At 36.1% G+C, this 144,179-nt stretch overlaps 2 protein-coding genes across 2 annotated transcripts; one reads left to right on the top strand and one right to left on the bottom strand.

Annotated features, from left to right (window-relative positions):
- Positions 1 to 36,370: 36,370 nt before the first annotated feature.
- On the bottom strand, positions 36,371 to 123,725 carry LOC149568689 (O-fucosyltransferase family protein). The gene is made up of 10 exons (XM_089821580.1): positions 123,393 to 123,725; positions 111,711 to 111,773; positions 111,538 to 111,619; positions 111,224 to 111,294; positions 110,981 to 111,069; positions 110,635 to 110,838; positions 90,154 to 90,424; positions 76,299 to 76,526; positions 75,989 to 76,186; positions 36,371 to 36,889 (listed from the first exon to the last, which is right to left on the bottom strand). Exons 1-10 carry the CDS (start codon positions 123,525 to 123,527, stop codon positions 36,674 to 36,676), a joined length of 1,557 nt encoding a protein of 518 aa, XP_089677706.1. The 5' UTR covers positions 123,528 to 123,725; the 3' UTR covers positions 36,371 to 36,673.
- LOC149568690 (uncharacterized) lies at positions 96,165 to 99,381 on the top strand. Its single transcript, XM_089821579.1, has 6 exons — positions 96,165 to 96,904; positions 97,050 to 97,348; positions 97,491 to 97,888; positions 97,986 to 98,209; positions 98,320 to 98,507; positions 98,604 to 99,381. Exons 1-6 carry the CDS (start codon positions 96,165 to 96,167, stop codon positions 99,215 to 99,217), a joined length of 2,463 nt encoding a protein of 820 aa, XP_089677705.1. The 3' UTR covers positions 99,218 to 99,381.
- Positions 123,726 to 144,179: the final 20,454 nt, after the last annotated feature.

Raw genomic sequence — 144,179 nt, 5'->3', positions numbered from 1 at the left:
CACCAACAAAAATATTTCTTCCACTCTGAAGCTTTAGGAACCACTTTTTAACCTACAATAAGGCATACTAGCAATGGAAAGCTTGTCTCCCATCCTAGGCCTTTACAAGGCTACCCCAAAGCTAAGAAAACTATATCCCAAATCAGGTTCTCGACAATACCAAAAAATACATTACACAAAACTCTCTTTTCTTAAGATTCACAAAAGACCAACAATGGTCTAAATGTAGGATGAAGGTGGAAAACATATTGAGGAGAATGCCACATTATTATAACAAATATAACATGCCTTCACAAGGAAACAATATATCCATCACTATCATATAGAAATCTCAATCTGTTATGCCCCCCAACAAGGCTTTCTAGCCATAGCTCCCTTATTTGCATAGTGGCACAAGGAACATATAACATCCTTGTTGCATCCCTACTCTCCTTGAGGAGAGACTCTAGACTCTAATTGTGTCCCCATCCCTTCACCCTCAAGATCATTTTAACCTCCCAAGGAAGAGATAGGTCTTGAAACACCTAAAAATAACACAAAACCTTAGGAGGGTGATTGAATATCAAGAAATAACACACAACAACTTCTTACAACACAACAAATTCCTTAAGAAAATAAATCACATACATACATATCTCAACTTATAATTTCTCAACCAAGAACACAAATTATACTCAAGGGTAAATGAAGAACCAACCTTGATCTAGTCTATGACAAGGAAGGTTGAAAAAGAACCTCTTCCTTCCAAATCCTCCAAAAACTCTAACTCCTAGAATGTATCCAAAGTTGGAGAGTAGGTGAAAAAAAATACCAACATTAGGCGAACCCATAAAAATACCATACATGTTAGAGTAATTATTTGTTTACACTTATTAATTAAATCACTTTGATTTAATTAAATAAGTTTCCCTATTACTCTAGTTTTCTTAAGCTATCTCTTAGGTGCATATAATTAATATTTTATATTAATTATAATGTGCAACCTAGCTTTTTTAGGCTTTAGGTTACCCTTTTCGAGTTTTGATCTCCTTTTATAAGGATTGATCTCTTTGTATTTCTTGAATCCGTTGAATAATATTTTTCTTCATTTGAATACAATTTTGCATGTTTTTTAGATCAAACTCTTGCCTCTTCTTATCTTTTTCTTCTCTGTGACAAGTTTTGTACATGTAGGTATTATTGGGCTTCGTGGATTTGATTTGCATATTTTCTCAAATCCTACATGGTATCAGAGCCAGATCTACTGTAGCTTGTTTAGTATTTGGAGAAAAAGGGAGAACAAGGGTTTGGCAGATCATATCTATTGTTTTTCAAGTATTTCCTAAGAAAATAGGGGGGTCACCAATTTTTGGAGCAATTTGAGGCCAAACAAACATACGGATGGATTCAAAAGGCATCAAAACCCCCATTTCCATATAAAGTTTGTCTATTTTGGACAACGTTGATCCGGGAGGCAAAAAAAAATTGCCCAGCAGGGCGTACGGCCTTTGCACGTAGTCCAAGGTGAGGAAAAAATCACAAATTTTTTTTAAATGACTTTTTTTTTCGTAGTGGTTTAAAAAACTACCAGTAGTCACCGATACTGCTAACAGTTGGCGGTAACCGCCTGCAGTAAACTGTTGGTGGTCTCGTTGACCTTAGTGGCTTCAGGTGACCCACTAGTGGCGTCTCCTACCCGCCCTCCACCACAGCTCTACTACTGCGACCGTGCGACCAACTTCCTTTGCCCACCCTCCACCCATCTATCGCTCCACCAACAGTGCGGGGGTGGTGCAACACTTTTTGTTTTTTTAAATTTTTTTACGAAAAAATAATTTTTTTAATGTATTTCCAGAGGCCCTGTCTATTTTTTTGTCATAATTGGAGCATATAGATGTATTTTTTCTATCTGAAAAATGTGTCAAAAAGTTGGTTCTGAGATGGAGACATTGGTGCAAGTTTTTTTGGGTTTTGATGTAGTTTGGTTGCCTATTTTGGTAGTCAAAGTTGGATGTTTTGTTTTGCACTATGGGAGGCATATCTTGAGCATACGATCTCCGATTTGGGACTTTTTATATCATTGAAAAGTTGTTTTTGTGCTCTTTTTAATGATGCTAGTTTTTGTTCTAGATTCTACTCCAGGCACATCCTATTCAATCTTTTGTGTTTTTGCATTCTAGTAGATATCCTAGATGTTTCAGGTCCGAGGATCAATTTTGTTGCTTTAGATGCTTCATTTTGGGTTGTACTATATTTTGTATCATCTTTTTTCCTTTTTTGATCATTTTTTATATCATTTGTAAGCATCTTTATAAAAATGCACTGAGATAAAGTGCCACTCTTGCATTTCGAGTTCATGAATGTTGCTTTGAGACCGTTGTTCTTGCAATATTTTATAAAGTGCCATGGGGGGATAGTTGTTTGCCACTTTTGTGCCCTCTTCCTTTTTGCCCCATGTAGTGTCAGTGACACGTGCCTTTATAGGTGTTTGTACGTCTTACACTCTCTCAATCACATACATGCATATCTCAACTTATAATTTCTCAACCAAGAACATAAATTACACTCAAGGGTAAATGAAGAACCAACCTTGATCTAGTCTATGACAAGGAAGGTTGAAGAAGAACCTCTTCCTTCCAAATCCTCCAAAAACTCTAACTCCTAGAATGTATCCAAAGTTGGAGAGTAGGTGAAAAAAATACCAACATTAGACAAACCCATAAAAATACCATAAATACTTCCCAAAACTCACTTGGGAAGAGGATGAGTTTACATTGGTTGGTCTTTCTAACCCCTTACAAAATATAGAAATTGGAAACTAAAAAGGTGGCTTTGAAAAGGGCAAAAAGGTACCCTATATCAAATTGGAAGGTTGCCTACCCCAGATCATTCTTCCAAAAGTTTATTGTTATTCATCTTGGAAACCTAATTTTTTGAAGGCCTCCCAAGTAAACTGTTTATTTTTCTAGGGTTAAAATGACCCTTACCCATAGGTATACCAAGTGGGATTGCTAAAAGAGACCTATACTCAACCATAGATGCTCATTTGACCCCTCAAAAACCCATTAAAGTATACATATGGGTTCCAAGACATTTTACCCAGCCTAAGGCTCTCTAACCAATTGGGTCTCATAGGGATTCCAAAGTGGTACTATGGTGAGGTCAAGACACACAGACATGCAACATCCCAAGTGGTGAATCCTCCCAATCAAGCTGAGTTAAGATGACCTTAGTGGGGTTAGGAAAGAAAGGTGAAACTTGCATCAGTCCCCTCATGCAAACCAGAAAGTCACAACTAAGTGACTCTAAAAGTAAAAGTTAAGTCATTCCCAAAAGTGGAAGACAACATTGTCTTAAAAATCATACTGTTAGATTAATCATTAGAATGCATTTATTACATAAATCTAGAGGTAGGCAAGAAACAAGGTTATCATTTGGAATGTAATGTCACTTTTCTGACAAATCTATAAATAGATATCTCATCAAACAAAACTTACTTTTAAAAGTATTGATTTCAATAGATCTTTAGCTTGTGAAACCCTAATTATCAAAAGGCTACTTTATTAATCAAGTGTGTACAAAAAGTTAATAGTAACTTTGAAACCCTAGATTTCACTCAGTATAAGAAACCAAGATATAGATCTAACATTGCATAGTCTCAATGACACAATAAAACATTTTTTTTGATATCGAGTTGGTGGATGAACAAGAAGAGGAATCACCTATTTATGAGCAAACATTATTAGATGCCAAAAAAAGAGACATGAACAGAGCCCTATCCTCACTCGAAAGCAACATGCTACTATTGGAAGATGTTGGTGAATATCTAAAGAAAAAGATAGTAGAAATGGGAGACAAAATGATAAAAAATATATATATGGGGAGATCCAAGAAAAAGAAATAGGAGAAAAGGACACAGAAGTGCTAGAAGGAACAACCCTAACTCGTGCCCTAAATATTTCAAATTTCTTCTAAGTAGAATGGGTGATATTTTTGTTTAATTGGGTACACGATGAGTACATGTGCCTAGATAAACTATATAAGATCACAAAAGAAGTGATCTAAAGGGTTATAGGGTTGAACAAAATTGAATAAAAGTTGACCACCAGTGCACATTCTATAACAGAAGTGGTTGAACTAACATGATGTTGTGCAAATGGAAAAATGTGCACCATAAATCACATTCCAAATGAAAGAGTACAATTTTCTACAAGAGTGATAGCACATAAAATCTACCCATGAATTTGTCCTAATAGTGTACTTGAAGGGGCAATATATGGAGCACGTCAGATAATAGAAAAGAATACCAAGTTCGATCTCAATAGATGGCTACACAAGAAAATGTTAGACAATGGCCTCAAGAAGATGAAAACTGATAGTGTTGCCCACTCCTTCAAATTCAAAGCTATATCAGTATGCATATTTTTCTATTTCAAGGGTGAGTACCTTGGATATAAATTGCTCAGGTGGAAGTCAAAGAGCAATATCATAGCATAAATACCTAGTATGCACAACCAGTCAAGAGACAAAGACATAAAGAAACTTGAAATCTACTTCAAGAATTTTTAGGACATGCAGAAAAGAAGAAGAATACCAACAAATTTGATAAATGATTACAAGAGCAGAATTTGTTTCTTGGCTGAGATTGATAGCTTCTTTGTGTAAGCAATTGAACCAAGAACACATTGGTTAATTGAGTTCCCATATGAGATTGAGGGGGAACCCACCAGAAGCCTGATAGTAAAAATTCTAGAGAAGACAATTGACAAGAAGTAACAAATATTTGGCATGATAGAGGAGGTAAAGAAAATCTTTACAAACTAGAAGCAAAAGCTTCAAATAAAGCATAGCCAAATAAGAGGAAATATAAGAAGCAAGTTGATCATGTGCAAACAAAAGAAGAAGCCATATAGCTTGATTCAAAGAGAAGCTACACTCCAAAAACTAAGTTTAAAGAAGAGGAAAAATATAAGCAAAGGAAAGAAGAGGAAGAACCCAAGCAAAGGAGGAGACAAGAAACCTCCAAACCCTCCAAATTGGAGACTTGAAAGAGAAAATGCATGAAATGAAAGAAGAAGCCACCTACTCAATCAGAGGAAGAACAACAACAAGAAGAATCAAACCATGAAAGCTTAAAATCTAAAAAAGGATGTAAGAATCTTTATCTACAAATTTTTTTATAAAATATTGAAAAATAATGGTAACTATAACACCATTAGCGATAGATTTTCCAAATTTAGCAAGGTAAATAGAAGCAAGATAGTACACTATGTATTGCTAAAAGAAGTAGAATCTCAATTTCCTAAAGAGATATCAAAGATAATTGAACAAAAGTGGTCCAAGACAACCATAGAATGGAAAGGAATGTTGGAGGAAGCTCTTATAAACATCATACCTGACATGGATAGGGAAGAGCTCAAAGATCTTGTAAACTCATGCAAAGAAATCTCTAGCCCAACTAAGAATATAGATTTGATCACAACATGACTGAAGACAAATGCATTTGCTAATGCAAATAAATTTTGGTCCCAACTCTATAAGGAAGAGAATAAAACACTTAACAAAAGAGAAAGCCAAGGTCAAAAGGACAAGAAGAGACCTAGAATTATAGGAGCCAGAACCAGAAAAGAAAGCCAACTAAGAATCATGTTGAACAGATTGAACAAAGGACCCAAATAAGTCAGGATCTAAATCTTGAGCCAAATAGTAGTGGAGAAACACAACAAGCCTTCATAGGACCATCTTCTATAGAAGAGAAATAAAGTACACAACCTCCAATCATTGACACAACAATAGGGGAAGCAAGAGAAAGTGTACAAGAGAAAACCGATCAAGATAAGGATACAGGCCAAGAAGAATAGGAAGAAGTCATCAAAGAAAATGAACCAAAGCATGAAATGGAGGACACTCAGTTACCACCAATGGAAGTTGAAACAGAAGTAGTCGAATGACAGACAAAGGACACTATTGTAGAACAAAGGAAGGAAGGTCTATAATCCACTCAATTCCAATAGACACCAAAAATTGAGCCATCTTAAAAACCATTGAAGAGGCAAAAAAAGTGTTAGAAATCTTGAGAAGAGAAAGAAGATACAAAGGAATCAGAAAGCAAAAAGAGAAGCAAAGGGATATAGGAAACCCAAGAACCTGGTGAATCTGAAGTATCTAAAGATGAAGGAGCACTATACTACTTCGATGTAACTCAAGAAACAAAGATGTTAAAACTAGGGGAATGAGTGAATGAGATGGGAAAGAGATCAAGATAAATGATAAAAAAGAAGTTGGTAAAATTCACCAAACTCATTGAAAAATATAAGAAAATGAAGTAGAACAACAAGAGATACGAGTGAGTGGTTATACTAGTTTAAGCTCTAGACATCCTCAAAGGAATCATAGGATAAGAAAACTTCAATGTAGATGATGATTTAATCCCTCAAATTAGAGATATAAAAAGATAACTTTATGAAAAGGTAGTCCACAACTCCCAAGGATACTGGAACATGTCCCAGTAAGAACACTTTAAGTTGAAAAGAAATTGTTTGAAGAAAAGAAGGGGGAACTTATGACACTCAAAGATGAGATTTCAAAAGCTTTAAAAGAGATAACCCCAATAATTCAAAAACAAGTGATTTGGAGCAATCAAAGGAAAAGGCTCAATAAGCACAACACATGCATTTGATCCACTCTCTAGATCACCAGTTGCACACCTAACCAAGATACGAGATACAATGTATCTATTACATCGGCTATGAGTTGAAGAAGAAAAGAGAAGCATCAACCTGATGGAGCTTCAATACCTCTTAAATCTAGCCATTGGGTCCATCAATGTCACACTCAAAGGTGTAGAAGAACTACTTAGCTTGCACCACCTAAAAATGAAGATGGATTCTACTAGTAGTTATCAGAACTACAGAGTGTAGTAATTGTACTCAAATATTTGAAGTATTCATGGGAGATCCTTCTCAACACAACTCGAGACAAGTATAAAGAAATATTTGGAAAGTTGTGATAAGCATGGTCCAACAAGACTTCCATCATAGGGGGAGACATCAACAGAGACCACACTTCTATCCTATCCCTGTATATCCCATTGTTATTAATGAAAAAAGGGGGAGAATAATCTAAAGACGAAAAGGAGGAGAATAATCGTGACAAGAAGAGGAAGTACAAGTATATAAGGATGACACAAGGAGAATCTCACATAGGGGGAGAATCTGATTATATCTACAAATAAGTCTTGTTAACCTACAAAGATTTACTAAAGGTAAAAGGGTTTTCCATCAATGCCCAATGGGGAGATTGTTGCACTAAGCTATATCAACTGGGAAAGTGATGCATAATGAGCTCAATATTAAGTTAGAAGAGTGTGTTATTATTGATTGGAAACCAGTTAACAAGAAGTGGAAAAATGGTTCAAGTGAGACTATCAGTAGACTAGCTTACCAGTCAAAGAAGCTGGATGAAGGAAGTGGATAAAAAAAGGGATGGAAGTTGCACAATCATCATTGATGTGATAATACAAATGAAGGTTTGAACATGACAAGACACTCATCAGAGCTGTATGACGGATTTGACGTATTTATATAGGCATCTATGGACAAGGACTTATGGGTGTTTTGTGATTTTGATCACTGTGGATTTTGAATTTCAAACTGCAATTTGAGTGGGATAATCCTTTAGGGTTTTCATTTGAAATCAGAGATCATAGTATATATGGAAGATTTCAATACAAAAGTAAGTATGTCTAAGTAGAGTGAAACATTTTTTTGAAAAAGAAAATATCTAAGTACACCATTGTTGTAGCAGTTGTGCAAACAAGATAATTCATAATGGAATACATATGTGATCAAGAGAAAACACAAGTGTAGAGAAGCATGAGAGAAGGAGACGCAGAGCACAAGGAAAGCTAAATGCTTGCTAGAACATTAGCAAAATGTCAAAGTATCTTCAAGGAGCCAAAGCAAAGGATCTATCAGGCAAGGTGTGCCAGACATTTAAGTCTTCAAAATCTAATCTCTTTTATATTAATACTATTTTTTAATAAAATATGAAGGATGTCGTAATACATAGAATAATTAATTAATTTTACGTAGTATTAAGGTGTGTAAAAAAAAGTGTTTTTATGTAGAGATTTTGCTTGCCATATTAGTATTGTTAATATTTTGTGCAACACATTCATTTCACACTCATCATTACATGTATTGTTACTATCATTTATTATCTTACACCAATCAGTAGTAAATATCATAATGTGTATTAGTCTAACAAAGTGGAGTTATAAGTTATCATTTAGTGCATTAATGCCAAGGTTACGTCAATGATTATATTTTAATAAATAGAACAAAATTCAAAATTTTAAAAATATGTGGTAGTGTGCCAAATTTTGCATTGAAAATTTGGGCATACAACTATGCAACAAAACTTGAAGAAGGCATAAGAAACACTTGTATTACCAAATACTGCATACATAGAAATTTTGGATGAGATGGCCAAAAAATTGTGTGAGATAAAAGAAGAAGAATTAAATGTGTAAATTACTAATATTAAATAGACATATCAAACAAGGGAGATATAATCTTCTTCATAAATATATTCCTGATGAATTAATATTAGAATAGACATTTACAAGATTATTAATGATTTTTTTTTTGATGAATAGTCCTTTTCAATTAATAAAATTTACTAAGATTACACTTCACAAAAAAGGGTCACGGGATACAGGATTACCCTGCGAATGAGTTCAATCGGCTGAAGCTAGAGCAAATAACATGGAGGCAGCCAGCAACTATAAACTATTCATCAAAAAAAATATTTAGAACAACCTCGTGCTGCCAAGGCAGTACCAGCAGAGGGAGGAGGATCATCTTTATCAAGAAATCCCCACACATTAGTGGGATTGTGAGGTGGACTAGGAACAGTCCAACCATCAGCAACATCCATAGGATCTAGGGTAGTTGTAGTCTCTGCATCCTTCTTGTTTGGCCGCGGAGGAGAAATTGCCAAGGCCAGTCGAGGAAACTTGCCAGAGTGCGCCCGTCTAGGGGGAGGAGCTGAAGACCATCCAGAAGCCCGCCCAGGGGAGGGAGTCGGGGACCAACCAAAACCACCATGTGGTGGGGAAGCATAGTGGCACCTTCAACTGCCATGACCACCGCTGGGAGAGCGATGGCGGGGACCCTGGGAGCGAGGCATGTGTGAATGGCGGCCAGAGGACTGGCGTTTGGAATGGTGACCGTAGGATGAGGAAGCATCAGCTAAGGCATCCGGAGGCACTCTAGAAATGGTACAAGGAGCATTGCCCCAGTGGTTTAAGAATTCTTGTAAGTGGGCAACCTCCAATGAAACTTTATTAGCTTGCACCTATATCTGCATAATGACATTGTTACAAATGCATGACTTAGTATACATTGCAATGTTAACATCCAAAAAACTGTGAGTGAATAAAACTGCATTCCTATCTTTCCATAGAGAAAATAAAATTTCCATCCTGAAGGTATGCCAAATCTGGGAAAACTTTCGAGGAAATCTGGGGGAATCACCCAGAAGGATCATGTGCCATGAAAAAGGTTTGGGCCTGAAAGGCTTGAAAAAATCATGGATCCAGTGCCAATAATTCTGAGAACATTTGCAAAACCAAAAAATATGCAAAAAGGACTTAGGTTGGCCACAGAAGGGGCATCTGGGGTCAAGAACCCCAATGTGCTTGAGCTGAGGCCCCAGGGGAAGACCTTGGAAAGCAAGGCACCAAGCAAAGTGAGCAATCTTAGGTTTTGTAATGGCACTCCAAATGGTGTCGAACCATTTTCTTCATTGAGAAAGCGAAGAATGCAAATGCCACCATTGATTAAGCGTGTCTATCATCGAAAGGTGGGGCGAAAGCCATCTATATCCCATATTGGGCTTATAATTAGTAAATGGAGTGGCAGGAAACCACTTTCAATCATACCACCAAGGTCGAACAGACTGAATCCCCACTTTATGAAGTAAGTGCACAGGGATGGAAGACAACAGAAGCTCATAAGTCTGACAATTGACACGAACAAGGCGGTATTGAACTTGCATATCCTCCCAAGACCTGAAATTCATGGTGACTCTTGGAAAAATATCCTTAGTAGTGCGAATGCCACGTTTATAGAAACGCAGAGCACTAGCACCTTGAGTCTTGGCAAGAGGAATGCCCTGGAAGGCAAACAGGGGAGACCACCAAATGTTTTTCTGATTTAAGGACAGCCCATTGTGAAACTCATAACCAGCCCAATGAAGCCAAGGTTTAACAGCTTCCCAGGCTTTTCGGATGCTCTTTATAATGAAGGAGCCCTGTATGACCACTGGATCTCACATAGTGAGAAGGGTCTGAAAACCAATTCCCTTCCAAGCCGGTCTGTTAGCAGGGAAGCCTGAAGAGATGCAATGTCTGACAAGAATTTTCCATGCTTCATCTCTAGAAATAGCTCTGATAATCCATTTAGCACAGAGGGCAAGGCCCTGCTTCTGAGTGGAAAGTAGGCCGAGACCCCTAGATTTCCTTGGGACACAACAGAAATCCCAAGCAATTCTGTGAAAACCATGATGGTCAGAACCAGAGGCCCAAAGAAAATCTCTAAGAAAACATTCTAATTTGAGGTATGAAGCTTTGGAGGGAGCCCAACAAGAAGAATAGAACACATGGGTGGCAGCCAAAATCTTAGAACAAATATGGAATTTACCAGCAAGAGAAAGTGGCTTAGTGATCCAATAATCAAGCTTTTTGGTAATCTTTGTAAGCACAATATTCCAAAGTTCCACAGGGGAAGCCTAGAAAGCAAAGGGAATGCCAAGAAAGTGAAAAATTTCTCCATGAGTAACCCATTTCCATTGGAATTGGCTGAGCCAAGGTGGAGCTAGCAAAAAAGACTGTCGGTAACAGAGCATTTTATGCCATTGAATGGCAGAGCCAGAGGCTTGACAAAAAGTGTCAAGACAATCTAACGTATTTTTGATGTTTTCTTCATCTTCAAGAAGAGTGAGAAAAGAATCATCAGCAAAATGACCATTGACTAACTCGAAGGAAGAATCAGGCAAGGAAATGCCACAGACCAGCCCATAAGACACAAAGTGAGCAAGTAAATAACCAAAGCCTTCGACAGCAAGGACATAAAGTGCAGGAGCTAATGGACAACCTTGTCTGATGGAACTAAAAAGTCCAAAAGCTTCAGATTGCAAATTATTGATGGTGATGCAAGCATTAGCATCACCAAAGAGCATCTCCACGGACTGAAGGAAATTGGGACCAAAACCTAGAGCCTGAAGCATAGCCAAAATGAAAGGCCATTCACTACGATCATAGGCTTTAGCAAAATCTATCTTTAAAAAGATAGCCTGCTGCTTGGACTTACGGGCCCATTCCATACCTTCCTAGACAGCAATGATGTTGTCAAGAATATACTTGGATTTGATGAAGCCAGTTTGTTCAGGCCGCACAATTAGAGGAAGGATATGGAAAATTTTGAGAGAGAGCACCTTAGCAATGATCTTATAAGACACATTGAGGAGGGTGATGGGCCTCTAGTTGCAAATATCTTTAGGATCACCAGCTTTAGGTATGAATTTAATATTGCCTTTATTTATGATCGCTCCTAAGCTTTTAGAATGGTATACTTCAAGATAGACTTTGTGCAAATCAGGACCAATTTTCTCCCAAAGATGTTTGTAAAATTCATAGGGAAATCCATCACACCCAAGGGATTTGTCATCCGCCATGGAGTAAGCTGCCTCTTTAAGGTCTCGGAGGGAAAGAAGTTGCTCAAAGAAAGCATGTTGCTCAACTGTGAGGCGGTTTGGAGTAACAAAAATACACTTTCTGAGAGCCTCCTAAGCAACCGAATGGCCCTGCGAAGAAAAAATGTTCTCATAGTGAAGAACAAAAGCTTGCAGGATGTCTGGCAGATTGGAAAGAACATCATTTCCCTGTTTTGTCTTTTTAATCCCAATATTGGTATGACGAGCTCGGAGAGCCTGGAAGAACTCCTTCGAGGCTTTGTCGCCAACCTCCAACCAGTGGAGACGGGCTTTGATTTGAGCTCCTCAGGCAGCATAGTTATCAGCAATTTTTTTTTCATGGCGAAGCTTGGCAAGCTGAAGTTGCAGATCCACATCAAAAGGGTTGAAGGTGAGCACTTCAGAGGCTTTTTTGAGGGAAAGGGTGTTGGCTTCATAAGAATGTTTTCTGAAAATTGCCAGCTGACACCCGTAGATGCACAAAAAATGAGTCATTCTGGTAATGGCATCATTCCACCATTGAATCCAACCTCGATGGGAATGTGGACGTGGTTCCAAATTCCAGACACGTTGCATGTGGGAGATAGTGGAGGCATGCAATAGCACAGACGTGTTTAGGAAGAATTGAGACTTAACCACTTTGGGGACATCTGTTTGCCAAGAAATGCCAAAATAAATGGGATAGTGGTCTGACAACGTCACATCTATCAAGGGAATGACAAGTAGATCACGATCTTTAGAAAAATAAAAAAAAGATTGCGCTGAGATCATAGCACGATCAAGACATTTCAATATGCGATCAAGACCGGCTCAAAAATTGGACCAAGTGTGCCAAGCCCCATTATCATGACGGCGGCTAGTATTGGGATCAAAGAGGCCCAATTTATGATGCATGTGAAACTAGGCTTGTCTTTCCCCAGCTGTCCAACGGAAAGGAAGAATGCCATCTTTGTTAGAGGCCACTTCAACCATATTGAAGTCCCCACACAGGACCCAAGTAGCTGGCGGTAGGTTGTCAGCAAGCCAAACCCACATTTGCGCCCTTTCCACAACATCATTAGAGGCATAAACATTAATGACTCCAAAAGAATGATTGTTGATGGAAAGAAAAAGCCAAATAATATAGTGTGTGGGGTCAGAACTGTGTGAAATAATAGCAGAATGAAGGCGAGGTGACAGGAGAGTAACTACACCACCTCGGCCAGCTTCATGCTGAGAAGAAAACATAACGCTATCCTGCCAAATGACACGGCATGCAGCAGAAAGCATGAAACCAGAAATCTTAACTTCTTGCAAGCAAAGAAAATCTAAATTCCCAAGTCTATGACGGGTATCTCGGACATAGAATTTTTTGGGGAGGTCTGTAAGACCTCGAACATTCCAAGAGAGGAAGTTCATGAAAATTCTTCCATATCATCCTCATCCTCGAGAGAGGAGTAACTATTCTACAAAAAGGTAGAAACCGGGTGAAATTCAGACGGAAAATCCTCTGGACTTACAGCCTGTCGTTTGACCCCTGATATCTCTGCACGTCCAGGAGGACTGCGAGTATGCCTTGTGGCTGGTGGTACTATGGAAGAAACTATAAGAGGAGAACGAGCCCCAGCCAAGGACGAGGTCCTAGCGGTTGCCTTAATCCCCTGTGAACCAGCAAGGTTTGAAACCTGCGAAATCAAAACCGGTGCAACAGAAACCGCGGGTCTCCACGCTAGCAGGCGCTGATACTTCGATAGAAGCAGGAGGAATCACGGTTATAGCCGCATAGGATGGCTTGGGGGCCAAAGGATTCAAGGCAGGCTTGCCTTTGCACCCAACAGTAACCCATTCTTCTTTTTTTCCTTTGACCTACTTGACAGGCATCACTTTAGGCTGGGGTTTGATCCTAGGCGTGGCTAAAGGGCAGTCCCTAATCTTGTGTTCCGCAAACTGGCACCTATAACAGGTGTTAGGTAGGTTCAAGTAAAGCACCTTTTGTGCGAAAGTTTGAGTGCCAAACTGGATTTCCACCGAATCCTTGAGATCTTTAGAAACATCAACTTCAATGCAAACACGTCGCTGAGGGCGAGCATTAAAAAAAAAAATTGGCTCCTTGGTAACAACTTTGCCAAGGGCTTGGGCAATAGACTCAATAAAAGGCCAGCAGGACAAGGGTAGACCAGGGAATTCAACCCAAATAGGAACCCTAAGCTTTTTATCGTCCGAGACAAAGAAGTCTCGAGACCATTTCTAAAAAAAAGCAGAGAGGAACGCACAGACCAAGGGCTGTTGGTAAAAACTGCGTCAGCTTGCGACAGGTTAGCGAAGCGAAATTAAAAAAAAACCTTTGGTAAGGTTTTGCACAGCATTAAGGCAGACGCCATGCGGGGTCCAGCTTTTGTTAACCCATTCTCTGAGCATAGCTTCAGGTGGGGTCCTACCAACAAAATACCCTATCAAGGTATGTTGTTCTAACTAGTCACATGCGGCATCAAATTCTTGCAAAGGAAGGACAATATCAGGCTTACCTCGTGGAAAACCTTCGGGACAAACTTGCGTGGGCGTTTGTTCGATGGCGGCGCCATGGTAGTCCGAAGCAGCAGCATGAACACCAGAAATAATTGGTTCACCACTGGCCAGAGCCATTATATCCTAACCTAAAGCTCTCGCAATAAATGCAGTATGACAAGTGCCGACAGAAGGGGAGTGCAAGCGAAAGGCCATACGCAAAAAAAATTGCAAGTTCCATTAATGATATTTTGATCATAAATTATTATTGTAATTAATGACATAAGGATTTGAAAATAGAACATTTATGTTACTATTATGGTTTATTATTTGTTATAAGTGATGAAAATATTGAGAGGATTAGTATTAGTATTACCAATATTCGCATTGACATTAATACTCAATAAATAGTTTTGTCAACATTCAAACTTTAAATATTACAATCATTATCAATTTGAATTTTTTTAATTATGGAAATCATATTAGGAATAGTAATGTGAAGTCTACATACTAAACTCATTAAAAATAAAAGAAGAGTTTGGTTTCAATATTAGCATAATTAACTAAAGTTAATGCATTTAAGGTTGTCATTACTATCCTAAGAGATTATGATAAATTAAAGAAGCATTTACGAATATCAAATCTAATCTCTTTTTATATTAATACTATTTTTTTACAAAGATATGAAGGATGATGTAATGCATAAAATAAATAATGGGTAATAAATTATTGATTTTACCTAGTAACAAGGTGTGTTATAAAAAAAAGATGTGTTGTTATCTAGTGTTTTTGCTTGCCATATTAGTATTGTTAATTATTTTTGTAGCATATTCATTTCACACTCATAATTACATCTATTGTTACTATCATTGATTTATGTTACACTAATCAGTAGTAAATATCAAAATGTAGTATAACAAAGTGGAGTTAAAATTTTATATCATTTATTATGCTAATGCCAAGGTCAAATCAAGGATTATATTTCAATAAATAAATTAAAATTTAAAAAAATTGTGTGATTTTGTGCCAAAATTTGCATTGAAATTTTGGGCATACAGTTATGCAACAAAACTTGAAGAAGACAGAAGAAACATTTGCACTACCAAATATTGCATCCATAGAAATTTTGGATGAGATAGCCACAAAGTCGTGTGAGCAAATTATTACTCTAAGTTACTTGTAGAAGACATGGGGGACATCTATGAAATTAACAAAGGTAAACTATATGGTACTCTTTGACAGGTTGTAAATAAGCCTTACATAGTGTTAAAGCATTACACCTTTGGCATTTCTATCTAAGGGGGAGAATGAGCATAATGAGCTAAGGGGGAGGACATCCGATATAGGGAGAGATAAGAAAGTTATGAGAAGTAGCAAGTCATGATTGGATTAAGAATTTTTTCTATCGATGCCAAAGGGGGAGATTATTAGCATTATGATGATATGGCAATCACATGATCCATATGTTTGGTTATAGTTGTAAATCCCTTAACTGGGTAAGTTCCTAAAAAATATTTGAAATCATCTAGAAAGGTAGATCTTAGAATATTTGTACATACTTATAAAAAGGCATATATAAATCCTATTAGGGTGAACCTTTAGATAAGGGTATTTGTAAGATCCTAATAAGGAAAATCAATTATTGTAGTAATGAGCTTATGAATATCATCCCCAATATGGTTTTCACCCTCTAATGAGGATTTCCATGACATCTAAATTAGTGTGTTATGTGTGATGGTTGTGTGGTTTTCTCAAATGTTTATCTTCTACTTACTTGCATTGGTTACATGCTTTACTATTTCAAAGTTAGTATTTCAGTTTATCATATTAGTGGTTAAATTTTTATGTTACTTGGTTGTAATCAATGAGTCCATATATGAAAGGTAATCAATGAAGAACATAACCATAACTATGCATTCAATCGAAGGTGACTCACAAATACTCTCAAGTTTCATCCAATCCCATCACCAAGATACATCCAATCAGATAATTTATAACAACATGGAACCATTCTTTCACCATACAATAATTGCATGTCTTTGTAAATGACCCAAACAAGCATGCATAATTCTTTCAAGGTTTTCAATTCTTATTCCAAATGCATTTACCAAGACCATAGATCATTCAAAAAATTCTTCATCACATAACCATGAATTTTCTCCCAACACACAACACATTTTTTTGAGTCGCTTCCATATCATCACCATTGAAGTCATACCAAAAATAAGGTGCGTACAAGCTGCCCTAACACATTCCAATTTTACAACCAAATAATCATAGGCTCAAATAAAACCAAAAATTCCAATTTACTAGACAAGACTCCCAAACAACAAACAAATTCACAATTAAATTATAGAATTTCCTAGAATTGATTGTAACAAGCCACATAAACAATATCCACTAAAAGTTTGCCCTTCTGAAGAGTAAATCCCACACATAATCTATTTCAAATTCATCAAAAAATAATAAAAGCACCAATCCACATCTTCCATTCACCAAGATCTTAAATTAAGATAAAATTTACTCAATCTGGGCATATATATTGCTTCCATGGAAAACAATTAAATTTCTCAAGCTCAACGAAAACAAAATATGGTCATACCCTTTAATTATCAATTGATTACAACTTGGAAATGTAATTATTGTATTCATTCATACAAAAAAAAGGTGGTAGAAAATCCTTGTGTTCTCATGAATTTAAATAAAATATAGTCAATCTTCATCAAATTCATTGAAACAAGATTACAATAAGATTAAATACAATAGAAATGCATCTTTTATCACTCCCAAACCAAGATTATGGAATTTAATCAAGATTTGGAAGAGAAAATCAAGAACATACCTTCATTTATAAAAATAAAAAATGATGAGAAATAAAGAAAATCTTTACCAAATGCCTTGAAATTTCAAGGAAAGAATGCAATTAAGGAGAGGAATCTCCAGAAAAAATACCCTAGAAATTCTTTCCCCTCCAAATTTCCTCTACAAGGCAATTTTGAATTCAACAAGAGGATTTTTTCAAAAACTCAAGAAAAATTAGACAATAATAGGCCATTGAGTTAAAAATAAATAAACTTATTTATAAATCAAAATAATATTTTATTAAAAAAACATAAATGAACATTAAGAAAAGTAAATTGACTTTATAAGATAAACCTCCAAAGTTAAAACCAAAATCCACGGTTAGAATCCCAATTAAATAAAATGCCCAAACAACATTAGTTGAAAATCACAATAGTATAAAAATAATATTAACTAGTGGTGCCAAGTGTCTCATGCAAATTTGTAACATGACTTAACCACCTCCTCTAGATTCTACAAGTCTAGTAGTTATATCAAGCATTAATATGTCAATCTTTTGGTGCAATGGAAACTATATTAGTTAACACATCCAACATACAAATGCATAAACAAAATCACATACTGACTAGAGGGCATTACAAACATCACAAATCAAACCACACAAAAAAATCGCATGTCTCAACATACCAAGGAAGATAGTCGGTTGTTACTACCTAGAAACTATCTTGCCAAAGTAAACAAAATGGCTATTGTCACCCAAACCAAGAATGAAAATTGGGGCTAGAGGAATTATTTAGCCATATAACTAACTCCTATTTAAACCACCATCATGGTTAAATTTTAGTTTTAGACATGCTTAGACCTATTAGTTTAGGTGAAGTTGATGTTTGGTATCCATCCATGTTAGTACAATAGTCAAAGCACATATATGTATATAATACAAACACTTGCATGAAATTAAGAGGATTGAAACATCGTGTGGACTACACAAACTAGTAACTATGACTTTGTCCCTCTTTACACAACATGTCAAATGTGATCAACCAAAATTAGTAACATAAGCATGGAAGTAATTGAACATTAGGGATACATGTATTAATATGTTAGTGACTTGTAGACATTCAAATGTTTATCTAAATAATTAATGTACCACATCTCATATGTCCAACACATCATTCTAATCAATCATCTATCACAATTATCAAGTAAACATATTATCCAACAAGTATCATCAACATTACTAGGTACCATTTCAATAACTATCATAAGATTGGTTCTTTGATCATAAAATAGTAACACATCAACAATAGTACATCAGTATACTAGTTATGCCTACCTTGTTGTATCTGAGTTAGAGTCCAAGGCTACATTACCTTCTTATGATGGTACCATAGGAGCGACGCTACATCCTCCTCCCCAAGGCTTGACTTACTCTTGGAAACACTTTACACATTAGTATTATAACATCTTTTAAGCACTATCAATATACATAAGTTCCTTGGAATTCATTTGCCAAAATAGCACAATCCTCATAAATACACTTATGCATTAATATATACATCTATTCATTCCATCTAAAATCCTAGTCATTTGTAACTTTTTCATCTAATCTCGCCAATGAAAATGTATATGCCCATTTTCTTACTAACAACTAAGCAATTCACTAGCAAAAGTAGCTTATAGATCAGTTTCTTGTGAAATAACTAATCATAAACACACTAAATCCTTTCCACACAATTCACCAATAACTCATATCCTCAAATCCAAAATAAAGAAATGAACTACAAATCTCCATTTAGTTTTAGTTAACAATGTAGATGTTGTCAGTGGTAGTAGAACAAAAAAGTATTGATAAGGTTACTAGCTCAGTCCAACATAAAGAAATTGAGGCAACAGTCACAGTGTATGTAGTTGATGTTGGCCCTATTCAAAATGGTCTTTTGGATGGTGGTTCTTGTGTTTTTAATGTCATGGGATCTCAACCTGTGCTGAATCTTCTCGCAATTCTGGTAAAGAGTTACTTTCTTGGCAGAATAAAGAAGTAATGGTTGAGGAGTGTTGGATCCTAGTTATTATATATCACTCCAAGAATTCTCCTCATCACCTTGATATGACCCTTTGTTCTCATAAGAAGGAAGGTAAAAGTCTATTTTTTATTTTGTCCTTATTGGTTGTGGGTTCCTTTTTGCTAAACCCCCTGGGTCAATTTGGTTTAATCGTTATATTTTTTAATTGTCTTTGTATTTTGTGGTCTTGGATAAAGTTATCCTAAGCATTACTTGGTTGATTTATTCTAGGTTTCTAGACATACAATGCTATTATGTGGTAATTTTTGACTTGTTGTGGGTGTCTTCTTCCCCTTCTTGTATTCTAAGTTTCAAGATTCCTCAAAAACCAATTTTTACCTTTAATAAAAAACAATGCACATGTTGTTCCTAATAGGAAACAATTTACATTATTTTTCATTAATTAACATGTAAAAAGTATTCCAATTCATGCAATAACACTCATTTTTTCACTTCTCCAAACAATGCAACAAGTTAAACTACTTAATTTCGTCAGAAACACTATTCCAAATGCTCTTCATTTCCAAGAGACATTTAATGAAAAGTACAATATTAGATTTTCACATTTTTGCAACATAAAATAGCACCAATACTTATAAATCATGATAACATATACACTATCAAAGCATGTAGATCCATTTCTACATCTAGCATGAAATAATAAAAATAGAGAGATGCACACCAAGCTATATCACCGTGATTACATAATGGCATGCTTAGGAGTGGGAATGCACTCAAGTATAAATAATTATCTCAATTGAATCTAAATCCATTTCCTATACCCAATGGTTTACTACATCTTCTTGATTACAATCATCAACTCTACATCATGCACATCATTGGTGAGGAATCACATTGTAATGCAAGATCAACATTTGTAAAACATGAAAAAGGAACTAATTCAACCACCCAAATTAATAAATAAAAGATATCAGCAATCAAGTGCAACAATAAATAAAATATTTCAAGTTGTCACAACAATAAACCATCATAAAATGAGTTTAACAAATTGTGGCTAAACCCTTGTAGGCAAAAAAATACAAGGTTGCTAATCCACACAAAAAATACATGAAGTCATCACGAAGTTGCACTTTACATTACTATGTGATTTGAATCCAATGAGGAATGAGGAAACCATTAATGATGATAGGATAGTCCATAAAATCTCTCATGTCTAGGTACAAACCCATCACTCCCACCAGTTGGAACTCAAGTAACAACCAAGAAAACAGACATATGAGGTAGGGTTCTCCATGCTTCCATTGCATTGCTCTAATATAGGTTTCTCAAATTTGCAAGGGAGACCATTTGCTTATACAAAAAGTTCACTATGAGGATAGTGCATTTATTATTCCATCACCACTACTACCTTCTCTCACTTTCTATTCATCTCATAAAGCCAAATATCAATTCCATACAAATCATTAATTCCATTTTTTTATAAGAAAGTATTGTATCTTACATTATAATCATAATGAATTTTTCCCTACTCAATATATGTCGTATCAATATCAATCATCCAAATGGTCTTAATTTCACTCATAAGAAATTCCTTTAGAAATTACACATATCATGAACTAGTCAAAATCCATTTCTTCCAAATGCAAAAAATATTACAATAAATCAACATGATCATCTCAATGGTTGATATAATCCATCACTCAATAGTTTGTTATACCATTGTTCATTGTTTAAGAATACATGGTTAAAACCTCAATTAAGAATGACATTTTCATTACTTAAATAACATCATCACATCATTCAAATAGCATATTTTATGTTCACTATAGGGAAGTCGAGAAATATCCTTAATTTTAATAAAGCATGATGAAATTAATTTAACTTATGTAATGCTTCTACCTTCCCACACTTTAATGCTTGCATACAACATACATTATGCTTCAATTGATTCTAAAAGTTTTAATTCATCCCAATAGCCTAGCTCACACTCACTTGTATGTAATTCATAATACAATTGATCACACAAATCCTTTACCACATAACTTCTCAAATCAAGCAAAGTAAGAAGGAGAAAGAGATGGTCATACGCTTTTTAAGGAAGCATTATCAAGATCCATTACTTAACATTGCAATCCACACTAAGTTAGTTCAATGCACGCTCTCATTTAAGTAAATACTTCACATGCCAACCAAGAGAGTATGACATTTATCGTTTCACATAATATAGCACAAATGCATGTAGGCTTCACAATGCATCACCAAATTCATCCATACATCATGCAAAGGGATTGCAAGGAATTCCATTATAAGCCCACACTTGATTAACCCAATACCAAGCATTGATTTAACTCCAATCAAGATTCCAAATCACAACTCACAGATACTGAGTAAGTCAATTAAGAAAGTATTTGCACGTAGGAATACTAATCTTTCACAATTCTTATGAGTAGTTATGCAATTTAAATAATCTTAATCAACAAACATAAGCCATCCTATATCTCATGCATTTATTAATTGAGAAATGATACAGATAAAATTTCAAGCCATTCATTAGGAAGTCATCCATCAATAACAATGAGCACGCATAGCACAACCAAGAATGCAGGTAGATTCAAACAAGAACACATTTTACACATAATTGTCTGCTACTCATACATTCATTGAAGGCACTTATACTTGCATACATGAATCCAAACTTCAAAATGAAAGAAGGCAACTAAGAAACATGTGACTACTACTACACAACAACACTATGATCACATATTCATCAAAGCTCTAGTATATGAACATGTTCTGATATATGCATAGGGTCTCAAATCTTGTATCTTTTCACACCATCTACATCTAATGAAGATGCATTGCATAAGCTTATTCTTCAACTTTGTTAACTTCTCCTTTTACTCTATTCATCAATAAATGAAGCATAATGTATGAACTTTTTAATGGCAACCTATGGACTTTTCAATTTTATTTTTTTGGTGGGTTCACAATTGGAATGCCCAATGAAGCTATGACGACTGAAGTCTCTTTTTTGTTGTAAATGTTAGTGTAGTTAACATTTTATAGTACATCTAGGGGATATAATAGTCATTAGCAAAAGGGGCCATAGGTATGCCCAAAATGTTGCTAGATAATTAGTGAAGGCCAAACTTGTTTTGATGCTAAATTGACCTAAATAGATGTAAGTATTAAATAAAAAATTCTATTCAAGAATGCAATATCTAAAATTTGATTGATTAAAAATTTATTTATTATTTATTATTATTCTTATTATTTAATAATTGAATAATGGATTTGAGTTTTCAAATTTGAATAAGATGATTCATGAATAGACATAACCAAGTGCATGCATTACATAAACTTAGGGTTCCATAGTAAATTAATAATTACCTTCATGTGTAATTTAATGAGCTACACAAAGTGTAAATTTTTTCTTTAAAAGCCATAGACATTTTTAATTAGCTCGTATGCTATTAAACTGTAGAATTTGATGGAAAAACAAGATGTCTTACCCAGGAATGTGTGTTAGTGATGAATTTTGTGACAATGGTTAGAGCCTTAGAGGTTTTGCCAGAAAGTTTCGATTTCCAGAACTATCAAAATATTTCACTGCTGACAAATGTGAAAGACTAGAAAATACAAAGGCCAGTAAAAACTATATGTGATCTTGCAACAGTAAATATTATTGCCCACCTTATCCTCTATTAAATTTTTTTAATGAGATCTGCTACTATGAGAATTGACTAATCAATCTAATTCTTGCACCCTTATAGTGGCATAAAATTTATGAGTGGAGCTTAGGAGCACGCGTAACCATTTGTCAAAATAATATTTTACCAAACACTAACATCATCATCACGAAGGATTTGTGACTTCTTTAATTGTATGATGCTCTGTCGTAATGTAGTAGGCCCAAATAGAAAATGAATCACAGCCATGAGATTTGGGTAGTCCTATTTACAATAATTAGTGGGGCAAGATAAGATGAGAGAACACCTTACCCTTGTTAGCATTGGGAATTTTCCAATATTTATCCTATGAATAACATGAAAAAAAGTGTTCCAAATATATGATATCAATTGATGGGATGCCAGCTTTGGAATACTACAATATGAGGAATTCTCAAATTTGCATAATGAATAAGTATAAAAAAGAATGAGGCCACAACTAATTTGATTGAATGGATATTTCTTTTTTTGTTCATCAAAAGTTCAACCTATGACTTGTGTTTTCTTATAACTACACATTAATAAATATTATACAAAACCTTCTATAATGTTTTTTAAAATGGTAAAAGTTCTACCAAAAACTAATCTTATAATCTTTACGTGTTGAATAAGAGTTTTTTTTTTTAAATCAGTAAACGGTCGAAGCCTTTATATTATATTTACATGTTAAAAAGAAAGTTACATTGTTCTGCATTCAAACAGGCACTAGTAGGAAAGAACAAAATAAGAAAACCTCCAGTCTTTCCTGGGATCGAGGTCCTATATTATACAGATTTTAAAAGGGGTAGGCCCCAGTATATTCTCAACTAATGAGATTTTATGATGTCCAATTATTAGATCTAATATTGACAGGAATAAATTTTCTTGCAGTATTCAGCTTATCTTCCAAATTCAGACTTATGATGCTAGTTGAAACTACATATACCTCTTGAGATAGTACTTCTATACTCACCTACATATCAAAGATGACCTTTCTTTCCATAAGGGTTAGTAGTATTAGACCAACAAGAGTGTATGAAGAGATCAAAACAAGATTGGATGAAAGAACCTTTTTCTATAACAAATTTAAAACTTTTCTCCTTAGCTATATGTAGCCTATTATGAGTTGGTAGAACACTAGCCGATTTATCAATTTTTAATATTCGTGTCCTTCTGATGTTTATATGCACTTATAATGTCTAGATTAGTGAATAAACCAATCATACTATATTGTACTATATTGGGAAGGATTAGGAGTGATAAGCAATTTCCATTAAACAATTTCATTGCCTCTTTGTTGGTGCTTACTATAGTTGATTGATTTATTTCCTTATAGGTTTCTTTCACATTTTAAACTTCTTAATTTAAATCTAATTGTTCATGAATGAATTGCAATGTGTGAAATGTAAACTTGTAAATTAATATTACCAATTTATGAAGGAAATACCAAGATTCTGCCATTATTCATACATATATATATATATATATATATATATATATATATATATATATATATATATATATATATATATATATATATATATATATATATATATATATATATATATATATATATATATATATATATATATATATATATATATATATATATATATATGCAGAGCCTACAAGCATCATATAGATGTTGAAAAAACTAAAAAACAAATCCATTGAGAAATATAATTCTATTCCAAAATGAAATGAACAAGGGTTACATTAATACTGAGTGCCCAGGGAAAGCAAATCCTATCAAAAAAAGATAATAGTAGAAGTAAGGAGAAAGGGAGGGCCCAAAATAGAAACCAAGACTCATACAACTAAGAAGCCAGAAACTAAGATACATAATCAGATACCAATCGATATATAGATAGGCCAAAAGGCAATAAAGGAGAAACAAGAAGAAATTTGAAGAGTTGAATAAGTGTTGATAATATGAGTAAAAAATATATTTTTTAATACAATTTTTTGGGAAAAAAATTGAAAATCATAAAAATTCTACCAAAAATTAATTTGACAACCTTTAGGAGTTGAATAAGGGTTGATAATATGAGTTAAAAATATGCTTTTAAAAAATATTATTAAAAAATTGTATGAAAGTGGTTACATGAGTTTAAAAGGTTTTGATTTTTTAGTGACTCAATCACAGTAGTAGAGTTTTATACAAGTATTTAGTTATTACTAAATTTTCTTTAAGTAAAGTGTAAGATGACGGTGACAGAAATTTGAAAAAGACATTTTGTGTTGGATTGACCAAAATATGATCATGTACAAACAAATTGATCCACCTTTATAGAATTGAGCTGCAAAGAGGAAGCTACAATTAATGCATGAATTTATTATGTTGATCTGAGTCAACCCAACCGCTAGACAGTGAATCATTGCAATGTCTCGATAGACATACGCAACACGCCAATGTGAAGGAGAAGAGCCGTACCCGCTAGACAATGAATCATTGTAATGTCTCGTAAGACCTTTCCTCGTATATATTTATATAAATATGAATTCCTTTGTTAGATCCCTTATAGGAGATTTGAATGAATATATGAGCACAACAAGGCAATGGTATGGGGAAATATTGTTGTTCCTTCTAGAAACCATGTAGAGGACATGATGATAATTATGGCTATCTTACATATAATGATTTGATGATTGTTGCAATAATATAACTTAATACTTACCCTCTTATGAATCAGTAGAAATTTGAAGACAAAGTTTATCAACTCACTAGAAGTGCCCTTAAGTAGCTTAATTTTAATATTAAAAGTATATTACAATGTGTTAAGGTTGTAAGGGTATTATGTATAAGAGGATATATTTATGTATGGGATGAGTTATTTGGTTGCTTGAAATTATGATTTAAATTGTAAACATTGCATGTGATCTCTAGGATACATTTGCATAACTAGGTGATAAAAGTTATGGAGTTAGAAGGTTATAATGATGGATATGAATAAAGAATTAATGGTTTAGGTGTTCTAATGAAAATTGATGCCAATTGATACGTTCATGTTTTGATACCCTATGATTCGAGACTTACTACATTGTTTGATTGTTTAAACATTGATTTGTACTAACGATGCAATGTGGTGTTTTACCTTACGATGATGATGTTATTATGGTACCTTGATGATTATGTTATATGCATTCAAATAGTTTAGTATGCTATATTGATGATTTTTATGATGTTTTAGGTATATACATGCATTATGATGTTTATTTCAGTATTTTAATTCGAATTGATGAATATGTTATGGTGTTTCGATCATGCAATCAATTATGTTTTTTCAGGTGCAGAAATCAATTTTTTTATTAAAATAAGAATGTAGACAATTCGGTCAATTGATTATACAATTTGGTTTGTGTGTGTGTGTGTGTGTGTGTGTGTGTGTGTGTGTGTGTGTGTGTGTGTGTGTGTGTGTGTGTGTGTGTGTGTGTGTGTGTGTGTGTGTGTGTGTGTGTGTGAGTGAGTGAGAGAGAGAGAGAGTGATTTTATCGAGCTACTAATATTCAAATTGAGTCTGCAAGAAAGTTACCATAGAAATTATTGGAGAAAAAAAAACCAACCATATGTACAAACTATATAGCCAAGGTTGAATCTAATTAAGAGATTTGAATCTCATTGTTAAGTGATTTAATTCATGATCACAATTTGTATGTATTAGGTGGTTTCACTAAGTAATTACTGACATGTAAATGTTGTGTAATGTGATTTTATAATGTCACTTGACACTTGTCATGTGTATGTATAATGACGTGTCTACTAAAGTTGGCAATGTAACCCTAAACCTAACTAACTTATTAGGAACCTAATTAAACCCCTTTGATTAGAGATACTTATAAAGTCTCACCAATTAGATTATTTGGATTCAATTTTTTCTAGTCACTTCTAGAAGCCAAAAAGTGGTCCTAAGGGCCAATTTTAGTGAAATCTAAGTGTCTAAGTGTTAGGGATACCGATTAGGGACATTTTTGAAACTACTAGAACACTCTAGTGCCTTTGGTGACCATTTAATTATCTCATTTACCATATGTTACGAAAATGGAGTGAACTCCACAACCAAATCTTGTATAAGACTAATTAATGAAGATGGCAACATGATAAGGCCAAGTGGAAGCTAATGAAAACCAAGATCAGAAATGGGGTAGCGCCTACGATAGAGTCGTCATCAAAGAGATGAATAATGTCCTATAGTGTATCAGTCAAATCTGCAAGATGAGATTGCAAAACAAACCTACATTATCTTGACTTTCTCCAAAACCACACTCATTTTCAATCTTGCATTTATGATAGGGGGCATGATGATGGCCAAGGGACTTAGGTTCAATTTTGAATTTATTGCTAGTTGGTGGGAGGATTTCGGAGGCATTTTTAGAGGCCCTTGGAGGAGTTTGTCCCATGTTTCCCTAACTAGAACCGCTAAGATTTCTCTTAGACCATTTATATTTCGTTGTGTGGTTGTTTGTTGGGCGCTACAACATCTCTATTGGGGATTCTCCTGCCTTGCACTACTCTCTACTTTTAGAGACATTAAGGTTTTGGATTTGGAGCAAGCAAAATGGATTGCCACACCAAGCTCTTCTCAAACATCGTTTTACCATAGCACTTGTGAAGGTTGGTCATCTCCATTGCCATGGAAATCTTGTTCCTGTTTTGCAAATAGATTAGTATGTGATTGTATTCTCTTGCATTTATGCATTATGTGTTTTGTGTTATTGTAATGTAAGGGATGGGATTTTGGCTTTGATTTCATTCTTGTTTTGTTTATCTTTTGATTTTGTATAAGAGAATTTGTGAAGGGTCTAATGGCATTACTCACCTTTGAATATGAAAGAAGTGGTCAAGTATGGGGGAAGGGGTTAGTTGGACTCCAAGGAAGTGTAAAGTCTCTTCTCATGGAGAGAAGAGAGAGGAAATGCAAGGTGTATGGGCCCTTGTATGCCAATGTTATTGATCTTGTTTTGGGTGAGATAAGGAGGAGAAAGCATGAAAATTTATATGTGAATTCTAGACTTGGAAAAGGTATGTTCTTGTATGTTTTTACATTTTACATCTCCTACATGGTAGTCCACTTTCACCCCTTTGTCATGGATTCAAGATGAATCTCATTGTGTATACCATGGATGGGTGTTATGGGTGTTATTGTTGTGTTTGTGTTATTGCGGATTAAACCTGATTGTCGTCCAGTTGTCTATGGTTTCTCCAAGCTCGGTGGGTGGTCTCCTTGAGATCTAGGTTGGGAGGTGAGCTCTCCATGGTTTGTTTTATGTGTATTGCAGATTTGGGAATGAAATCGAAACATGGAGCAGCTTTGATTTCTTGATGGCATTCTTGAGTCACCTTGTGTTGGAGGCTTCTCCATTGTTTCATCTTTCTTATTGTATCATTGTATTTATGTGTTGAAGGAAGGAATTTATAACTTCCTTATGACCTATTGAAATGCATTCCATGTTGTAGATTTCATTTTCAATGAGAAGAGAGGAGGTTATTTATGAACAAATCATATAGAATGGTGATAAAATATCAAATTGATTTCACTTCTTTTTACGCTTTTAGAAGCATTGGAATGGCATAGTCTCAAAAACTAGTTTATTTTATAATTCAACCTCCTATAACCTTGGATTAAATCATGAATGTAAATAGATTTGATTATGGTAAAGTCATGGTATTGCATGAAGAAATCAAAGTGAAATGTATATAGACTTCCCTAAGTTTTTGATTAAATTCTATGTTCAAAATTGATATATCTCCTATAGTTTCATCTTAAATTTGTTTAATAGACATAATGGTAAATCAATGGATTGAGAATCCAAGTTAGATCACATGTAATTTACCTTACAATTAACTCTTGAACTTATTGAAAATGCACCTAATATCATTACTAAGTTGAAAATATACCTATATAACCTTTTATCATTTGAGAGTTTCACTAAAATTTCTTTCCAATGAGACCCTATAGGTCTTTGAAAATTGTATGGGAGGAAATTAAATCCCTCCCACACCAATTTCCATTTGCCACTCTCAATGTAATAGTATATAATACCCACTTGCACATACATCTCCTTATATGTTTATATTCAAATAAAGAGCCTTTATGTCAACTTAAACAATCATATAAAAGAAAAAAACTTTAGAGGGGATGAGTGGGCCCCACACCACCCATGCCCTCACCCTCCATGAAATCCACATAGCCCTCTTATTGTTGTTGAAAAAATAAAACATAAAATTCAAAACTATATCCTAAACTACCCATCTCCCTAAAACCCCACCTACCCATCCCACTTGTTTTTCTTCCTGCTAACGCCACCTCCTATCCCATGCATTGGATACCGTATTAAACTTATCCCCTGCCATGCATTCTTGAATGTTGCCCCCCTTAAGCATTGACTTGGGCAAGAGAACGCTGGAGTTCAAAAGCAACTTTATTGTGTTTCACCTTTTCTCCTTACTTCTTCCCCAACCCCCATGCAAATCTCCATCATCACCCTTGCTATGCATGTAGGAGGGCTGACACATCTTGGGTGCACTACTCCAAGCGCCCAAGTGGCTTGCAGCATGGGTAAATGCACCCCCTTGTGATGTCATGCTGAAATGATGGGCCTAGGATGTTAGATTGGTTATAGGATTGGTTAAGTGGAGTTTAGGGGTTCTTAGGATATGGTTTAGGAATGTAATTTGAAGTAGCAGTTAGTAAATAGATTTAGGAATTAGTATAAAGATGTTTATAGATCAGAATAATAAAGTGTAGTTAGTAAGTAGTTTCGGAATGATAAGTTGGAATTATTCAATAATAAATATGGATTAGTGCTTTTATAATAATGATAGATTTTGTTATGAAAAAGGTAGTGTGTAGGAAATTTGATATTGATATATTAGTAGTGATTAGTATTGTTTTATGATTAAATTTTGGTTTAGGATTTAAATAAGAGGGAGTGGTGTCATGTAGGGTATTATGATGTGTAAGTTGGGTTTTCAAATTTATTATGTTAGGATTTATTAGTGTTAATAAAGTGTATATATTTAGTATCTAGTTATGGTTGTTAGTGAAGGATTATGTGTTAGATTTTTATTTTGTGATAGAATATTTGTGAAAATTATATTATCTTATTAAGGAAAGTATTTTAGTTTTCTTTGTCTGTCGATGTCAAAAGCTGCCAAGACATTATTTGCTACAATCTACACATGAAATGGTTTATCTTTCTTAAAACAGGTTTTATGTCTGTTCTTTAGGAACTAAATATGACAAAAATCATTCTGCTAGCGATTCTGTAGTGATCTAGATAGATCTCAAATTGCAAAACCTTCTAAGGAATGACCCCATGTTGTTGTGATCTCAGAGACTAAAGTTTTAGCGGAACAAATTTATCAGAAGCGAAACCAACGACAGGGTTTCTGACGGGAGGAGTTGAGCACTTTTTGCCGAGTATTGTCTTAAGCCGCAATTTCCTTGGCGTGAAGTATAATCTACCCGTCTGAGATGTGCAGTATTATCCCGTGACCCCGTGTAGAGGCAACATCCTGACCCTGTGCAAAGGCGACATCTTGTGCCGTAACCAGACAGGTTCCATCCCGTTTGACTGCTAATGCCCTAATGTTTGAGGCCCTTGACTGTAGATGCCCCACCGTGAAGTTATCGGTGAAGAAATCAACCCCCTGCAGTGAACGTGCAAGTAAAGTATGGAGAAGTCGTAATCAGTCCGTACCTACACCACAAGACAGATTATGACCCACAAGTCAGTTCGTACATGATTTGTTTGACAGAATGTCTGGTACCATTTCTGCTTTGTTTTATTCAAATACGACTTAGTATTGTTTATTCATATATTGTTTAGTATTGTTTTGAGTCATGAACCCCCCACCCAATCCAGCAACATTAGAGCAGATAGTTGACCGCTTGGCATTATTAGAGAAGGATAATGCAGCTCTGGAAGTCACAACTCTTTCTCTCTCAGCAGTTTCCCAAGGTCTCTTAGTGCAGCTCCAGAAGTTCGAATCAGTGAATCAAACTCTCCAGGATACTATTCACTCCCTATCTCAATCATTAATTGACTTGAACCAGTAGGTTGTAGCTAATTCTTCACGCATCCAGGACCTTTCTAAAACTTTTACCACACAAACGGAAGGCATTACAAAAGATATCAGCTCCATTATTGAAGACTTCGGAGACATTGGAAACCTCAAGGATAAGCAGACCGAGCTTGTTAAAAAACAATCATCTCTTTTGATTGAAACAGAGCAGCAAATTGAAACTTGGGCCTCTACTTGCAAAAACTCCAGCACTACGCCTCTGCTAGTGGTTGAAAAAATTGTCCAAGAGAAGTTGGCAGAAGACCGAGTTAGGCACTTCAGGGAACTCAACCTTCGGGTTAGAGGTCTTCCTTCGTCCTCCATTGATCCTCTCCCCACAGGCTACTCATTTCTCAACGAGCAATTGGGTATTTCTAATATTACATTAGACAGAGCATGGTTTGGACACGATGGCACCCTTTTTCATAGGTTTCTCTCACTGGCTGATCGACTACAAGCTCTCAGGGCAAAGAAGAAGCTCTTCCTTCTTCCCACAAAGATATTTCTTGATGAGGACCTCACAAAATCACAGGTAGCTGAACTAAAGCACTCTAGGAGTCTTGTGGTAGAAGCAAGGAGTAACGGGAAATGGGCAGTAATAAGGAATCTAAAGGCAGTTATTCGTGATTCACCTTCCAAGGGTTGGGATGAGAGACATACCCAAGCCAAATGACACTCTGAGCACCAACAGTTTGGCAAGTCTAACCCCTCCATTAGCTCTTTGCTTGTCAACTATTGGAATGGCAATGGTTCCCTGTGGTCTTTGCCAAGCTTACTTCATGATGCAGTTGGGGATGCTGATTTGTTAGTTGTTACCGAGACTCATGAGAGTCCTGCTCAGCCCCTTCCAGGTTACACAGGGTATCAGTGGCTTTCAATTTGCAGAGAGGAGGTCCGAGCTTCGGGTGGTGTGCATGGTTCCGATGGAGTTGCTTGTTTGATTAGAGATGATTTGTTCAGTACTACCACATTGGTTCTTTCTGACACTTATGCCAGATTTATGTGGATCCGAGTTGGAGGTACCAGTCACCGTCAAAAAGATATCTTCATTGCTATTTGTTACTTCCCGCCGACTACCTCACCTTACGCCATTCATAGTGTTGAGGATGGGAACCCTTTTTCAGACCTATTTGAGAGCATCTCCAAGTTTGGGGCTATGGGCGACATCATCATCTTAGGAGATTTTAATGCACAGACTAAAGATCTCCAGACCCCTCAATATGATCGTGGGTTTGATTTGATTTGTACTACTAAGAGTGATCTTACTAGTATGGGGCTTCAGCATTTATCCGAGGATCACAGTGGACCTCTAACTTGTTATGGTCACCACCTTCTCCAGCTCTGTGAGTCCTCCAACTTGGTGATTCTGAATGGCCTCTCTTGTTTCCCAGGTTCTGAGCTTTTTACGTGTTGGCCTCATAGTGGGGGTGCGAGCGTGGTGGATTACATCCTCGTTGCTACTTCCTTCCTCCCCTCCATCAAAAATTTTACTATCTCCCGTCTTCCCTTGGCTAATCATGCCCTTCTTAGCCTTTCGGTCCGTGTTTCTTCCCACCCTTTACCACCCATCTCTACTCACCCTGCCTAGTTCCGCCCCCACACTCGTTTTTGTTTCGAGGATAGTGATCAAGACCTCTTCATTTTCCATTTGAGAAGATTCCTCTACCCAGCTAGCTTCATGGATCATAGTCAGGTGTCCACCATGTTTCACTCACTAGCTACCGCAATTTGGGAGTCGGCTCTCCTCTCTATCCCTCACCGCTCCATTTCCAGCACTCACAGATCGACTCGACAAAATACTTGTCCCATGAATCAATGGTTTGATGATGACTGTAAAACTTTCCACCGCTCCTTGCGCTTGGCTTTTGATACTCATTCCCTCGCTTTCACCAATTTACGGCTCTCTTACAAATGCTTTCTTCACCATAAGAAGCGATTATTTATTGCTTCACAGGGCAGATCCCTCCGAGACACGCTTATTCAGTATCTCGAGTTGTTTTGGCGCATCATGTTCCCTAGGCGTAGCCAACCCCAGTCCACCCCCGACCTTCATCTCCTTGGTTCCCATATCTCCACGTTGTATGACATCCCGGGTCAGCTCACCCCCCTTCCCAGCCCACTCCCCCATTGTCACTTATTCTCCACCTCCAGCATTTACGAGGCCATCAGACTTATGAGATGTAGCAGGGTGGCTGATGAGGAGGGTTTTCAGGTGGAGCTCTTCAAACTCAGTACCACGATCTTGGGCCCTTATCTCTCTACGCTCTTTAATAGAGTGGTTTGTTTTGATTTTCCGGACTCTTGGTCGAGACACATTATTCACCCGATCCATAAGTCTGGGCTAACCTCTGATCTCGGAAACTATAGGACCATCATGATTGGGCATACATTTGCCAAACTTTATGCTACAGCTTTGAATACTATTTTATCCAATGAGCTTGATAGGAGGAATTGCAAGGCTAAGGGTCAAGCAAGATTCAGGACAGACTACCAGACCATAGATCATATCTTTACAGTACAAGCTATTATCGAGGAGGCTTGACATCACTTGACGAAAGTATACTATTGTTTTGTGGATTTTCGTAAGGCTTTTGATTCCATCCCCAGAGCAACCCTTTTTCAGAGACTGAGAGATTATGGTATTTCTGAGATCTTATTGATGGCTATTATGAGGTTATATGAGACGGTGATTGGTAGACTCAGGACCACAGAGGGCCTCTCTGATCCTATCCAGAGCACCATTGGGGTGAAGCAGGGTTGCCCTCTCTCGCCCACCTTGTTCGGGATCTACATTGATGAACTCGAGGCTTTTCTTAGTGACTCCTCGCTTCCAGGTGATGGTTGTCATCTACACCAGGTATTGATATCCATCCTTCTCTTTGTTGATGACGTGGTTCTTCTTGCTTCCTCTCCTGAGGGTCTTCAGAGGCTTTTAGATAGACTTTCATCTTTTTGTGATATGAGATAGTTGGTTGTGAACCTTGAGAAGACTCGGGTTATGCTCTTCAACGGTCTGAAGACTTCACATCTCCATTTTCACTTCCAGGGTCGGGAAGTTGAGATTACATCATCTTACACATACCTTGGGGTTAATTTTTATGGATCTCGTTTCAGCTTGAGATCAGTTATTCAGCCTCGGATCAGTAAAGGGTTGGGTTCCCTTGCCATGCTCGAGAGACAATGCTTCAGACACCACTTTCAGGATACATCGTCCAAGTTATCCCTCCTGGATTCCTTAGTAAGACCCACAGTGCTCTATGGTTCAGTGGTTTGGGGTCCTTCTCTTTTAGACTCGGATTGGGCCAAGATCGAGAGTACCCAGATTATGCTCCTCCGTTGGATTATCAGATGTCACGGTTCTACCCCCCACAGTATTATTTTGGCCGAGTTCAGTGCTCACCCATTCAGACTTGCAGCCATTTTTTACTTGATATGGTTTCTCCACCGTCTTCGTGGCTTTGCTAACTTGGAGGAAGGCCAACACAGATACCCTCATTTAGCCTATTGCTCTTCAGTTGCTATTGCTAACTTCGATCCTACCACTAGAGCCCGCGGTTGGTATGCTCAAGCTACTATCCTACTGAGTTCAGTGGGGATCGACATTGATCATCTTCCTCCCTACCAGTTCTCATTGGATGCCCCTGCTCATCTACTCCCTTCTCGGCAGGAGTTGAACGAGCATGTCAGACTTGACATTTACAGGAAGTATATCACACGGACCTGGGTGGATCCTACAGGGGGACTACGTCTAAGGATGGCTTTCTACGCTGAGCACTTCTTAGTTATCCGAGATGGGATTATTGTACGCCCTAAGTACTTACATAGATACTGGACTCACGCATTGCGTATCTCCCTTGCCTCTTTTAGGGTGGGCTCACACAAACTCCGGATTCAGGTCGATCACCATATTGCTAGAGAGGATCGGGTGTGTACACTTTGTACCTTAGCAAAGGCAAAATCTGAGATTCATTTTCTTTTCAAATGCCCCATATACTACGAGATTAGAGGGAGATTTTACTATCTGTTTAAAGATTGCAGATCCCTCTCGGATTTTTTTAGGTACACTGATCAATGTTGCATTGCACTCTATCTCTGCAAGTCCTTACAACTTCGTGACCATACTTTACAGCTTTCATTTCCCAAGAGTCAGACCCAAGCACAGCTTATTACGACTTTCTTCTCGCCCTTAACTCCAACTCGGGGTGTGAAGCAACCGTACAGTTTCCCTAGCACAGGTTGTTCCAGATCGGTGAGACCCCACAGGGGACCTTTTTGCCAGTGACACTCCTCTCGTAGCACTCAACTTCATCACAGGGCTTCTGGTAGCCGCACAGATCACTCACTGTTGGAATTTTTCCCTATGAAGATGAATACCTAATCTTTTTCGTGATGTTTCCTGCTTTCTTCTTCTTTTGTTGTGCCTGTTCTTTTTTGAACACCGTTTGGTGCTCCGTTTGTCTACTTTTTCCTTGTCGTAAGCTTCCAGTCCTATAGACCCACGTTGTGGTCTTTTGTTGGACATTAATAAATTTATCTTATCTTGTCTTATCATAGCAATAGTATGTATTTAATTATGGGTCTGACCTAGTTCAAGTTAAAGTTTGAAGGTGTTATCAGTTGGACTTGGCTAGACATCTTGATAGTTGTTAAGGATTATGTTAGAAGATAAATTGTATGTCATTAATGGTGAATATTTAATGTTTTATTTAGATGTAATAGGAATCAAGTGTTAAGGTATTGATAGGTTAACCTACATGTGCAAATCAGTACACCTAGGGGATTGAACTAGTATAATGAAACACGTGTAAAGGTGTCAAATCAAACCTACATAACTTATGTTACTGATCAAATATTTCTTGAACACGATGTCGTAACCTTATTAAACATGGAACTTAATCAATCGACTTAATCAACTCGAATTAAGTGTTCCTGTAGCAGTAGAACTTAGGGTTTTAAACCCGTGCAATATGTTTGAATACTGACTTTGCATCCTCTTGTAATGTAATCAAAATTAAATTACTACCTAAACCTTGTGACTCAAAAGCTAACTCTATCATGTTGTCATCCTTCAACAACGTAATTGATGTTAGTATGTATTTAGCACAGTTGTTATTACCTTTAGAAAGAAAAAAAAATTGTTGGTGTGTTTTTGCCCTAGTTTTGACCTAACAACCATTATATCTTAGAAGTAAAGATCTAAAACCAATTGTTGCCGGCATGCAGAATCAATTGAAAACATAAAATTTTATAGATGTCATATATAAATTAACATGTGATATAATCTAAGAATATTGTTCATTTATCCTGCAAAGTGTAATTGCAACAATTTGGGGTTTTTTACACCAGAAGGATATGCAATCACTGTCAACAAATAAATTCATTTTGCATGAACTAAATTTACATTTTTTTGAAGATGTACGGGACATGAAAATTCTAAATATGAGAGTCAAAGGTTAACATTGAACTAGTTGCAATTACTTTCATTCAGTCAAGGCTTTATTTGGATTGCATCCAGGAATATATTACTTTCACTTCCAACACATAAACCATAGTACAAAAAAAAATTTAACATTTCCAATGCAGGGAAGGTACAATAATTGAGGTGTAATAACACAGACTTCACACAAGATGGAATAGATTAAAAAGAATAATAACCTTCTACATGGAAGGTGATGCATGGACCAAATCGTTGTAACAGTTGTCAAAACACAGCATTTACAATCCTATTTTGTACATTGCCTTGAGTAGAAAATTTTGATTCCAATAGGACAAAAATTGATGACCTGCCAGCTGTTCACCTAAGTTGCCAGATCTACGTACTTGTTGGAGAACTTGATCACTTTCTCAAAGCACTAACTCACTTGGCACATGCAATCTGGAGCAGGGTAAGTATATATTGACTGTTTTTCTTTCCGTAGCCTGAGTTGCCCTTGTCTTTGCTTATGGCCCATTCTAATACTTTGTTGAAAGTTTGACCAGTCAATACTCCTATTGAGGAACAACTGACCCAATAAAATCATGTGTGGGCGAATTGTTTTCTTATGATAATCATAGGAGCGATGTGCTGCCTGTCAAGCAAGAATTCAAGAAGTCTGGTAAGAAGAATAAATTGAATAAAATAATATAATAAATAAACACTGTGGGAGAAAGCCAAATAAGTGCAAAATTCCACAATATCAAAAGCCAAACAGCCTTTGAGAAGCATTTTTATACAAATTTAAAAAGCTATCAAAAATATCGTCTTTATCATCTCATCATTTAAGTGCTAACGAAACTTCCTTAATAATTTCAAACTTGCATTAATAGTTTATGTGACATTTAGAGCTCTTTGAGACTTGCAAAGTGATCTTTTGTTAAATCAGATTGGAGTGCCGTATCAGGTACCACCTATTAGGCAAGAATGGAACAGTGGAGTATGAAGAATAAAACAAATCAAACAATTATCACAAATGAAAGTTGTGCAACAGAGAGATGTGCGAACATTAAGATGGAAAATAAAGCATGCATAGAAAAGTATATTTGGACAATGTTCAAAAACTACCATCAAATACCCCTGAGAAATATTATCAACCAAAATAATTTATAAATAAACCTATCAAATACCCCAGCCTGGTCATCTCATTGATCAACAGATGTTTGGTGCATGTGGCTACTGAACCATTTGAAATATCACTCAGACTTAACATTTATAGCTTAACCCCATCCCAATGTAATAAGCGGGTGTTGGAGTTAACTGATACTGCGATTTTGCTTAAGTTACGGTTTACAATTGACTTGAATTTAAATAATGCATTATCATTTGTATTTATGACTAAACAGTTCAAAATGATATGGGTTATAGTTGTTACTAATTACCAATTATTATCAACATTCTTCTCAGTTTCCAAAACAGAAAATGCAGGACATATGGATGAGTTTCCAAGGATGACAAAAATTTCAAACTTTGGTAACAACGGGGGGCAACAGCTATTAAAACAAGAGATGCATTTGTATTGTGTTCCTGCCATAATGCTTTTCTATTGCAGTAGAAACTTTGTAAATTGTAGTAATAATTGACATAATTAAATTATAATAATTTGGAATACAATAATTGTACTAATAATAAAGCGACTAACAAGTAGCACTGAAGAAAGAATAACCTTCAAGCATCTATATTTTAATGTTAACACATAAATTGCTTTTCCTTAGTAAGTAAACAAAAGATGCATTGCATCTAGTTCCTGTCAATCAGTAAAATCTATAGCATATCACTTAGTTGAACAACATTGTAACAATAACGAGTTATGCAATATATAAGGTTTAGCAAAAATAAACTGTATGCAGGATTAGAGTTAAAGCTCCATGTGAAGATTATGAGAGCTTTACGAGATGAGTTTGGATGGAGTCAGACGTGAAGAGGAAAAGGAATATGGAAGCAGACATTATATCTAATGTTGTGATCAGATTGGGAGATATGGGGAAGGAGGAGATTTATGTATGTTTCGGAATCTGGATAGAAAAATTTTGGATTGGGAGAAGGGGGACATTTCTGAATAGAGCCTTTTAGGTGCCCATAGAAGACAAACAATAGGCAAAAGCGGCCAACAGTTTGTGTTTTAAATTTCAAAACTTTAGTATGTTGTAAAATTGGGAAGACATCAGATTTGATGACCAATAAATCACTTGGCTTTTCAAATCCTCTTACCAACATTGATGATGGCTTAAGCAAGTTGACAGAGAAGGGTGAGAGTAATTATCCATCGTGTGAGAGTACCAATGGCACAATTTGAAGGACATGGAGGACAGATGAATCCAAAACTCTCTAGAGAAATGTACAGGCATTTTATTTAGACATTACAGAATCAAAAGATCTCTCTCTTGTGGGTGATTGGAATTAGTTTGAGCTACCATGGAAGCAAAGTTTTCACTGAAAACTTTTCATTTGCCGTGCCCATTCTGCAGTAAAATATCCCATGGTAGACTGAAGGGCATTTTGCATTTCAAGGACACAAGGTTACTGCAGATTTTAGAGAAGCTACTAGGCCAAGAATTTATGGCGAGTGACCACCAATATAGGTTGAATGGAGACATCTCCTCTGCGGTCATGATGTGGGCATTCCAGCTAGGCACCAGGGAGGAGAGGATGTGAATGATGAGGACCATCGTGAAACCAGAGTGGATGGAAGCCATGGTCCAAGTGCTAGCTCAAGCTGAACCAGGTGTGGGATTTATTGTTGAGAAGGAAGGATGGTGCCAAGTTGTTAGACAGGAGAATCATATTAGTCATTTTTGGTCTGGAGTACGGCCACCCGCAATTGAACAGGCCAAGGGAGGATGGATGTCACTGAAGGACGTCGTTGAGAAAGAGGCAGAGGAAGTGGACAAGGCCTGCAAAAGAGCGATGGGGAAGTGCACAACGAAGAAAGTGGTTGGTGCCACTCCTACATCTAGGCAAAAGAGCATGAGGCAGGCCTCAGGGGACATCTTCGTGCCAGCAGGGTCGACTTTGGCTGCAGAAGAAAGGAAGGCAAAGAGGAGACGCAAGTATGGTGAAGGGGAGGCAATGTTTGTTTAGGCCTCTATATGCCTAGTTTGATTTTTGTGACAAATTTAGTATGTTTTAATAGTTTATCAAAATGTGTAAATGATAATCAGACTTGGGAGTAGGAAATGTCCGCCATAGATGGAAAAATCGCCGAATACTCGGCGAGTTTTAATAAATCGCCGATTTTTTCAGCCTGGTGAGTTTTTCACCACTTAACTCGCGGGTCTAAAAACTCGGATGCACCATGTTTAATTGCCAATTATTTCGGCGAGTATTTTTCAAAAACTCATGAATTGCTTGATTTTCAGATTTTTGCTTAATTTTCAGTGGGAAAATGCATTAATCTGTTCCTCAATGCTTCATATATTTCAACGATGTAGAAATGCTCAGCTGGAATGAAAAGGAGCTTATGCAATTTGTCAAATAATTTCATTTGGTCTTTTCAATCATGGAGTGCATACTGACTTTTACACTAAATGCTAACACAAAAGAAAAATATCATAGTGAGGAAGTAGTGGAGCATTACTTTAAGACATGCATATTCTAGCATGTATTTAAAGTATTAATGTATTAACAACTGCTAGAGATTGAATGCATGCCTATTCAACTATCATTGTTTGCAACTTTGCACAATAAACTGCATTTTATTGCAATCTTAATCTTTTTTAGCTTCAGTTAAATAAGCATTTGATGTGTATTGTATACTCCGCAGAGTCCAGTTATGTTTTAACAATTTTAGTTTCCTTGCAGTTTGGTAGCTAGTTTCTTTGTTTGACTTCTCCATGCATTTGAATGCACGACATATCTCCTTATTAGATTCATTAGGTAATAATATCTTCTTCTATTTTAGTTCATCTACAGTCAAGACTTCAACTGCCTCTCTTTATTTATTGAGGCTACTGATACAGCAGTTTGTAAGCAATTCAAATCAGTACAATTTCAATTCTTTTAACTTCGCAATTCAATATCTCTGCTGTATGCACAGTGAGACCAATCTATTGAAGTTTTTTCTCTGTATTCTGAATTGGTTGTGGAATTCTTTTCTGATTTAATCTTCGGCATAGCGTAAGAGCTGTTATGTTTTTCTTTTGTATTCTCTTTAATTAACTTATTAGATGCATCTTCTCATTAAATTTTGCAAAATAAATATATTTTTAATTAAATTTCAGCGGTTTTCTTAGGTTCTCGAGTTTTCCCGAGTTTTTTTTTTAAATCACCGAGTTTTTCCCGATTAAACTTTTGGGGGGCTTGGCGAGTTTTTGCCTTTGGCGAGTTTTCCAACTATGATGTCCACTTTGGCTGCATGAACAAATTTGCAAACCAGAAAATGTTGTTTATAGCATAGGTGGAAGATTCTCCCTCGGCAAAAACTTGCCAAGCCCAAAAAAGACTCAAAAAAAATTGGTCAGTTTATTTTAAATAAAAAAATTAGGGAACCTAAAAAACAACTTAAATTTAAATAAAAATACATTTTTTTTGCAAAATTCAATGAGAAGATGCATCCAATGAGTTAACAAATGAGAACAAATATGAAATAAGTAGAGCTTAGATATATATAAATACAAAGTGGGTACAAAATCACATTCTCATGCGGAATGTTGATGGTGGGAAGCAAAAGTAAATATATTCATCATTACAATTAGTTCCTACAAAACTAGAAGTAAATACATCATAGTAAATAGTTTATAAAACTAGACATAAATCATCATAGCAAAATAGTTTGAGAGTGAGTCTAAGCAATTTTGGCCTGCTAGAAAGTAATGCTTGTCTTGCGTGTGAGCAAGTGGCTGAGCCAAGTCTGCTAAAACTTAGGAATATAGAATTGAAACCATGTGATTTTTTGAGAAAATGAGTTAGAATCGTTAGAAAATCCTTGTTCGAACCTCAAATAGCCAGGACAAGTTTGTGAGATAACACTGTTGAAGGCATGTTGAATCCTGAAATTTAGCTGAGCCTGTAAGTTTTTGAAAACCCCAAAATCTAAATTCTGCATTTTAACTCCTATGAAGTTGAAATCTATCTCAAACATCCTTACTATATTTATACAAATATAACTTAACGTAACTTAAATGTTATATTTGTATAAATCCTCTTGCCACCGAGCTGAAAAAATGACTAAATCCTCCTACAAATAAGAAATAAATTCAAAAATGAGGTTTCTTTGGCTTTTAGATGCTCAAAGAAACGTTGGGGAGAGTTTTTCTCAAAAACTCATGAATTTATAAAAACCCCCCATATTGGCAAGTTTTTAGCAAGTTTTTTCTAAAAACTCAATTGCTTATTTCTACAAATTTTCACCAAGCAAAAAAGCTCAACAATTTTTTAAAAATTGACGATTATTTAACAACTTATCCATATATGTACTACTTTATAGCAAAGGTAGTTGGTAGCTATACATGTGTTACTTGCCAATTGCAAAAGTTGAATATGGATGGATGTAACCATAATTCAAAATCTCATTCTCCACCACTTATCAGTAAGGCGAAAAAGAAAGTTCTCAAAAAATACCGGAGATAAATTGGTAACTTCTCATGAAAATATCAAGAATTTTTAAAATGAAAAATTAATTAGTTTTTTTTTTTTTTTTTTTTGCACAATTCAACAAGGAGATGCATCTAATGAGTCATTCAATGAATAAACAAACCAAACAAGCTAATCTAGATATATATAAATGCAATATGTAACAAAGTCACATCTTCATGTGGAGTTTCAATGGCTGCACGCCATAGTCGAAGATTTTGAACTCGAAGATTTTGAACTCTAAAGCAAACTTAAAATAGCAAATTGTCTTTGTAAAAAGATAAGCAAATACAAATGTAGAGTACAATATGAAACTATTTTACATCTTTCCTCTTCCCCTTCCCCTTCCCCTTCCCCTTCCCAGTAGCTCTAGTAAAAACTAGTTGACTTCAAGTCCACTTGCAATCGATCTACAAGGTTGCCAAAGACTTTCTCTCAATCAAAAACCCTTCTCTCCTCCAAATGCTCAAAATTGCAAAATAAACAATGACTAGGCAAGTCATTGGCAATCAAGTTTTACTGGTGGCACCCCGCAAGTAGTTAAGTTATTGCAATAAGTTCACAATTTATCACAGAGAAGTGACCAACTTCTTGCCAAGAATTTAAGGTCTTCTTGGCATCAATTTTTTGAGAGAAAACCTTAAGTTTTCTTGTTTTGAAAAACTTCTCGCAAGAAGAAGAGATTTTAATCTATGGATGTAACAATATTTTGAATATCAATAACAAAATATATATTACTAATCAAAAAAAAAACTATATAATTATAATAATAGCTATACAAATATTATTGTTAACTAATTAAAAATAATAATAATTACCATAATAGCATCACATATGTTTATGCACATAATAATTAATCTGTATTATAATAATAATTATATCATACATATAATAATATTAGTTATTAATAACATCTTTTATTATTCATAGTATTATCCTATCATTTAGGATTAATGACAATAGAAATCAAGTACTAATTATTAAATTATATTTAATTTATATAATTAATGTATTATAATTATTTCATTAATGTATAAATTATCATTATTTTTTTTATTTTTTTTATAGGTAAATTATAGGTCGAAGCCAAGGTTAATCATATCATTTTTTTTATTACTTATTATTATTTATTAAGACTGAGTAGACTCGAACCCAAGACCTCTCAGATAAGAGGCTCACACTTTTACCATTGTGTTGTACAGGGTCTTGCCTTATTTCAAATTACTTATTATTTATTATATTATTATCTAAAAAAATTATTCATTATATAGAATATTTTTATCTTATCATTATCTAAATGAGTAGATTGAAGTAACATATTTAATCTTTTTATATGTTTGATACTATAATTTTATGTATTGTTTAAATTATTGCAATAAAAAATCAACCTAATGTATTGTGATATTGCAATCAATATTCAATTGTGTAGTTTTTTAAGTCAAACTCATTGACCATTTTTTATTAGTAGTAGTTCACAAGAACCCATCTCTCATGAGAATGAATGAAACACTTAGCACTCATTGCATCTAGGTGATCCTCACAAAGGGGAAACATTGGGACTTCACGAGAGGTCACCCATTCTAGCACTACTCTAGCTCAAGCAAGCTTAACTGCGGAGTTTCCTCCAAAAGTTAAGCCCACCTTGCTTGCAACCATATTTGCAAAACTTGAGTTGAAATCCTTCATTTTATGCACTTTCAAGTTTTCGAATGGTAACTTCCTCATTTGCCCTAATGATTTGCTTCCTCTTTAGGTCTCAATTTGATGCTCCTTGATCTGATCTTTACTTGCATGCAAGTTGAATTTCAAGGGCATGGTCTTGGTTTCAATTTAACTCGAAATCTGATTGTTAATCTCCAAAAACTACACTTCATTTTCCTTCTCACTAACTTGATTTTGATTTATCATCATCTTTGATGTTGAATTTCATCTCTTATGAGAGATCAGATGTATTTGGACAGCCCCTAGACTTGGGCAGAAATCATGCGAGGCTCAGAATTGGGTAGAAGTCTCGAGAAGTTTGGGATATCTTCATGTTTGAGGGCAGAAATGAGGGGAAGGTTGGAATTTGAATTTCAAGGAGTGATCTGAATCCGGCCTACCCTTGGAAATCCAATTCCAAGGATGCCAAAAAGTCTTATGTGTTGGGGCTGCTTCTTTGAGAAACTCATATTCCCCTCCTTTGCTTGTCTAAACATCCCTTTTATCATCTTTTTCCTGCTTTCAGTGATGCTTGTCTCAGATCTGAGTGTTAAATTTGTTACAGTTAAAGCTTCATATGAAATTAATTTATGTATTAAAACACATTATTATGCTCACTGGTTAGCACTCCAGGTCATTGAACTAATTTTTATTACTACATATGTGAATGTGTTGTGCGATTATATTTTTTGCATTACAGGAAGTTCCTATGATTAAGTATCATTCCTTGATGACCCTGTAGTAACCCCTCTTCTACTGTTGCAGTTTTATTGGTTCATAGAAATCAAGGGATGGGGGATATTGACAAGCTCTTGGTCGCTCAGATCATAAATGACAGAAACGACAGAATTCAAGTCTAGCGGTTTTGTTTTCTATGCATCTTCTATCCAGGGTAAAGAAAGACAGACAGACAATCATTTTGCTAAAATGTAAAAAGCTCCTATTGACGAGCATAATACTGCTATGGTATTTATGTAAGTGTGTCTGGTGTAGAGAAGTTTCTGTGGCTTTATATCTCAGATTAGACTAAAAGGTTTTTACTATATCAGCTATCTGTGTTGTGTAGCTGCAGAGACTTTATCTTTGTGTTCAGGTGCTGTTAGTTTTAATGTACTCTGGGATGTTGTAAGCTCATACTGGATATGCTCTGATGAAGTTATCATTAGTCATTCATATATTTACATTTACATCAGATTACATGAATAACTTCAGTATCAGAGGATTGTAAACATTGTGTAACCTGGGTTGTTTCCATCTGTTGAGAGGATTTTTCCCAGGAAAACATTTAGCCTGCTATCTTCTGCGTCAGTTTTAACACAGTATCAGAGCCAGCTTCCTACCATCAAGCTCGAACCGAATATTTACTCTTGTGCATTTGTGCTTCATCTTTATCTTACCCAGGATTTCATTATGGTGTCTGTTCTTAAGGTTGAAGATAGATTGATACTCTAACTTCACTTTGTGGAAGTGTAGAATTATGATGGTTTTCGAAGAGAATGATATTCTCAAATATGTGGAGACTAATGTTGGCATGCCAACTGATGATGCAGAGAAAGCAACTTGGGAGAAGAATAACATCATTACAAAGAAAACCCTTATTGATTAGGTAAAAGATAATCCAGTTCCAGTTATTTCCAAGATGAATTCTACAAAGGAAATAAATGACTGCCTTCTGAATATGTAAGAATTCAAGAACACTAGAAGGGTCTTGGGACTAAGAAGGTAACTTCTTCACATTAAGATGACTAGAGGAGATTCCATTGTTTCTTTCTTCTTGAAGATTACTGAGTTAAAAGATCAACCGAGTGACATTGGAGGTTCTATTAATGATAAAGAACTTGTTATGCTTGCCATTAATGGTCTTCGACATTCATGGGAATCTTTCATTCAAGGCATCAGTGGTAGAGATGAATTGTCAAATTTTGATAGGCTAAGGTTTGATTGCATTCAAGAGGAATGTAAGCTAGAGGCTAGAGGGAACACTCGTAAATCTCACAATAAGAAGGACCAAGTTCTTGAGGCCCATACCTCTAACAAAAGAGGAAGAAAACAGAATTTCAAGAAGTTCAATGACAAGAACTCATCTTCTTCAGATTTTAAAAGGAAAAGGAATATATCCAAAGTGAAATGCTTTAGGTTTGAGAAGTATGGCCACTTTGCTAGAAACTGCACAGTGAAACTAAAGCATCAAGCAATTGTCTCTAATGTCAGAAATTCATCTCCATCTAAAGATTCTAGTTATAATTTAGAAGGATTCTTATTCCTTTCAGCATTGTCCAGTAATATACCACCTAATTGCAATACATGGCTCATTGATAGTGGGACCTCTCGGCAAATTTCAGGATACAAGCAATATCTTTCAAATCTGCTTGAAAAAGACTCATTTACAAGTCATCATTGGTGATGATGCTTCTTACTCTGTAAAATGGACTGGTAACAGTTCCTTCAAACTATTCCGGTATTCCCTTACATCTGTGCAATGTTTTGTTTGTTCTACGCATCAAAAGGATTTTAATTACTATTTCGGTCTTATTCCTTTCAGCATTTTCCAGTAATATACCACCTAATTGCAATACATGGCTCATTGATAGTGGGACCTCTCGGCAAATTTCAGGATACAAGCAATATCTTTCAAATCTGCTTGAAAAAGACTCATTTACAAGTCATCATTGGCGATGATGCTTCTTACTCTGTAAAATGGACTGGTAACAGTTCCTTCAAACTATTCCGGTATTCCCTTACATCTGTGCAATGTTTTGTTTGTTCTACGCATCAAAAGGATTTTAATTACTATTTCGGCCTTAGAGGGCAAAGGTTATAATATTTCTTTTGTTAATGGAAAGTTTTTGCTTGGAAGAAAATGTCTGATTTTAGTTCAGCTCAAGTTATTGGAGAGCGTCATGGAAGCCTATATAGACATTCAGCAAATCATGTCCAAGTTTTAAGCTATGATACCTCTAACATTAATTTGTTGTGGCATAACAGATTTGGTCACCTTAATTTTAGATCTCTATCTTCTATGTACAAACTTGTTATAGGACTTCCTAAACATAGTACAGCTCACAAGGTATTTACAAGGGTTGTACTTTGGGCAAAAATATTAAAGGTCCCTTCCATTCTAGTGAAAGTAGGGCCAAGCAAATCTTATAGTTATTCATTCTGACTTATGTGGGCCTGTGTTGTCTGCTTCCTTAAGTGATTTTTGCGACTGCATAACCATTATTGATGATTTCTCCTGCAAAAACTTGGATCTACTTTCTTATATCCAAAGAATCAAATGAGGTTTTATCTAAGTTTAAGGAATTTAAAGCTCTTGTTGAAAATCTTTTAGATAAAAAATCAAGATTCATAGATCTGATAATAGCGGTGAATACACCTCAAGTGTTTTTCAATCTTTTTGTGTTAAACCAGGGATTAAGAGGGAGTTTTGAGTTCCCTAAAACTCACAACAAAATGGTATTGCTGAAAGAAAAAGAAGTGTTATAGTTGAGGCAGAAAAGGCTATGATTCATGATCAACGGTTGCAGATTTTTTTTTGGGTTGAGGCTTGCAGAATAGCTGTGTATGGTTAGAATAGGTGCCCTCATAAGATTCTAAATGACATGACTCTTGAAGAAGCCTTCTTTGGTACTAAACCGAATATAATCTATGTTACCCCAAGTTTCTTGGACAGGGACGACAGGGGATGGCAGGGATGGGTTTTCGGAATGGCAAGTTTTTTTGCCAATTTTGGAGATGGGGTGGGAGGAGGTGGGGGTGGAGGTGGGGGAGGCGACGGCAAACAAGGACCAACTATATAAATATACAGAAAATTGCATACATACATTACATTCATATGAAAACATGGATAAACCATGTCACTTAAACATCATAGAACCTTAACATACAACATTTCAATAATCAAACTCATTGCTCAATATGCTATAATGCATTCATAACTTGAAATTATTGTCAGTGTGCATGTTATATTAAAATAATAACATAAAAATCTGAAATATCCAAGAACATAATTTTGAATTTAATAGCAACAAGAACATCAACCCACCTTCCAAATTGAAACACGCTACTATCATTTAATTCAAAAACTACACTTCCAATTCACTGTAAGTGGACTGATATTAATACAAAAAGGTCCTCTATACAGTTCTAATCATTATATGAGTTTGTTATAGTAAGACGGTATCTTGATACAATTTCCAATATTCACCATATCTTCCACAAAGGACTTAGATGAAACCAAGACCAACCAAGCAATCATGTATTGCCAGAAAATGTCATAAGAATACATGTTCTAGGTCTATAATGCACTTTTTAGACTTTCCCAGCACCTTACAAACAATATGATATGTAATTCTAAGCGTGTAACGTAACTGTAACAGCAATATTAATTCCATGATTCTTAATGTGATGTTGTCAAATACTAACCAGAGGACCCCAAATAGCAGGAATTAATTACCAAACAGAATAAGCATGTTAGGGTGAATTTTGAAGGAGGGGCCACTTTAAAATTAAAAAAAAGAAAAATGTTTTGCAAGTGCTGATGTTGTCTATAAAATCGGGGATGCCCATCCGTTCCAGGAACTTCCAAGGTGTCCCCAACCATCTCTGGGATGTACGGACGTCCCCAAAAAAAATTCCTGAAGTCCCCAAGTTTCTAGGACGTTTCCAAGGAATTTTCGAGAAAAAGGGGATGGGGTGGGGACATCCCCTAACCATCCCCAGGTCGTCGAAATGTTTCCAAAATGGGGATGGGGTTTTAGGTCAGGGATGCGTCCTTGGGTAACACATAATGTAAGTCTTTTAAAAGTTTTTGTTTGTTTAGTTTACATTCATGTTCCTAAAGACAAATATCTAATTTAGAACCCTTGGGAAAGAAAGGGAGTTATGTTGGTTATAGTGAATCTTCCAAAGCTTACAAAATCTATGTTGCGGGTCAAAAGTTGATTAAGCAAAGATGTGTCTTGAAAGAGAATGTTGATTGTGATAAATCTAATGAACATTTTTTAGAATTTGAAATAGAAGATTTTGACAATCCTCAAGATTTGTCTCTTGCTGCTCCATCCTCTCCTTGTAACTCTTAGAGGGAGGATCCTATTTCAGATTGTCCTCATTCTCCTAAAAATCAGATTGATTCAGGTCCTAGTGACACTTTGAACTCAAAAAAGAGGCCCTTGTGGGCAAGGCACACTATGCAAGAGGCTTAAAAAAATTCAGCTCCTTGTGGAACTTCTCAGGAAAGTAAAAGGCCTTAGAAATTTTCTTGTAATGTTGCATTAATCTGTGATATTATTGATTTTGAACCTACTTGTTTTGATGCAGCTATAGAACAGCAAGTATGGAGATATGCTATGTTGGATGAATATGAATCCACCGTGAAAAATGATATTTGGGAAATTGTTCCTCGTCCTAAAAACAAATTGGCTATTTCTTCTAAATGGTTGTATAAAACAAAACATGTTGATGGTAGTGTTCAAAATTTTAACGTATGATTCGTTGCTAGAGGTTTCTCTGAAAAGGAAGGGATAGATAACGAGGAGATTTTTGCTCCTATAACCAAATACACTTAAATCAAAATAATCATTGCAATTGCAGAAACTAAAAGAAGGAAGCTACATCAAATGGATGTCAAGACTGCCTTTCTAAATGGAGTCATTGAAAAGTAAATCTAAATCGAGCACCCTAAAGGGTTCGTGATTCATGACAAAGAGTCACATGTGTGCAAGGAAAAAGGCATATATGGTCTTACACAAGCTCCTCGAGCATGGTATGAACACATTGATGTTTATCTTTTAAGTTTGAATTTTATAAAAAATGAGGCTGATCCAAATCTTTATTTCAAAAGACATAATGATCTTATGCTGATCTTAGTACTTTATGTTGATGATCTCTTTATAACTGGTGAAGATGAGTTTAGTGCTAAATGCAAGAAAGAGCTAACTTTAGAATTTGAAATGAAGCATCTTAGTTTAATGCAATATTTTCTTGCTTAAAATTTGGGGAAAGGCCTAATGAGATTCTTCTTAGTCAAGGGAGTATGCAGTAGACATTCTTAAGAAATTTGGTATGCTTGACTGTAAACCCAATGAGACTCCTATGGAAGAAGATTTGAAGAAACTTCAATCAAGAGGTTGTTGCTGCCTCAGATTTAATTGATTAAACATTATATAGACAGCTAATTGGTTATCTTATGTATCTAGTTAACACCAGACCTGACATTTGTTATGCAGTCAACATCTTATGTCAGTTTATGTGTGAGCCTAGAAGATTCTATTGTAATGCCCCCTCTAGAGATTACTTAAATTTTGAACCAATTTCTTAGCTCCATATCTAAAATTGAAAACTGCTCTCGATAGAAAGCTTACACATAAATCTCTAATAGATTATAAATGTTTGTATGGTAAATATCCATCTTGTTACTATCCTTTTAATGAAGTATATCCTGGAAGAATTGATTGATGCATATGTCTGATATTTCTGAAGAATGGTTGTGTATCCCGCAGAATAATTATAGATATGTTTGGGATCAATTTGTAAACTCAGATGGACTTTACATGTTATGCAGACTTGAATATGGTGTTTTGTTTTATGCTGATATGTCCGAGTATCTATTACTTATTTTCTTGATAGTCAAAGAGTCATAGTAGGTGCCCCCCGACCATGAGTGTAGGATCTTTTATATGTCTGCGATTCAATTTCTTTCTTATTTCAAACAACTCTAGTATATAGATGTAATTGTTCCCTCAGACTAATCTCTATATCTTATATATTTATTGCTGAGCTGAGATTAAAATTAATTACTCCCGTTCTTATCTGTAATGGTGATGCGCAAGAAGCATGATGCTTGTGCCGAGCTGCTGATTGGATACTTCCCTCAAGCATGAATGATTTATCTATATTGCCAACTTCTTAATTGCTCCCAAATTCTTATGCCTGTCCAGTCAACGAAGATAATTATTGATGAAGATTCTATTCAAATAATCGAACTTAAATTACTGTATGACCTTGGATGTCAATTGGGATTTGAAAAGAGATATTTCTATTTATCCACATAGGATAAATAGTGATATTTGTTTGTGTTGTAACTCACTTTTCCCCTATTGTCTATTTTGTCCTCCCTGATACCTGTGTACTGTACATTCTGCACTAGTTGACTCGGAAATAGAGCTAACTGCAAAGGCCAATGGGATCAACACCAACAACAATAGTATGGGCGTCAAAATCTTTAAAGTCTTCAATTGTAAGCTGAGAAACAGAAATATCCAAGTCTGCCAACTCTGCATCTACATCCCAACTCTTTGTCTCCCCTTTTTTGTATTCTTTAGTCTTGTGCGAGAGGAGACACAAGTTGTAATGCACATACACCAAGTTTTTCACTCTTTTTGATTGCAACCTATTGCGCTTCACTGAATGGATGAAAGAATATGTGCTCCAATTTCTCTCTAAAGCGGATGAACTAGCACTCTATGAAGACATGACATCTAAACAATTAAAATAAAATTTAAATTATGTAACTTGAATCTTAGAATCTCTAACAATTTTTAAGGCAAAGGAAACTAATAACAATTTTTTTTAAATTAAACTTACTTGCGATATCACTTTGATAGCAAGGGGCTGCAACCTTTGAAATCTTTCGCCATGGTGGTACCACCAGCTATGAGCATCCTTCCTAAACCAATGATGAAGAGCATCATTACTTAAATTTTTTGCTTCCAAAAACTATATGAACTCATCTATAATCAAATCTCGCACTTCCATCATCAGGAAAGATTCTTTCAAATGCTGCCTTCTATCCATTAGACTCTTCTATGTCTCTATAGGGTGGTAGCCTTCTCGGTAGATCAGTATATTGGGTGCTATAGTATTTGGGCGTCAATGCATAGGCAAGCAAATGTAGAGGAGTGGTCATTTTGTTCCATATTTCTATAACAATTGCTCGCAATTGTTTAAAGAAGGTCCCTTGAGGATCTTGTTCCTTTTCATTTACAATTTGCTTGATCTTCTCAAGCATTGATTCTATGCCATCATAGATCTCTCCAAGGCAAGGCTTATCCATGTTTGCGTACCTAAGCATGATCATAAGGGGTGTGGTGAGATTAATGAGATATTCTGCACATTCCCACCAATTTTCATCCAATATCCTCTTCCTTATTGTGGTTGCCCTCTCAGTATTGCTTTGTTGCCATATAGCCCAATTGTTGTTGGTTACCATATTGGTTAGTACCCCTTTCACTTGCATAAGTTGTCTCAAGACGATTACATTTGATGCAAAACATGTCTCAGCAACCTTTAACATAAAATAGAGCAAAAACAATACAAATTGTTAGACACATACTTGATAAAAGAATATACATCATTATATAATCAAAAAATCAGAAATTGCAAGATACTATTTTTTTTTAAATTAACTAACTTGAGTTCAAGTTTACTTACCTTCAACAACTCCAAACGTGAGAACATTCTGAATATCCCTTGAGTAATGTGGTGGTTTGTGATGAACATCTGGCTGTCCCCAGCTTCTGCATACATCTCCTTGATCCACTGGATATTCTTCCCAATCTTTTGTGGCATAAGATTGAATGAATGAACTACACAAGGTGTCCAAAAAATATGGCGGTCTCTCTCTTCAACCAACAAACCAGCAGCTCTACAATTCCTTGCGTTGTCTGTTATGACTTGGACAACATTTCTTGCACCCACTTGTTCAATGGCCTCAATTAGGATATTAGCAATGAATGGCCCATCTTTTACATGCCCCTCACAATCCACTGCTTTCAAAAGCATTGCCCCTTTAGGGGACACACCCAAAACATTGATTAATGGACGATTTCTAGCATCTTTCCACCCGTCTGAAACAATTGTTACCCCTGTCTCAATCCACGAATCCTTGATGGGCTTCAATTGCTCATCAATCTACTTGACCTCGTCATCCAACAAGGTGGTTCATACTCTCTCAAAACTAGGACCTAAATACCATGCAAGTGCTTTATTAGTAATTCTCAACATCTGCTTGAAATATGGAGAGCGAACAAAATTAAAAGACAGCCCATTTGCATACAAGCATCTTACCGTGTCAATGTTGGCAATTTCCCTTCTCTGATTTTGAAATGCAGTTTTAAGTGGTCCCTTTCTTTTGTGTCGAGTGGATGCTTCATTTTGAGAATCAGAGGTAGCTAAGGTAGTATAGAAGGGGTGATTTTCTATCACAACGTCTGGGGTAGATTTCATTCCTTTTGTTCTTTTCTGTCTAAGTTCCTCTCTCTCTTCAGCTCGCTCATGCTCTTCAATATATTTTAATACTACTAAGTTTGGCACGTGCATTTTTTTTCCTGGACACTTCTTCACGCCTCTACTAGGGTATCCACACAAATGACCCACCACACAATAATATGAACTATTTCTTTCTACATCACAACCCCGACATTTCCAACGGAAGCCACCACCTTATGGAAGAGGTTCTAGAATATCCACATACTTCCACAAAGGAGACTTAGATGGAGGTTCTTTTCTTTGTGGGATATTGGCATTGCCTACTGAGGAAGATGTAGATCCCTTTGAAGCTCCTTTTCCTATGATAAGAAATTGTGTCCATATTGACATATTGACTCACAAATGATCCACCACACAATAATATGAACTATTTCTTTCTACATCACAACCCTGACATTTCCAACGGAAGCCACCACCTCCTAGAAGAGGTTCTAGAATATCCACATACTTCCACAAAGGAGACTTAGATGAGGGTTCTTTTCTTTGTAGGATATTGGCATTGCCTACTGAGGAAGATGTAGATCCCTTTGAAGCTCCTTTTCCTATGATAAGAAATTGTGTCCATATTGACATATTGATATTATTATTGAGAATAAATTTTAAAACTCTAGCCTTGAATATTTATGAAACATTCAAACAAAAGCAAAATAGAACAAGAACTTACCTCTTCCTGACATTGTAAGCTTCCAAAGATGTAGCAATGAGACACAAACACTTCAATATAGCTAACAATCTAGTCTTCCAACTCCACCTTGCACAAACTTCTTTTGCTCAATCACCTATTTGCATACCACAAAAGATGTTAGAAGCCAAAACAACCTACTTAAATTCACTTTTTAGGGCAACCGGACCTCAAAACATATTAAATTTGTTATAAAAAGTGACTTGAAAGTCACCCAACAACGGAAATTCATCCCAAATTCGCGATGGGTTCGATTTGGGCAGTCCAAAATCGCCTAGGTTTGAATTTTGGGCTGCGGGTTCGAACCAGCCTGGGGAAATTCGAACCCTGGTCGAATCGGACCCAAATTTTGGTTGGGTTTTTGGGCCAATATGGCAAACCCGAGTAACTAAGAATTTTAACAAGAGATTCATATTTTCATGTTTCATGCTCAATTTTGTCCATTTTGTCATCATGATTCTCATTTATATGAATAACTTCAGTATCAAAGGATTGCGAATATTTCTTTCATATAAATAAAGTGTTCATTTGTGTGGGCCAGGTTTTTTCCCTCTGTTGAGAGGGTCTTTCCCAAGATAAAATTTGTTCTGCTTATCTTCTTGTTCAATTTTAACAAAAGTTTCATATTTTCATGTTTCATGCTCAATTTTGTCCATTTTGTCATCATGATTCTCATTTTAATCATATTTTGAATCCTTGACTTCAAGCTCTCTCATTCTTCAACAGATCTAGAACTTTAACTGCAAATCAAATTTATTCTTTCTTAAAGATCGGAACTTGTACTTCAAATCAATCTTTCAAATCCTTTCATATTAAACCTGTTGCTTTTATAGCAGAAATAGCACCATAATACAAAGAATAGATAACACAAGCCATAGTAATTACCATGGAAAAACCCTCCAACTTGAGGTGAAGAAAAACCCAGCCAGACCAAAAACTATTACTTTATTGAATAATAATAGGAGTGGTTTTACATCGCCCAAACTGAAACAATAATAGATTCTCTTGAGTTTGCAGGAACTTAACAATCAATACAAGGCATTCTCTAAACAATAATAGAGAAAATAATAGAGAACCTTTGATATATAAGACTTGGCCAATAATACTGGAACTATTGTAGTTCATCCTCACAAGGAACATACTAAAGAGAAAATAACTTCAGAGAAGACACATGCCACAATCTTCAAATATTATACAAGATTAAACCCATCCACTATACAAAAGACAGACACTTCATGTAAAGACTGTCGTGTCAAATGAAATTGCTACCCTTTACACAAGGAGGGACTCTTCAATATCTTAAACCGACCTGTCCATTCGATGCCTCCAGCATATAGGTATGTCAATATGAAATGATCGCTGAATCAATTTCTTGAACTGACAGAGCATATGACTTATACAGATGTCACCAGCTATTATTGACAGCAGCAGAGAACAAATTAGAAACACATCACATGGACGCAGAACCAAAAACCTCAGAATGAATAACTATCTCAGACATTGGTGGCTATCACAAAAATTGGGAGAAAGATACCTCCTGAAGCTATATCTCAACCACTCCCTCTTAGCTAGGGAGGTAGCTTTCCATAAATCCAGAGGAACAAGTGTAAACAGTACACAACTGATCAAAAATGAGCAGAGGGGATTCTATCTGAAATCCAAAATTGTGTCAAAGCGGATACAAGTCGGGGACATGAATCTCAGAGACAGACATAAGCTAGTTCAATAGAAGAATGTTTAGATGCAAAGATCACGAACCAATGCACTTGGCTACTCAGATTGTAAAAAGTGGAATTGTAGCTGCAGCAAGTTTTCTTCTAGCTTTTCAACATATAGAATTAATAGTGGACAGCTTGAGACACTACAATCCAAATGATAGAATAGCCAGAGATTTGGATGAATAATTCATAGCAGAGTCTTCTCCACTGGCCATTTCACAAGCATTCAAAATCCCTACATTCCGGAAGGCAGTACTAAAGTCAAAATAAGTAGGCACTCAGTCTTCACCCCAAGGATTCAACATTGTTAAGGTGTCATAAACAGTAAAGGGCTGCAGAAGAATAGAGGCCAACATTCCAAGTTATCCAAGGAGCTAGCATGGCTTGATCTCCCGCAAGAATATAGTAATTTGATCATGATGCTCAGTAAAATATTTGGGATTCCACAATCCCATGAATTCGAGAAATGAATGTGGTACTTTATTGAACAGGTGTTTGAAGGATTCAATCACAAAGACTGGGTCACGATGATAAACGAAAACCTGAGTGAACAACTGGTGAATCTGGAGCAGTCAAGAAAATTTTATATGAGTTCCAATTTGTCATCTACATGCTGGCTTGAAATATAAAGTATGATGGATTGAGGTACAAAGGAACAATTGGAAGTAGTGCTCACTGCTTGAAGGTGCATGAAAGTTATCCTCAATTGCTTTTGTATGGCAAAGATGATTATGTCAGAGTCAACAATGCCTTTGGAATGTGCATTGTTAGGATTCTACATAAGAGATTGCACGTGAGACTATTAGTTGGGGCAACTAAATTGTTGGAGTACGGAGCTTGGTTGATCCAGTTCCCTATCTTCTCTAACATCAAAGTACAATGATTTTTTGCGCCCATATAAGCTCTCAAAATATCCCACTGATAAAATGTTCCTGTTAGAGATCACTTGGGAACTGATAATTTCTGATATAATTCAAAAGGGAAAGAGGAAGTTAGGGCTAGAATTCCCAATTTTTTATTGTAGAAGATACAGTTGAAATGTGCCCATGTTTGAAGGAATCCAAGAGATCATCAAACAAGTTGCATTTCTTCCATCTTCTACCTTTTCCAAGAAAGCCAAACTATGATCCTTACAACAAAATTAGAGTGGTGGCAGGTACCAAGTATCAACACAAGATGCACCTTGAGATTTTTTGAGCCAATGTCGCAAATGAAAATGAGACCAGAAAGAGGATGTGTTCCAACTTCCAGGTTGCCGCTCAACATGATCTAAGCATGCAAGATCTTTTGAATACCCGATCAGATAGAAGATAAGAACATGATCGAAAAGGGATATGACCCAAAACGGAAAAGAGCATTCATCCATACGATTGGTCAAAGAAAGAGATATCAAGCATTGATACATTGCACCAGTTTTGGATTTCACAAAATGGTAGGTTGAGCAATAATTTGACAAGCTGAACGTGTCAAAAGAAAGTTTAATATACAAATAGATAGGTCATCAGCCATTGAGAGAAGAGCGACCAACGCGGCCTTTTGGAGGAAGAATGGAAGGAGAAATCCCATCAAGAAGTTTTGATCAAAGAAAAGAAAAGAGTGTTTCTCAGGGAGTGCATCCGAAGGGCAGGCCTGACATTCATATTAAAGAACCAAAACAAAAGAGGCAGAGATCAGGGAATGCTCCATCATTAGCTCACCAAACTCTAGGTATGCAGGAGATAGGTTATTTCACCAAGGGAGAAGTAGGAGACACACAAAAGAAGAAAAGAGCAAGAGCATTACATGGCCAGACCGGTGCAAGATAGGGAAAGTATCAATGCCTATCAGTAGTTTTCCCAAGAGTGAAGCAAAGAGAAAGATGCGGCCACTAGGTAAAGTCTCGCTACTATCCTAGAGCGAGAAAAGATGAAAACACAAGTTCCTATGGCAGAAGCAGAAATTCCTACAATGGAGGCAAAAGTTCCTATTGCAGAGGTAGCAGTTCTTGAGATGAAGACAAAAAGTTATATAGTCAAGGAATAAATTGATATCAAGGCAGTACAAGAGCAAGGGCAGTTGATAGTTTTGAATGTCAAAGTGTTGTTTCAAAATGGTTATGGCAAAGGCCACAGAGAAGTCAGAAGGAGTTTGACCTGATATTCAAGTTACTCAACCTCCCATAAGAAATGAGAAAGGCCAAGAAGTTTGCAAAATTTATCAGAATAGAATCCGGATCTAGGACTACAATTTGCAACACGTGGTCAATAAGACAAATGATCAGATCACTTCAAATAAGTACCATGTAACAGAAATTGATCTAGGCCATGCCTCTAAGAGAAAGTCATCAAAGATTTTGACAACTCTGCATAGGCAATGAAAGATGAGGAAACTAGAAGGCAAATATCAAAAACACAAAGATGAGATCAAGGCCTTGTGCCAATACATAAATAACCTACCTCATCATCCAGCGATAGAAGATGGCCCATCTTTTGTTCCTCTCTGATTTATTTCGATGGAATCAATAGAGGGTATATACAAAATCAGATGGATTGATCAGAGTGCAGAAGTTTGGATAGAATTCATTTAGAATAAGGTGTGCAGGCATGTTGAGGACTTGGTGATAATTCATGACAAAGCAGCGGTTGTCCTTTCTGGGATACATTGCATGGATGAGTCATGGGAAGATGAATGCATTTACCGAAATGTGGTGATTGTAGACTTGCAAGATTTGATGTAGAGCCCCAAGCAGATATTGATTGATGGTGGAGTTGTTGAGGAAGGAGATGTATATGATTTTAAATGATGGTATAGTGGAGTGATCATTTTGAAGATTTGAGAAGGGAACCCACTCAATTGAATAGGGTAGTCAAGCATATTCAAGAAGGGATTTAAACGATTGTATCACTATATTCTCAGAGATTGGCCGAAAACGAAATAATGGTGAACAATCTGAGAGGTAAACTAGGAGTTCTTTAAGCTGAATTCCTTTGTGAGGGATGACTTTGAAAATTTATCCATTTTCTCAAATGTCATGCACAAAACCCAAGACTTGTTGGATTGCAAGAATACCTTGAGCAAAATCTGAACGAGTGATAGTTGTCTTGGAATTCAAACAAGAATCGGCACCAACTGTTAGAGTAGACAAATTAGAGATTGTATTGAGTAGATTCCAGGCACTCAAACAGCAAGGTCAAACCTAGGCTATTATGGGCAAGGGTGCATTAAATGCATGAGAGAAAACATAGTGGGCATTCATTTCCCTCCAGATAGAAAGGCATGTGTAGTGAGCATTCATTACCCATTAAGATAGTAGTCTTCTCTTCATTGGTCCATGTGATTCCCTTCATTAATATAGATTCCTTTTTCCTTACCCTAACCCTAACTAGGGCTAATTTGGCAAAATCTAGGCCATTGATTATTGTTTTGATTTGGACCACCCATTGTAACTGAGGACTTATATAAAGGCCTAACTTCTCAATTTGTAAGAAAGCGAATTTTGAGATTGTTGGTAAGAGCTACCAAGATAATAAAGTGTTCATTGTTGGTTTCATGGTGATTACTTGATATATTTTTTTGCTTGCGTTGTTTCATTGTTCCCTCATTTAGATTAAATTTGTTAGATAAAATGTTTTGATTACAATGGAGAGTGTGATGAAATCTGCAGTTCATACTTTTGATGATTTACTGATTGTAAGTTGTTCTGCAAAGTTAGCTTGAACCCCACTTTTATAAATGCTTGACTTCTACCATTCAACTTACATTGCTCGCTCTCATGGTGATGGTTGTGGTATGAAAATTATTTGCATAACCCTCTAAAGATTGCACCAGTTCTTGTGTAGTTGCAGTATATCTTGGCGAAGTAAGACCTTGGCTATTCTGGAATTTCTCCATCAAAGGGCTATCTATTGTTGTCATTTACCTTAGAAGTAGATTGGAATTTCTAAACCCTTCTCCTTCACTTTTCGCACGTTTTGTGAGAATGCATAAAAAGTACCCTATATCTTTCAATAACTCCCATCTAGTATGATTTGAAATCAATCTAAGCAATGCAAATGTAAGGCCCCTCATGATAAAACAACATATCACATTTACCATTAAGCTTATCCACAATCAAGACCTAACACAAAGGTACTCTTGGAGTAATGTGTATGATATTTTTGCAATCTTAGCATACACAAGATTCTGATCAAGAGAGGGTAAGATATCTCAATACTTTGTTCTACTATTTGGTGAGTCATAAAACACACGACTGTTCATCATCACGAGGAACATACAAAAGAAAAAATAACTTTAGAGCCAAAACATGCCACAATCTTCGAATATTGTACAAGATTAAACCCAGCCACCATACAAAAGACAAACACTTTGTTGAAATACTGCCATGTCAAATGAAATTGCTACCGTTGCACAAGAAAGGACTATTCAATGTCATGAACCGACTATCCATTCAATGCCTCCAACATATAGGTATATGAAATGATGACTGAATCAATTTCTTGAACCGACAAAGCATATGACTAGATCAGACATCATCAACTAATATTGACAGCAGCAAAGAATGCATAAGAAAAACATCATGTGGAAACAGAACCAGCAACCTAAAAATGGACAACTATCTCATTCATAGACAGCTATCACAGAAAATGGGAGAAAGATATCTCCAACATAACCATCAACTAAGACTTACTTCCATCCTTGAGATTCCAAGTATTGGATGTCTCGCTAGCAACTCTACTCCTATGTTTCAACTTTCCCTTGGACATTTCCTGCACCTAGAGCTACTAGAATCTAGCCTATTGGCTTGAGAACTCCAAAATTGCCACCAAACTAAGGCCAACTACAACATCAACTCTATTGTCAAGCAAATATAGGGGCTCCTCATTTGCGATGGGGTGATGTTGTGTAAAGATCACAACAAATGGATGCTACAAAAAGGATCCATCATGCCCATCCTTGGCATTAAAGTCCATGTGCTAAGTTTAAACTTTAGATAGTAAGAATCAGAAAATTGAAGGATCCTGAACACAAGCTTAGTAAATAATCATCCTACAGTCCTGCATCCACTACAATCAACATGGTAAGTTCTACCCTATTATGAGTTTCATGCTTTATATTAATTACTTAATCTATCATCATCATGTGTAACAATCAATCACACTTTTCGATCCAACAAGACATATTCTAGCATCACCTCAATTCTTACACGTGAATTGGTTTAACACCTATGTTACATGGACTCTGAAAACCCCCATCCCTTTACCATAGCAGTATCTAGGACATCGGTATGGCAGCAAACATCCAGTTAGATAAAAATTTTGGTAACTATTATCACAAAAGCTTGCACCCTTGCCTAAAGTTTTTACCTAAAGGCAACCTTGTGAAACATGGAAACAATATAGAGCCCATATAGAGCTTTCTTGAGCCTGCAAACAAAAACATTAGGATCATGAGTTTCAAATCCTTCGGGTTGCTCCAGATATACTTCTTCTATAATCTTTCCATTTAGGAATGTTGTTTTTACATCCATCTGATGTACTTTCCATCCCTTTGATGCTGCAATTGTAAGACTGCTCTTACAGATGTATATCTGGCAACAGGAGCAAAGGTTTCTTCATAATCAATCCCTTCCTTCTAAGAAAATCTTCTGGCTACAAATCTAGCTTTATACTTTTCAATGCTACTGTCAGCAGCATGCTTTATTTTAAATATCCACTTGGAAGACCCAATAGATTTTCCCTCTTGGAACAATTTCCCAAACATCATTTTTCATAATAGATTGGTATTCTTCTGTCATAGCTTCTTTCCAAGCTGTATGTTTAATATCATCTGAAGGATTGGTTGGTTCTGTTTTGGATAAATTACTCGTGTTTGTTGTATAACTAGAGAACCTTTTAGGTCTTTTGCTTTCTTTGCCTGTTCCGAAAAATGCAGCAAAGTCTTGAGCTGCCTCAATTGTTTTAATGGCCCAAAGCTGTCTTTTCTTTGAATTTTGATTTCCAACAAGATTCATATTTCGAATTTCATCTTCAATTTCTTCTAAGTTCTCCTTCTGGGACCCAGATTCACTATTTCTTTCAGAACTAGATAAAGGAGAAAGTTCTTCAGAACTCAGAGCTCTTTTGAATGCAAGATCTTCTTCAAATATCACATCACTACTAAGTTCAATACTTTTCTATCTAGGTATGAAAATCCTATATGCCTTAGATGTTTCACTATACCCTACAAAAATATCTTTCCTTCCCGAGGGTTCTAACTTGGTTCTCTTTTCTTTTGAAACATGGATATATACAGGGCACCCAAAAATCCTAAGATGACTTATATTGGGTTTGACCTTGGTAAATATTTCTTCAAGAGTTTTATCTCTAAGGTAGGAGTGAGGGCTTCTATTTTGAATATTTATAGCAGTATAAGAGGCTTCTGCCCAAAGATAATATTCTAGATTTTGATAAAAAATCATAGCTCTAGCAACTTCTATAATTGTCCTATTCTTTCTTTCTGCTACCCCGTTTTGTTCTAGATTATAAGGAACAGTGTACTCCCTCTTAATCCCTAATAAGAAATCTGAGGTATATTCCCCTCCATTATCAGTTCTAAGGGTTTTAATTTTATGCCTTGAAAGATTTTCAGTTAATGTTTTGAATTCTTTAAAAATCTTTAAGATTTCTTCTAATTCTTTGCATTTTAAGAAGTAAATCCATGTTTCCCTAGAGAAGTCATCTATGAACAAGATATACTACCAGAATCCTCCAAGAGAAGGAATAGACATACGTCCACATAAATTTGAATGAATTAATTCCAAAACATTTTTTGTTTTCCTAGTACTATCATGAAATGGACTTCTGGTGTTCTTACCCAGAGTGCACCCTTTGCATATGCTTGAGTGGTCTTTATTTAGTTTATGTATTCCAGTAACCATCTTCTCCATAGTTGATAAGGTTTTGAAATTTAGATGCCCTAATCTTCTGTGCCATATTTCATTTATGTCTGCAGCTTCATGAACTAAGGCTTGGCTAGGTCGACTAGATTCTATATTTAATTCATACATGTATCATTTTCTTTGACCAATCAACTTTGCTTTCTTAATTGAGGAGTTCTTTGCCCAAGTTAATACTTTGCCATCCACAAATGCAAAATTATGCCCATCATCTTCAAGTGTTGTAATTGAGATTAGATTTCTTTTAATTCCTAGTACATAGAGTACACCTTTGAGAAGAAGAGTATTTCTTGATTTTAATTTCAAGGTGCAATTTCCAATTCCTTCAACGGAGTGTGTTGAATTATCACCAATGGTAACTTCACCATTAACCTTCTCTAATTGAGAGTTTAGTGTTTCTTTGCATCCCATTATATGCCTAAAAGATCCACTATCAATTACTCATGCTTTATTTGAAATTTCATTTGATAGTGAGGAGTACAATACACGATTCTCAGGATCATACGTATCTTATTCCCTAATAACATTTGTACAGTTAACTTGTTGTTTAGAATTCTCAGGACAATTTGATTTGTAGTGTCCAAATTTTTCACATTTGAAACACTTTATTTTTTGATAAATCTTTCTTGGCTTTTCCATTCTTTTGATTTCCCTTTTTCTTCTTGAAATGCATCTTCTTGCCCTTATAGGAGTTAGTACTAAGAACATGAAGTTCTTCATCTTCTATTTTCAATTTCCCTCCTTTCTTTAATTTTCTGGATTCTTCTTGAGGACAATCATTCTTAAGTCTGTTGAAGTCAAGAAGATTATCTCCAGCACTTATTCCTTGTGCAAAAGTCTCCCATGAATCTAGTAATTCATCTATAGCCATTAGGTGTTAATTCAACATCACTAATAATGGTTCCTATACTTGATAGTTCATCTCTAATGCCAGCAACCCTTAGGAAGTAAGAATTTATTAATTCTCCTTTCTTTATCTGAATGTGATTTAGTTGCCTTTTCAATGCTAGAACCCTATTTGCATTGTTGACCTCATATGCATTTCGTAATGCATTCATCATATCAAATGCAGTTTGATGTTAAGCATGGGTACGATATCATTTTTTACTCCATCTAATATGATTTGAATTGCTTTCCTATTTACTTTGCTCCAGATGGATTTATGAGGTTCAACTGGCGGTTGTTTGGATGCTTTATCAATGAATTGTCTTACATTGTTCTCTTCAAGAATCATCATGATTCTGAATTTCCAGGCCTCAAAGTGTTCTTTCCCATCAAACCTGTCCTCGAGTCCAATTGTGTATGCCATTGAAGATAGGAGATAGTTGCTAGATATTTATGAAGTCTAATAACTGAATTTTGCAGAGCCTAGGTTCGATTACCAGAACTCTGATACCATGTAAAGTTTCTGCAAATTCTGATGGAAATATTCAATAAAATCTGCAACAATCTCTGATCTAATATATTTCCCTTAATGAAGATTGCCTTGTTCAATTTCTGACTGTATATGAGATCTTCTTTTGCTAATAACAGTTCTGAAAATAATATTTTATATTCTTCAATAAATCGTTGAGGAACGACTGCTAAAGAGGCAGACTTGAATATGATTTGTGTGCTCTTTATCCACAAACATTCCTCTATAAATATGGTGACTAAGGAACATGACCCTAGAAGGGCCATGTCCTTTCCTAGGTCGGCCAGGACTGTCTCTTATAAATCGGTGCCTATTTAGGATTTAGACAAGGTAACACTTAACTAATCTTGTTTAGTGTTTAGACAAACAAGAATTAACCTAAGATAGATGTCGGTTACCTAGAAGACAATATATCATATTTATAGGCCTTTTCAAAGGCATTATATCATATCTATAATCAGACCCGTACGATCTGTCTTATCAGAACAGTAAGATTATGAAGTTATAAAATTTAACAACTACTACTATAGAATCAGAGAAAAAATGACCGACCCTAAGAAGGGTTACAAAATCTGCTTTTATAGTTCAAGCATAACTCAAATAGCTTCTACCCTAAAGCAAAGCACAACAACTACATTTAAGGTTGTAGAGAACAATCACTGCAAATCTAGGAAAGATATAAGCACGAGACACATCTAGATGCAGGAAATCATATATTTCATGCCAATAGAGCCTTGAGAAGACAGAAACGGCGGCCATTATCATTTTGACTGGGTAGATGGATAACCAAGCAGTGAGGGGAGTGTCCTTTACATTTACTATGCATGGGGAATGTCAAAGAGTGGTTGTAGGTGATCAAAAGATCGATCCGTCATTAAAAGAGTTGCTTACTCCATGTTATCGACGTGCCAAATCAGAACAAACAGCAAGTCAATTGGACTTGACCGCCCAATCCTTCCATGTGGCCCAATGCCATTTGAATATTTTGCCACCTTGTCTGGCTTTCTAATTTTATGTTGACTTATTAACATTACCCTAGTCGCAACTTCACCACCTTTTATCTTAACTAATCGTCTTGCCTTGCGAAATCAAAAATTCAAACTAGTTGTTATCGCTGCTTCGCAGCTTGAAATCGATGTAACATAAAATGCCCACAACCTTGCAAAAATGAACTTAACCGCCATTATTTACTCGCCACCCAGGCCCCCTAAGACACATGTTGCATCATCACTATCTCACTATATATTTTCATTGTAAATTTTCCCATAGTGACATAGCGACATGCATTGATCTTGGAAGATTGAACATCTAAGGGAGAACCATAGTCTACCATCTCATCAGTACTTCTGACCAATCAAGTATTGCCACATCATCAAATTTATTTTGACCCCTTTCTTACTACATGGCTTAAGCTTCAATCTGGCCCCACTTGTCCATGTGTTAGTCTGTCGCCAGCTTGCAACCTGGAATTGGGGTTTGGCGTTTAACCTTGGACAATGCGAACAAAGGGTTTTCGCAATTTCATTGCATTAACCATGATTTTCCCTTAACCCTCTACAACCAAGCGAATGAAGGGTAGTCGCATGATCACAACTTGAAACTAGAGTTCATCCATTAACTACGCAACTACACGAACAATGAGATTCGCAACTTTGCCCATCTAACCATGGTTGACTTTCTTAACCTTGCGAACGTGTGGAGCAAAGGAAAACGCAACGTCACTACCCTTATCTTGAGTTAAGCTTAACTGTGGGCAACCATGCGATCCACATGAAATCTGTCTGCTGGAGTTAACTTTGCACCATCGCAACCAGGAACCGCATGCAAAGATGAAATGCTCCAAAGATGCGCTGATTGAAGATTTAACCGTTTCGTGCCTGCGCAACTTACCTAAGTGTTAAGTGTTATGCGACTGGGCAATGAAAGAGCAAATGCACAGTCGCAACTTAAATAGTTCATAAGATATAACATGAAAATCATGAAAGGCTAAGATTAGACCGAGGAAAATAAGGGTTAAAGCACAATGCATTAAGACCTATGTGGCAATCTCAAATTTGGAATAATCAATTGACCGTTAGACATGCTTTCAGATTGGGGGGGTGGGGGGGCAAAAATGGCTAACAATTCTGGTGACTCAGAGGGAATACTCGCCTGCTAAGTATATGACCAGTGACCTTAACCATCCATTGGGCTATGGAGTCGTAAAAAACTGAGATCTGTTCTGCAAAACCAGAAACACTAAAGAACTGCAATCTTTGCAACCACAAAAAACTCTGAAACTTTGCCTCCTCTGCAACCACAAAAAACTCTGAAACTTTGCCTCCTCTGCAACCTCAAAAACCTTCAAAAACTAGCTATCTCACAGAGAGATCACCTGTGCCTAGCACTTCTTCGAAAACTAGAACTAATCTAATATAAACGGAAAACCCTAACCCTCACTAGAAATAGGGTTTGAGGTAAATACCATTCACTGGAATGGGCAGAACATCACCATTGGGGCTAGATAGCTGGAAAGCATTGGCCTGCTTGTAACTAGTGATACATAAGGTCCACTCCAGATAGCATCAAATTTTTTTTGCCTGTTTGGTTTGGCTCTATCTGCATCCCACTTAAGAACAAGATCTCCCTCTCTGGAAACCCTAGCTTTAGTCTTCTTGTTAAAGCTCTTTTTGACCTGTTGCTGATGATTTCAAGTGTCTGCATAGCCTGTTGCCTCTTTTCTTCTAACTCCATTAACTCTGCCATCCAGATTGTCATGACATCATCTTCCATTAGCTTCAATTGATGAGCTAATTCAAGAGAGGGGAACTCAAGGGAAATAGGAAGTCTGGCCTCCCTTCCATATACCAACATGAAGCTGAATTTCCTAATGCTCTCTTAGGTGTAATTCTGTCAGCCCAAAGGGCTATCTTTAACTTTGAATGCCAACACCTCTAATTGTCCTCAATAGTCCTCCTCATGATTCTAATCAGGTTCTTATTAGAGGATTCAGCTAAGCCATTGCCTTGGGGGTAGTAATTTGAGGAGGTGCTCAAATAGATACCATGGTCAATTGCCCAAGAACAAATGTGAGCCCCAACAAAGGACTTAGCATTATCTGATATTATGGTTAGAGTACCAAACCTAGTAACAATTCCATCAAGGAATTCTACCACTGATGTCTTTGTGGCATCCTTCAAGGCTATTGCCTCTGTCCACCTTGTAAAGTAATCTGTAGCAGATACGATCCACTTGTGACCAAAGCTAGAAGGTGGATTGATTGGACCAACAAAATCTAGCCCCTATTGGGCAAATGGTAGATCAACTTGAATAGGATGCAAGGGAAGAGCTATTAACCTTTGTTTGCCTAAGAAGAAGGCACACTTCTCACATTTCCTTATATATTTATAACAATCATGAAACAAAGTTGGCCAATAATAACCAGCTCTCATGATCTTCATAATTGTTGTTCTAGCTGAGAAATGGCCACCATCAGGACCATCATGAAACTCTTTAATCATCCTATATGTCTGATCCGGGTTGATACATCTTAATAAGGCTAAATTGAGATCCTTCCTGAAAAGAATCGCATCCACTAGGACAAAAGAGATAGACTGCAATCTGTATTGTCTTCCTTTGGCCCTACTTAACCCTTGTGGATATCCTTCTCCCAACAAGAAGGTTGTCATGTCTTGCATCCAATCATTCAAATTTCCATCCCCGGCTGATTTTGTATTTCCTATAACTAGAGCAACCTCCTTAGTTGGCTCCTGGGATGAGATCATCTGTTCACATAGTCCTTTACCTCTTCCAAGTCCGGTGATCTTGATATCTATGTCATACTCCATGACCTTAGTGATCCATCCAACCCTCCTCATTGACATCCTTATTTAAAATAAAGTCCTTCACACTTGCATGAGGGACTAAGAGTTGGATCCTATTATGTGACAAAAGATGTCTAAGATTCTTTAAGGCCCTTATGACAGAAAGGACATGTTTTTCTACATAATTGTAATTATCTGCATAGTTCTTTAGCCCTTAACTAAAAAAGGTTGTAGTTTGTTCTTCATTTGTATCATTTAATTGTGTTAAGACACCTGAGATGCTTGACTCACCCCCTAGGGTATAGAGAATGAAATCTTTATCAAAAATGGGATTGATAAGGGTAGGAACTGATGCTATTGTTGCCTTAATCTCTTCAAAACTAGCTCTCCCTTCCTTTGTCCAGGTGAAGACCATATTCTTTTTGAGCATAGTTGTAAGAGGATGAACCGTGGTAGCAAGATTAGGGATAAACCTCCATACAAAGTTGATTCTACCAGGAAGCTTTGCAGCCCCTTCTTATGAGTAGGAAGTGGGAGAGCAAGAATTGCCTTTGTTCTCTCGGGATCAATAGTCAAACCCTCCTTAGACACAATATGTCCAAGCAATTTCCCTTGACTAGTGGCAAACATACACTTGCTTTGATTTAGGGATACATTGTATTCTCTGCATTTGATAAATACTTGCCTCAGATGACCAAAGTGATCTGCCACATCCTTGGAGTAGACTATTATGTCATCAAGGTAAACCAAAACAAATTTTTCAATCATTCTCTTGAAAGCCATCTCCTTTGCTTTTTGAGAGGTAGCATCTGCATTAGTTAGTCCAAAAGGCATCTTGCTATAGGCATAAGTGCCCCACTTAGTAATGAAAGCAGTCTTGTATCTATCAGACTCTTTCTTGAACTAATACTTGATTATAACAAAAAAATCCATCTAGTAAGGAAAATCTCTCTGAACCACTAACTTTGGACAAGATTTGTTCCATAGAAGGGAGAGGATGGTGATCTTTAAGAGAGGCCCTATTAAAGTCCATGCAAATACATCATTGAATTCTTGACATAAATGAACAAAATTTTCTTGTTCAACCTCAACACATACGTTTCCCAAGCTGAGAGTATTTCCATCAGCAATTACAACTGCTATGGGATCATCTTTGTTGGCAGCTAGATTCATACTTCTGCTCCTTGCTTGATCATCATGGTTAAAGATACTCTACAAAGTGATTAGGCCTTTGGGTAACTTGTTTGAACTGAGGTTCATGATTTGATCACCATACTGGCCTTGTAGCCTAGATTGATTCCTCTCTGAGAATTCTGATTCTGCTTCACTTTGCAGGAAGTTGACAATTTGTACATCAAAATCAAACACCTGCCAATTGGTACTGTTGTCTATGATTGCAAGCCTTACCACCACTCTGATGTGTCACTCCTTGTTATCCTTAACATGTTTTGGTACATCATAAGAAGCACCAATTGCTGCAAGCCAATCAACATGTTTGTTTTCTCCCCTAGGAACACTCTGAATGTTGAATGCTTGAAAACCTTCAAGCAGATCCCAAACTCTATGTTTGTATGATTTGAGCAGATTATTCTTAGTGACATTTTGGCTCCTTGATGAACAACTAGTTCACTATCTCCAAAGACCCTTAGAGCCTTGATTCCTTTCTTTTGTGCAAGTTGGAGACCTTGGATCAAAGCTTCATACTCTAGTACATTATTGGTGCAGCTGAATTGGAGCCTATAAGAGAAATAGTACTTCTCCAATCCAAGGGAAATGAGCATGGCACCGGCCCCTGAGCCATTCTTATTCCTTGAACCATCAAAGAACATGCTCCATAGTCCATCAATATCTTCTTTCCTCTTTATGAGATTAGGAATAGGAACATCCTTTTCTGATATGCAATATGTGCCAAGGCCTGTCTCTAGGGCTTCTTGTACTAGACCAAATTGGTAAGCAATGGCCTACTCATCCAAAAGATAATCAGGCACTTCTGCTAAGGCAGTAGCAGGCTCATGCGTTATGTCTCCATCCTCCTCTTCAAAAATAGTGCAATTCATGCTTATGGGACTTGGAGTATAGGTTGCAATATAACTGAGGGCTAGAGGCTCTGTTCTTATGGAAGCTTTTGTTCCATACCTTGTTCTAAAAAACTTGAAAGACCAATCAGATGAAATATAGCCACCTATGTGTGCAGTAAAGTCTCTGGAAGGACAGATGGCAAAATGGGGTTTGACCTCAGCTATTGATATATTTTGTGTTACAGTACAAACAAGGCAAGCATGCAATGCCATCTCCACATTTTGTAAGATCCCTACAGTCTTGACGGAGCTACCATCTAATTGGAGCACATCCCTATTTATGGGCTCATATTTGATGCCAAGGAGATCAACTACACTTCTAGGCATTACAGAACTACTATCCCCTGAATCAATCGTGCAATTATGGACTAGTTTATCTCCTATGATCAAGGAAACATAAAAAGGAAGAGGCCTGATTTTTTTACTTGTTTCTCCTCCTTTTATTGGTTGCATCAAGCTTGTTGCATCATTTCTCTAGGTGGTTGATCCTTTACCTCTATACTCTCTAACTCTTGCTGCAGTAACTTCTTTTGTGATGGAATAGCAGCAACAGCATCCCATATGGAGATATTGACATTAGTCTTTTTCATTTGATCTACCACATTGAAAGGAGTATTAGTTGCTTTGACTGAAGCCTTGGGAGCTGCATGGATAAGTGGCTGAATTTGAGAAGTCTGAGGTTCAGTAGACTTCTTGGTGCTCATGTCTTGTTTCTGTTGAGGAGCAATATTGGATTGTGTATTCATTACTGGCACATGAGGAGCAGCATCTAAAGTTGAAGCTTGATTAGACGAGGAGGATGCAGCATCCTCAACAACTCTCCTTTTACTTCTGGTGTTATGGGCTATAGCATCATGACTGGCATGACAATGCTCCTCTGATTGATGGTTCATGAAAGAACAATCACCCTGTTGTTGTAGATGAGAAGCATCAATAGGTTGGCTAACATTATATTGGTGTTCTGTTGCTTGCTCTTGTGTAGTTAATGCTAAGTAAGACTCTGCCTTCTGGCACATACAATATCCATAGGAATAGTTACAAGACGGGCAGAAATCTTGATCTTGAGCAAGATTATTTTGAGGGACTAAAGCCTTATTTAGGTTTATATTTGTAGCACGGCTATTGCCGATAGGTCTATTCTGATTATATGGAACATGACTCTGATTTTGATTTGGAAGCCTATTATGTATGGGACCTTGATACTGGAGTAGGGGAGATTTATTATTTTGAGCTTGTTGCCTTTCTAGGGTCACCACCTTGTTACTCATCTTTTGCATTACAGAGAAACTATCCTCTAGTTTCATCCCTTGACCCTACAACTTCTTGTCTATATTTTGCATCATGGACTGCATCATATCTTTAATTTCATCTATTCAATTTCAAGTGTGGAAGCTGAAGGGACAATAGCAAGGAGCTAACTTGTAGATGTGGAAGGGATAGGAGGTACAATAGGCTGATGATTACACATATCAGGGAAGAAAGGCATTGGAGGCCTTGAAGCTAACTTCCCTCCGTGTATCAATATATTTTCTGCCCTTACAGCAATTTCATAAGCATCTAGTAAAGTGTCTCCTCCCATGGTTTGCATTGTGGTAGCAATATCACTATTTACGGCTCTAAGGTAATGCAAGAAAGCATTACCAGGGGAAGGCTTTACTGCAGTAGGTATTCTATCCCATGTCTTCTAAAATCTGTAATTAAAATCAGTCATGCATTCATGGGGTGCTCTCTTGATAGTTGTTAGCTGCTCCAAAAATGATAAATGATCACTTTTATCTTCAAAGTGTTTGCAAAGCCCTGCTTCTAACCCGTCCCAATCAATAATAGAGTTTTGAGGCAAACCTCTATACCATTGTAATGCTTTTACCTTTAAGGATGAAGCTAGAAGCCTAACAGCAAAATCATCCTCTGTAATACCATGTATATTACCAACATTTCAAATCTATTGAATATGTTCTACAGGGGAGATGGAAGTTTCACCAGTGAAATCGGGTATACTTTTGAGAGCTGACACTGGGATATCATGTCTTTGAGACAATAGGAGAGGACTCCCACCAAGAGAATAGACTGTTCATTGTTGGTTTCATGGTGATTACATGATATAATTTTTGCTTGTGTGGTTTCATTGTTCCCTCATTTAGATTAAATTTGTTAGATAAAATGTTTTGATTACAATGGAGAGTGTGATGAAATCTGCGATTCATACTTTTAATGATTTACTAATTGTAAGTTGTTGTGCAAAGTTAGCTTGAACCCCACTTTTATAAATGCTTAACTTCTACTATTCAACTTACATTGCTCGCTCTCATGGTGATCGTTGTTGTATGAAAATCATTGGCATAACCCTCCAAAGATTGCACCAGTTCTTGTGTAGTTGTAGTATATCTTGGCGAAACAGAGCTTGGCTATTCTAGAATTTCTCCATCAAAGGGCTATCTATTGTTGTCATTACCCTTAGAAGTAGATTGGAATTTCTAAACCCTTCTCCTTCGCTTTCCGCACGTTTTGTGAGAATGCATAAAAAGTACCCTATATATTTCAATAACTCCCATCTAGTATGATTTGAATTCAATCTAAGCAATGCAAATGTAAGGCCCCTCATGATAAAACAACATATCACATTTACCATTAAGCTTATCCACAATCAAGACCTAACAGGAAAGGACTCTCGGAGCAATGTGTATGATATTTTCGCAATCTTACAATACACAAGATTATGATCAAGAGAGGGTAAGATATCTCAATATTTTGTTCTACTATCTGATGAGTCATAAAACACACAACACGATTGTTCATCATCATGAGGAACATACAAAAGAAAAAATAACTTTAGAGCCAAAACATGCCACAATCTTCGAATTTTGTACGAGATTAAACCCAACCACCGTACAAAAGACAAACACTTTGTTGAAATATTGTCGTGTCAAATGAAATTGCTACCATTGCGCAAGAAAGGACTATTCAATGTCATGAACCGACAATCCATTCAATGCCTCCAATGTATAGGTATATGAAGTGATAACTGAATCAATTTCTTGAACCGACAGAGCATATGACTAGTTCAAACATCATCAACTAATATTGACAGCAGCAAAGAATGCATAAGAAACACATCACGTGGATGCGGAACTAGCAACCTCAAAATTAATAACTATCTCAATCATAGACGGCTATCACAGAAAATGGGAGAAAGATATCTCCAACAAAACCATCAACTAAGACTTACTTCCGTCCTTGAAATTCCAAGTATTGAATGCCTCACTAGCAACTCTAATCCTCCTATGTTTCAACTTTCCCTTGAACATTTCCTGCACCTAGAGCTACTAGAATCTAGCCTATTGGCTTGAGAACTCCAAAATTGCCACTAAACTAAGGCCAACTATGGCATCAACTCTATTGTCAAGCAAATAGAGGGGGTCCTCATTTGCGATTGGGTGATGTTGTGAAAAGATCACAACAAATGGATGCTACAAAAAGGATCCATCATGCCCATCATTGGCATTAAAGCCCCTATGCTAAGTTTAAACTTTAGTTAGTAAGAATCAGAAAATTAAAGGATCCTGAACACAAGCTTAGTAAATAATCATCCTACGAGCTTGCATCCACTACAGTCAACATGGCAAGTTCTACCCTACTATGAGTTTCATGCTTCATATTAATTACTTAATCTATCATCATCATGTGTAGCAGTCAATCACACTTTTCCATCCAACAAGACATGTATTCTAGCATCACCTCAATTCTTACACATTGAATTGGTTTAACCCCTATGTTACATGGACTCTGAAACCCCCATCCCTTTCCCATAGCAGTATCCAAGACATCGATATGGCAGAAAACATCTAGTTAGATAGAATTTTTGGTAATTGTTGTCACAAAAGCTTGCACCCTTGCCTAAATTTTTTACCTAAAGGCAACCTTATGAAACATGGAAACAATCTCCAAGCTGTGGGACTTGAACTATGAGATTGAGTCTCCGGAGAAGGTCGGCTTCTTTACTATCAAGGTGCATCTAACTACTCTTTGAGAGGAAAAGGGCGAAAGAATGCATGAAAGCAAACTACCTAACTTAATCTAAAGGGGGTGATACACCAAAATGGTTTGTTCAGTCATATCTCTACCTAACAATGCACTATTCATCAATATAACCTCAAAACACACTAATTCAAACTCTGTCTTAATCCAACAGTTACATACAGATCAGAAACCAAATGAAATGGCACAAGGAAGGAACTCCACTCTATAACATTCAAAGGCAAGAGTAGATAATGTTATGCAGATTGAAGAATGAAAACAGAACACCAACAGAGGCAAGCAGATTTGCACTAATATTGATGAGAATAAGGTAAAGCAAAGGGTTACATTCACTTATAGACAAAAGGAAATTACAGTAACAGAGTAGAATACTGCTGCTATAGAATCAAAGAGAAAATGACCGACCCTAAGAAGGGTTACAAAATCTGCTTTTATAGTTCAAGCATAACTTGGATAGCTTCTACCCTAATGCAAAGCACAACAACTGCATTTAAGGTTGCAGAGAACAATCACTACAAATCTGGGAAAGATATGATCACGAGACACATCCAGATGTAGGGAAATCATATATTTCATGCCAATAGAGCCTTGAGAAGACAGAAATGGTAGCCATTATCGTTCTGACTAGGTAGATGGATAACCAAGTGGTGAGGGAAGTGTCCTTTACATTTACTATGCATGGGGAACGTCAAAGAGTGGTTGCAAGTGATCAAAAGATCGATCCATCATTAAAAGAGTTGCTTACTCCATGTTATCGATGTTCCAAATTAGATAAAACAGCAAGTCAACTAGATTTGACCACCCAATCCTACCATGTGGCCCAATGCTATTTGGATATTCCACCACCCTATCTAGCTTTCTAACTTTATGTTGACCTGTTGACCTTACCCTAGTCGCAGCTTCGCCACCGTTTATCTTAACTAACCATCTTGCTTTGTGAAACCGTGAACTCAAACTAGCTGTTATCGCTACTTCACAGCTTGAAATCAATGTAACATAAAATGCCCATGACCTTGCGAAAATGAACTTAACTGCCACTGCTTACTCACCACCCAGGCCCGCTGAGACACGTGTTGCATCGTCACTATCTCGCTATATATTTTCATCGTACATTTTCTCATAGCAACATTCATTGATCTTGGAAAATCGGATGGCTAAGGGAGAACCATAGTCTACCATCTTGTCAGTACTTTTGACCAATCAAGTACTATCACATCATCAGATTTATTTTGACCCCTTTCTTACTATGCAGCTTAAGCTTCAATCTGGCCCCATTTGTCCATGTGTCAATATGTTGCCAGCTCGCAACCTGGAATTGGGGTTTGGCGTCTAACCCCGCGACAATGTAAACAAAGAGTTTTCATAGTTTCGTGGCATTAACCATGATTTGCCCTTAACCCTCTTAGACCAAGCGAATGAAGGGTAGTCACATGATCGCGACTTGAAACCAAAGTCCATCCTTTAACTCCGCGACTAAGTGAACAATGATACGCAACTTTGCCCATCTAACCATGGTTGATTGTTTTAACCTTGCTAACATGCGGAGCAAAGGAAAACACATCATCGCTGCCCTGAACTTGAGTTAAGCTTAATTGTGAGCAACCTTGCGATCCACATGAAATCTATCCATTGGAGTTAACTTCACACCATCGCAACCAGGAACTGCATGCAAGCATGAATTGCTTCGAAGGTGCGCTGACTGAAGATTTAACCGTTTCGCGCCTTCATGGCTTACCTGGGTTTTAATAGCTAATAGCTTGCGGCTTGGCGATGAAAGAGCAATCGGACGATCACAACTTAAATAGTTCATAAGATATAGCATGAAAATCATGAAAGGCTAAGACTAGACCTAGGAAAATAAGGGTTAAGCATGATGTGTTCGGACCTAAGTGGCAATTTCAAATTTGAAATAATCAATTGACCGTTAGACATGTTTGCCATTTAAAATTCAGATTTGGCGGGGGGACAAAAATGGCTAACGATAACATCCCCATGGCACCATTCAAAAACTCTGAATGTGACTATGACATTTGGCCATCCCCAGAGAAGCCATGAACATCAAAGATGTCCCTTTACCATCTTGAGGGCATCCAAGCACCCCAATGATCTTTAGTTTAAAAATACTTAAGGGTGTGGGAATCTGGTTTTAGCTTCCATAACTACAGGCTTCTCTAAGAAACCATATACCATTTTTTTCATATAATATGACAGTTGACTCATTTGTGTAGATCTGGTCTTAACATTTAGAAATTTATTCCTTGGCGAAAGATCTCGTTTAGCATCACTGAACTCTGGATATGCCAGTTTTCAGTTTTTTTTTGGCACTCCACTTGCAAATTACTGAAATCATCTAAATATTTAATTATGATATGATGGTGTAAAAATATCTGTCAAATTCCTTTACTGGCTCAAAGCATTTGAACCTTGAAATGAGTCATGCAGAGTATCTAATGTCCTTTCTACAATGCAAACGACAAGTACACGTGATACAAAATGTGGGGTATGTGGTTACCAAAGCATTGTGCATATTGCCAGGCGATGCTGAAATAAAGATATCACTCTGCATACTAACATAATAATCCACAGCAGCTGAAACAGAAGCTTTGCCTTCAAGCTGTGCAAGTTCCTCCTCTTTTGCAAGACTTCTTTTATCTTCCATCAAAGGAAACAATTGTCGCAGTATTGAAATTCTTGCTTCCCCTCCATAGACCTATTCCAAGATTCAAATTAAAAAATACAAAAAGATATAAAAATAATGCATAAGTATTTAAATCCCATTAAGTTACATAAAAACTTACTTGAAGGAAACAAAGACGACTTACCTTATGAGAAGCAAGATAAAGTCTGGTTTTATTGTTAAATCCTAAAGCTGCTAATAATAATCCAATTTCTTCTGGGGTCAAGGGGCACTTTCCCTGACTTCGAAGCTCCTCATCAGAAAATTGTGAATTCAGCACTCGTCCTTGCCAAAGTACTTGCCTATACTTTGCAAGGGCCAATTGCTCTGCTCTACCACCTCCAAAATTGCAAGCAGAATGAGCAGCCATATCCTGCAAATGACAGTAAATTTATATCAATCACCCTCTTGAAACAAATATAAGTCAGTAAATTTATATCAATCACCCTATTGAAACAAATATATGTCAATTAGCTCTAAATATAAGTTCTCTGCAATCCAAATAAAAACCAGTATACAATGAAATAAATTCTTATGTCCCCATTTCATATAGGATTTTAAGAATAATTAAATAATAAAATCTTATTAAATAAAGACTGATAATAAGATTAAAGATTGAAATAAATAATAATATTAATAAACATATAAATCATAATAAAATATAATTATAATTACAAATAAATAGTAATTAAATTAAATATTAAATGCAAGGTTGCACAGGGTACTTAGGGTAAGGGTACGGGTACTGGTACATCTATTTTTCATAATAGGGGATGGGGGCACTTGGGCATGTCGAACTTTTTTTATATTATACTTTTTATATTTATAGAAAATCTGAAATTATGGGTCATGACAATGGTTTTTCATAACAAGAACAGTGATTAAGTTTGCAAATGTAATGTATTGTTTTCAGTTTCAGATTTGATATATGTTTGTAATAATAATATATGATAAATGTTTAGATGCATAGCAGAGAAGGCAGACTTTAAACATGAACAAGAAGATCATAAATCATATGACAATGACATACTACAAATCATAAACTTCTCACTTGAACAGTGATAAAGTGTATTGTTAATCAACATTGTATCAAAGTTTCAAACTGATTAGGTATTGAATTAAGCTTGATAAACAACAAGCTGATATGCAAACAAAAAACCGAAAACAAAATCAGAAATCTTAATCAAGGTTGTTAGAACCTTTGCTATTATGCTCTCCACCAACTACCCGGTACTTGGGATACGAGTACCCGGTACTTGCGTACATGGGTACGAGTACCAGGGGTGTGGGTACGAGTACCCATGCAGCATTGATAAAATGATAATAAATAAACAAATAACATTAATATGATAATATAATCTATTGTGACTCAGGAAAGAATTTTGTAGAGTGATGAGAAGTGCTAGCTGCTGGCTGGGCTAGGGATAGATTGTTGTTTGGTCTTTACTGATATTCCTCCCTGTTCTGTTTGGATTGCCGGCTGCTGGACAAAGTTTGCGTGGGTTCTGGTTTTGGGAAATCTTCTGTAGTCTATTTTGGAATTGGGGTTTTTATTGTTTGCATGGCAGGGCTTGGGATTTCTTCTGCGTTGGTGAGAACAGATGGTTCTTCTCCAACTGTGCATGCAATGAGATCTGAATCATTTTATTCAGGGGAGAGCTCCAAGTTGAAAAAAGTTAATGGTTGTTTTCTGCGTAGCCATGATCGCCCTATTCTGGTTATTCTTCCAGCGGCTGTAATGGAAGACATTGAATATTGGACCAAGCATGCTTTGATATGCAAATTTCTTGGCATCCGGATTTCCCTATCCGCTCTTGAGGCATGGATCCGCTACTCATGGCAGGTGGAAGGCAATATGGAGATTATGTTGGCAGGGAATAGTTTTTTTTTGTTGTATTCTCTTGCGTGTCTGATCGTGATCGTGTTTTTGGAGGCCCTTATTTCTACAACCATGTGGGCTTATTTGTCAAACCCTGGCATTCAGGATTTAATTCTGCTGAGGATCTCCCTTCAACAGTGCCAATTTGGGTTCACTTGCCTTGCCTTCCCCTAGAATTTTGGCGTGAAGACATCCTCTGGCAAATCGCTGCTTTGTTGGGAAAGCAGACTACGATCGCACATCAATCCCTCAACAAAAAGGTTATTTCTTATGCTAGAATTTGTGTTGAAATTAATTTGAATAACCCATTACTAGATTCTTTGAAAATTTGTCTTGGGGCTTCTTCCTGGGTGCAGTAGTTAGATTATAAATCCCTCCCTTTCCGTTGTTGGGTTTGTCATAAGTATGGTCATTTACAACATCAGTGCCCTCGTAACTTGACTTCCAATGAAGTGGATGGTTCTACGGCCGGCAATGCTGGTGGTTTGGCAGATACTATAGGGAAAGGACAATCTCAAATGGATAATACTACCAAGGGGAAGAACCAGCAAGATGCTACAGGAAAGGGTAAGGCTCAAATGCAGGATAAGGATGGATTTACCCCTGCTCGCCCATGAGCTAAGGGGCGTGGTCAGAAGAGGCCTTTGAAAGAAAGAATATCTGATTCGGGTTTTAATCGCTTTGAGGTGATGGATAGTATGGTTCTAGAGGAGGGTATTCCTCCTCCTATCTCTTCTGACCCAATTTGCTCGGATGAGGGATTTGTACCTAATGACGCTTGTGGGGCATCCCAAGTTGTGGTATATCAGAACTGTGAGGTCCATGTAGCTCTTGTATTAGAGGCTCTGATGACACCTGCGGTGTCGGAGGATAATGATGTTGTTCTGGCCGACTTGGTTAAGGATGTGCTACCATCAGGTAAGGTTAAGGGATCTCCTCTCCCCTTGGGGTTGATGCATAGACCCTTTAAGCGGGTTTCTTTTACTCCCCCTCTAAGGAGTGGGCGCAAAACAGACCAAGAGAAGATTAAACTCACAAGAGATATATTGATAGAGTCTAAGTCAATGAAACCTTTGGATGCTCATTTTCCCCATTCTACTCGATGATTATTCTCTCATGGAATGTTAGGGGGTTGAATAGCATCCCTAGACAAAAGGCTATTCAAAATTTGGTGGTTGATCATTGTCCTAATGTTTTTTGTATCCAAGAGACTAAGCTCTCTGTGGAGTCTATGGTTCAACATGCCTCTAGTATTTGGTCTCGTGGCCAATGCCAGTGTGTTGGGGCTATGGGCAGTGCTGGTGGTTTAGCTATCTTTTGGGATCTGCAGAAAATTTCTCCCCTTGGCTAGGTGTCTTCTCGCTCAACTCTCTCTATGGTGGCTTCTGCTTTAGACTCAGGAGAGGTAATCATGGTTACTAATGTATATGCACCTGTTGATCTTGTGGGAAAGGAGGAACTTTGGAGGCATATTCAATATGTTAGAAATTTTCACCCTTATCATCCTTCTTCTGCTCTAGAGGAGAAGCAAGGTGGTTTCGCTAGATTGGGGCCTTCTTCTGCTCTTCTTCAACAACACATATCTCTTTTGCATCTCTCTGATGTTAAGCCTTCTAATGGTCTCTATACTTGGAATAATCGAAGGACTAGGGTTGATGCTATCTCAGAACATTTGGACAAATTTCTTGTTTCTTGCTTCTGGGTTAGTGGCACCCTTCCTCTCTCTTCAGAAATCCTCGATTGGAGGGGTTATGATCATTGGCCAATCAAATTTTCTACTATTGGGGCTTGTATTGCAAAGCGTCCTCCTTTTAAGTTCCAATTGATGTGGCTTCGTGACTCCTCTCTTCGTGATTATGTTTTATGTTGGTGGAAAGATGGCGCTCCTGCATATGGTACTGCTATGTTCTCATTTTCTAAAAGGCTTCAATATGTTAAAAGGCAGCTCAAGATATGGAATAGACAATGTTTTGGGAACCTTCACTCTATGAAGAGGCTTGCTCAAGAAGATCTTGGCATCATCACAAGGGAGATTAGAGATCGAGGTTTCTCGGAGGATCTTGCATTCAGAGCTCTTGAAGAATGGGAACTTCAAGAGGAAATTTTTTGGAAGCAAAAGGCTAGAGTTGATTGGCTCCAGGAAGGTGATCAAAACACTGCCTTTTTCCATAAAACAGTGCAATCTCGCCAGAATCAGAGCAATATCCCTAATTTGGTTAATTCTCAAGGTATCCAACTGACTTCCTTGCCAGCTTTGTTCTAGGAGGCTACTTGGTACTTTTCTACCCTCTTCTCTAAGGACTCTCTTCCTGCTGATAATGAAGAAAATATTATTTTGTCTTGTATTCCTTCCCTTATCACTCTGGAAATGAATGATTATCTCATACGTCCAATATCTTTGGAAGAGTTGGAGGAGATGGTCTTTGACATGCCTAAGGGGAAGGCTCCTAGTCCTGATGGCATTCCAGTTGAGTTCTTTCAAGAATTTTGGGACATCATTAGTCATGATTTGTTGGAGGTGGTTAAGGAATCCTATTCTAGCAAGCAGATGCTTCGGGCTTTGAATTTTACTTTCTTGACTCTTATTCCTAAGAGAGAGGGTGCTAATCAATTGGAGTTTTTTAGACAAATTGCCTTATGTAATGTGGTTTACAAAGTTATTACTAAGTTGATTGTTGAGAGAATTCAAAAGTGGCTTCCCCTTATTATCTCAGAAGAACAAGGTGGTTTTGTTGCTGGAAGACAAATTTTGGATGGGGTGATTATTGCTACTGACGCTATTCACTCTATGGCTACTTCAAGGGAGAGAGCAATGTTTGTTAAGCTGGATATGGCTAAAGCCTACAATAGAGTTATATGGAGTTTCCTAAGGAGTATTCTTCTTTCTTTTGGATTTAGCTCTAACTGGGTGAGTTGGACGATGAGTTGTGTTACGTCTGCCTCTTTTTCTGTTCTTCTTAACAGTCAACCTTCTCAGCTATTTGGTGCCTCTAGAGGCTTCCGCCAGGGTGACCCTCTCTCCCCATATCTATTCATCATCATGGCTAAGGGTTTGGGCAGATTCATTAAGTATCACGTGTCCCAAAATTCTATTCAGGGGTGGTGGTGGGGTAATGGTTTACCTTCTCTTTCCCATCTTCAATTTATTGATGATTCTGCTCTTGCGGGTCTTGCTAGGATCAAGGAAGCTGAAGCCTTTCAACATACTTTGGACATTTATTTGGCAGCTTCAGGCCAGAAAGTTAATGAGTACAAATCTTCCATTTACTTTTTTAACACTCCTGATTCTATTCAGCACAAGATTGTTGGTATCCTACGGTTTCAGATTGGTGTGAGGCCTCGCCCTGCCCCATCGTAGCATAGTGATACATTACCCTTATTTTGTTATTCACAACTCGAGATGTCGAGACATTATCTGATGCTTAGAACATATTTTATTATTTCATGTTGTGTGATGTTATTTTCAGATATATTTGATGATTGTCATATAATGTTTCATGTATATGTATGTTGATGAAATCAGTAAAGGTAGGATCGAGGCTTTGATTTAAGATATTTTAAATGGTTAAGAATTAAGTAGGATAAAGAAACCCTTATTGATGTATGTTTTAATTTATGTGAATTTTTGAATACGTATACATTTATGTACATATGATTTTACGGAACTACTGATGTGTGCAATGAGTGTGCAGATATTTAGCCAAGAAACCCTACAGAGGAACAGAACTGATCTCCATGTGCTAAATTTGAAAACCTTGTTGTTCGTAATTCACGTATTTTTATTGTGAGATGTATGTGTGCATCTTCCTTGCTCGGTGAATGTTAAATGTTCGTAATTATGTTCTTTCAGTGTCGCTTGACACTCGTAAGATGGTTATGTGCTTCAGTGGCTGTTTAGGGTTAATTGTTTAACCTTTGGACCAAGTTGGTTTAAGTTAGAATAGTAAGTTGGACCTATTTTATTCCTAGATTTTATTTGACTCTAAACCTCTTCTTAAGGCTTTAAAACTTGTTTTTTTCTAACCATAGGGTATGGGTATGGGTTAGGGGTCTTTTCCAACCCCTAAGCCCCTTGCTTTGACTTTTGAGGTCACTCAAAAAGTCCCTTTTTGCCTCTGTGCGAAAATTGATCATGGGTATCTTGAGTTACCTCACCTCATCTCCACTTGGGGTTTAACCATAGTGTAGGTTGAGTTAGGAGTTTCTAGGGTGGCTAGTGGGTGAAAATAGTTATTGCTCCTTTTGGGTGGTTGAGTTGGAGGCTTATTTGGAGGCCTTCCTTGGACTAGAGGGTTGTTACCCAATCTCTACTTTTAGAGAAGATTTTCTTGAAGCTTGAAGAAGGAAAGGGATACTCTACTCAAACTGGTTCATTGCCATTACCTCTTTGTGAAGGTAGGAAATTCTCATCTCCCTTATTCAGATTTTATGTTTGGTTTCATGTTCATGTTATCTTCTTGTTGTTTCACTGTGTATGGTTGTGGGTATGTGGGAAGATTTGAAAACCATGTCTTTTTGGTTGTTTTCCTTCCTTGTTTATGTTTGCATTTTTTTTGAGTTTTCCTTACATGGGTGTTTTGGTATTACTCACCCTTGGAGAGGGCAGAAGTGACCAATTTTGGGAAAGGTTTGTTTAGTTGGACTACAACCTGTGTAGAGTCTCTTCTCAGGATGAAAAGAGGGATAAAGGGTAGGGTGTTATGGGCCCTTACCCATCAGCACAAACCTGGTATGAGTATGGCAAGTTTAAATGGAAGAACAGAAGTTCTTGGTTATTAGCCCCGATTGGGCATCTGAATGGGTGTTGTGCTTGACTTCTCCTGTTGGAAGAATCCACCTTTCCCTAGTCTTGATTCATTGTGAATCGTATTGTGTAAACCATGTATGATTATGCATGCTTGATGTTCTTTTGGTTCTGCTTGGTTGTCACCCGATCAGATATTGGTTTCCTCCATGGTTCTTGAAATGAGATTCAGAAAACATTACAAACTCCTTGATTATGATCATGAAGAAAATCTGATAAAATTATTGAAATTTGGGATTGAGATCCTATTGTAAATTGTATTTTTAAACCTTATTGTATATGGCAACGAAACTGGGTTTTCTTCCTGATTCTTTCCCGGCTGAGCCTTTGAATCAGGTTAGCCAATAAAATAATGGTTGAGTGTATTTGGTTCTCATAATATTTGATCATAATGTTTAGTTGTATGAGTACTCATCAAAATAGAATAAATAAATTTGCATATATATAGATGGGAGAATAGAATCATAGATAATGTCTTGATTTATGAATGTTCAAGTTTTAATTACGATAATGAAGAGTTGAATTGATATAGTGAGTTTCAATTATGATGTATAAGTATTATGATGAGATCAATCAAGAGCAAACCCTATATTACGAAATCAAAGATATTTCATTTCTTGATAAATTTCATGGTGGTTATAATCAAATTTGAATGAGAATAATCCACCACCTTTTTTTTAATTATGGGTATAATATCATTCACCTCCTAAGTTCTTCAAATATGATCAATTGGACTGAGAGGTTGCATTCTTGAAACCAATAAGAATAACAATCAGAATTTAGAACTCATACCATGTCCTTGAAGAATCAATATAAAACATACTTGTTTAAATAAGAGATTGAGAGACTATACCTAATGTACTCCTTTGCATTGGAATACTTGTATTAAGGAAGAATGTTAATAATAGATTTATTCTAATCCTTAGTAACATTAATGAAATGCATAAAATGTCATGACCATGCCTTGTTAAAATTTTGTTTCAAAAAAAAATATGCACTCCCAGGAGTAAAAAGCTCTCTGGAAAATACATGAGGAGAAATTTCTTTCCTTCCAAGACCACAGAGCATATTCTTGCTCAGATTCTTTTCTAAATGAAATAAGAAACAAATAAATATTATGTTAATCTCATGGGTGCATAATTTCGAGTATATAAATATGTATTTTTTTTTAAAAAAAGCTAACATCATAATATCTTTTCTTTCACCTATAAAACTTTATGCAATAACTACTATTGTTTAAACATCCCATCTTAGCTTTCCTTCTCCTTTTTCTTCATGCACGTCAACTTGAAAGCTTCTCTTGCATGTCAGTAGGATGACGTCACCCTATCACATCTCCAAATTCGCAGGCCTTGGTAAAATTTAAGGAAAATTGTGTTAAAAGTTTTTACTCTTCCCACCAACCGGTTTGGGCGCCACCTTTTTGTGTGGGCCTGCGCTTGTGTTAAGGCCCTAGGCCTGCGCTTGCCCCCATCCTTGGGCAGAGCGCTGTACATATGCAACGCTTGTTTTGCGCAGGAGATTGGGGAAAGGGGAGGCCGATGTGACCTATGGGAGTTGGGAATAGAGTAGGGTTTAGGTGTTGGTTAGGGTATTAAGTTTTGTTCTTTTTAAAATTTAAGTTTGGTTAGTAATTTTAGTTTTAGTGAGTTTTTTTTTTATTAATATTAAATTTAGATTTGAATTAGATATTTTGTTTGTTTATTATGAGCAGTGTTAAGTTGATTAGTAAGTTAAATGTAACCTAATTTAATTTAGTATATTAGTTATAGTAATTTTATTACATTTATTTTTTTGTATTAAGCTTTGATAGTAGTTTTGTTGTTAAGGGTTAGTTGGTCATGAATTTAATTGAATTTCGATTTAGATAGTATAGTTTTAATTAATTTAGTTGTTTATACTAATTTAGTTAGTTTTAATTTAAATATAATCTAATTGTTTTATTTTTACCATTAAGTAAATTAAATTTATCAATTAACTAGCTATTTAAATAAGTTTTAATGTAGGTTTGATTCATTTGATATTGCAAGTAATTTGAGATCTGAATTCATGCACATTGTTATCTATGTAAGTCTTATTGCATATCATTATAAGTTAATATAATATCATAATTTTATCGAGATTAATCTAATAACGAAAGTTTTAAAATTTTAATGATGTTATCATCCTCATGTTTAAAACCTTAGGATTGTAATGTAAAGAACCTGTGCTAAAGCTTCTATCTCAATCATATCAAACTTAGAGCATGTTGAATTTTAAATCGAAAAAAAAATTTGTTGTGTTCTGCCCTCATAGTTTGGGCATGACAATTGGGTCACTTCCTTTGACTTATCTTGGCATTCCTATTGTTGTTTCTAGGCAGCCACGTCTCTTCTAGCAAAATTTGATTACCAAGCTTCAGGATAAGGTAAATCATTGGACTCATAGATGGCTTTCTACTGCTGCTCCGGTTACTCTTCTTCAATCTGTTATCGAAGCTCTTTCTACTTATAGAAGCATGGTTCAGGCTGCTCCTGTTTACTTTCTCAAGGAGTTTGATGCTCTTTCTCAGCAATTCCTTTGGAGTGGTAATTTGTGTAGTACTAAATGGAGCTTGATTAGTTGGGAGACTGTTTGTAGGCCTAAAAAGGAGGGTGGTCTTGGTCTTCGATCAGCTCTCTTGAGTAGTCAAGCATTGGCTGCTAAACTTTATTGGCAATGGTGCTCTGGACAACATCAACTTTGGGCTCGTATTATCGCTCATAAATATTTTCATGGTGCTGATCCTTGCTCTGTTTTTGCACTTCCTCTTGAAGGTCATGGCTCAATGGTCTGGCATACTCTGAAGACAGGTGTGGTGTTAGTCAAGAGGGGTTTGTTCTGGATATGTAAGGGAGATTCTGAGGCTTTGTTTTGGTCTGATGCTGGGGATGGATTCCCATCCATATTATCCATGTACCCTCATCTTCAGACTCTTTGTGACTCTTTTCATGCCGATGGATGGGACACAGTGGCTCATTACAAGACTCTTTATCAATTGGGACCTGTTGTCGGTTACAGATGGAAGCATTCTTTTGATTGGCCTCCTAGAGGCATAGATGTGTATCGTCAAGAGCTTTCTCAGATTTTGGCCTCTAGAGAATGTTCCTCTTTGCTAGGTCCAGATGTTTTGGCTTGGGGAGGTACCTTGTCTAGCAAATATCATGTCTCTGCCAGGTATCAGGAGATAACTAGACAATTATTTGGGGATGTTGAGGTCCCTTGGTGGAAGCAAGTTTGGAATAAAGTTTCTTGGTCCAAGTGCAATTTTTTCATGTGGCTAGTGGCTCACAACCGTTGTCTTATGTGGGATAATCTTTGTAAACGTGGATTTTAGGGCCCCTCTTATTGTGTTTTGTGTGGTAATGGGGAGGAGTATGTCTCCCATTTGTTCTTTCGTTGCTCCTATTCTATTTAGCTATGGCACCTTTGGTGGAGTGCTTGGGGTTGCTCTTGTAGGCATGCTTCCTCTTTGCCTGAGTTCTAGACCCGCTTGGGCAATGCTCCATCCAAGTCTTCTCCTCTCCATGCTGCTTGGATTGCTGGTCCATCGTTCATGCTTTCGCATATCTGGCTGGAGAGGAATCGTCGAATCTTCCAAGATGTTCGGCTTGGTGTTTTGCATCTTTGGTGGAAGATCTCACATTCTCTTCAGGAAACTATTCAAGTGAAGTGTGAGCTAGATGGGGGTATAGATCCGGTTGATCTTGCTATATGCAATCGCCTCAATTTTCATCTTCAAGATGGGGCTGCAGCTCAAAAGTTTCCTTCTATGTCCAGGCAGCCTCAACATCAAAGGAAAGGTCGAGTGAATCGGGATGGGCATTGGACTCCTCCTCCCTATGGAGTTCTAAAAATTAACACTGATGGTTCTTCCCGAGGGAATCTAGGCCCTGCTGGTATTGGGGGAGTGGCTCATTGCAGTTCTGGTGATGTTAAAAAAAATTTCTCAGTTCATAAGGGTGATTACACTAACAATCTCATGGAACCTCAGGCTATTTTACATGTTGTGTAACAATGTTGCTTCCAGGGATGGAGTAAGATTATCTGAGTCTGATTCCCAAGTGGTCGTGAACTTGCTTTCCTCGCAGGAACTTGAGGATGTTAGTTGGCAGCTGGCCACTATTGTTAATCAAATTATTCTCTTTTCTACCTCTTTGCAGTTCATTAGGTTCACTTATATTCCTCATGAATGGAACAGAGCTGCTGATTGTTTAGCCAAATAGGCTTCTAGTCATGCTCCGGGTTGGAATATTACGGATGGGGGCAACTTTCCTTTGAGATGGTGCAAGAATTTGATGAACTTGTTGCTCAGGATTGAGCTCCTTGTTGAGCTCTCCTTGTTGTATTTCTTTCTATCTTAATAAATTTTTACCCCTCTTTTTTGAAAAAATAATATAATCTACTGTTAAAAATAATAATATTAATATAGTATTGTATTATATAATTTATAATTTAATTTAATTTAATAATACAATACATAATAATGTTATTATAATAATTGATAATAATGGAAGTAATATAACATCATTACAAATTAATAATTTAAAGATTACGAATGAGAAACACATTATAAGAATTAATGTAAAGATTAATAATTACTAATCATACGGAAAGTGACAGGAGACACGTCTCACAAACAAAACTCTTCACCCTTGTTGGGTATAACAGACTAAACCAGCAATGAAGGGAAGGGGGGAGAAAGTGAGATTAAGAAAAATATTAGCATCCAGAAATTACAGATGATCGGTCCAACAACATACTAACTGCCACTGAATCATATATTACAGTGTATAAAACATTTGCAGACATCCTTAACAGGAGCTTTAGTAGGTTCAAACAATGGACTCAACGTAGGACCATCCAAGTGACAGGAAAGATGGAATTCCATACTTTGATTAGATGCACCAAAACAGACAATGGTGACCAGGAAAAAGAACATCAAACCCAGGGAAAGAAAATGCATGAAAGAAATTAATACAGTCAATCATCCACCAAACACAAGTGACATGTGAGGATTAAAGAAGAAGAATACTGAAGCAGTGATTCAAAAATTCATCCAGCAATAGTCAACTTTAGTAATGACAGTCACATCATTCAATCTATACAAATTCCATTCCATTAGGTAAAAAAGCAATATCATTGGCAAAGTAAATGTAAGTAAGGTAAGCTCGATATCTGAGCTAACTAGAGACACCAGCAGGTTCTTTACTATCACCCCCCCATCCTCATGTCAAGAAGCGATTAAGAAAATCTGCACCAGTTGAAGGATTATAAAATTTACTTGCTATTCATTGAACACGTGTCTTGAGGATACAGCAAATAGAAGTGATATGAGGAAAAGGAAGAATTGGGTTCAAAGAGGCATTACATAATCAAAGTCAATAATATATCACTGATTAATATTGAATTAAATATCTGGAGGCTGCTCTTATTCTCATTGCAATCCACATATTGGTGATAAAAAACATTGGAGATTCATAAATACTATGCTTGGGATTGTGAATTGTGACTTATGACTTAGCTCTACAGTCGGTTACAAATATTGAATATGGTGCAAAAATATTATCTAGGGCTTGGGATTGTGAATTGTGACTTATGACTTAGCTCTACAGTCGGTTACAAATATTGAATATGGTGCAAAAATATTATCTAGGGCCTGGGCAAAAGATTGGTGTTGGAGCTTTTCAAGGGTTGTGGAACCATTCTTCTTTTGACGTCTTATATCAAAATAAGGAAAACATTAATATTGGAACAAACATATCTGACAAAGGAGAATATATAATAATAATAATCAAGGATATTAATCCATCAGTTGTGGTAAGAGGAGAGGCACACCATTGGCATGAGGAGGTTAGATTCATTCTTTGTAGTCTGCCCCAAACTGGGAGTAAAATTAAGTTGTTACTGCCATATCAGAACCTAAGGCAAGTTTGTCACAGCAAATCCAGATCTGGATACAATCTTTTCGAAAGATAGTATTATTTGTTCCTAGTATTATTTGTTCCCTTTATCATTACATAAATGCACAAAAAGAAACACAAGAAGAGAGCTGACAGGTGTAGAAACATGTTATCATCACTACATTTTCATAGGAAAAAACAGGCATGAATAAAGGGAAAATCAATCTTTTTGGGCTCCTAGGTACACTTTAATCATGGAAGTCTCAGCATATATTATATATAATACATTAGAATATCAAAAATATAATCCTACTATAAATGCTAGGTACACAAGCAACATTGAAATAGCAAAAAATAATGATTCACTTGTAGACAGTAAAATATCTTTTCTGAACATCAACTATTAAGTCATTAACTAAGATACCAGCTCGGGTGCCGGTAGAGAACATGTAAGTGGAATGCATGGGAAAATATTTTTGGAAAGTTTGGATGTGTTTGGCTACGTGTGTGTGTATGTTTTAACTATCAGTGTATGATGCAACTTCAATAATAATCCCTGTATGCTACACTTCCATGTACGAAAGAGGCAGCTTCTAACATTCATTTAGTCAATCTAGCGAATTTCATTTACAAAAACAATTGATTGGTTTTATCAAGTTATTCATTCACCTACCATATATAACAAGGATTGTATCTTCTAGAAACCTACTCATTATTATTTTCAAACAAAACATGTAGACATTGAGAATGGTGCTGACACGAGAAAATTTTGAAGCACAGGAAACTGGTTGGTCCAGCTTAACATGTGGAAACAGCACTCACAAATCACTACCTTGGGAAAATAGTTTTCTGACCTAACAAGACGAGCAATGATTTATCCCACTTCTTACATTATTGTTAGAAACCAAGAAATCTCATCTTACAAGTATGATATGCCTTACGAGTTGTATCATCCATAGAAGATTGCAAACTCAAGTATGGCACTGAGCCTAATGCACAACAACATACAGCATTATCAGGCTTATAATTTCTGTGACAAAGCGTATGGGCCTTGTATAATGGAGGGTCTCCACCATTACCCCCTTATGGTGAACTCCATAAACTTAGAAATTTAACAATGAACTTTCATTAGTCCTAATGCTGAAGAATGATTACTAAAATGAGGAACAATTCATCCATATCATAATTCATGTCCTAAGTCTCAAGGTAGAAGTAAGCAGGCAATTTCAAACATTCCTGGTATGTATTATTTAAAGGGAAGCCAGCATTCTGTCATTGACTATCTACCTAGCATTGACAACTCATGAAAATATAAAAACAAAGGAGATAACTGTAAGAAAAATGTGCACACACATGAAGCAGTTTACTAAAAAGCATGTTTTAACAGTAAATATACCTTGTCAAACCGAAGATGAAGGACCACAAATTTTCCAGAACCTGCATTAGCATCTCCATTTGATTCTGTTTGGAAGCTTCTTTGACCTGCTCCTTGGATGCTATGATAATGTGATCTCAGGCGACTTACAAGCACATCTCCAAGAGAACGAATGTAAGGAACAAAAGTTAGTGCCTGGAAATTAACTTTGCAACGTAACCATTGGATTTCTCTAGGCATGTTATCAAATGCCAGTCTATGTGAGAAGGGCGCAATTGCAACAATTCCATAACTGTACAAAACACAATCAAATCAGCAGAGATGGTAAGCTTAAAAGTTAAAATGTCTTCACTAAGATACATGGACAGGCATAAATCAAATCAAATAATTCATGTACTAACCCAAATAGCAATATTTCAAATTTATTCAAGCAAAATATTTCATTAGAACGCTTCTTGAAGAAAGTAATTCTTCATGACATTTGCCATTGGATGATTTGCAATTTTACTGTATCTTATTTGAACCTCCAAAGACAATTTTAATCAAACAAAATTCCCACATCAGCATATCTCTACAATTATTACTAAAATATGTAAAGTACCATTTCATCATAATCTATCAACTAATTAACTCCCTAATATGAAAAAAATCATCTGACCTCCCAACACAAAAATTTGCAAAACTTGTATGAACCTCCAAAGAAGTGTTAATCAAAAGAATAGCTACAAAAGCAAAGACATATCTACAACAATCATTAAGAAAATATGTAAAGCCCCATTTCATCATATTCTATCAATAAATTTCCTCCTTATGGAAAAACTCTCAATAAAAATAAAAACAATGGGAGAAACTCCATAAATTTATCACTACAGAGAATGAAGAAAGAAAAACATTTTGCAATTAGCACTAACAAAGAGGATGGATGATTGATCAATTGCAAAAGCCAAATTATTTAGTTACCAAATAAAATCATGGGAGGATTTTTAGATGAAATGCTAGGATACCATAACTGCTAAAAGGTCATCGCTTATTAAACAGAGACAATCTTCAAAGAAAAAAGAACTTATATCATAAACTCCAAAACAATTCTGATGAAAGACCTTGCAGTCAGTGAAACGAAATGATCAGCAGGGGAGACAACAGTAGAGCTAGCCTGATACACACGTCACCCTTTGTTTGAGAAGCATCTGCCTTCATGAATCAAACTGAAATGGCCCCTCATTTAATGATACAGTATCAAGCAATAGTTTTTTTTCAATCTAAAAAATTATATCTTACTAGATGATTGGAGGTTGGTGAAATAGTTAATCCACTGGCAGCTATGCCTTAACCTTTTGAATAGACCGGCAATCACATCCATCATCTTACTAGCATAAAGCTACACTAACATTTCAAAGAATCTATTTTCAAGAAACAAAATTATCTGTGAAAGATGCTTTGCCTTTCATGAGCTCCAAACCCTTCTGTTTATAAGATGAATAGAATCATCTACCAAAGTCCGTCTCATACTTCTTCCAAGGAACATCAATTGCAATGATGCATATAAAAGTAGAGCTTGCCTTCTCCTGCAGAGGCTTTTATGAGCACAAAGAAACCATAAGAGTCCTTCCAATAAGATGAAATACATTTGATTGGTCTTTTTGATGCAAGAATGTTTGGATTCACGGTAATCTTGCATCACCCAAAAAAAACATTTCCTTTTCAATAGTAGTTCATGTTTAGACAGTTTAAGTGTTTTTTGTGGTGTTCCTTCGCGTTGACTTGTTTGTTGTTGTAGACCTCACAATATGTTCTGGACATCATGTTTTACCTGTGTCTAGGTTCACACCTCAATCTACTCTTTGCAATGGGGTTATCTTGGTTTCTTGCTTGGACCTATGTGTTCTTCATGTTTAACAGCTAAGTTGGAATTTCCTGATCATGATATACAATTCCATGATTGGCAAAGCTTTGTGACGCATCGTTCGGTGTTCCTTTGCTCATGGCCAACCTACCTATGTGTTCACGCTCCATTTGGAAGAGACAACATATTTATTCCTAGATATAGGGACTATGTCCCACACAGAATTCTTGAGTATGGACTGGTATTCCTCCATTATAGCATCTTTCCAAACCTGTTGTCTTGGTTTCTTGCTTGGACCTGTGTGTTCTTCATGTTTAATGGCTAAGTTGGAATTTTCTGATCATGCGATGCAATTCCATGATTGGGAAAGCTTTGGGACACATTGTTCGGTGTTCCTTTGCTCATGGCCAACCTACCTATATGTTCACGCTCCATTTGGAACAGACAATAGATTTATTCCTAGATATAGGGACTATGTCCCACACAGCATTCTTGAGTATGGACTGATATTCCTCCATCATACGTCTCTCCAAACCTGTTGTCTTGAAGCTTCTTCAATATTGGAAGGTTCAAAAGAAATTATATGGCTCATCAAAGCAACATAACCAAAATACTTGTGAGGTCTTTTGCTTCCTCTAAAAGTACAAGAAGCTGAATAGCTTTCAACTTCTTCCATGATGTTCCTAACAGATAGAGGTATTTTCTTATTATGAGAATTAGTGTTTGGACCTGTTGGAATGTCTATAGAGTCCATAGGTTCGGAAGGGTCAGAAGAATTAGTAGGTTCTGGATTCTCCCTTTAAATCTTTGAAGGTGGATTTGGATCAGCCACTCCTATATCTCTAGGAGACTCAAAATCAAATGAATCTGAATCCTCAAAAGAACAACTGGATCTTTTGCAAGCTACATCTTCATTAAAAGTAACACATCTGCTGATTTCAATCTGTTTTTGTCTTGGAATGTAGACGTGATTAGCTTTAGAAGAATCAATGCAGCCAAAAAAAATACCTTTACTTCTAGAAGGCTCTAGTCTAGTCCTTTTCTCTTTTGGAATGTGAGAATATGCATGGAATCCAAAGATCCTGAAATAGCTGATGTCAGGTTTAGTTCTTCTGGAGTTCTCTTATCTAGGATGTAATGAGGACTCCTATTTTGAATATGGACAATTGTCCTACATGCTTCTGCCGAAAGGAATAATTTAAGACCTGATACATGGCCCTGATAGCCTCAACTATAGTCTTGTTCTTTCTTTCTGCGACACCATTTTGTTGGGGATTGTAAGGGACTCAAAACTCCCTCTTAATCCCAGCTTCAAAACAAAAGGTATAAAAGATGTCAGAAACATACTTCCCTCCATTATCAAATCTGAAGACTTTAATCTTCTTATTATAAAGATTTTCAACCAAGGATTTAAACTCCTTAAAGTGGGACAGTACTTCTTCAGACTCTTTTGACTTGAGAAAATAGATACAACACTTATGAGAGAAAACATCGATGAAGTGACCTAGTACAAATAACCACTAATAAAAGCCACAACATAGGTCCACATAAATATGAATGAACTAATTTTAAAACACTTTTAGATCTATTTTCACTGGAATGAAAGGTGCTTTTGATACTCTTAACTGAAGTGCAACCCTTGCAAATTCCTTCATGCTTAGAATCCAGCTTTGGCAGACCAATCACAGCCTTGCTCATGGAGGACAAAGTTCTCAAATTCAATGGCCAAATCTGCAATGTTCAATGTTATTTGAGTCTGAAGAAACATGAGAGAATGCTGAAATGGAATTGGCTGAAAGTTTGTAAAGGCTGCCATAATGAACTCCAATTTCTTGAACTGAAGTCAGGTTAGAATTCTTTCTCCGTGCTAATACTTTCCAATCAATAAAGGAAACATGAAATCCTTTACCTTCTAAGGCTGATATAGAAATCAGATTTCTCTTTATGCTGGCACAAATAATACATCACTCAAATGCAAAGAAACCCCTGAATCAAGCTTAAGAGAAGTGGAGCCAGCTCCCTTAACTGAGTGGCTAACATCATCTTCAGACTTTCAATGATAACTTGAAGAAGAGAGTCTTTCTCCTTCAGATTCACTAGATGATCACAATAACCAGTAATATGCCTAGAAGCTCCACTATCAATTAACCATGCATCACAATTTGTAGGAATGCAGCCGGAAAGAGCAGAGATAAAACAACATCCCTCAGATGTATCACTAGGCTCCTTCTTAGGCTAAATATTTCCAACTACTGCAGCAGCTACTTGAGGTTTGGGCTTAACCATACAATCCCTGTCATAGTGACCAAATTTGTCACACCTGAAGCACTGAACTATGGACATGTCCCTTTTCTTTTTGTTGAAGTCGGGAGCTGAATCTTAGCCTCTTTCTTTGAGTCTTTTGTAGCTTCCTTTCTTACCTTTTTCCCTTGCACTTGGGCGACAAGAACATGATCATCATCATGGTTTTTTTTGCGAGAATTTCCTCTAGCCTCAAGTTTGCATTTTCTTGAATGCAATCAACTCTCAGCCTGTAAATTTGGGAGGGTCATCCCTTACACTTATGCCTTGAATAAAGGATTCCCAGGAGCTTGGAAGGTTGATCATAGAAAGCATAACTAAGTCTTTTATCAGGAGCAGAGTCTCCAATAGCTCCTAGCTGATCTTTGAGTTCAACAATCTTCATGAAATAAGACACCACAGATTCTCCTCTTCCCATCTTGATATGAAGTAGATGTCTTCTCAAAGCTAAAGCCCTGCTAGTATTATTGGACTCGTACAGGTCCTTTAAAGTCTAAAACATTTCTTTGGTAGAATCTAGCTTAGAGATGACAGGAACCAAGTGATCATTTATAGAGTGTATTAGGACTTTCTTAGCCATTATTTTTCTCTTCTTCCATTTTGTTTTCTCATCATTATCAGCAAGCTCCACTTGATCAGAAGTCAACAAATCAAGAAGATCATTTTCCTCAAAAGCGATTAAAATCCTGAATTTCCAAGATAAGAAATTTGCAGACCCTTCTAGTTTGTCTTTTACCTTTAATCTGTTCACCATTATAGCTCACAGTGAATAGATCCTTGTTGCTATAATTTTGATTCCGGATCATAAGTTCTCACACCCGCTCTGATACCGTGTTAAATTTGAACTAGAATATAGCAGAAAATAACAATAAATAAATGAACACAGAATACACAGTAGGAGCACAATAAAATATCCTGGGCAAACCCTCCTCCTAGACTGAAAAACCCAACCCACTGAGATATTGATCTTTATTTCTCTTTCAAGTTTATTACAGAAATTCACACTCAATCTCTCACAGATTAAGCTAAGTTGCCAGCTCGGGTCAGGTTCCAAGTTCAAAGTTTGAGAACTGGTTCGCAAGTTCGTCAAAATTTTGGAAAGGGGTCTAGGTTCGTTAGTACAAATACATGTAAATATATATATACACATTTTTATGAAGCATGAATTAAAATTAGAATGTAGCATAAATGCATTTGAACAACAAAAACTTTAAAACACCATAAACAGTTAAACTTGTAATCATAGTGATCATACCATCATATAGTAACATAGTTCAATCAACTTCAACATCAAAAATTCAAAACATTTAAAATATCAAGTTCAAATATCATTGTTTAGATCATAGATGGTAATCAGCGAGTACTCGGCAAAAACTCGGCGAGTTTTTAGGAAAAACTCGCGATTTACTGGTGAACGCGGCCTGTGACGGATTTAAGCGGCAGTGAGTGTGTTTTTTCTCATTCTTTCTTGTATTTGCATTGTTTAGAACCTTGAGGAGTGAAGAGAAGAAGGTTTGGAGGCATTCTTGGCTGATTGCAAGTGATTCAAGGCGGATTTGAGTGGATTGTAGAGGATTCTAACCGATTTTAGAAGACAAATTTCTTTTCAGGTATGTTCATCTTATCATAGTTTGAAAACTTTTTATAGTTTTATAACAAATGTTCTTTTGTTTTTGTTGTTTTTTGTAAATGTTTTCAAATCATTTAAAATCATTTTGGATCATTTGAAACCCTAGCTTCTAAGGATATGGTTGAAGTTTGTTGTTTGCTAAGGATATGGTTCAAGTTTGAAGTTTGAATCATTTGAAACCCTAGCTTCTAAGTTCTAACTTTGTTTATTCATTTCTCTATATATTTATGTGTAGGGCAGCGGTCGACCATTAAAAAAATGACAAACCCACAAGAAGAGTGGCCACAAACACCATGCCCATCTGGATATATAGGCACTCGGCCTAAAAATGCAAGAGATAAGGCATGGCGGTATGCCTATGAAGCTCCAAATCCAAATGATATTGGGAAGGTGATATGCATTCCCTGTGAGAGAATTATTTCTGGAGGCATAAACCGCCTCAAATACCACCTTGCAGGCATAAAGAAACATGACTCAAATCCTTGTCTCAAGGTAACTGATGAAGAAAAAAGATTCATCCATGCCCTACTTGCAGCTGCTGAAGAGAAAAAATTGAATAGGGAGAGGGCAAAAATAGCTATGAGGGCAGCCATAGCTGAATCTGAAGGAGCTCCTTTTGATATGCAAGAGGAAGAAGAAGCACTTGAGAACATACCAGGATCTCTTCATGGCCCACGGATCCGCAAACAAAATTTCTCTTTTACCGGTTCCACTTCTTCTACATCTCCTACTTCTTCATCATCACCATCCAGATCCCCATCAGGGATAGGTGGTTATTTTGTGCCCAGAAACACACCTGGAGCACAGCCATCATTAGAGGGCACTGCATGGTTTAAGGAGGTGCATGAGCAAACTGATATTGCAGCAGCTGATTTTTGGTTTTTCAACAATATCTCAATGAATGCCGCTGATAGTCCCTATTGGGTCAATATGGTGAATGCAATGACAATATCAGGCAAAGGGTACAAGCCGCCTAATCGCAAGGATATGAGTGGAAGGTTAGTATTTTACTATTTAGTAATTGTAAATAATTGAGATTCACTCTAGTTCATTGTTATATTTTAAATCTTAATTGTTATAACTTATTTCCTAATTTTTCACTAACACTTACACTTTATTTAATATTACACTTAAATTTTGTAGGTTGCTTGACAAAGCGGTTGGTAGGGCAAGATTGTTGATAGAAGACCAAAAGAAAGAGTGGAAGAAGTATGGCTGCACCATTTTATCTGATGGGTGGACAGATGGAAGAAGTAGAACCATTATTAACTTCTTGATTGCTTGCAAAGATGATGTGGTGTTTTGGAAATCTGTCGATGCCTCCAACAAAGTGAAAAATGCAGCCACATTGGCTTTAATGTTGGAGAATGTTGTCATGGAGGTGGGAATAGAGAATGTGGTGCAAATAATCACAGATAATGCAGCAGCATATGTGGCAGCAGGTAGATTTAATTTTTTATATTTGAATCAATATGAATCATGAATGTAATGCTATGGTATTATTCAATTTAGATTTGATGTAATTTGTAAATACTAAATATGGAAAGTTTGTTACTGATTATTGATTTTTTGCTAATATTTTAGGTAGAATCCTCCAAGAGAGGCATCCCACACTTTTTTGGTCACCTTGTGCAGCACATGTCCTTGACCTTCTTTTGGAGGGCATAGGAAAACTTGATTGGGTGAGTCCAGTTGTGGAAGATGCTAGGCGAGTCACGAAATATATCTATAATCACCCATGGGTTCTCAATTTGATGAGAAAAGCCACTAAAGGCAAAGATTTGATGAGACCTGCTATGACAAGGTTTGCAACGGTCTTCTTGACGTTGCAAAGTATTCTTGACCACATATTGGCTTTGAAGCAAATGTTTGTGTGTGCAGATTGGGTTGCTTCACCTTACTCAAAGAAGCCCGAAGGAGAAGCTGTGGCACGAATAGTCTTTGATGATAGCTTTTTTGCAAAGGCTAAGGAGATTGTGGAGGTAACTTCATTATATTTTTAGTGTATTCAAGTTTCATTTTCAATTCATAACTTACTATGTTATTAACTAATTTGTATTTTTCAAATTTCAAATGTAGATGTCTCTGCCCCTGGTTCTAGTCTTGCGCACATGTGATGGGCAGCAATCCCCAATGGGAGGTCTTTATGAGGCCATGGATAGGGCGAAAGAGGCTATTAGAAGTTACTATCACGGGGACAGTCTCAGATTTGACCCCATTTGGGAAATAATTCATAGGAGGTGGAACAATATGCTCCACCAACCTATTCATGCAGCAGGCTACTTCCTCAATCCCAAATTCAGGTACTATGATAATTGATTGTCCTTGAAGTTGGGATTTTAATAAGTCTTTATTTTACTTTACTTTTTAAGGTTGTGTAGTAAGACTTGATATCATTTTCTATTTGTTTTAGGGCTGATGATTCCTACTCAGATCCTAATGGAGAGGTCATGGAAGGTCTCTCTAAATGCATTGAGAGAATGATATCAAGTGAAGAGGAGAGAGACCTTATTGTGACCGAACAACAAATCTATGTGGAATCAAGGGGTCCTTTGTTCTCTTCTATGCTAGCAAAGAGAGCAAGATCTACTCAAGCACCAGGTAAAGCGTCAAACTTTAAAACTTTTGCTAATTGATAAGTTGTGCTTCTGATTTTGTTTTTTATTGCTTTATAACTTTTTAAATTTTGTTTTGCAGATGCTTGGTGGGCAAGTTGGGGTGGCAATACCCCCAATTTAAGGAAATTTGCTCTCAGAGTCCTATCCCAACCTTGTAGCTCATCCCATTGTGAGCGCAATTGGAGCTTATTTGAGTCCATCCATACAAAGAAAAGAAACAGAATGACTCAAAAACGGCTTAATGACCTTGTTTATGTGCACTATAATCTTAAGTTGCGCATAAAAAAGTCACAACTCTTAGAACTACCTAGTTCGCTTGATCTAGATGAGATAGATCCTTATTCTGATTGGACAGCACAGGAGCCAAGTCCATTGTTTACACCAGATGAGATCGCTGATTTGGAGAGGCAGGCCATGGAGGGGGAGGCTGACACTGATTTTCAGTTCACTATGGATGACATTGAGGATGAGGACGAGGATGATGATGATTCAGGCGAGGATCAGGCATTACCATTAGGAGGAGATGCATCCTCTTCTAGGACGTCGAGCCAGTCAGTAGGGACGTCGAGCGAGGGGGCACAGCCACAGAGTTCACAGTCACGCAGCTCACACCCTATCCCAGTGCGGGGCACTTCTTCTAGGACTAGACCCCCTCGCTTTCCTGCTAGTGCAAGTGGAAAGAGGAAGATGTGATTGACATTGTATTGATGTATTTAGACTTTTAGTATTTACTTTTAGTTTGACAGATTGAAACTATTTAGTAATTTACTATTTTGCTTCCTACCATGAGCATTCTGCATGAGAATGCAATTTTGTACGCATTATGCATTTATATATATCTAAACTTTGTTTCTTTCTTTTGTATTGTCTTTAATTAACTTATTAGATGCATCTTCTCATTAAATTTTGCAAAATAAATGTATTTTTAATTAAATTTCAGCGGTTTTTTAGGTTCCCGAGTTTTTTTTTTAAATCGCCGAGTTTTTCCCGATTAAACTTTTGGGGGGCTTGGCGAGTTTTTGCATTTGGCGAGTTTTCCAACTATGGTTTAGATAATGGAATGAAAAACTATTAATATTCTAAGTTCTTCAATCTTCATCTTCTTCTTCTTCTTCATCTTTTCTTCTCCAGTATTACTTTTAGGGTTGTGGACGCCAAAAACATTTAATTTTTTCCTAAACAAACACTTTCCAGCCATCCACAGGGCCCAATTCGCTGCGGGTTCAAACTTTTGGGTGTTGGTTCACCCGAGTTTAATCCTAGTTCAAACCTGCAGGGAAAAAACAGTACCCTGGTCCCAAGTCCAAACCGGACCAGAACTCCAAACCGGTTCGAAATTTTCCTAGTGAGAGAGGGGGGGTGGGGGTGTACCTATGCAACTTAGAGATTAAGTAGTTGAATATTTAGAATCAATACATATAACAGAAATGTTATGCTCAATAAAAAATAAATTGGTCTCAAATCATATAGAGTACCTGCAATGATAATCCATTGTGATATGTAAACAATCACTTTGATATGCACGGCTTCAAAAAATCGAGCTTTAATGCTCACGCCTTGCAAAATACATATATACTAAAATATCTAGCATGAGATGCATATGCGTTCAGATTAAGGACAATAAAAATGGAAATACTTCTTCAATCATGATGCTAAAGGCATCATACAATATATTTTGTTGTGTATCAATATGCTTGAGCACAGAAGTGCAAAATGATAATAATGTTCAACGATTGAGAGAGGCAAAAATAAAGTTTGTAATTGCAGTAATGTGAAGCGTCGTCATGTAACGCTTCACGTTACTTGGCATCACCAACAAGTACTATGAAGTGCCACCCAGTTTTAGTAATTCTTGATCACCTACTCAGGATGCCGCTCAGAACAAAAACAGTTGTTCACAATAAATTCATGCTCAGTAATATGCTAGCCAAGGAGAGTTGAGGTGTCATCAATGGCTAGGCAACTGCTTAGTCATTGATGATGACTCACTTTATCCTTAAATACAAAATAATTTCGATTACTTATTACAAAATAGTTTTATTTACAAGCCAAAATTGATAGTGTCAATTATGGAGCACTAACCACACCAAAAAAAGTATACTAAGATCTTTATTGCAGTTGCAACTTTTAACACTTTTGAGGGCTTCTATCACTCAAACCATAGTTGGAAAACTTGGAATTAGCAAAAACTCACGAAGGCCCAAAAAAATTGGGAAAAACTTGGCCAATTTTCGGAAAAAAAACTAGGCGAAAAACTTGGGAACTTAAAAAACAGCTTAAATTTAATTAGAAATGCTTGTAGAGTGAGGTGTCATTGATGGCTAAGAAATTGCTTAGTCATCAATGATGACTCACTTTATCCTAAAATACAAAATAGTTCCGGTTACTTATTCTTATTACAAAATAGTTTCATTTACAAGCCAAAATTGATAGTGTCAATTACAAAGCACTAACCACACGAAAAATAATATACTGAGATCTTTATTGCAGTTGTAACTCTTAACACTTTTGAGGGCTTTCTATCACTCAAACCATAGTTGGACAACTTGAAATTAGCAAAAACTCATGAAGGCTGGAAAAAAAATGGGAAAATCTTGGCCAATTTTCGAAAAACTAGGCAAAAAATTTGGGAACTTAAAAAACAGCTTAAATGTAGTTAGAAATGCTTGCTGTTTGCAAAATTCAATGAGAAATGTGTCCAATGAGCTAATTAATGAGAACACAAAAGGAAGGAGCTGACTATAGATATATTTAAAGTTTTAAACACAAAGTGGGTACAAAATCACATTCTCATGAAAAATGTTGATCTAGGATATAGAGTCTGCCCCTAAGGGTCCCCTAACCAACCACAAGAACGATCTAGTTCGCAGTTCTAGTTTGGTCTGCCTATGGGTGGGTCCAGAGCCACAAAGGGGTGGTTCGAACCAACTACACCTACTTCGGACCCAAACTAACCAAGGTGGAAAGCATGGAACCAAAAAAACAGCTTAAATGTAGCTATAAATGCTTGTTGTTTGCAAAATTCAATGAGAAGTGTGTCCAATGAGTTAATTAATGAGAACACAAAAGGAAGGAGTTGAGTATAAATATATTTAAAGTTTTAAATGCAAAGTGGGTACAAAATCACATTCTCGTGAAAAATGTTGATCTAGGATATAGAGTTGCCCCTAAGTGGGGACACGAGAACACTCTGGTTTGCGGTTCTAGTCTGGTCCACCAATGGGTGGGTCCAAATCCATAAGAGGGTGGTTCGAACAAAACTACACCAAATTTGGACCCAAACTAACCAAGGTGGAAAACATGGAACAAACAATGAATTTGGTCCCGCAAATAGTGAAAGTTAGTGGCTAAGTTGTTTTTTTTCTTTTTTTTTTGCAAATTTAATTATTTTTTAGCATCCATTCTCATGGTAAGAATATGTCAGCAAATAGAAAAGTAACTCCCCATGTTCCCCCTTGACCCCATTTTGGGGACCCTGCCCTTAAATCCTTGGGAAAATGAACCTCCAAATTTTATTAGGCTCCATATAATAACATCCTGAACCCTAAAAGGTGGATTTTAATGTTTTATGTTGGCTTCTACTTCTCAGCTTGCACTTGATAAATTTGAAAATTTTGACAGCTGATCCCATTGGCCTTAGCTTTGTTTATGGGTCAATTAATGCCAATGTAGAAAAAGATGATGAAGAACATTAAGAAATTTTTAATCTGTTAGTTGATCTTGAAACAATGATACTTGAACTTGATGTTATGATTAATTACTTGACATTGATGTTGAACTTGAGTATATGGCGATATGATGCTATACTGGTATGATCATCATTCATGATGCTATGATTACAAGTTTATGTTGTTTAAATATTTTTTTCATACTATGTGACATTCATATATAGATATTAGATATGTAGATATAATTTACATGTTTTTGTAAAAACGAACTCAAACCCCCTTTCCAAAATTTTGTCGTACTAGTGAAACAATCATTTGTACCTGAACTTGGAACCGAGCCTAAATCACCGTCCTAGATAATGATGGTTGGAAGCAAAATACTAAATAGTTTTTGTCAAACTAAAAGTAAATACATCATTACAATTACATCTTCCTCTTCCTAGCTCTACTAGAAAATAAGGGAGGGGTATCCCTCGGGGGTCCATCCCTACTACCCTGAATTGGGTGTGATTGTCCTCCTTGCTCAGTATCTCTAATGATGTGCGTGGCTCATCCTCCATCCTAGATGTAGCTCCTCTTGGCACAGGCAATGACTCCTCATCTCACTCATCCTCCTTGTCCTCCTCAATGTCATCTACTGTGAATTCCAATCTACGACCGTCCTCCATATCCTCCCTCTCCAAAATTGTGGCGTCCTCTATAAACAATGGAGGTTGCACCTGTGTTGTCCAATCACTATAAGGATCTATATCAATTAAATCAAGTGGACCAGCTACTACTTCATGTGCCTTCCTTATGCGCAACTGAAGATTATATTGCACATAGACAAGGTCATTAAAGCGTTTCTGAGCTAACTTGTTCCTCATTATCATGTGGGTGGCCTTAAACAAGCTCCAATTGTGCTAACAATTGGATGAACTACAAAGTGAGCATAAGATTTCTTAGGGCAATGTTTTTTAGATTTGTCACCCCAACTTTGCCACCAAACATCTACAAAATAAAATTTAGAAAAGTTCGAAGACAAACAGAAAAGAAAAAATATAATTTATCAATTACTTTAGACCTTAAAATCCAAATGGAAAATGTTTTACCTAGGTTTGAGTGCCTCTTCCCCTTTCCTTGCCATCTCTAAAGAGAATAAATTACCCTTTTCTTCCACATAGCTTTCGAGTTTTGCCACAACAAGGTCTCTCCTCAACCTTATCTATCATCCTCTGAGTGCATGTAGTGTGGCCCTCCATGACCTCTCTACTAAGATCTGAATAAGAATCATCGAACCTAAACCTGGGGTTGAGGAAGTACCTTGTTGCATGAATGGGTTGGTGGAGCTGATTGTTCCACCTGTCAATAATTTCTCAAGTGGACTCGTATATAAGTCTATCCCCCCCTGTAGTAATTTTTACAAACTCCCTGGCCCTATCAATGGCCTCATAAATATACTCCATTGGGGTTTCGTCCCCATTTACTATGCACAAAACTCGAACCAAAGGCTCAGACACATACAACTAAAAAACACAAATTAGTAAATTACAAAAAGATTAATTGACATTTGAATCAAGAATAGTTAAAAATTCAAGAACTGAAGTTGCCTTCACAATCTTTGTAGCCCTCTGCACAAAACAGGTGTCAAAGACTATGCTCATGACATCCTCTCCTCTAGGCTTCTTGGACTAAGGTGAGTCTAGCCATGCTTGACTCACAAACATTTGCTTCAAAGAAGCTAATGCGCCAATAATCTAAGTTGCCGATTCGGGTTCGAGGACAAGTTCGGGTTCGGGGTTCGGTTTGTGGATTCGGGCAATTTTTTATTTCCCCATTTGGGTTCGTGGCTGGGTTTGTGAGTATATATATATAAAAACACACACACACAAGAGAAACATGCATAGTTGCAAAACAAAGTCATTTCACAATATGAACAATTGTTGCTTGATCATTGATCAATGCCAAATGCCAAAGGGTTATGGGTCCCTTCAAAACCTATTTTTACCTGAATCTAAAAGCATTAAATACTCGCTCATTAATCTATCTTCATGATTGTAAAGAAAATTATACATTGAATTACTAAATTGCAAAACATAGACTAGTTCATCAAATAATACATTGAATTACTAAATTGCAAAAGAAAGACTAGTTCATCAAGTAATAAAGATTGAAACATGATGATAGATGACAAGTTTTTAGTAGTTTATCAATAATCATAGTATCAAATGCCCTTCAAGGGTCAAATGGATCATCACAAAATGAGGGATCAATGGCTTCATCCCCAACTGCAACTATATCTAGATCTTCATCATTGGAACCCAAACTGGTTCCACTACTCCCATATGCTGCTATATCATCGTCCTCCTCCTTGACATAAGGGATTAGATGAGTGAAATGTTTTTTATTAAGTTCCTTTGAGAGTTGCATAAGAAAACAATTAAAAAAACACTCTTTAATGTTGTTTTAGCCTTGGGTTCGGTGTGGGTTCATCTGGGTTCGCTTCAACAAGGACTCGGACGAATCCATAGTCAAAACTAAGGACCTTGCCCAGACCCAAACCGAACCCAGGGACAAATTCGGACCTCTACGGACCCGAACCCGAATCCGGGCAGCAGGGGACGAATTCGATAACTTAGCCAATAATGCTTTCCAACATCAAGAAGATCGTTGCAAACCTTGCAACAACAGATCTCACCAAATCTCTCCCATGAGTGTGCTCTCTCATCACAAACATTTGCTTCAAAGAAGCTAATGCGCCAATAATGCTTTCCAACATCAAGAAGATCGTTGCAAACCTTGCAACACCAGATCTCACCAAATCTCTCCCATGAGTGTGTTCTCTCATCGCATATAGAACCCAAGAGTGAGTCTAGATATATTCCATGATCCTTTTTTCCATCTTATCAAGTCTTCCTATGTCCTCCAAAAGAAGTTAAGAACATGTGTTGCACAAGGTGTCCAAAAGGAGTAGGGTGTGTATCTTGGAGAATTTTACCTGTTGTTGCATTATTTGTGACGATTTGCCCACTTTTGCACTCCCACCGTCAATGTTCTCCAACATTAATGTCAAAGTTGATGCACTTTTTACCCTCTCAAGGGCACCAACCAATTTCAAGAACACCACATTGTCCTTGCAAGCAAATAGAAAATTGATAATGTGCATCTTTTTTCATTTGCCCTCTCATAAGAAAAAATGGTACAGCCATACTTTGTCCATTCTTTTTTTTTTGCTCCTCCACCATTGTGCTTCCCCTATCAATTGCATTTATGAGCAACCTACAAAACCAAAGTGAAATTCAAAACAAGAAAAAGTTTAAAACAATTAAAATTTAAAAATCAATTCAAGTGGACTATTTAGTAATTTACTAACCTCCCACCCAAATCCTTGTGAAAGGGGCCTTGTACACTTTCTTTGAAACTGTCATTGAACTCACCAAATTTAGCCAATAAGGACTCTCACCCACATGCAATGGGATGTTGACGAGTTACCAAAAATTGGCAAATACAATGTTTGCTTTCTCATGTGCCTCCTTGTTTCATCCGGTGGCCTCTAATTATGATTGTGCTCCAGGTGTGTTCCTGGACACAAAATAGTTTCCTATAGGTTGCATCACTAAGTGTTATGAAACAACATGCACTCTACTAAAGGAAGCAGAAGCACTAAAAGCAGAGGTTCCCAGTTTGCAAATAAGAGGGCCACAACGAGATCCCACTATGCTCTCAAGTGCTTCTTCATTAATACATACTGGAGCTCCTTGAGATTCAGCTATGGCTTCCCTCATAGTTAATCTTGTCCTCTCCCTTTGCAATTTTTTCCTTCACTAACAGCAAGTAGGGTTAACAAATATTTTTATCTCTTATGCGACTTTCACACATTTCCTTGTATCATGCTTGTAAATGCCTGCAAAGTGGTATTTTAAGGTAATTTATGCATCTAGAAATTACTCTCACAATTTATGCAAATCACGTTCCCAGGCTTCGCTCCTTCATAGGCATACCTTAACTCTAGCATTTTTAGGACAGGTGCCTATATATCCAAAAGGGCATGGCTCTAGTGGCCAATCATTCTCTAAATTTGCCTTGTTGAATTAATGGTTAACTGTTGACCTACACAAAGAAATTGAAAAGACAAAATAAATATTTTCGTAAAATAATTAAACAAACGATCTAAATCAGTTCCACTGTTTTAGACATCATTCAATTAGGGTTTAAATTGCTTTAAACTAGATATTCTTCAAAAAAAATAGTGAAAGATTCAGCAAAATTTGTCACAAATAGTGTTGAATTTTGTTTTAAAGATTCAAAATGATTTCTAACTACTAAGGAATGATTTTGTATTCACTTAAATGCAATAAAAAATGAATAGAATGTCTTTAAAAAAAAACTCAAAAAACCTACCTGGGAGTGATTTATTCTTGAAAACATCAGTTTAAATCTATGTTACCCGGGGATGCGTTTTCACCCCTAAACCTGAAGTTTCAGAAACAAGGACGGTTTTGGGGACGGGGGGATGGCAGGGGACATTTCCCAGACGTCCCCACCTAGAGAAGAAAATAGGAAACGCATCCCCGAAACTTCGAAAACAGTCAACGAGTTTCCAAACCACATTGACCGTTTTGAGGACTGTTTCTCCATTTCCTAACATCCCGAGGACTGCAATAAAAGTTTCCTATTAAAAATTTATTAAACTCAACAAAACCATTAAAAAAAGACTGTCCAGTCATCTGCGGGCCCGGACTTGTGGAAGTCAATTTTTTATAAAATATATTATAAAATGAATGATTAGGGGCAGCTGTCATAGTATATGTGTTTTCATTTTGAGGCTCAAGATGATATTGATAGTGACTTTGATATGGATGATTAGGGGCAGCTGCCATAGTATCTTTGTTTTGATATTGATTTTGAGGTTTTAGACTTTGGAGTGTTTTGTCTTGACATTATATGATCATTGATAGTTGATACATTGATGGAATGATTATATATCAATATGATCATAGTTGATACTTTAAAAGTTCAAAACTTTAAAGTTTGAGTCTTTATCTTTTCAATGTTTCCATTTTATTGAGAGTTGATGTTTTTCATCCTCTTATTTGATTCATTTCATTATGTGCTAATGTTTTAAGTACTTAGATGATGATTGAAAATGATGCTATTTAGAATTTTCTATGATGATTTGATTAATATGTTGTTGCGATGAATGTAAAATTGATGAACATATTTGAAAATTCAGATATATATATATATATAGCCGTCTGGGACCTGTTCCGACAAAAGAAAATCGTCCCAGAAACCCATTTCCCTGTCCCCCTGTCCCCTCTTCCCGGAAACTTGGGGTAACATAGGTTAAAATCGACTCAAATCCGCTTCTAATTGATTGCAATCAGCTACCAAGGGCTCTTTTCTTCCCTCGTCGTCAAACAGAAATGCTCAAAACAAAACAAAAAGAATAAAACTATGATGTTTTTTGCTTCAACGCTGGACTGTCAAAATGTAGGCTAGTTTTTAGCTTGAACTCACTGAATTGTTGTGAAAAACATGCCAAGTTACTAAGACGATTTTTTGCTTTAATGCTGGACTGTGAATACATGGGCGAGTTTTTAGCTTGGACTCACTAAATTTTTGTGAGAAATTTGCTGAGTTTTCATTGAGCTTTTCATTAAAGCTCAGTTAAACAGTTAAAAACTCATGAGGCTCAAAAGCTCAGCAATTAATCGGTGAGTATGCCAGCTATTCTCCAACTAAACTCTATTTAAATAGTCAATGAGGAATATTATCATCAATGCCAATTAATGAGTCGGACTTCCAAATATTATTCAGACTAATCATCAGTCAAAAGGTTTGATATAAAATAATTCAGGAAAATGTATCCTCTCATGGCAAGCAAGGAAGTCTATCTTAGCAAAGCATCAATAAATAAACAATTCAAAGAAATATATAACTGCTCCAAGCTTATTGATTCCTTCGAACTTTAGGAAACATTATTTTTAATCTATCATGCTAAAAACAAAATGAGAATGTGTAGCGCGCTTCATGCACTCGACGGCTTATTCAAATTTTCAAGTATCTGAATCTCCAATCCCAATAAGCTCCCTTCATATGTTATCTATCTCTCAAAAAGATATGCCAACAAATACGCCTTCTCCCATTTCATTTTTTTAAATCTCTATTCCCGTAAACAAGCAGACAAACAGACAGGCAGTTCAAATCCAATATTCTGTAATTTACTTCAAAAAGAGACTTTTCAGATTTGAAATAATTATCTGTTTAGACTCTCCAGACAACCAAGCTGCACTTTTCAGCTACTGATAAGCCCTCAAAGGCTAAGAGGATACACAACTTTGATATGACTAAATTATCCCCCCTATGGACATTTGCTTCAGGTTTTCCAAATTTGCCACAGGAATTTAAACAACAATTTGCATGCGACTAAATTCTATTCATCCAACTGATTACTATGGTTTTTCATCCAACTGATCATTTTGAAAACCATATCATTTCAAACTGAAATGGAGTTATGAATACTTCCATATATGCACACACGAACATCTGCATATATATCATAGTTACACCACTCTAGGGGACGGAGAGACGGCAGAACGGGGGGACAAGTTTTTGGGATGGGGGAGAGGGTGGCAGGAGGGGTTGTATATACTATACATATGGTACTTAAAATACTAGTTATGAAAAGATGTATTGTAAAATAAGATATATAGATGTAAAAGAGTAAATACTTGAACATTGCAATGAATTGGAACATTCAACATTCAACATAAATAATCGAATCACCAAATAGTCAACACCGGGATGTCCCCCCATCCTCGATGGACGTGGCGAAATCTGGTGGTGTCGTTGGAGACAGGGGAATGGAGTCCCCAAATCCCCAATGCGTCCTTGTCTCCAAGACATGGGGCAAAACTGCAGGGGGGACACGTCCCCGTGTTACTATGATACATATACATATACATATACATATATAAATATATGTATATGTATATGTATATGAAATACCTCTATTTCCAAACAGATACATATACATATATTTTATATATGTATATGTTTATGAAATAAATTACAACCTTATTTCCAAACAGATAGGAAATACCTCTATTGCACAAGAATTGTCATCAGATGAAAATTTCACAAATTTGCCCAGCTGCGAACTCCATCGCAAATTCACCTCCAAAGATGTTTCCCTCCAATTTACCCAGAAATCCTAAAGGTTTCCGTCCTCAAGAATTCAAAATTGAAACTCATAGCTTCCCAAAATACTCCAAGAGAAGACAATAACCAAGCATTCTGTGAATGAGCCTCTCAATATTCTTTTATCCAACATCTCTCTGACTCTTTGTTTTCCTTTTGCCTATCTCTTGGTATTCTCTTTATTAACCCCCTTTTAATTAAAATGACTTTGTCAATTATTCATTAAGCTCCATTAAAGTGATTTTAATGCTTTATTAAATAATTAAATCAAGTCATCATGAAATTTTGATATAATTTGACAACTTAAAATTTAATTATTCAATTGACTTGTAATTGACAATGATTAATGCAATTATTTTATTTTTTGTCTTTCCATGCTGTTGGTTTCACCGCCGATGACAACTGCTCTGTATTTGAGTGCAGACTTAAATGCAATTCCTTTATTTTCTTCCGTGGTGATCATCTTTCCGAAGTTCATTATTATTTTACATCCCTGTGATCGAAAGGTGGGACTTCCTATTGTCGCATCTTCTATGAAAAGTCATGCGGCATTGGTTAATGACATTAGTTGGCATGCTTAGTTGGCCTTAATCCTACCACGACACTTGTCTTGCTCAACATTCATTATTGGTGGTGTTTACTATTTATTGGGCTATAATGAATAGTCTCAACAGACTGTCGGCGTCTTGGTCTACATGGACTATGTGGTCTGAGAAATATGTGGACTATGTGCTCTGTCAAATAGACCACCAGTATTCTGTGTTTGAATGAGTCTGGTTAAATCATCAGCAATAAATAATTATTATACATAGTGAAATATGAAAATACTAGATTTACAGATTGTTTATTTGTTTAGTCCAGCATACATATAATTAATTCATTGTATAATTCAGGAACGACTGATATAATTATTTATTGTTATTCCGGTAGTCATTGATATATTCATAATCCATTCATGTATTTATTTATTTATTTATTTATCTGTCATGATGATCAATTTAAATAGTATTGATGATTAAATTAAATAAAATAAAAATCTTGTTACAAGTAGGGTGGTATCATATAAACTAAAACTCTGTAAAATTGAGCCCCTGTTATTGAGAAGATCGCCAATGATGTGCAGCTAAGGTTGTCTATTGCTAGATGCAGACAATGCATTGATCTGCAATCATTGACATTGTTACAATCATAAAACAAATACTCTTACTGGAACGAACAGAAGATTAGTACACATTAAGACATCCCATAAATCCTTGTTACCTCTTCAATACGGGAAGCACATTCTCTAGAAACCAGTAGCCTGGAGCATGGACAGGTGCTGTCTTTACTCTTGTATCTCGAATTCCTGTTGCATAATATTCTCGAGTGCTCCAGCGAAATTCTCTTGGTAAGTCTTTCACTATAGTCACATCATCCTTTAGAGTTTGTATAAAGTGATCCACATCAAAAATATCTGCAAATGAGCTGCAAAAACATCATGGACTTCATCTTGACCATTTCCCCTCATTAACTATAATAAATTTTTATACACCCCCACATAAATGTCTAAAATTTGTGTGCACCATAATTGTGAAAGGAAAAAAAATAACAAACAGTGACAAAATACCTTGAATCTCGCCAAACAGGATTCATATCAAAATGAGGAACAACCAATGTCGCATTCAAGATTTTGGCAACAGCAACTGCATCGCATATCTTCATAACAAACAAGAAACAAATGACAATATTTTTTTGTACACTCTTTGTAACATAATTATGCCAGCTTATGACAAAAAATAGTTTTCAGAGATGAAGCATTGAAATTAATGCTACACAATAAACAAATTTATTGCAAGCATAGCACACTGACCCCCATTCGTTGTTGATTGAGACCCCCTTCCAGGAAAACTTGGACATATCCTTGAGTCTTTACAGGAGGTTCTATTTACAGTTATGCAGCAATATGCACTATCATTAGTCTTTCACATCACTGTCCTTATAATGGAATAAGTGTAACTAGAAACATTACTAGAACCTCTAAAAGATTGTCAACTGCAAGTCTGTAATCAGCAGTTGTAAATTCTCAAATATCAATATGTTAATTGATGTAGATCAACTGTTTTTACAAATCATGCATTCCAGATTTTTCCACAAAGCACTACTACTTTACCCTATAATACTTACCGGATGGGATCAATCTCTCAGTACAAGGTCGCCAGCCTTGGTTTGGCAATGGGTCCCAAAGATCAGAAGGCTCCCCCTCCAACTTAAAAGTGAAAAAAAAAAAACACTTTCACAAAACATCTTCAATAAGTTTAATTACGAAGAAATTAAAGTTCAACAAATTGCAGGCTTACAAGTCGAGACTTTGAAACAGCTTCCAGTAAAGCAGGATATCTAGCTTTAGGCGCTTTCCATTCCTGCAAAATCATAGTAAATGGTGCTCAAAAGATAAATTAGGATACAAACACCTTTGCAAATGCCCAGTTCTCTTTCTAGCAAGCCCCATCTGGATGTATAACCAGATGAACAAGTAGCCCAATTGTGCGCAGAGCTGCTTTTTTTATATCCAAAATATTTTTCCTCTAACAAAGTTGCAAATATTGAGAAGCCGAAGGTATGAAGATAATAAAGACAGAAATAATATCAAGAGAGGTTTTTCAGAAAGCAATTAAACATTCATGAACCAAAAAAGGCAAGATAAGAACACACAGCCACCAGCTGCAAGTTTACATGCGCATACAGTAAAGTAGAATAAGTTTGGAAACTTAAAAATGCTTACCAAGATTCAAATCACAAAAAGCACTCATTACATGCTAAAATAATATCTTGATGGACCTTGCTAGATGAAAAGGAAGAGCTAGCTTTCAATGAGTCCTAGATCCAATCTGTGATGATGATGTGTGTTGTTTGTGTTCTTAGCAGAGGGGCAGTTTTCAACAAATCCTAAATCAGATCAGCAGTGATGTATGGTAAGTCAGTTGTCTTAATGCCAGAAGAATTAGTTTTCAATGAACCCTAGATCCCATGAGTTATGACAGTGTAATGAAAAGATTTTTCTGTTGAATTGCATATCTATTGCAAATAACTTGGTCATTTGAGCATCAACGTGAGATCATTGCAAGCCCCTTAAGAGTAAGCTTACTAGAAATCACTTGCAGAAGACCAAGAGTGGTGCACTACCTAGGATTCCACTTTTATTTAGAAACCAGCTCCATGTTAGAACCCAGTTATGGAAAAACAAGAGTCAAAACTTCAAATTATACTTTAGATGTCCTATGGAAAATTGAACTTGGGTCTCAACAATGAAAATCCAATATTCTAACCAATAATTCTCAACCCCTTGAACATGATGAGTTAGCTTCCTTCTTGTCTAAAGTGAAATACTGTGGGAAAACTGTAAATTGTACGGGGGAAGGGAAGCTCTTCGACAACTAATTGGATTTTATATCTCATAGAAGAAGAAAAACGAAATGCTATAATAATCATCTCCAATTTGAGAAATGAAACTAGTCCAATTTTGAGTCTTTCCCATGCTCACCTAAGCAAATTATCCACTATTGCTTTCAATTACAAATTTCTGGCTAAACACTTACCACCTCATGTCTACACCATTACACAATTTGCTTGATTGCATATAGCTTACCACTTATTTTAAGTAATAAAAATAAGTGTGCCAATAATTAATATGTTAATGTCCATAGAGAGATTTGTGTTGTCAATAAAATCAGAAAATCATCACGTATGAAATAGAAAAATTCAAGCACACAATGGGCTCTTGATCTGCTGGTAAAGTTGAATGCTTCTAAGTAAGCCCACCTGGGCTCAAGTCTTAGTGAATGCAAGGCCTTGATACCAGAAGGGATGAGGCCAGGACTGTACCTTGGGCAGGCAGAATGGATATCCCTCAGCCCTTTGCCTGTGATGCTCCCAATCAGACCAGCTAAGTCAGCCTTTTGATTTAAAGTATTTATTTATCAAATTAATAAATGTAATTATTATATTTTTTTTCTTGCCTCTCTTCCATAGTAAAATTAAATGTTTTGTTTGTAATGGCCCTTTTGGCAGACCACCCTTGAGGCAGTTAATCTCTTAGGTTGTTATTGGAAGTAAGCCATATTTATAAGGGGTAGATTAGCAATGGGGATGAAAAGTTATTAACTATCTTGGCATAAAACACATCCTGTCTCCTATCCAGATGCAATCGTGGAAGGAGATTCTTGCAGGACCAAATCCCTGATATCCCTTTTGTTCAAGCTTGGGCATCAACCTAAGCCAACCAGGGCAGCTGATTGGAGCCAACTTGTCAGTATCCTGAATCGATCCTGAGGCGAATAAAGAGGAAGACAGTGCCACTTCAAGGCACTCAATTGCTACTGTCCCACCATCCACATAACCTTCATTATGGTAGCTCCTGGGTCTTGCCGTATGCACTTTTTGTGTCATCATAGGAGGTCCCAGGCTGCTGGGTGAACACACATACGGGATTTGATACTGTGTGCTCTAAAAACTGGTTATACTAATCTTTATCTGTACTGAACATTTGATTTGTAAGTTTCCGAAAGTGCTATCACTGGGTTGCTGGTGTGTATGCCATTCCCCATCTGAGACTCTGGCAAATCCATATCAATTGCAGCCTTCACAAAATTATATCCCAAACCTGGGTGGTAGCAAATAGGTGGATGAGGCCAACTGAGCAAGAAAGAAAGAAAGACAGCAATTCATCCTTAAGGGCTAACCACTAGCTTATATATATTTTATATATATAAAATAAGCCGAGAGATATCTTTCTTGAGCCGCCTATTTTCATCATCGCATTTTTATGTGAGTCTAAGAGGCGTGAGGAAATGATTCGAGACTCTTGATCTGCCTCATTTCCTCTCTATAATTTTCACAATTTTAATTATAATTGTATTTAATCTATTTCTATTTTGTTTTTCTGACATGTAAATGAACGTCAAATTTTTTTGAAAATAGAAAATGTTTACATTGAAGATTGCTGCGACTGTAGAAAGCCTCTCGGCTTAATTGAATAGATATAATTTAAGACCAACAGAATAGTTATTTACCAGCAATAACAAATAGCATTGAATGAAGAGTCAAGCCCCTTGATATTTGATTAGTTGCAACTCCAAACCATTAAAAGGCATAAAGGGAAGGCATTTCATTTGAGAGGGGGGGGTTGGGGGGGAAGGGGTTGATAACTTAATACAACAGACATAAACATATCAATGGATATAAATATAGCATCACACAAGACATGGCATATTATTACCACAGACATGACTGCATACACACACACACACACACATATATATAGAGAGAGAGAGAGTTTTGGGCAGATTTGAAAGGGAGAATCTACAGATTGAAGGGAGTAAGAATTAACAGGAGCAGAAGACAATACATGTCCAGCTAGAAGGATTGATCCTCCAGCAGAAATAATCAATCATCAACAGCAGAACAGATCATAAGAAAGAGTGGTTGTATTATTCAGTGAACAAGGCAGGAGAAAGGGGTTGATAACTTAATACAACAGACATAAACATATCAACGGATATAAATATAGCATCACACAAGACATGGCATATTATTACCACAGACATGACTGCATACATACATACATACATACATACATACATACATACATATATATATATATATATATATATATATATATATAGAGAGAGAGAGAGAGAGAGAGAGTGTCGAGCAGATTTGAAAGGGAGAATCTACAGATTGAAGAGAGTAAGAACTAACAGGAGCAGAAGACAATACATGTCCAGCTAGAAGGATTGATCCTCCAGCAGAAATAATCAATCATCAACAGCAGAACAGATCATAAGAAAGAGTGGTTGTATTATTCAGTGAACAAGGCAGGAGAAATATATAAAACAAACGACACAGATAATCATTGAAGGTAAAGCAGTAGTCATACATACAGCAGAGCAATATATATTTATAATCTCTGAGATAATTATGGTATGATATAATAGTTTTGTGTGTGTGTGTGTATATATATATTTTAATGTATATGTTTCCCGATCATATGCAGACAGTAGATGATTATACATTTTTCAATCTAAATTCCTGCAATAATCAACCATATTTGGGAAGGAAACGAAGTGCAAGGAGGGGGAATGGTGAGGACTCTGAAGGTACATAACTTCATGAGATGGGTTGAGGACTTCCTGAGGCCAGGAAAGACACATTACCACTCTTGGGCCTAGGGTTGAGTTAAGGGCACCCCATAGAAGCAGAGATCTGCAAAATCCCTGATTATACCCGATTAGTCCTGAATCCTAGAGCCAGCCAATTTATTCCCTAAAAAAATCCTGATTCGTGAAAAAATCATTGACCAAATTTTCAGTGACCTTTTTGCATTTAAAGCACAATAAAATCTGAAAATGATTTTAAAATCCCTACAAAATATGGCAGAACCCTACCAAAAACTCACGAAATTGACAAATCACTTAGAAATAGGGTTGTTGATTCCAGGACAGAAGCAAAGTCAATCTGGAGTTGGCGTGGAAACAATTGGTTATTTTGCCCCTTTGTTTTTTTTCCAAACTTTAGAAAACCCTAAATAGAGGAGTGGGAGCAGCAATGGCAATTATCAATCAAATTTGAAAGGGCCTCAATCATCCTAAATTGTGGAGAGGCATGTTAGATAGTGTCAAGGTAGCCAAGCAATTTGCTCTAAATCACAGTTCCAATAAGACCCATGGATTATGATATGATCAGATATATAATTAATATTATACACTAATTTTAAAATTATAGCTATTATGCACCATTATAGATGGCCCTTTAACGAGGAAGCAGGACACCAGTAGTTCATAAATAATATTAAAAACTAGTTTCAAAATTTAAATTATTATGGACTATTATATTAATAGTTATATAATAAATTATAATTATAAATTATAAACAATATATAATTTATAATGTATATATTTATTTTTAATATATATCATTTTTTCATCATTAACATTGGTCTCTACCTAAAATAATAGTTGCCAAAACCAATGACTTGTTAATCTTTTACTTCAACTAAACAAATATCTTTTGTTGAATTATGGACCATATAAAGGACTTATCAATTGCCCGTATGGAATATAAAGCATTGCGATTGTAAAATATGATTTTATAAGCTTTCTCAAATACTGAACCACCCCTAAAAAACTCCTTGCCTCAATAATAATGGAAGTCTTGGAGCACTTGAAACTGATTTGTACTTTTTAAAAAAAAAATCCACTATTGATAAATTTCTAATAGTTGCTAGATCATTGTCTTGGATCTCATATTAGTGTAGTAGTTAGGGCAGGTACTTTTCATGGAGAAGCATTATTAGGGCATCATGCCCCCCCGCATGTCATTGGCTACATTTGATTTCTTAAAACTTTGTACTTAGTTTATAGTTTGATTGTATACAAAGTTACAAACCATATTGTTATTGACATTTTGACATTTGTCTCCAAATATGATATTGTGGTATGCTTTGTGCAATGTAATCAGCGATATGAATATAAGCAATGAAAATCTATTTTATACAAAAAATGGGTTGAACTCTATATTTTATTTGTTCTCAATATATCTATGATGTGGAAATGTCCTTTAACATATTAAAAATTAGGTTTTGACTTTTGCCTTCAATAAATCCAAATTTTCCTGACTTTTAAAAATACTGCTCCTTCGGTTTGTTGATTTATTTCCCAAATGATGAACCCTACTGCAAACTTTTCTCTAAGTCTATATGGGTTAGTTGTTAAGGATACTAAGGGAGGAATCCTCAATCATAAGAGGAGAGAAGGATAGCGCAATGAAGGGTAACGATATCAAGCCCTACCAAGTACATCACCTCATATGTATGGTTACGACCACACAAGGCGAATAGGGGTAAAGATTGCATTCAAGGACCTAATGTCAAGGGCACCTTATTGCAAACTTCCCTTCAAGCTTATCTAGGTTGGTTGTTTTTTGTAACTAAAGAAGGGATCCTCGGTTATAAGAGAGAAGGATAGCATAATGGAGAGGAACAATATACAAGCTCTACTAGGTATGCCATCTTACAACCACATGAGGCCAAGGGGGACAGAGTTTCCGCTCTTGGGCCTAGGGCCAAAGATAATTAGGGCACCTCATCATGTTCATCCTATCTCAACAAGATCCCCAATCATTAGAGGAGAGAAGGATATCATGATATAGTGTCTACTAGGTACACCACCTCATGGGCATGGTTACGGCCACATGAGGCCGAGGACAAAGTTTCCACTCTTGGGCCTAGGTCTGGATATAATTAGGGCACCTCATCATGTCTTTCATGTCTCAATCCTTGTTATAGGTGAGCCCATGAGAATTGTATGGTATTTCTTCTTAACCCTAAAATGGATGTATTAGGTGTATTATGATTATATTAGTATTATCTAATTCAATTGAGGGTTCCAACTAACTTATTTCATCTTAAACCTAGGTTAGGGTTATATCTCTACCTATATTGTATTCCTTGTTTTATTTTGATTTGTGAAATTAGGGCAAAGCATAAGGTGATCATAAAAGCAAACATTACGAGTGGTATCAAAGCATTGATCCTATCAGCCTAAAATGTAAAGATAAATCAATGATCTAGCAATATGTGTGTTGTGTGTATACTTCATTTATGGTTTGCGTCTTCATAGTTCATACATTCATGTGTATAGTTTGTGTTTCTATTGTGAGTACTTTGTATTTGATTTTATTTTTTGTTAATCTAGAATTGAGAATAACTACGGCAAACCAAAACAATATAAATTTATTAAATTGGAGATAATAAATGCGGGTTATTGTTCTCGTGTGCAAAAAGCACACCCTTGCTACGATTCAAGGAGGTATCCATGATGGTATGCTAGAGAGAGAAAACTTGTCTTAATATTACAAACCTAGCAAATTTACAATAACTTTGTTAAGCTATTCCAATTAACAAATTGATATGACATCAAAGTTGCATAGCAAAAGGTGAATTACAAATTAGACTCCGTGATCATTCAACCATTGCTCGAGGACAAGCAATTTTGGGGAAGGGCGGACTATCATGCCCAATTGAGACTAGGGAAAATCCATGTCAATCACAGCCTTACACAATGACAAAAAAACCTGGGTGGTGGCAAAGAAATGAAGGCTGACTAGGCCAAGGAATACAACAATTTATCCTAAGAGTCTGCCAGGATTGGATAGATTATTTTCTAAGGCTAGCCCAATCATTAGTTACCAGTAATAACAAATAACATCGTATGAAGAGTCATGTCCCTTGCTAGCTGGAGAGTTGTGACTCCTTCCACCAAAAGAGATGAAGGGAAGGCATTTCATTTGAGATGGGAGCCATAGGAAGAGAAATTGTTACAGCAGACCAAAAAACATTATTACAGAAGACTAGAATATATTAAGAGTAGACAAAAACATATCAGCAGATAGAGATATAGCACAACAGAAGAGGTAAGCACATTATTACCACAGACATGATTATATGTTGTTGAGCAGATTTGAAAGGGAGAATCTGCAGATCAAAGGAAATAAGAGCCATCGGCGGCAGAAGACAATATATGTCTAGATAGACGGGTTGATCCTCCAGCAGAAATAATTGATCATTAGCAGCAGAACAGAACACAAAAAACAGTGTTAGTAAAAAAGGCGGGAGAAATATACAAAACAAGCCTCAGAGACAGAAAGTCATGCATACAGCAGGAGTCATGCATATATCAGAAGCAGACATACAAAGAGAAGAGCAATCTATTTATAATCTCAGAGATTATTGTGGTATGAAATGATAGTTATGTATGTACATATAGAATTGAATGTATATGTTTATACCAATCATATACAAACAATAAGTGACTATGCATTTATCAATAAGAATTCCTGCAATAATCAACCATATTAGGGAAGGAAAGGAAGTGCGAGGAAGGGGAATGGTGAAGTCTCAATAGGTATTCCACCTCATGAGATTGGTTAAGTGCATGAGGCCAAGGGTGACAGGAATTCCACTCTTGGGCCTAGGTCAAGGGCACCCTGCTGCAAAGTTCCCTCTAAGCCTATAGGGGTTTTTTGTTGAGGTAAATAAGGAAGGGATCCTCAATCATAAGAGAGGAGAAGGATAGCGTGATGAAGGGGACGGTCTACAGGCTCTGCTAGATATGCCACCCCATAAGTATGGTTACGACCAAATGAGGCCAAGAGGGTCACAGATTGCACTCTTAGGCCTAGGTTCAAGTTAAGGCACCCTATTGCAAACTTCCCTCCAACTCTACATAGGTTGGTTGTTGAAGTTACTAAGGAAGGAAACCTCAATTATAAGAGGAGAGAAGGATAGCATGTAAAGGGAACAGTCTGCAGACTTTGTTAAGTACGCCACCTCATGAGTATGGTTACAACTTATGACCACGTGAGGCCAAAGGGGCAGAGTTTCCGCTCTTGGGCCTAGGCCAGAGATAATTTGGGTGCCTCATCATATCCTTCCTATCTTAACGGGGTCCCTAATCATAAGAAGAGAGAAAGATAGTGTGATAGAGGGGAACGGTGAATAGGCTCCATTGGTACCCTACCCAACTCATGAGCATAGTTACAAACACGAGGACAAGGTAGACAGAATTTCTGCACTTAGGCCTAGGGCTGGAGATAATTAGGGCACCTCATCATGTCTTTCCTATCACAAGCCTCATTATGGTTGAGCCCATGACAATTATGAGCTATTTCTCTCTTAACCCTAAAAAATGGATGTATTATATGTATTATCCTATTATTATTATCTAATTTAGTTGAAGGTTCTAAGTAAAGTTTATTTCATCTTACTCCTAGTTTAGAGCTATATCTCAAACTATACAGTGCTCCTTGCTTCATTTCAATTTGTAAATTTAAAGTAAAGTATAAAGTGATCCCAAAAGGGAACATTACAGTTTAGCTATTTGAATTACATTTTGAGTTGCATTTACAGTGGATTCCTGCATTTATTCGATGGCATAATCATTAATCTGATTTACAATCTATAATTTCTTATTCTGATAGTTCTGAACATAACTTTGCAATTAATCATTCTGAATCCATTTGAAAAGCAGAGTTAATTAGTCATCAGAATATTACATTGCCTCTAACATGAAGAGGTTCCACCATAAGGCTTGTGGGGTAGCTAAAATGATTCTATGCATTTAATACAGAACCCTCCAACACAAGAATAAATCAGGCTAACCATATGGACAAAAAAACTTGGAAGGAAATAAAAGTACTAAGCACCATCATAAAGTAAAAGCTTCTATAAGGGTGGAAATCCAATGGTAGATGATGATGTTTGAGGGCATGAATAGAAAACCATGCGAGAACATGCCAAGTTGCTGAGTACTCGCATATTTTTCAGCTGGACAAGTAAACACAAGATCAACTCATGAATATCTGCTGACGAGTTGCAGAGGATAGATCATCAAATTTAGAATGAAAACTTGTTGGGTTTCAAGCGATTCCAATGTGGAGAATCACAGCAGGGGATCAAAATGTGCCAACATAGATTGGAATGGGTTGGGGAAGGTCATAATGTGAGTTAAAATTAGGGCAAGTTAAAATATGTATTTTACAAAGACTCTTTCTCCTGAAATTTAAAAAGTTGAATTTGCCTCTCCAACAAACCTTGGTTTTTGAAGAGTTATTGCCAAGATTCTGGAGAGATGAGAATTTTGGGTTTGCCAAGTACTCTGAGTTCAAGTCAGTGAACTATGGTTGAGAGCATGACTGAACTATCTCAGACCAACTCAAATGTCAAACCAATAGATACACAATACCTAAGGATGAAGAGGAGAGCAGATTTTTTCAAACCTTTGGTGGAGCTAGAATGGCATAACATGATAGAGCACTCGGTCTATAGTGATATTCAAGCCAGGGACATCATGCAGCGTAATTTTAATAACAATTGCTTCTCACGAAAAGCTGAGAATATAACAGACCACTCAACAATTTTTTCAGATAGTGTTGGCTAACTTTCCATAAACAAAGTACATCCTGCTATTCGTTTTGCCAAATTGGACGTCCTCAGAATTAGCCTAAATACATATGTTACCTTAAGTTTTTGTATTTATCGAGCCCGATAATTTCGCCTACTACTCCTCACTTCCAAAGAAAAATTTGATTACTTAATTTTCTGTATTACTGAGAACCTGCTGTTAAACATTTGCCTTCCCTCTTTGAAGAAGAGAAAATGGCAAAGGCAAAAGAACGTTGAAGATCCAACCTCCCAAAACAGAAAGATCTCAAACTTATCTGTGTACAATCTCACTCTTGTAAATTTACATCAGAATGATGTGCTTCTGTTTTAATACTCATTACTGATGTGTCCTGTCATTTTGTCACTGGAAACTACATTAGCAATAAGGATAGTCATTATGTTACAACATACTACAAGTTTAGGATTCTAGTCGTTTTCATGCTTCAGTTAACTGAAATAGTAAGGAGAAGAGAAAGTATATAGCAAGAGACTAAGAGGAATAGTTGTGAAAGATGCAAACTAGGGCCAAAAGATGTAATAAAAAAAAGAGAACAAATCTGAAAAAATTGGTGGCAGCAGATAGAAGAAAGAAACAGCTATTTCATTGATCTGCGTGCACCCCAAAAGATAAGTTACATGGCCTCTAAAAATAGAGGACTTTCAACTAAGGAAGAAGATCTAGAGCCTATATGTGGATAGAGAATGATGGTATAATGGACAGAATTCAAGCTGAGCTTAACAACTTTTATTTATGTGTGTATCTCTGTGCCGTAGGTTTGGAGAAATGCTCTCTGCTATGTGCACGTGGATAGGAGATGTGGAATTAGCTTTAGTCTGGGTGTAACAAACTGCAGACGTGGAAAGAGGTTTTCCAACAAGATGCAGTTAAAGGACGCAAAGCAGAGAGGGCCACTGTCAAGGATGAATGCAGGAGAAAGCGCCTCTCTCTTGTCATATACTAGTTAACCCAATGTTGTACTGAACTTTGTTTCAAAGTACGAGGAATACAGTGTGCAATCATATGTCTGTATTCGATCCTATCATACTGTCCAACCATACCTTTTTTGGGATATTTAAGTGCTTTTTCTTCTGACCGGGAAAAACTTTAATAAATTTGAGATATCTGAGAACGAATCTTATTTCTATTTATCAAAGACAACATTGCCCTCTTTCCTCGACATGGAAAAGCTAGCATCCTTGGTTTGCAAAGCTCGTCTGTGTAACCTGTATAGTTCCACGTCATCTAGAAGAGCTTTCGCTAGTGTCTTTTGGCAGAAAACTTAGTTCCACAATATCCATGCTAATTGGAACTTGTGTTCCTAGTCTACTGTGCAAAGAGGAACGGAATCAATAACGTAATTTGCGATAAAGAATTACGTGACTGTTTTTGACAATGCAATCAACACTCCAGAGTGCAGAGGAGCCAGTAGTTCCGTGTCATTGAGTGCCCCAGCATGCCAATAGGAGGTTGATAATTCGTATTTAATAACAATTAAAGAAGCTTGAATTTTAAGTACAGAATATTCGGTAGCAAATGCTATGATTGTTATTGAAAGAACAATTCACGCTCCAAACAGTTCACTGCTGGAGAACCTAGGCACAATAATGGGAAGTCCTCAGGTTCTAGTTTTACACAGTCAATGTAAGATAACAATACCAGGAATTATTTACTAACATAGCTTACAACAACAGAAAGTTGCATTCCGGCGAAGAATCCTACATACTTTGACGTGTTGAAACGGATTCGAACCACGACCTAACCCACTGCAACATCAACTCTTAGCGACATAGCTAAGTATCCATTACCCAAAAGGAAAAGAAAAGATTGGATTAAAAGCACAAACATGCTTCGTCAACCCTTGCCTTGCGATTATTCTAGCTCCTTGAAGGCAAAGACATATATCCTCCCAGTTTGACGATTTCAACGGCTACAGTAACTATCTAATTCGTGGATCAGAGGATATGCAAAGGTCGGAAATTCAAATCTAGCTCAGACTGAAATAGCTTTGAAAGAAAAACGAAAAATGAAGCAGAACCGTACCGAGAAAAGTGAAGGCATTGCGTTTCCAAGCGGCCTGAAAAGATGTGGACACAACAGAGGCAAAAGAAGCACGACCACTCCTACGAATACGCTCTGAACGATTTGCTTCTGCATTTTCAGTTTGTTAGATTTCATGTTCGAATCCCACAATCACTCCACCTGAATAAGAGTCCTAACTTATGAAGGATTTGAGCTTAAAGTGTATTTTGATATGCCGGAAGCGCTTTCATCGAAACGGCTTTTGCATTTGTGCCGTTTCTCAGCACCCGCTAGGTTCAGCGGGTGAAAAGTAGCCGCTTGGTCATGTGGGCGGAAAGAGAGCCTTCCTTTGGAGTGGCACGTGAAAGAAAATTAATTTAATAGCAAAGAATCCGGAGACTAGGAGAAGTACAAAGTTATTATTATAACGTCGGTAACGGTCAAGTCGCGCTATATGAGAGCAGGTTGTTTGGCCACCAAATCTTTGACCAATAATTATTCAGTATTAATCAAAAATTAAGAAATTATGGGGAATAGTAAGTCCAAAGGAAAAACATCTATAGATGAAAAAAAAAATTGGTATTATTAGTATAATAGTAGTGTGAAGGGTCATTGATATTTTGCTTACATTAAAGTCTTGAGTGTACTATGGTTACTATTTAATTAGTTTCTTTTCAAAATTGTATATAAAAATGCATTCTTGGTTTTTTTAATCAAAATTATGAATAATTAAATTGGTATTATTAGTATAATAGTAGTGTTAAGGGTCATTAATATTTTGCTTACATAGTGTGAAGGGTCATTAATATTTTGCTTATATTAAAGTCTTGAGTGTACTATAGTTTGTTTTCAAAGTTGTATATAAAAATGCATTCGTGATTTGTTTTTTTAATTAAAATTATGAATAATTTTTTTTTGGGAGGAAATTAGTGTAGAAAAATACATTTGACAAGATTCTATTAAAGATATATAATATTAAGGAGAAGGTTAAGAAAAACCAATATAAACTTTTAAATATCATTTATAATTTATAATTACAAGTTGCATGAATTGTAGTTGTAAGTTTCATAATATATCAATATCAATAAGATTTCAAGTTTGATATTTGACAAAATTATTTTACTTTAATAAGTTCAAATTTAGCATTAGAATCCACATTTTGCATATATGTCTATCAAGGTAGTTGCAAAGCAATGTCCCACCTCAAAATAATTATGCAAATATGGCTTTACTTGATTTTAGACCCATTTCAAATGTTAAGTGTGTAGGACAAACAATATTGAGTTTTAGAAATTAACTTAGATTTAATAGTTGTTTATATCACATTATTGTCATTACATTTTAAAAATACCCAACAAATAAGATGTGTAAATCCTTATCTTTTCCTTGTTGTAGTAATGGTTGCATTTCATTCAAATAGTTTTATAACGTGATTGACTACAACAAAAATTCATATATATAATGATAGTAATGGAGATTGATAAATATGGATAGATTTTGTATCAAATGTGCCTACAAATTCAATTTTGAAGAATGGTCATGAGTGGGAAAGATTGCACTTTGAAAATAATGACACCAAAAATAGACTACTAGGAATAAGAATTGTGTTTGAAAGTTAAGAAGGGAGTAAATATACAAGAATAATTATCAAGGAGTAGGGTTTGACAATGTCACAAAACGTAGCTATAGGAACAAGAATCGAAGATCGACAAAGGGGCATGACATGTTGGAGAAGTGTGAAGTTTTGGTAAGAATAGAAATTAGGTGGATGATAAACACTTGAGAGATAAAATAGATTTAAGAGTGCTTTCATTAATTGGGCTTCACAAAATGGATGAGAAGTTGGAGGATAATTGCTTGATAGAAAAATAGATCAAATATTTTCTAAATCAAAAGATGAAATTATTTCTAATGGATTGAGTGATTTCAAAAAGGTTTTGACATGCAAACTAAAGGAAAAGAAGCTCTCATTTATTCATCCATAATTCTAAGAATTCTATTAGCAATTAGAATTTTTAGGTTTGGAACAATGGCAAATCTCTAAACATTTGTAGTATAGAGGCCTCAAATCATAAAGCACTTTGAGTTTGTGAAAGACGTCATTCTAGGTTGGTTATAGTTTATCAATATAACACTTATCCAAATTTGCAGGAAATGGGAGGAAGTCATCCTCTAAGAAGAAAATTAAGAAAATCCCAAAACCTCTTGGTCTAACATGTTTCTCAATAACTCACAGGCGCAATGTGATTTTGGATAATGATCATATTTGAAAGTAAGGGAAGGATACTATGACTTATAAAGCTTAGAGATGAGAGAATCTTCAAGACGCCATTATTCTAGCAAAGGAAAACAGGGGAAGAAACTAGGAGGATCAATGTGCATGTGAGGGAGAAAGAGGGTGTGGGTAAAGAGGTTAAGCCTAAGACAGGTGATGAGAATCTTGGGGGAGTTCAATAGGGTTCCATTAGAAATGTGAATCTTTGGAGTGTACATGAGGGTATCCATATTAATAGCCACGTGGATCACTTTACAGATGCATCAATGTTAGTTAAGGAGACTAAGAAAGGGTAGGTCATTATATCCAATTGGTTCATCCCTAAATCAAATTATCAAAGAGAGTATGACTTCTCTATCTTTTATGGTGGATAACTTGTAGAGTGTTGGTGATGGGGGTTTGGATAAGGATGGCATAAAAAAGATGTTAGTTGTGATTTAGATGGTGGTTAGGGATGTGAATCATATGAAATGGACCAAAATGAGATAATTAGAATGCTAAAAAATACTATTGTAAAGTTCTATGATAAACTCAATATGAAAATTAGTGTTAGAAAGACCGTGATCTGGAAGAGTTATTGGTCTTTACATGTTGAAGGTGACTGGGAAATAGAAAAAAAAAGGTCAAACCTTTGGGGAGTGTGGTGATACTTTTTTGGAGGATGCAAGGGTGTTGGCCATGCTTTTTTTTCTATATAAAAAAGTGTCTCTTAAGGTGTAAGGACCTTCAATTGGGACTAGGAGCCAAATAGAATTTGTGGACAATCACTCTAGAGTCATTAAAGATTTTATGTCTCTAAATGACTATATAACTAAAAAGGATTTTGAAGTTGTTGAAATTCTTGAGGAATTGCATTAGACAAGTTTAGGACCTTGTCTCTATCTTGTGTGTTGTTGTTCTCCAATTTTGCAGTTTATGATGGTTGATTGTTGATTCTATCATGTTTCCTTTCTTTTGGTAGCATTTTGATGTAAAGAGTTTAATGGTCCTTTTAAGACCCATTTTACCTAAATAAAAAATTATTATGTAGAATTTTTATTATTATTATTATCTAATTTTTTAACTAATGTATCATTTGCATTATTCAATAAGTAGTGAAAATGACGAATATTGCAAACAAATCAGAATGAACGTATCTCATCATCTACCCTAACCCCAAAACTCTGCTAAAAAATAACAAAAAACAAGTCCTTCATGCCCCATTTGGTTGTAGGAAGATGAGGGTAGAAATTGGGTTATGAGGGCAAAAATCAAGTTTTGGAGCTTTTCACGGGCATTTGGTTCATCAAATTCAGAACCCGATTTCAAATTTTGTCTTCCATTTTTGGACGAATTTTAGAAGATGCATCTTCCAAGAAATAGGTGGAATTCGAAATGAGAACCTGGGTATTGCAAATTATGAAGTCATTTTAACAAAACTATCCGGTCCACAAAAATCATGGTTAGCTTTTTGGAAGATGAAAGGGGCATTTTGGAAGACGAAGTAACATTGTTCTTCAATGAGTTTTTGGGGTTTCTGGCACCATTGTTTTTTGGGCAAGTTTGGGGTTTCTCTAGCTATTTATCTGGCTTCTTCTTGGGCGACGATTGTGGTTGTGGGGTTTGTTTAGCTTTGGATGATGACGACAGCTTTGTCTGGTTCTCTTCTCCCACCCAAATTTATAGGTTTTGATTTTTTGTTCAAAAATGAGTTCTAGTATGTGCTCATGTCATTACTTCTGATTACTGTATATATCATAGTTAAAGCTTTAATTATATGTACCAATAGCAATGAAATGTACAACTATAACAATAGTTTCTAAGGTCATAAATTATGTATAGATCAAGTATGTATAGATCCATGCAATACCATTAAACAGAGGCAACTCATAAACTAGAATTACTTCAAATGTCAATAATGCCAATGCCAATGAAATGAACAACTAAACTATGTAATAGTTTGTTGTTGTAATGAGTTCCAATTTAGTGTTGTGAGAGATCAATGCAATACCACTAAACAAAGCCAAGTCATTAACTATGCATGGATCAACTATCTATACATAGTTTGTGTACACATAGTTTATGAAGTCATAAACTATGTATAGATCAATGCAATTCCATTAAACACAACCAACTCATAAACTATGTATGGATCAACTCAATGGTTATGTTTCTATCTTCTTAGCAAAACAGTTAATATATGGTGTTAACAGTTTGTTTCAAATTTGCTTAGCAAAACAGTCAACATGTGCTTAGTAATGAGATCAATGCAAATCATGTCAATGAAATGAGCAACTAAGTTATGTATAGATCTATGTAGAGATAAACCCTATTCCCACATGCCAACATTGCTTCTTTTCATCTTCTAAAAGATGAACCTCAATTTTCACAAACCCAACGATTTATTAAAATTCATTCATAAAAACCCAAATTTAGGTTATAATTTGTACTTGTGTGTGTGTATACATATATGTGTGTGTAGATTTATGTGTACATATATACATGTGTCTCTATATGTGTATACATGTGTTTGTGTTCATATGTACATGATTGTGTGTACATATAAACAAATGGAATCAATAGTATACATTCATTGCTACAGCAGTACAAACATATTACATGAGTAGAATGACACGTTATTGTTGCATTATTCATTATGGGCTTATGATCCTCACCAATTGTTACTCCTTGTTGTATTTGAATAAATAATTGACTTCTTAATGCAATGAGGCTAGCAAATAATCATGTTGTATCTCAATAGGAGATAGTTGATATCTTATAACTGATACTGTATGATTTGTCCACATTTCAGGCCACTGATGGATCCTATGGACAACATAGGGGTTCAAGGGCGCATAGTTAGGAAGCTCACATACACCCGTATTTTCACAGTTCTTTTTTTTTTGTTGCTATATCCAAAGTACTGGTAGCCCGAGAAAAATGGGTAAACAAATAAGAAAAGAAAATTCCTTTTATAGAGACATTATTCATTCCAATGAGGTGGATTGTCATGACCAGATTCAGATGAGTAGGGAAGCCTTCTTTTCTCTAGCTCATATTCTTAGGCTGAAAGGAAGCTTGAGAGATACGATTCACTTGAAGTTAGAGGAACAACTAGTGATGTTCCTCCACACCCTTGGGCACAATTTGAGGAACTGCAAGATTGCCCATAACTTTGGGCACTCAGGAGAGACAGTAAGTCCGTACTTCCACAAGGTGTTGATGGTTGTCTTAGCCGTTCACAAGGATTACTTCATACCACCTAGTCTAGGCACTTCTCCCAAAATTAGTGGGAAGGACCATTTTGAACTGTTCTTCAAGGTAAATTGTGCATTGTCTGGATTGTTATCCTTACCTTATTATTGCTTGAACATACATTTGATCAGTGTATCATATCCCATAGGATTGTGTTTGAGTTATTGATGGAACCCATATTCCAGCACAAGTCAATGTTGACATAAGGGTAAATATCATGATAGAAAAAGGAACATGTCGCAAAATGTTATGGGTGTCTTCTCCTTTGATTGTAAGTTTTAGTAATGCCTTGTTGGTTGGGAAGGCTCTGTTGCAGATAGTCATGTTCTAGCCTTAGCTCTTTCCAGAGCAGATCCACTTGTAGTTCCCCCTAGTAAGCCAAATCACATTTTAATATACTCAAGGATAGCTAAAAGTTTCAAGTATTAACAATATACATCTTTTATGTAGGAAAATATTTTCTAGTGGATGTTGGATATCCAAATGCACCTAGATTTCTCACTCCTTATCGATGTACACACTACCACTTGAAAGAGTGGTCAAGAGAAAACCCAAATAACTCTGCACATGAGTTGTTCAACCATCAACACTCCTCACTTAGAAATGTAGTATAACGTATGTTTAGTATTTTGAAGCAAAGTTTTCCAATCTTGAGACATGCAACATCTTATGGCATCATGACACAATCCTATATTGGTTTGGCATGTTGCATACTTCACAATTTCATTATGATAGAGGATGGCCTTCCATTGGAAGTATCTATTGAAGAGGAAGGTGATCGTGATGGGATAGAGGTACCAGTGCTTAAGACATATGGGTGGTCTTCGTAGGATAGAAATGAGCGGGCATAATTTTGAGAACATGTAGCAAGTAGGATGTGGGAAGATTATAGATCTTGAGAATAATTGAACTTTTATGGGATGATGTGTTTTATTTGATTAAAATGATGTATGCATATAAAATGATGGATGATTTCCTTTTCTGATGTTTATACCTATTGGATATGTTAGCCTCATTGCATTAGGATGTATTACAAATGATAGCCCTCTTAGCCTTGTTGCATTAGGATGTTTAAATGAAATACATCAAAGAGAACCAAATGATGAAGATTATAAGCCCACTAATAACAAGAGAACAATGAATTCGCTAAAAAACCTATTTTTCTGATGTTAGTCCTTGTTGCATTCCATTTAAATTTAAACAACATTAACTTTCAATTTCAATCATATGATTAATTTAAATTGTGATACATTTGTACCTATTGAATATGTTAGCAAGTAGGATGTGGTAAGCTTACGAATCCTAAGAATATTTGAACTTTTATGGGACAATGTGTTTTATTTGATTAAAGTGATGTATGGATATACAATGATGGATAATTTCCTTTTTTTGATGTTTATACCTATTGAATATGTTAGCCTCGTTGCATTAGTATGTATTACAAATGATAGCCCTCTTAGCCTCGTTGTATTAGGATGTTTAAATGAAATACAACAAGGAATACCAATGATAAAGATTATAAGCCCACTAATAACAAGAGAACAACATATTTGCTGAAAATCTTATTTTCTGATGTTAGTACTTGTTGGATTCCATTTAAATTTACACAACATTAACTTTTAATTTCAATCATATGATTAGTTTAAATTGTAATATGTTTATACCTATTAAATATGTTAGCAAGTAGGATGTGGGAAGCTTATAGATCTCGAGAATAATTAAACTTTTATGGGACAATGTGTTTTATTTGATTAAAGTGATGTATGCATAGACAATGATGGATGTTTTTTATACCTATTGAATACGTTAGCCTCGTTGCATTGGGATGTTTAAATGAAATACAACAAGGAGTACCAAATGATGAAGATTATAAGCCCACCAACAACAAGAGAACAATGAATTCCTTGAAAATCATTTTTTTTGATGTTAGTCCTTGCTGCATTCCATTTAAATTTAAACAACATTAAGTTTCAATTTCAATAATATGATTAGTTTAAATTGTAATACATTTGAAGCAATGACAACAATATATACTTTGTGAACAGAAATTGTAAAATATGGCATATACTGAGCTCATGAAGAGCATGAACGCACCTGTTAGTATGAGTGAGATGTATTCTCCCATTAGTTTCAGCAATATGGATGGATCCGTTAGTGCAAGCAACAAATCCTCTTCTTCTTCAAAGAAGATAACATGGACAAAATAGATGGAACACAAGTTTATATACTTGCTCCTTGAACAAGTTCATCTCGAATGAAAAGGTGAAGGTGGTTTTAAAAAAGAAGTGCGGACCACCATAGAGAGGACATTCAATGTTGAGATGAACTTGAATCTATCACAAGATCATTTAAGAATAAGTTGAAATCATGGAAAGTAGGATATAAAGTAATGAAGGACTTGAAAAATACAAGTGGGTTTGCTTGGAATGAAGCAACTCAAACTATAGATGTTGAGGATTCTGTGTGGGATGACCTTTTGAAGGTAGGATGCTCTTTGTACTCTTTTGATTGAAAAAATATTGCATTCTTATTTTAACAATGAAAGACTAACAACCTAATCCATTTATTTATGCTACTTACATGTAAAGGAGAGAATTCAAAAATGCAAAAATGTATGCAAAAATGTATAAGAGGTCACCCTTCCAATATTTCAATGAGTTTGGCTATAATTTTCAGTAATGACATTGCTGAAGGGTACGCAACTACAATGCCTCTTGATGCTAAAGAAGGGCACCCTATGAATGATGTATTCCACCTGCTTGATGAAGATGATACTGGTTGCAATACACCTCTTCACAGCCAACCAGATTTGGATGAAGAGTTTTATCATTCCAATCAATCGAGTCCAAGTGTAGAGGTACTCCTCCACCACCATCATCAAGGAGGGGAAAGAGGATGAAGACAACTTTGGCTGCATCATTGGATGTGATATGCGAAACTATGAAGGAACTCAAAGATGGCCTTGGTAAGCCTCAAATTATAAAAATGGATAAATTTGAAGAGGATAATATTTTGATTGTTGCATATACTGCTCTCAAAGTCATCCCTAAACTAAGTTGAGGTGTTTTCCTTAAAGCACACAACACCTTTGTGCTTCAACATGAAAGAGCCAAAGGGTTCTTGATGATGGATGAGGCAGAGAGAGTGGACTAGATTGCAATTATGTTTGGTTCAATTTAGCTATTTCAGCTACTAACTGCTACTTTCAACAATTTTGCTAAGTAGACAACAAACTGTTACATAGTTTAGTTTATTTCATTAGCATTGGCATGATTGGTATTTGAACAAATTCTTGTTTATGAGTTGCCTCTACTTAATGTTTTTGCATTGATCTCTGATAACACTAAACTTGAACTCATTAATGAGCAAATATTAACTATTTTGTTAAGCAGACTGGCAACAAACTGTTACATAGTTTAGTCATTCATTTTATTAGCATTGGCATGATTGGCATCTTAAGTAATTCCAGTTTATGAGTTCTCTCTATTTAATGGTATTGCATGGATCTATACTTACTTGATCTATCAATATTTTAGTAGTTCATTTCATTGGCATTGATCAATACATAGGTCAGTTGCTCATTTCATAGACATTGGCATGGTTGGCATCTAAAGAAATTGCATTTTATGAGTTGGCTCTATTTATGACCTCATAAAGTATTGCTATAGTTGTACATTTCATTGATATTGCTAATTAGAGCTTTAACTATGATATATACATACTTGATCTATGCATGATTGGCATTTGCAGTAATTCTAGTTTATGAGTTGTCTCAGTTTAATGGTACTGCATGGATCTATACTTACTTGATCTATCCATAGTTTAGTTGTTCATTTCATAGACATTGGCATGATTTGCATCTAAAGGAATTATAGTTTATGAGTTGGTTCTATTTATGACCTCATAAAGTATTGCTATAGTTGTACATTTCATTGATATTGCTACAGATAATCAAAGCTTTAACTATGATACATGCATACTTGATCTATGCATGATTGGTATTGATCAATACATAGTCTAGTTGTTCATTTCATTAACATTGACATCTAAAGAAATTCAAGTTTATGAGTTGTCTTTGTTTAATGGTATTTCATTCATCTCTCACATCACTAAAGTTTAACCCATTATTGAGCACATATTGACTATTTTGCTAAGTAGACTGGCAACAAACTGTTACATAGTTTAGTTGTTAATTTCATTGGCATTGGCATGATTGGCATTTGAAGTAATTCATGTTTGATGGTATTGCATGGATCTATACATACTTGATCTATCCATACATGATCTATATTGCCTATGTTTAATGGTATTGCATGGATCTATACATACTTGATCTATCCATACATGATCTATATTGCCTATGTTTAATGGTATTGCATGGATCTATACATACTTGATCTATCCATAGTTTATGAACTTGTAAACTATTGATATAGTTGTACATTTCTTTGCTATTGGTACAGATGATGAACTATTATAGTATAGTATTATGTGTAGATGAACTATGTATATATAAAAGCCAAGATTGGCATGGATCTATTCATACTTGATCTATCCATAGTTTACTTGTTCATTTTATTGGCACAATTGACATTGTTCAATACATAGTTTAGTTGTTCATTTCATTGGCATTTTAACAATGTGTTTTCACGGTGCATTTTTATATTTTATGGTGTGTTTTCACACCACCATTCAAATCACAACACTAAACTAGAACTCATTGTTGGAAATGAGAATGGAGTAACTGAGAGGGGGAGGGGGTGAATCAGTTACCACAAAAATATTTCACAGTCCCTTAGATGTCTAAAATCTTGATCTTAGTTATAGATTACTGAAACTTGATAATGCAGCAAATACTAATAATTATTAAGAACTGATAACCAAAACAATTTAGCAATCATGAACACTAGAGACACCAGATTTAATGTGGAAACCTAATATGGGAAAAACCACCAATGTAACTAGTTATTGTTTTTCACTCTTCTGAAGTGAGCCCTGTTAGGAGCCAACCCTATTAAAGGTTACAAAACACACTGTTAGGTGTGACCCTGTTAGAGGATTTAATCACCCTGTTAGGAGTGGCCTTGCTAGAGGTCTTTAGAACAATTCAACTGAACTATCACCTTGTTAGAGGATTTACAATAAGGCTGTTAAACCCACTCTGTTAAGAGATTTGAAATCACGGCTACAATTGTTAGAAAGTAACAATGAATTATCTGAATATAATGCAACTTATCTTTGCTGATACAGATCTTTGTTCTGCTTCACTAGATCCTCTCTGATCACATAAAAGCTTTGTAGCTCCACAAGGATATCTGATCCTTCAAAAATTTGCTTGCACCTTCACAATTCACACATACATCTTATCCACACATGCACACTTGAATTTGCAACTTGATCCTTCATATATACCTTTCTGATTATCAAGTCGACCTTAAATACAAGTTAAAATTATTATTAATTATACCGTGAGTCAGCTACATTCATCACATAAATCAATTTTAGCCTTAATTCCACACTTTTCAAAAATCCTTCGCTAACCAACCCAACTCGGTAAACACTGTACCATAATGATCTTAAGTGTTAACCAAGTGAGGCTTGGCAAGGACTGCGAATTGTGCAAAAATCCTTTGGACACCGAGTGAACTCGGTAAACACTAACTTTCCTTCGCTTACCTTCCCAGCCCGGTAAACACTAACTTTTCTTCGCTTACCTTCCCAGCTCGATAAACACTAACTTTTCTTCGCTTACCTTCCTAGCTCGGTAAATACTCTGTCACAGTTTCCTTCGATCACCGAGTGAGCTCGGTAAGTATTGAGCTTCCTTCGTTTCAAGTTAGCTCGGTAGAAGCTATCTTTATAGTGTAATATACAGCAACGCTCGGTAGACTCTGTAAACTACTATGCTTACCTTTTGAGCTCGGTAGACTCTGTCTGATGACTGATATGACATTTGTGTAACATCAAAGACAACACTCAATTAACCAATTGTATCCAACAATCTCCCTCTTTGGCATTGATGGCAACACAACATGTCATAGCAGAATGAAATTTGAAAACAAGTCTTTCTCTTATAGTGCAGCACAATATGTCAACATAATACTTCTCCCTCTTAGATAGAAACTTCTCCCTCTTTTAGTAATCTCCCTCTGTGAAGGAATTGTATAATAGAAAGATATGACAGTTTTATTCTCCCTTTACAAATGCTTACAAATTTCAGAATAGATATTACAGTTTTACTCTCCCTCTTTGACAACACATGCCAAAGACAATACAACACAGTAAAAGCTCTTCTCGTATGCCAAAAGTCCTCTCAACTGGATTACAATGTACCTTATGTACAGATTCATATGCAATGACTTCAATACTCTGCTGCATCAACTTGATAGATTTTCAACTTGTCATAGGTTGATGCATCACTTAAAACTTTATTTTAGTGAACTTCAGATAGGGGAGTGACCCCTAACTTACCTCTAAGATACAAGAATGTATCCTTAGGTAATGGCTTTGTGAATATGTCAGCAATTTGTTCCTTTGTATGCACATATTCCAGTCTGATCTCCTTGTCCTGCACCAATTCTCTGACAAAATGATATTTTATTGCTATGTGCTTGGTTTTGGAATGCATCACTGGATTCTTAGATATATTGATTGCACTAGTATTGTCACAGAACATAACAACTGGTTCTTTGATTTCCATCTTCCAACTATCATTTTCCAATGCGTCTTTAATACTTCTAGGTTCAAAATCAGCAAGTAAACAAGTATTTTTCAACTTACTTATTGTCAGGGTTCCTTCATATTTGTCTCCAATGATCTGATCTGGTGTATGATGTCTTTTGACATATTTAGCTAATACAGGTTCTTTACCTCTTGAATGAGTTTCATTGATATCTGCTTGTGCTTCAATTTCATATTCAGGCTGTTCTGGCTTGGTTGCTTCAGACTCGATAGACACTTGCTCGGTGGTGTTTGAATGTTGCTGTGGCTCGGTTTGAACTATTTGCAACTCGGTTACTGAAGACTCAAGAGTTGAGGATTCTTGAGTGAATGGTATACTTGGTATAGTATCAGGTTCAATGTAAACAAATCTCTTGTAGTCTTTAGGTATCTTTTTGCTTTCTTCTTCTGATTTGTCTGCAAACTCATCAACTTTCACATGTGCACTTTCTATGACTTTGTGAGTGGATAGATTTAAACATCTATATGCTTTGCTTTTGCAAGAATAACGCAAAAATATTCCTTCATCACCTTTTACATCAAATTTTCCTTTTCTAGATTCTTTCAAAATATAATATTTGCTTCCAAATACTTTCAGATAACTTACATTGGGTTTGTAGCCATACCATAATTCATAGGGAGTCTTGAATGAGTCCTTCTTCAACTGTACTCGATTTAAGGTATGAACTGCAGTGTTGATGGCTTCCTTCCAGTATTTGATAGCAATGTTTTTTTCTATCATCAGAGTTCTTGCACAATCCATAATGGATCTATTTCTTCTTTCAGCTATTCCATTTTGTTCTAGAGTTCCTGGTGCTGAAACCTGTCTTTTAATACCTCTTTCAATGCAGAAGTTATTGAATTCATGTGAAATGAATTCACCACCTCTGTCTGACCTTAAACATTTCAGCCATGAAACATGATTTCTTACCTTTGTTCTTGGATGACTTAAAGTCTTTCTTGCCATTCCATTTGTGATCTTTCTTTTCATCATTGTTTTGCTTGTTTGGGCACCTTGCTGCAATATGACCAATTTCATCACAAGAAAAACAGATTAGAGGAACTTTACCTTTGTATTATCCTCTGCCTCTAGAATATTTCCTGGCTAGTAGAGCTTCAATCACTTCGAGATCACTGTCTGAACTTTGGCTTGATTCATTTTCACTTTCTGACTGTGATTCTATCTTCTTTTTGCTTTTCTCTTTGAGTGAGAGCTTGGCTTGAAATGTTGATTCAATGTTTTTGGAGTCTGGAACATAGTTGTCAAAGTTATCTAGTTCAAATGCAGTTAGTCTTCCGACTATGGCCTCAAGATTTATCTTATGATTTGCTTCACACCTTCTTTCCTGTATTGCAGAGACTCTGATTACATAAACGGGAAGCAAGGTTCTGAGAACTTTGCTTACAATTGTTTCTCCTTTGATGTCACCTCTAGCTACCCTCATTGCACTTACACATGCTTTAACTCTTTCAACATACTTTGCAATGTTTTCATCCTCTCTCATCCTCATTTGATCAAATTGTCCTCTTAGACTTTCTGCTTTTGCTCTTCTCACATTATCATCCCCTCCATAGATCTCCTTTAGCTTGTTCCACATGTCAAAGGCAGTTTTGCAGTCCTTAATGTCATCAAATTCTTCATAGCTGAGAGCAGATGCTATGTCTATCATCATATTGTTATGAGTCTTCTTTTCAGCAATATCATTAACTGACAATGTGCCAAAAGGTTCTTCATATTTTTCTTCAAAGTATTTCAGTCCAGTATCACCAACAGTAGCCAGATGAAGTTTCACCAATTCTTGCCATGCTAAGAAGTTATCTCTGTTAAGTTTTGGAATTTCTCTTTTGTAAGACATCTTGATCTTTGGCTTAGAACCTTGAAATCCTTTCCTGTAAGCACCAAAAAGCTCTAATACCAATTGTTGGAAATGAGAATGGAGTAACTGAGAGGGGGAGGGGGTGAATCAGTTACCACAAAAACATTTCACAGTCCCTTAGATGTCTAAAATCTTGATCTTAGTTACAGATTACTGAAACTTGATAATGCAGCAAATACTAATAATTATTAAGAACTGATAACCAAAACAATTTAGCAATCATGAACACTAGAGACACCAGATTTAATGTGGAAACCCAATATGGGAAAAACCACCAATGTAACTAGTTAATGTTTTTCACTCTTCTGAAGTGAGCCCTGTTAGAAGCCAACCCTGTTAAAGGTTACAAAACACACTGTTAGGTGTGACCCTGTTAGAGGATTTAATCACCCTGTTAGGAGTGGCCTTGCTAGAGGTCTTTAGAACAATTCAACTGAACTGTCACCTTGTTAGAGGATTTACAATAAGGCTATTAAACCCACTCTGTTAAGAGATTTGAAATCACGGCTACAATTGTTAGAAAGTAACAATGAATGATCTGAATATAATGCAACTTATCTTTGTTGATACAGATCTCTATTCTGCTTCACTAGATCCTCTCTGATCACATAAAAGCTTTGTAGCTCCACAAGGATATCTGATCCTTCAAAAATTCGCTTGCACCTTCACAATTCGCACATACATCTTATCCACACATGCACACTTGAATTCACAACTTGATCCTTCATATATACCTTTTTGATTATCAAGTCGGCCTTAAATACAAGTTAAAATTATTAATAATTATACCGTGAGTCGGCTACATTCATCACATAAATCAATTTTAGCCTTAATTCCACACTTTTCAAAAATCCTTCGCTAACCAACCCAGCTCAGTAAACATTGTACCATAATGATCTTAAGTGTTAACCAAGTGAGGCTTGGTAAGCACTGCAAATTGTGCAAAAATCCTTTGGACACCGAGTGAACTCGGTAAACACTGACTTTCCTTCGCTTACCTTCCCAGCCCGGTAAACACTAACTTTTCTTCGCTTACCTTCCCAGCTCGGTAAACACTAACTTTTCTTCGCTTACCTTCCCAACTCGGTAAATACTCTGTCACAGTTTCCTTCGATCACCGAGTGAGCTCGATAAGTATTGAGCTTCCTTCATTAACCAAGTTAGCTCGGTAGAAGCTATCTTTACAGTGTAATATACAGCAACGCTTGGTAGACTCTATAAACTACTATGCTTACCTTCTGAGCTTGGTAGACTCTGTCTGATGACTGATATGACATTTGTGTAACATCAAAGACAACACCCAATTAACCAAATGTATCCAACACTCGTTACAACACTAAAATGTTACATAGTTTAGTTCATTTCATTGGCATTGGCATGATTGGCATCTGAAGTAATTCCAGTTTATGACTTGGCTCTGTTTAGTGGTATTGCATTGATCTCTCACTGCACTAAAGTAGAACTCATTACAATAACAAATTGTTACATAGTTTAGTTGTTCATTTCATTGGCATTGGCATGATTGATCTCTCACTGCACTAAACTAAAACTCATTACAACAACAAACTACTACATAGTTTAGTTGTTCATTTCATTTCATTGGCATTGGCATGATTGGCATCTACAATAATCCCAGTTTATGACTTGGCCCTATTTAGTGGTATTGCATTGATATCTCACCACACTGAATTGGAACTCATTACAACAACAAACTATTACATAGTTTAGTTGTTCATTTCATTGGCATTGGCATGATTGGCATCTGAAGTAATTCTAGTTTATGACTTGGCCATGTTTAGTGGTATTGCATTGATCTCTCACAACACTAAACTAGAACTCATTACAACAACAAACTGTTACATAGTTTAGTTTTTTAGTTCATTTGCATTAGCATGATTAGCATCTAAAGTTATTCTAGTTGGAGTTGGCTCTATTTAGGGGTATTGGATTGAATCAACGACAACACTAAATTGGAACTCATTACAACACTAGATTGTTACATAGTTTAGTTATTTCTTTCATTGGCATTGGCATAATTGGCATCTGAAGTAATTCCAATTGGTGAGTTACCTTTGTTTAATGGTATTGCATTTATACATGACAACGCTAAACTGGAACTCATTGCTAATTAGAGCTATAATTGAACTATACTTATGTGGAATACACCAAGTAGCATATAATGAATGCTCAATTGCAAAACTTGAGAGCATATGCTGATAGAAGTGTGTTTTGGCAGAAGATTGTGCAATTCATGATTATGTCCCATGCTATATCTATAAGTCCTAATTTTCTTAGATATGTTTTTATTTTGTGTCTTCTTGTCCCTATTTGATTTCCTATGTATGTTCTTGCTGACAAGATTATCAAAAGTATTGAGAAAGTGCTTTTTTATGTATTTTCTAGTAGATTGTTGCACAATTCATGGTTTTGTCCCATGTTATTTGTATATTCCTAATTTTCTTGGTTTTTTTTATAAAAATATTTCTTGTCTTTTTTTGCCTATTTGGTTTCTTATTTATGTGTGCTTCCTGATAGGATTGTCAATGGTATTGACAAAGTGTCTTTATTTTTTATTTTTTTGATTGATCATGAAATGTTGGTATTGTGAGACGATAAATGTTGATATAAAAATAAGCTATCTAATGATTGTTTACTATTCATGTTTGTAAATGGTCAACATTTCTGATGCTACTCCTTGCTGTATTCCATTAAAAAATAATCAGGTTTTACTTCTTCAAGCATGTTTAGTTTGTATATCTAGGATTGACCATCTAACAATACATACAGTAATGGGAAGATTGAGCAAGATATGAGAGGGTTGCTCGCTGAATGTGGGGCATAAGGGTGTAGAGCATGGATTTCCCTACATTTTTTATATTTAATGATGCATTTTCACACCACCATTTAGATAATGGATATTGTTCTTTCCCATCAGTTCATGGATATTGTTTGTGTACACTGCGGATTTCCCCATGTTTTAATATTAAAGGGTGTGTTTTCACACAACCATTCATATCATGGATATTGTACTTTCCCATCAGTTCATGGATATTGTTTTTCCATCTTCTATCTCATGCTACATGTGTTACTTTGAATTATTGATTAGATTCATAATTTGAACATATTTGGAACACTAGTGTTTTGTACTTTTTTGTTAGAATCACATTGTTATTTGGATGTTGGTATTTGTTTGTAATACTTGTGTTTCATAATAAAATAAGATTAAAAAAATCTACATTAAATTCCAATTCCAATTTGAAAATGAACATCCAAATGCAAGAAAGGGATTTTCCCAATCATATTTTGTTCCAATTCCAATTTCTAAATTGGCAACCAAACCCAGAAGATGGATTTGTATATTCATCTTCCATGTCAACCAAATGGTCCAACTATCTTCCCAAAATGCAAAACTAGGTTTTCCAAAACCTGGTTATGAGTTAATAAGGTTTTGATCCAAATTCCTCTTCCCCAACCAAATAGGGCCTTAGAGGTGGTAGATTGGTGAAGAAATTTCAAGCGTTGATACAACACCACAAGAAAATATTAAATCATGCCAATCTATTTCAAGTAAATTCTATGGAGACAATGATACAATGTATAAAAAGCTTTGCTTTGTTAGAAAAATTACATGAAGATAGGGGGAAGGATATTGCAAAATCCAAACAAAAGACAAATACAACCTTAATAGACCAAAGGAGAAAGAAAACTCATAATCCATACCGAAAATCCCTTGGAACCAACTAGTAGTTGAGGAAGGATGGGAGATAGTGCACAACAAACAAGCAACTAAAAAAGTGAACCATATCCAATCAAGGATAGAACTAGAAGGAAGTATGCAAATTACACAAGACATCATTCAACATTACGACCATAAAACTAAATACATGATCCATAATGTAAACCCCATCAAATCCTCTAATTCATCTATCAAGGTATGTGGGCATCGAAAGTCAACTAAAAATTGAGTCCTAATTTTAGAAATAGTCTCAAAGGACTCTCCTCAAGCCCATTGGAATACCATTCCAATTTCTGAGTAGAGCTATCAAAATGAGGACCCTACAAATCATAAGTAAACATATTTTTCTTTAACAAAATATGTAAAAGCACAAAGGATCAAAGGTGTAAATCAAGTAGAAATTCAAAAGCAACAATTGGGGCCAAGTAAGTCACAAAATTTCCTTTAGAATAATCAAATATTTCTCAAATGAACCTTAGCTCCACTTTTTAGGAAGTCTCTAAAAGTATAGAACCTAAGTATAATTTTCCCTCACTGCTCCTCCAATCCTAAGCCCATAAATAATCTCAAAAGCTAATAAAACACCATTAGGAAACATAGGAACCTACCCCAAGAGTCAAGTTTTGATATTGCCCTCCAACTCAAATGCTTATATCCTCCCTCATGGGCTAGGTTTTTTGTCCATATTTCATCAACAAAAATAGGGGAGTTCTTCTCACCTTACATCTCCTAGGATCCTCCCAAGTCATAGATCAATTCAAGGAGGTGATAATGGTAACTAGGCAACAAAATACAAGGAAACAATTGTATTAGGACCAACTCACTCCTCCTCAGAGAACATCGTAATAATTAGTAAATTTTTCAATGAGACGAGATGGAAGGAATGTCAAGACCTAGGGCTATATGCTTACTAGAGTGGCCCAACATCTAAACTCAGATGTCATAAGTTGGCTCAACGAGTCTTGCAGAGAACAATTAAGTATCTCCTCTATGTCTAATCATCTACTTTACATTCACTACAAAGATAAATACATTAAGGGGGATTTCCTTTTTGCATCATATTGTTTCTACAAAGGTTTTTCTTTGAGATTTGTTAAATGGGAGCTAAACTTTAATGAACATATGGCAAGGTAACAACAAACCCCAATTTGGATTATCTATAAAGCCCTCCCACCTTAACTTATTTACATCCAAATATTGAAATGAATAGGAGAAGACATATGTAATCTCATTGGAATTAAATCCATCTATAACAAAATAAAGGATATTAAATTCCTTGTAAACATGGAAATAGGTCAAAACAAAATAAAGAACAAGAAAGTAATCACCAGTAGATCAATTTACAATCTAAATTTCTTCAAATATGAAGGGAAAATAAAACAAATCCAACAAGTAGAATTAATGACAAATCCCTCAAAAGAACATCAAATATAATGGAAACATTAAGAATAATTCATATTAAGAGTAAGAATCAAATTCCTCAAATTACATCTACAAAGCCATATTTAGGTAAGAGGCTATCCAACATCATAGAGAGAAGGGAAGATATAAATGAAGACATGGAGGAAGGAGATATTAAGGAAGAAGGAATAATTATCACAACAGTAGATCTGAATGCAAATACATTTCCTATAGCATTATATCTGAATGAAACATCATTAGATTTCTAACAAAACAGAATACAAATATTGGGAAGATTAGAAAATGAAGGAATAAACATTTTTGAGAACAACATATCCAATCTACTACAATGTAAACAATGTACTCAGGAGAATCTACTAATAGAAGATATTGAAAATAGCATAAGGAATTACAAAAGGATGGCACATGAGTTGTTACTTACACAAAGTGATATAAATGATTGAATGGCATTGTGGGAACAAGTTCATGAGGGGCATTTCAAAGCAGTAGTTGATAATGAAGAGTGGATAAACAAAATGATTAGAAATTATATAGATTAAGATTTACTCCCAAACAGGACAGTAAAGACTTTAAAAATAAACGAAGTGTTAAAGTCTAACTTTCAAGCAAAGAAACCTCACCTAGAAATTTATTTTCAGATAAGAGAACATCCCCACACAATAGATGCTAGTAGAATTGCTACAAAAGAGAAAATAGAAAACAACAAAAGAATTGATCTATAATGCCTACCCCTAGTTTTCTTTTTATGTTATATTACCGAATTCTTTTAGGCCAGCTTTCATGGTTATGTGATGTGATTTAGTGGTACCTGGTTACCTAATTTGGTTGATACTATTTACATACTTAGATTATATATTTGATGAGATACAATATTCTTGGATATTTGATGTGTTCATGGTTATTCTTTTGATAATGATATTTTTCATACTTCATATAGTGATTTCAGTTGCTTTCATAATGACAATTATATGGATGATTTATATGTGGTTTTATGACCTTACTTACCCCATACTTGCATGTGTATGGTGTATATATGTATTTTATTTTATGTTTGATGTATCTAATGTGGTTGGGGGAGGGATTCATAGTCACCTGTTAGTCAGGATCTACACAATGTACATCTCCCCGCCATTGCCTATATATATATAAATGGTACAACATGGAGTTAGTTCTTAAGTCCAAATACAAAACCTGAGCCAGTTGTCCGAAAATATAGAACAAGTATTTGAGTTATTTACCTTTCCGAATTTGTCAATGTGACATGAATTTGATCTTTTTAATTTTTGAGTTCGATTTGTACTTTGTCATTTAGATGAGTTTTTTTATTGAGTTTGTGGGTCTGCTGCAATTTTCAACTATAACTAAATCAACCAAAGATATTAAATAATTAATTAAATGAAAATTTTATAAAGAAAAAATAATTTTATTATAGTTAAAGATATAATTAAAAGACTAAGTTTGGCACAATTTTATTTATTTAATTTAATAATAATAAGTTTAAAAGTTGCATTTCAATAATGGACTTTAAATATTATTATTAGTTA

Source organism: Cupressus sempervirens, chromosome 3, assembly GCF_028749045.1.
Source record: "Cupressus sempervirens isolate cs-2001-9-10 chromosome 3, ASM2874904v1, whole genome shotgun sequence".
Lineage (NCBI taxonomy): Eukaryota > Viridiplantae > Streptophyta > Pinopsida > Cupressales > Cupressaceae > Cupressus > Cupressus sempervirens.
The sequence above is the reverse complement of the archived record's forward strand: the minus strand, read 5'-3'. Positions and strand labels throughout refer to the sequence as shown.

Coding starts and splice junctions, on each gene's coding strand:
- LOC149568690 (XM_089821579.1), top strand. CDS start 96,165: ATGACAAACCCACAAGAAGAGTGGCCACAAACACCATGCCCATCTGGA. Junction 96,905..97,049: donor CGCAAGGATATGAGTGGAAG/GTTAGTATTTTA, acceptor TAAATTTTGTAG/GTTGCTTGACAAAGCGGTTG. Junction 98,210..98,319: donor TTCCTCAATCCCAAATTCAG/GTACTATGATAA, acceptor TATTTGTTTTAG/GGCTGATGATTCCTACTCAG.
- LOC149568689 (XM_089821580.1), bottom strand. CDS start 123,527: ATGAAATCTAACAAACTGAAAATGCAGAAGCAAATCGTTCAGAGCGTA. Junction 111,774..123,392: donor CAATGCCTTCACTTTTCTCG/GTACGGTTCTGC, acceptor ATGATTTTGCAG/GAATGGAAAGCGCCTAAAGC. Junction 111,620..111,710: donor CTGTTTCAAAGTCTCGACTT/GTAAGCCTGCAA, acceptor TTCACTTTTAAG/TTGGAGGGGGAGCCTTCTGA.